At 41.8% G+C, this 144,179-nt stretch overlaps 1 protein-coding gene across 1 annotated transcript; it reads right to left on the reverse strand.

The window, feature by feature from the left end:
* Window positions 1-30,598: 30,598 nt before the first annotated feature.
* On the reverse strand, window positions 30,599-121,058 carry ANTXRL (ANTXR like). Its single transcript, XM_036736348.1, has 18 exons — window positions 120,901-121,058; window positions 102,616-102,687; window positions 101,829-101,900; window positions 98,698-98,779; window positions 98,421-98,454; window positions 96,778-96,857; window positions 96,592-96,660; window positions 94,066-94,146; window positions 93,542-93,602; window positions 78,677-78,775; window positions 72,864-72,933; window positions 68,502-68,580; window positions 65,354-65,449; window positions 62,947-62,985; window positions 61,956-62,054; window positions 61,088-61,255; window positions 58,157-58,237; window positions 30,599-30,943 (listed from the first exon to the last, which is right to left on the reverse strand). Exons 1-18 carry the CDS (start codon window positions 121,056-121,058, stop codon window positions 30,707-30,709), a joined length of 1,677 nt encoding a protein of 558 aa, XP_036592243.1. The 3' UTR covers window positions 30,599-30,706.
* Window positions 121,059-144,179: the final 23,121 nt, after the last annotated feature.

A 144,179-nucleotide genomic window follows, 5' to 3' on the forward strand; every position in this document is an offset into this window, starting at 1 on the left:
CCTTCAGTTGACATTTGCTCGCCATCTTGACCCTCCTCCTGTTGCTCCTGGCAGGGATTTTCTCTCACTTCCGGTCATTGCTCCAACCATTAAGCTGTGTTGACTCCTCCATTCTCTTCAAGCTTTTCATACTTCGGAAACTGGATCTGGCATTACCTCTCCTGACCCAACCACACCAGTGAAGCTTTGGACATAGATGGGAACCCAACCCATCAATCTGTGTGTACTTATAGGGTCCCATTATCTGCCCCCACCTGTGCTGGGTGTTGTGAGGGATACAGGAGAAAAATAAGATATGCCTTATAAGGAATTTATAGTCTAGTTGGGGAGACAACATTTATACAACAACAAAAAAGGTGGAGCAGTGGACAGAGCATTGCACTTGGACCTGACTTCAGATACTTACCAGAATGTCACTTAACTGCTGCTTGCCTCAGTTTCCTTATCAGTATAATGGTACCTACCTCCCAGGGTTGTTGTGAGGCTCAAACAAGATAATATTTGCAAACCTTAAAATGCTATAGAAATACTATTATCATTATCATTATTATGCTAAATTGCTGGGTTCTCCCCTTGGGTAGAAGAGCTCTGTGTTAGAACAAGAGAAGCCAAGTCAGACATGGTTGATCCACAGCCTCCCCTTCTGAGTCTTTTGCCAGGAGAAGACCAGAGAGAGAACCTGGAATAAATCATTGGTGTCATGGCTGTCCTGGGTCCTCTTATTGCAGACCTTCTGTTATACATTACAGTCCAGTGTTCTGGGAATTTAGTTTAGCTAAACATATGTGGAATGTGGGACAATATTAGATGAACAGACTAAATAGAGAACCTAGAAATATGAGATCTCTGTGTCCTTACCGAAAGCTTAAGTGAGGTTACTGGAGAGGCAAGAGAGGGGTAGATGGCTCAATTAATGGGGCAATGATCAGTTCAATTCAACTAAACAAACATTAATTAAAAGCCTATAGAGTTTTAGGCTCTATAAATACAGAACCTCGGCATAGCACAGTCTCCATATGAATGCTTTCCCCTTTCCTCTAATATATTTTTCTGGCATATATTATGGCTAGTGTACTTGTACATGGGGACCTGGTATCAATTTGCTAAGCTACTAAATATAGTGATTTTCCTCAGATTTCTGTCTGAAGACTTGAGCTAAGGGCAGTGTGAAAGTTCCCCAAAATGTGACTTGGGACCTCCATTCCAAGGCCTTTCTAACACAAATGTAACCAATAGTCCAACCAGCTACGGACCTTCTCAGACCTGAGAATAGATCATGGAGACTGAAGGTATCTGCCTGTCTGGCTTGATTTTGCCCCTACCCAGTTACCAAACTGTGACCTTTTAAAGGTAACTCAGGTCTAGGTGTTTAGTAGCTCAACAGGCTAACAGACACTAGCAAAAAGTAGCATTGAAACAATAAATATTTAATCAAGACAGAAATGAATAGGCAGCAATTGAAATTAATCTCAGTCCGTTTCTCTCCATTTTAGGGTCTCCGATTCTCCTTCCCCACTGCACCCCCATCCCCACTGGCCATCCTTCTTTCAGAGTAGTTTGAGCTTTGAGCACCTCTATATCAGAGCTGTGAGTTTGAAGGCACTTGAGGACCAGGTATTCATACAAGATAGGCAGATGTGGCTGGATGAAATTACAGTTAGGTGGATTCTGAAGTAGCTAAATGAACAGACTCAAAGATTGGTGATTAATAGAGGATGATGTGTCTATCCTTAGTCCTGTTCTATTCAATGCTTTTATTACTGATGTAGGTAAAGGCATTGAAGGAACACTTATCAGATTGATGGATGACACAAAGCTGGGAAGGAACGGATATGTTGATCAGAATCAGGATACAAAAAGATCTCATTAAGTTAGAATTCTGGGCCACATTGAATATGATGAAACCGAATAGACAAATTCTTGCACTTGGGCTCCAAACTTGACCACACAAAACAGACCAGGGGAGGCTGCTTAGACAATGGTTCACTTGTAATAAGACCCATAAGAATCAGCAATTTCACATGACAGTCAACATTTTTTTCATAGAGCAAGAAAGGATCTCAGAGATCTTTAATCCTGACCCTTCATTTTGTAAGTCAGGAAATTGAGGGCAAAAGTGGGGAAGAATTTGAACCCAAATCCTCTGACTGTTCTTTTGTGCAATCCTTAGCCCTTGCTCTATTTCCTGGCATGTCATCCACTTGATTTTCTTGGTACTTTTCATACAGAGCAAGGAACATTAATCATACAATCATATGTTTCTTGTTGAGTTGTTTTTCAGTTGTGTCCAATTTTTTATGACCCCATTTGGGGTTTTCTTGGCAAAGATACTGGAGTGGTTTGCCATTTCCTTCTCCAGTTCATTTTACAGATGAGGAAACTGAGGCAAACAGAGGTAAGTGACTTGCCCAGGGTCACATAGCTAGTAAGTATCTGAAGCTACATTTGAATTCATGAAGATCAGCCTTCTTGACTCTATCCACTGGGCCTCATACAGTTCTTAATTCCATAGAATTAAGAGACATTAATTTGCGTCTTGTAGTTATTTGCTTGTAGCATTAAGTGACTAAGGATAATTGTTAGAGAAGATAGTTCCAGCAATTTCATTATTGGTTTATTAGTACAGCACTCATTTTAGTTTACTATAATTATTAAGTTTTGTTGCTCACAGTTATTGCCCGTAGGATTAAGTTTGAATTCCTTAGCTTGGCATTCAGCATACACAGATAAAACACTATGTGTCAGGCACAGTGCTAAGGGCTAGGCATAGAAATACAAGCAAGCAAGACAGTTCCTTGCTCTCAAAGAGCTTACATTCTAAAAGAGGAAAAGCAATTATTTAAGGAGGTTGGGAAAGGGGGAATGGCAAATACCTGGCAAATGGTGGCCGCTTATTCCACACTTATGGAAACCTTTTACTGCCAACCTATGTAAAGCTTAAGTTCCAGACAAACTAGTTCGCTTCTGATTCTTCAGAAACATTTGCTCAGCCCTTTCTCCCCAGCCCATATCCTCCCACTGAAATCCTAACCCTCTTTCAAGGCCCAGTCCTAATGCCACCATCTCCATGGAGACATCCAGATCATTCCAACAGGACATATTCTCTCTTTCCCTCTAAATTCTTATAGTACTTATTAGATGTACCACTCATACCCAAGCTGGTCACCAATGAGAAGAAACACTAGGCTGAGGATTTTCCTTTAGTTTCTTCTCAGTTTATGATTATTTCTTTGTAAAAACACAAAATAAAACAAGAACCAAACCTTCCTGTTTTTCTTTCTTTTTTTTACTCAGTTGAGAAATCTTGGATTATTTCATTGTACAAATATCCCAGTAATGATGCTAGTAGTTAGCATTTACGTAGCACTTCAAGGTTTACAAAATACTTTATAAATATCTCATAATATCAATCTCGCACATAAATATCTCATTTAATCCTCATATCCACCCTGTGACAGAATGCTTTTGTTATGCTCACTTAAAATTATTCTGCCCATTTTATAGATGAAGAAACTCTGGCTGAGAGAAATTATGTGATTTGCCTAAGACCGCATGGTGTGAATTCAAGTCATCCCGACTCTCAGTCCAGCAACCCAGCACTCTACTGAGTGGCCTAGCTTCTCCTAGGCAGTCCTTAGGGGAAGAGACTCTTTGTTCATTAAAATGATATTAATGAACATATAACTATTAATGCTATACAGCAAGGGCCTGGGATTCCACAGTTAGAGCTGACGGGAACCTCAGGGTCTCTTTATTCAAATTGTGGTTGAAGAAGAATCTCGAGAGAGCACCTGTCAAGAGTGTGCCGGGTCCAGCTTCCGATTGGAAGGAAACCTCTAATGAAGGAGCCTCCCTCTCCTATTCCTACCTCCCAGGCTTGTCATTTCATCTTGGGCTTTCTCTAATTTAGAAAGGTTTTCCTGATACCAAGCCCATATTTGCTTCTGTGACTTGCTGCCAGAGAGGCCATGGATAGGGCACTTGGCCTGGAGGGAAGAAGATCTGGGTTTAAATCTTGCCTCCAGTACTTAAGTGTTGTTGGAGATAGTTAGGGCAGGATAGATTTCCACCTTGATAAGACTGTCATCAAAGACTAGGAAGGGGAACTTCTTTATTGCACCAGAAGAACTCTGAATCTTATTACTTCCTAGAACCCTAGGTTGAAATTCCCAGGATAGGCCTGATGAGGTCTTCCTTCTATGGAAGTGACATATGGCTGGTGAGTGGGAGAACATGCCCAGGACAATTAAATAGTTAAGAATCCCTCACATTTACATCATGCTTTCCTCACATCAATCCTGCTGGATACAAAGATTAGGATCTTCTCCATCTTATGGATGAGGGAAACAGGGCTAGAGATTGGCCTAGGTAGATGGGTTCTAGTACCCCTGGAAGAGACTTTCTCTCTCTTTTTTTGCCCAGAACTGTAAGTTCATCTCTGTAGGAAACTCCATATATAGAGTCCTCAATTTACTGACCTAGAGAGTTGCTTGGGGTCACTGAAAGATAATGCGACTTGTATAGGGTGACATGGCTAGCAGACCTTGAACCCGTATCTTCCTGACTTTAAAGATGGTGCTATCTACTATGCCACATGGCCTCTCTTGGGGACCTTAGCCGTGTTTTAACTGAATGTTCTTTCTTTTTCAGATCAGGAAATTAAATGCTGGAGAAGTTAAATGGTTTGTCCAAGGTCACACATTGAGCCAGTAGCAAAGTCAAGATTCATACTCAGGTCTTCTGACTCCAAAGATAGGGCTCATTCCCTTAAAACGAAATGTCTCTGTAATTGTTATGGAGAGACTTGTCTGTCTGTTCTGTATCTTTCAGACTTCTTTGGACTCTGGCACTGACTGTAGGGCAAGCTTGGTAAATCTAGGTAGCAGTTGGCGAGTCAGTTAAGAAGCATTTGGTAAACCCTAACTATGTGTCAGGCACTGTGCTAGGTGCTGGTGATGCAAAGACAAGAGGCAAAAAAACCAAAAACCAAAACCAAAGAAACCTCCCAAACAGTCTCTGTCCTGAAGAAGCCTATAATCTAAAATGGAGGGAACCAGTATTGTCTTCTGCCCAAGCATTTAGCTAGGATTTTTTTGTACCTGGGGCAAGTACCCAAACTATACAAAAAACACCCTGAGATTGGGAATAGAGGGAGGGTACTGCCCAGTGTGGGGACTTTGAGAGGTCTGAGCACTGGTTTCTGAGAGCAAAGACCCTGGAGACTGTGTGAGGCTTCTGCTGGAGAGATTGCCTTTTTCTCTTGCTATAAGTCTGGTAACTTTATAATTTTACCTAATCCTAGGATATTACCGCCTAAATTTTGCATCCAATCTCTCATTTTGTAGATGAGGAAAAGAAAACCAAGAGAGGTTAAATGATCGTCCAAGGTCCCACAGACAGCCATCAGCAGGAGTGAGACTGGAAACCAGATTCTCTTTCCACTGCATCCCTGATGATCGGGAGTCACTGTCAGTAGTTTCTTTATACTCAGCATCTAAGAAGTCTGATGACTAGAAGCTGGGGGTGAAGTGGTAACCTTTATAGTGATCAGATAGCTGCTTTTGGGGAGGGGGTAGGAAGAGGCCTTGAAGCCACCCTTCCCTTTCCAAAGAAAATCATGTAAAGCTGAAGGGGACATTAGGGACCAACTAATCCTTCTCCTTCATTTCACAGAAGAAGAGAATAAGCATTTAGATAGTGCCTACTGTGTTACAGGCACTATACTAAGTGCCTTACAGGAATTATCTCATGGGATCCTCACAACAACTCTGTGAGGTAGATATCATTAAGACCATTTTGCAGTTGAGGAAACTCAGGTAAACAGAGGTTAAGTGACCCACCCCCAGTTCTCAGGACTAGTATGAGTGTGAGGTGGGGTTTGGATTCAGGTTTCCCTGACTCCAGGTCTAGCACCTTATCCGTTGTACCATCTAGCTGCCTCATGCCCCATAGAAGGAGGTGATTCAGCCAAAGTCACAAAGAACCAATTACAAGGACTCAGACTATTTGATCAGGAGTGGACCTCAGAGGCCACTTTGCCCAACACCTTGTGACTGAGGAGCAAACAGAGGCCTAGAGTTAGTATAAGAAGAACCGTATTTCCTGACTGCCAGTCTAGAGCCCTTTAAACCAAATTATTGAAATCTGGTCCCACTCAGGGGCAGTCCCTAGTTTCATAACTTAGGACAAACACCTAGGCAAAGAAGAGGGGCAGTGTTGATACTTCCTGGGCCCAAGTTCCTCCCCTCTCACCCTAGGCTCCTCTTAAAAGCCAAGTCTGAGAAGCCTGGAAGAGTAAACCTTTGAGGGAGAGAAAAGCTCCTAGTTTGGGGAAGACCGAGGCTTCTGCAGGAAGGCATGGCCTCTCAGCAGAACTGAGCACTGTCTCCCTTTCCTGGCCTTGTCTTACCTGAGGAACCCCTTCTTAATGGGCTGATCATGGGCAGGGGGATGCTTTCCAGTCTGCAGCAGGTCCCGGGCATCCTGGAATTTGCATTTTCCTTTGTCCCCACAGTGAATATGCTGTGAATAAAATTGGTTAAGTCCATTGCTATGAAGCCTGAACGAACTCGCTCACTAGGCCAACATCAGGCCTAGGATCAGGCTCTTCTCCCTAGGCTGGACCAGAGCTCAGTCCTGTAAATCTACCTCTCCCCTTTTTTTTTCTGAGGAAACACTGCCAGGTCAAGATGACCGTATCAAGTCCATTTCTACCTTCACTCTAGTGCCTTCCCTCAGAGATAGCTTCCCTTCTACTATGTACATATTGATCTTGTCTCTAGATAGAGATTTATATATTGCCTCCCTCATCAGAATGGCAGAATCTGGATGGCAAGGACTTTTTTTATGCCTTTCTTCATATCACCTTCTCATAACAGTACCTGGCACATAGTGAGGGCTAACAAATGCCTGTTGACTGTCTCCCATAACAGCTCCTCCCTACCACCAGATATTCCATCTTCACTTTCTTCCTTAAAGGAATGTAAGTATTATTAATGGCACTTTACATTTTCTCCCCTGGAGCAAACCCCATTGGCCATACCCCAGCTAAGGTCTTACTTTTGCTCACCTCATATCACACATCCTGACTCTTTTTGGCATTTATCTTGGGGAAAAAGTGGAGACTGGAGAAAGAAGGGTCATATGTCTCTTTTTAAGATACGATATCTTGCCGCATTTCATAAAGAGAACTAATCTGAGCTCAGCAATAATATGTAGTCCGCAGTATGTAGTGATAATTTGTCATATAAGCTAGCCTTTAGTAACCTAACCAGACGTACAGAGAAGGCTCCAAAGCAACCAGGCAACAACTGATCTGTGGCCAACCCTTGGAGCCCAATGACAGATGAGTCACGGAGAGGAGTTAGTGCCAGGTTGGTCAGAGTGGCTGAGAAATTCTTAATAATTGAGCACTGCCTTTCAAGCCCAAAGTGGAAAACAAACAGACTGGCCGGACGCCATGAGAATTTGTTAGGTCTGGCAACCCTCTAGCGGCCAATGTGGATAATAACAGGAGGTGAAACTAGCTGGAGAAATTCTCTTTGAAGGAGGGACTGGTTTCAGATCCAAGGTGGGAAGCTTGTCCCTAGAATGATGCTGTAGAACACTTTCCAAGTCACCTGGGCACAGTATCTCTAGAGAGCAACCCATCGATGATGAGCACCTCTCTGCTTTTGAACCCTAAAAGATGCAGATGATACTGTAGACCAACAATCACCTGCCTTTGTAGTAATGTAGATGATTGGTGCAATGAACGCATACAGTTGAGAAGAGGCCAACCTGTCTACTATTCATAGAATCAAATAATGTTAGACCTGGAAGGGTCCTTCTAGGTCATCCAGTCCTAACTGCCCATTTTACAGACGGGGACACTGAGGTTCAGAGAAATTAAAGAGCATGGCCAAGCTTACACAAAGAATTAGTGGAAGAGCTTAAACCTGAACTCAGTTCTTCTGATTTCTAATCTACAGTATTTTGAACCAGGACTATCTCAGGTAAGTCCAGTGATTCCAGCTTGAGATTAGAATGCAATAAATTGTTGTAGACCATCAAAATGCAAGAAAAAGATAAATCATTACTTCCCTTTGCCCCTTTGTTCACCTTCGCAATGGTCCGCTAGGTCAGAAAGGTGACCTTGAAGGACAGTAAGAATTCTGCTAAAACCTCTGACACCAACTGTCCATAAGCTGGGTCTTTTACCCCTCAAATAGCAAGAAAGCCAAACCGATAATGAAACCAAGAACAGCTTCCTTCACCTCTTTAAAGGGAAACTGTCTGGGTCTCCACAAAGTAGATACGCTTCCTCCTACTAAACACAAAATCACAGAACTTCAGAGGTTATCTGATTCAATTCATAGCTGAACAACATTCCCCTCTATTATGATATTTCTGGCAAGTGGTCATCTAACCCCTGAAGACTTGCAGAGAAGGGAAGCCTATTACCTCCCAAACAAACATGGGACAAAAATGTCTCAAGCCATCAGCTTCTTGTAAACTTTTGAAGTACTAAGCATGCCAGGTTTTGGGTTGATTTTTTTTTGGTCCATCAAATTCATTTGACCTCAAGTGTGGTATGGTTGAGGTTGAGTGTCACATTTTTTTCCTCTGGGAAAGGAGATCAAGTGATTTCTGAATGAGGATGTTAGGAACTCTTTTCTACCTTGTTATGTTGACTGGTTTGTATCAGCTCGACTTTCCTAAGAACTGGGGTTAGAATTATCGTCTTTACTTTTGTCTTCTTCCTATTTCTATATAGTTGCCAGCTTGTTAATTTTTTTGAGGGAGCCTGGATTTGCTGTGATTGTATCCAGTGTCTTGCTTTCAGCTTTCTCCTAATTTATTATTAATCTCAACCATTGTTCTAACTAACTAATGATCTGATTATGAAAAGGCTGATTCTAAAATTATTCCTTTATTGGTAACTGGTCATTTTCTGTCTGTTAAGTCACAGTCAAATTTTCATTTTGTGTGATATTGTTCAGAACGAATCACACCTAAGACTCTCTGTATCTTTTATTTTTTAAAGAAAGTACCATAGTACGCATGTGGGACTTCGGAATAGTCCATGAACCTTGTGTCCTCTTTCATTTCTTGATTCCCAAACCATATTTTCTGAACATTTTGAAAAACTATTCTGCTTTTCTCACCTTTCCATTAAAATCACTGGTCATTAAGATTTATATTTATTTAGTTTAGAGGATTTTGTAAAAGTCTTTACATTCAAACTACTCAAATGGATTTGGGATCTCACTAATTAAGGAAGAAGTCCCTGATAGTATTACAGATGGAAACCTGTCCACCCAATTTTCTGAAGGCCTTCCTCATGTTCTCTTAACAACACTAGGGAACAAATGGAACATTCAGGAGGTCCACCTATCTCACTGTGAGACCCACCTGTCTTTTCTTCTTATCATATAATTCCATGATGACATCTTTTCTTCCTGTTCTTCTTCAATTTTTTTTTGGTTGCCATATTGCAGCCTATTTATATCTGCTGGTGCCTCTGCATTACTCTCTGTGTGACATCCATTTTTAATTCTTTGGTTAATGGCTTGCTGCCATGCAGTAATCCTACTTGGTATGAGAAGATGGGATTTTGTTTGCATGGGATGCTTGGGGATCATTAAAGGGGCTTTACAGTTTCCCAAAGGCAATCCAGTCTGTTCTTTTCTTCCTGTTAAACTCCAGGCTCAACTCATTGTTCGGCTGTCAATCTTGAGCGTACATACTCATGGGTAAACTCTTCAGGTGTCTCCAAATGGAAGTTATAATCTGGAAAACAGACACTCTTCCCCACTCCCCACCTCCTCTTATAGTGTCTTTCCTCTCTTATTTATACCCTGTTTATCCTGCATATAGCTTATTTGTGCATTTTCTTTGCTTGTTGTCTTCCCATTAGATTGCAAGCCCCTTGAGGGCAGGGATTGTCTTTTTACTCTTTTTTTGTGTCCTTAGCACAGTGCCTGGTATACAGAAGGAACTTAATACATGTTTACTGACTGACTGACTCTTTATCTGCTTGGTCTTTCCTGTGTTGATGGTTAGATCAAAGTCCTCTGAACAATTACAGGTCTCTTCCAGGAGACCCTGCAAAGTTCCAGGGCAATCAGTACAACAACATCCACAAACAGAAGCATCTAGAGAACCTCACCATACACAGGGAATTCCTCTTCAACGTGGACTATTGCCTGGATTTCCTCCATCATAGCGGTGGACATCTTTGGTGAGCAATCTATCTCCTTGTTCTATACCTTGTTTGATGTGTATCACAAAGGGTTGTTGCACAAGACTATTTCTGTTGTTATATATCTCTTGAGGAATATTGAATGACTTTGATGTATGGATGAAGACATCTTGTAAAAGAGCCAGTAAGGGAGCATTTGTTTTATGGACTCAAATAGAAACCATATGATCAACAACACATACAGTGACACTTCATATTCTCTTCATCTTTCTGTTAATTTTGGAATGGTAAAGATGCTATCTGTTGTTGAATGTTGTTTGTAAAAACCTGCCTTTCCCTTTAAATAACTTCGTCGAGGCTGCCTTCTATTAACACTAACCATAAGTAGGCCACCTCATGGCTAAGTAAACATGGAAAGCCTAGCAGTGAAACAGATCCTTTGTTTTCATAGGAGCTACATATTTGCCCCCACCCCATTCACAAAATCACAAGATCTCAGAGTAGATCGGGAACCCCAGAGGTTGCCAAGTCTAACCTGGACCTTAATAGGAATATTTTCTACAGCATCCCTGATGCCCCAGGCTCCATTTGAAGACTTCCACTGATGGGGAACCCACTCCCTCCAAGACAGCCCATTTTCCCTTTGAATAACCCTAATTGTTAGGAATTTTTCTCTTAAATGGAGGTGAAATCTCCCAGTCTTCAGCTTCTACCCATTAGTCCTAATTCTACCTAAGGAGAACAAATCTAGCCGCTTTTCCACTTGCCAACTCACATGGCACCTACCTGGGAACAGCTCTTGTGTCTTCTCTATCTCTTAGCTTCTCTAGGCTGCACAGCCCGTGTTCTTTTGATTGACCTTTGTGTGGCATAGTCTGTAGATGTCTAGTCACCCCAGCTGACTTCTTTTGGGTGTGCTCTGGTCGATCAATGTCCTTCCTAAACTGTGGCATCCAGAATTGAGTGTAATACTCCATTCGTAGTTTCATCGTGGGATATTTACCTCCTTTCTTCTGGATTTATGTTCCCTAGTGCATCTGAAGTCTAGCTAGGTTTTTTCCTTCTTAGCTGCCATGTTTCTCTGTTGAACCTTATTGAGCTCATCTTCATTTCATCTTGACTGAATGAATATTGCAAAATATCATTTAGGGAGTAGTTTAAATATCAACTAGGTATATAATTACCAACTCTTCTGTTGAACAAGTCTTGGAATATGCATTCATGAATCTCTGGGAGATGGCATGCATATTGTGTAGCCCAAAGGTATATACCATGTACTCAAATAATAGACTTGAAATACACTTAAAATTTTTTCCCTGGGGGAATAATCAAATGATATCTCCTCCTTCTCATCTGACAGATGAGGAAACTAAGTAAGTGATAGTCAGGCAGGATACGGGCCCAGGTCCTTTGAGTCTGTGTCTCAAATGATCTCTGTGTCATTTAAGGCCATCCACTCCAGGGCTACTGGAAACTAAGGGGAGCTAGGGAGTGCCAGGTAGAAAGTTTTGGGGTAATTGCCCGTCTTGGCTCATAGTGGGTGATTTTCTCATCGGTGACTTGGTGAAGAAGTGCCCTAGTGAGGGGCTACCCAATCAGCTAATAAATCATCTAATAAACCTCTACTATATGCTAGACACTGTGCTCGGTCCTGGGGAACAAAGACAAAAATGAAACAGTTCCTGCCCTCAAGGAGCTTTTACTCTAGCAGAGGGAGGGGCAATAGCATGTACACAGATCAGTAAATACAAACAACACTTACAATTACATTGCCATACATTACGATTACTCATAGCAAGAAGGTCATTAGTCCCACCCCCTCATTTTACAGATAAGGAAGTTGAGGTACAGAGAAATTAATAGCTAGCATTTAATAATAGCCATTTGCTTTAATGTGTTGAAGTACTTCCCATATCTACATTAGGTGCTATTATTAGCTCCATTCTACAGATGAAGAAATTGAGGCTGATAGGGGTTAATTGACTCATTCAGGGTCACACAGTGAGTATTCGAGGCAATATTTAATTCAATTTAATTCAATAAACATTTATTAAGTGTCTACTGTGTGTCGGGCACTGTGCGAAGTGCTTGGGATAAAAAAGAGGCAAAAGACAGTCTCTGCCCTCAAGAAGTTTACAATCATCCATTTGAATTCAGGTCTTCCTGACTTGAAGTCTAGAATTATATCCACCGTGTCACCTAGCTACCTCCTAAGTATGGTTACTCATAAATGAAGGTTAAATGCTTTTGCTATGGTCACCCAGGTAGTGAATCACAGAGGCAGGATCTGAACCCAGATCCTCTCATTCTATAACCAATGTTTTTTCTTCTATACCATACTTCCTTCCCATCACCGGCCATCTTGCCACTAGACTCCGATAATTCTGGAGGATAACTCTGGAGGATGACTTTGCACAGCCCTGCCTCACTTAAATCCAATTCACTCAAGATATCAGCCTCCCAATGTCATTGGTCCTCTCTGAGAACAAAGCATAAACAGCAACAACAACCTGCCTCCCATTGCACAAGTCTGGCAGTCAGTTATGGTATAGATCAGCCAACAGAATCTCAGACATTTTGAGTCAGTCAGAAAACTCAATCAGTGACTTTGTAAAGACAAAGTACATTTGGAAGTTGCGTGTGGGGAAGGAGAGTACCAAGAAAGACCTCATGTAGGAGACAGAATCTGAGCTAAGCTTTGAAGTGAAACAGGGATTCCAAGAGGAGGAGAGAGAAGAGAACATTCTAGGCAAGGGGGAACAAGGGGGAAGGTCCCACAGTTGAAACTATGGGTGAGTTAAGAGGTTGTCTGGGAAACCTCTCCTGTTGGGTCAACCAGCTCCTCCCTGGAGACGTGATCATCAAGGAACTCAAGTAATGAGAGAGAAGTGTAGAAAGAGGGCTGGGCCCATCACTATCACTATCACATTTCCCCCCTTTCTGTACTCTCCTTTGCCCCCGAATGGAGCAGTTTGATGGGAACCTAGAGTCTTCTTCTTCCCTCTACCTTGGCCATTGTAAAGATGGGGCCTACTTTTAATGTGGAGGCTTTGATATTTTGGAGAGGACAGAGCCGAGGGGTCATCTTGAATGTAGTACAAGAGTCCCTTGAGAATCGATCAATTCAATCCTACAAACAGTTCAGCTTGTGCCTATTGAGCACCTACTACTGTATGTGCAAAACACAGTGTCAGGAGCTTACGTTATGCTGAGGGAAAATACTGCCTCCACTCCAGCTTCTACTTCAGATCCAGAATTGGGTGAACTCTGTTCCTAGAATCACTGGGATTCTGATAGGTAAGATTTTGCTTTATCTTACTCTGAATCAGGTTTCTACCTTATTTCCCATCCATTTCTAAGCCATGCCACCCATGGATCCTACCCTAGCCCCAACTTTCCAGTTATCTTTATGCATTGTCTTCCTCCATAAGGAAGTTCTTTGACGGCAAGAATTGGCTTGCTAGTTTGTTTTTATTTGCACGCCCAACACAATGTGTACATTATATATGTATATGAATTATACTTAAATTATATTAAATTAATTAAATTTTATTAAATTAAAATTTTATTAAATTAAAATAATAAAATTATATTTTAAATAAATACAAATTAATTTGAGGGGTGGGAAGTACTAATGAGAGAGGGAATTTGGAAAAGCCTGTGATGAGAACTAGGGATTTCAAGAGATGAGGTGAAGGAGAGGGTCCTAGGCATTGAAGGGCAGCCTGTATGAAGGCCCTGAGGCAGGCAACGGGATGTCATATGCAAGAATGTCTTCAAAGCAGGTCCTGTATTGTGATCTGAAAAGTTCTAGACACATGGCTCTTCTTGGAGGGTTTGATGGTTCTGCCCCAACATTGCATGAACTTCAAGATGCACTTCTTGCCTTTTCCCAGCAGGGGGCATGCCACTGCCATAAATGGTTGCCTGCCCAGCTACATGCTGGAAGTGAATGAAGTTAGGAAGCTGGATGAAACAATGCTTTGGCCTCTAAGTCTGGTTAAGTCCCGTTGGGTCAGAAAATTCCTCTGGTGGGTCTCAGGCTAGTCGAGAGCCAGGAAGTGTGCTCTATCTGTTGGCAAGGCTGGTGAATATTGCTTAGGTATTTTTCCAAATGTGGAGGTGCCCCATTTGGGTCTGGAGCCCAGTGCCTACCTTGCTGCTGCAGGGCAGCCCACCCTCCTTGGGTATAGATCAGGAAAGGGGCTGGAGGAGAAGGGCAGTCTTCAGATAGAACAGAAGTTCTTATGTGCTGGTTAGGACAGGCTGCAATTCCTGCTCATTGGAGAGTCTCCAGCAGGGTTTTGGATGGGGGATGAGGTTACTGACTAGGTCAATTTCAAAGCCAGTCTATTACCAGGGAGAGTCATTTAGGATGGGCCAGAGGAGAGGAGCTGAGCTGTGTGGCTTTTGAAAATGGAAATCTAGAAATGGTCATCTGGGGATTGGAGAGAGAATCTAGAGCGGGGGTCTTAACCCTTTTTGTGTCATGGACCCCTTTTGCAGTGTACAGAAGCCTATGGACCCCTGCTCAGAATAATATTTTTATTTTTATAGAATATATCATTTTAACATTGATTTAAAAATTCTGAATTTTGAATTCTCTCCCTCCTTCCCACCCCTCCCCCACCCACTGTGAAAGCAAGAAATGTGATATCAATTATACATGTGAAATCATGCAAAATATACTTCCATATTAGCCATGTGGCAAAAAAGCAAGAAAAATAAGGTGAAAAAATTATGCTTCGATCTGCATTCAGATTCCATCAGTTCTCTCTGGAGGTGGATAGCAATTTTTATCTTACGTCCTTTGGAATTGTCTTGGATAATTTTATTGATCAGAATAGCTAAGTCTTTCACAGTTGATCATTGTATGATATTGCTATTACTGTGTATAGAATAATGTTTTTAAATATTTGGAAATACAAAATTTCAACCACAGGTTAGTGAAAATATAAATGTAATTGTTTTTCCCCATCTAAGTTCATAAACTCTTTGAGATTTAACTGTGGACCTTTTGAGGATCTGGGACCCCAGGTTAAGAAACACAGTTCTTGAAATTTGGAGGAATCAGTGAAAAGGGGGAGGACAGGATGTGGGAACTTCTAAGGAGGTCTTCAATAATTATTCACTCATGAATGGTATGTGGATTGTTATTATAGGTTTATCAAAGATGCTTACCCAGACTTCTGGGAATGTCCTGTTGGTCTGGAGAAACAGGGTCTTTTAACAAGGAAGGTGTTTTTCTCTCCCTGCTTGTTTTAATCACCCAATTGATCTGTCTCCTAGAATGACATTCCTCTGTGGGCACAGAGGAGTACAGCAGAAAGAACACTGCCTTAGTAGTAGGAGGATCTGGGTTCAAATTGTACCTTTTGACATTACCTGTGAGACCTTGTACAAATCTTCCTGGACTTCTGTTTCCTCACATGTAAAATAAACAGTTCAAATTAGTGGCTTCTGAAGTCTCTTCTTGAAAGGTATGGTAGAAAGAAGACTGGATTTGAACTCCATGGGCTCTGTGATTTCATAACCAGTGTGACTTTGAGTAACTTGCTTAACATTTCTGGACCTCTTTCAAGTGGGGGGATTGGACTAGCTGACCCTGAAGTCCCCTTTTAGCTCTAAATCCATAAGCCTTAATGATGAAGCGTCAGGGGCCCAATAAAAAATTGTCAATCAGACAACCTGCAGAAGGACTCCATTTGTCCTCTCCAAAATGTGTCCCGTTCCATCTTCCAACATACTCAGGAGGCCCCGGTACTGAAAAAAGGCTTCCCTTGACCCCTTTGGACTGCCTATATTTTGTCCCATCTCTCTTCTCACCTTCTCTGCTGAATATCCTGAAAAATTTGCCTGTGCTGTCTGACCTTATTTTTTTACTAGTCAGTCTCTCATCAACTAATTGCAGCTGGGCTTCTACTTCCACAATCTAGCTGAGACCAGTCCCTCTATGAGCTCAGCAATGCTCTCTTGGGGCAACTCCTCCTTTTGTTCTTCCTCAGATTTGTTGCCGTTGGGGTGTTCAGAATTTCATTCTTGAGAGTTTTTCATCCCTCCTGACTAGATTCACACTGTAGAATTTTACACCATGGGATTCTGCCTATTCTATCACTTCCCAGCCATTACCAACCCTGCCACCCCGCATGTGTATACGTATTAATACATGACTCTCCAGTCCTGCTTTTTAACCATCCTGTGTCTTGTTCATGAATTGGACTCTTCAAGAGTCATGTTTCAGTCATAGGTCCTACCCCGTCAAGTCTCGCTAATGCTTAGGATGTCAAATTTCCCTCCTTAAAATCTCCTGTTTGCCTTGCTTGTTACCTATAACTTGTGAATTTCTATATTGACATATGTGGCCACATGTATATGTATACACGTATATGTGACTTACATGTGTATATACAGATGTTCACGTAACCCATATATGCACATATGTGTATTTCTATATATGTGTATATATGCATTTCTTTCTATATACATGCACATACATATCTATATCTACATCTATGTCTAAAATCTTTAGGATGTGGGGAAGTGAGTATAAGGAGGTACCAAGAGTGGGAATGAAGGGTGTGCTCTGGGTGGATATGTACATCAAGAGCAGAATTTTGTTAAAACAAAATTCACTGGTGGGTAACAGTGAGAATCAATTGCCTGTGTATAGTGGGAAATGCGCTAGTTGAGATAATGTCCTGGTTTCCATTTTGTTCATTCAAAATGTTCATTGAACTGGAAGTGATATGTGGTAGGTATATTTTGACTGGTAGAAGGGTTCAGTGAGTAGTCTGAAAATTAGAAAGGAGTTGGGATGCAATGTTCTAAATGTGGGGAGCTGGGGATCTACTGGGATGCAATATTTCTTAAAGTAATAGGTGGACGGTCCCTCCTGTGGTAGGGGCAGGGATAAAGGATGAAAGAAGCCCATTCTAGGGAGCACATTAATGCCATCATAATTCAATCCTAGCCTTGAGATGGGGGCGACTAGGAACGAAATCCGGAGAAATTGTTGCCCCAAGTGGTGGATGCTTGGGGAAAGTCTATAGAAACATTGAAGTTTCCTGACCAGGTCCTTTGTTTGGATGCAGAGAGATTGAAGAGGATAAACGGTGATGGGAAAAGTACTTCCACCCACCCTTTCGCCTCCATCTTGTTGGGGCTGTTACAGGCTTTAGTAAGAAGAACAACTTATATTTACACATAATACTTTAAGGTAAGGTGTAATAAAAGACATGTATGCAGCTCTTTAACATTTGCAAAGTATCATATGTACATTATTTCATTTGTGAAGTATATACTCCTCCTCCTCCTCCTTTTTCTCCCCACCCCATCCGTCCGCCTGAGAAGTCATACCCTCACTTGTGGGTGCTCTGTCCAAATGAATATAAATATTTATCACTTAGGGCTTGGAGGCTAGATTTTTTTCTTCCCTATTTATTTATTCCATCATTTTTTAAAAACTGGGACAACTAACTCTTTCATCTCATATAGTTTTTATTTTATGATTTCTTGAAATATAGATCTGAAAAACCAGGCTTTGGTAAAGCCCATTGGTATTCAAATGGAGCTACTTGACTATGTCTTTAAACCCAAATCACTCTGGTCTCACCAATTGGTCAGTAAAAGATCCCAGCCTAAGCCTCACTTGCTCATTGTTTGGGTTCTGAAGGCTCAGAGTGAGCATAGATAGCAATTGCTTCTGTTCTGGCCAGAAAGGTCTATCCCTCCCAGAGGGATTCTTTTGTGAAGGTAAAGGAGGCCATCTTTCTGCCTCAGTTCTTCCCTAGCCTTTAACTACTGAATGGGTATTGCCTCAGACAAACTGAGATCTGGGAAAAACCTTAACTTAAAAAGGCCAAGGTCTCCCACTACATCTGGGGCCATCACTAGTCGTCCTGATCTGTATCTTGTCACTGGACCCTGATGGCTCTGGAGGAGAGTGAGGCTGATGATCCTGCACAGCTCTGCCTCACTTAAATCCAAATCACTTGCAGGTTAAGACATCACCCTCCTGATGTCATTGGTCCTCTTCAAGAATGAAGGACAAACAACAATAACAAAAGGTTATTACTATCCCTCTTTTACATCCGAGGAAACTGAGGCTCAGAGGGCTCGTGACTCACTCCTTGTCACACTGCTTACGTCAAAGAGAGCAGGTCTTCCTGACTCCTGGTCCAGCGTCTTATCTACCAACCACGCTGCCTCCGGTGGAAAGAGCACTGGGTTTGGAGATAGGTTAGACCTGGGTTCAAATGGAGGCTCTAATAGATACTAGTTGTGTGACCCGGGGAAAATTACTCCATCTCTATGAACCTTAGGGCTGCCATCTCTAAAATGGAAATACTAGTAATGTTTTGCCCTACTTATGTCATGAGGTTGTTGTGAGGAAAGTGCTATGAAAACCTTAACGCCTCCCTCATCTTCCTCCTCTCATGGAAATTTGGACTCTGCCCCTTGCACCATGGGCTCTTGCCCAGAACTAGGTCCCTCTGGACTTCCCAGGCATTTCCAATCCATGCCGTTGCACGTGAGCATGCTACCTCTTCTAGCTTCCATTGATAAGCTGCCTCTCTCCGCATTACTATGGAAGCTCCTTGAGGGCAAATGCCTGGCACATAGAAAGCACTTAACAAGCACCTTTTCATCCATCCATCCATTGTATAAATGGGAATTATTATTTTATTCTTATGATACCCTGGTTTTTGGGATATGTGTGTGTGTGTGTGTGTGTGTGTGTGCGCGTGCGTGCGTGTGTGTGTTTTAGAACCAGCTGTCTGGCAGTCTTCTTCCCCAGAGGCTGGCTTTGTGAGTCATGGCCTAGCCTCAAAGCTCAGCCTTCTGGAGTCTTCCAGGGATTGCAGTGGCTGAGCCTGAGAATGCAGATTGTATAGCCTTCATTGGCCTCATAGAGTGATGGAAGCCCTTTCTTTCTTCTCCCTCCCACTCTCCAGTCCTGGCCAACTCTCCTGTAGGATATTTATCTTAGGGGCGAAGGTATAGTGAATGGAAGGAAATGCCTGAATGTTTAGAAGCACAGAGAGGCTGCTCAGTCTGGACACCCCTTCAGTGTCTGAATTTTCTGGAAAGCAGAACCCAAACCTGATGCTAAAAAGGCACATCCGGGCTAAGCTTCAGTTCCTGGAGGCCCATGGAAAAGCATCTCCTCTCTCTCTCCAGGCATCCCCTGGTGTTTCTGTTCTCTGGATCATCTGCACTGGAGCGTTGTTTGCTTAATGTCACAATTGAGCAGTTTCCCTTACCCTCTTCCCTCCCTTTGCCTGCTCCCTGTAATGCACCCCCCTCCAGCCTCCCAACCCAAGCCCTGACACTAGCCAAGGAAAACAAGACTGGTCAGGAAGTGGGGATGAGGGTGATGAGTCAGGAAGAGGACCAGAGCCAGGGCGATGCCGTCGCTGACCAAGCCATCTTGGGAGTAAGACAGGGGCCGTCCCAGAGGGTTCTAGAAGAAGGCCCAAGGAGATCAGTTGGGGCTGGATGAACGTATTGGGATTGAAAGGTGGGCAGATGACAGCAGGATTCCGTGGAAGTGGAAAGATCCAATAAGAGAGGAAGTCAGTGTGGTATGGTGGAGGTAGAGGACAAGGGTTCAAATCAAGCTTCTGTGACCTTGGGGCAAGGGCATATAAACTCTTTGGGTCTCACTTTCCTCATCTGCAGAATGATGCGATTGGACTAGATGGCCTCTGAGGTCCTTTCCAGCTGTAGATTAACGCTCCTTTGATCTTTCCTTGAGGACCCATCAGACTTGATGGTATTCCTTGAGCACTTTCACCTCCTAGTTCCTTTTCTCTTTCTGGGTGAAGGTTTGAGCCACATTGGTGGACGGCTACCTTGGGCATTAGTATATCACCAATGCTTATGGTGAGAAGAATAATGACAGTTCATATTTATTGAAGGGCAGCTGGGTGGCACAGTGGATGGAGCACTGGGCAAAGAACCAGGAAAATGAGCCTTCTTGAGTTCAAATTTGACCTCAGACACTTACAACTGTGTGACCCTGAACAAGTCACTTGACCCCGTTTGCCTCAGTTTCTTCATCTGTAAAATGAGCTGGAGAAGGAAATGGCAAACCACTCCAGTATCTTCACCAAGAAAACTCCAAACGGGGTCACAAAGAATGACCGAAATTATTGAATAACAACGTAAAGGTCGGCAAAGTGATTTATCATCGTCTCATGTGGTCCCTGCAATGAGGTTGTGGGATGGCAGCAGGGCATGGTGGAAGAGAGCTAGTCTTGGAGTCAGGAAGAACCCGGGTTCAAATTCTGCCTCTGACACAGCCAGTAGGCTGCGTGATGCCAGGCAAGACACTTGACCCACTCCAGTGCCCCTCAGGTAACTCTGTAAGATTGTATGTAGCAGAGCAGATGGCAATCTGCAAGGGTAGGGGGAGTTTTGTCAATGGGAGTTCCTTTTAGTAATAAAATACAGGTTTGGTTAAAAAAAAAGCAGCAGCAGCCAAATTTGGCTGTAAAAACTCATCATAATGGCTGATACTTAGCTAGCACTTTACAGTTTGTAAAGTCCTTTACACATTTTATGTTATTTTGTCCTAACAGCTACTCTGGGAGGTAGATGCCATTATCATCCCCATTTTACATATGAGGAATATGAGCCAAACAGAGGTTGGATGACTCATTCAAGGTCACTCAGCTGGTAAGTGTCTGAGGCAAAATTTGAACTCAGATCTTCATGATGAGAGAGAGAGAGAGAGAGAGAGAGAGAGAGAGAGAGAGAGAGAGAGACAGAGACAAAGACAGAGACACACACAGAAATAGAGACAGAGACAGAGAGACAGAGACAGACACATACACACATACACAGAGAGAGAGAGACAGAGAGAGTCAGAGAGAGACACACACAGAGAGAGACAGAGACAGTGATAGAGACAGAGAGATAGATAGATAGGCAGACAGAGAGACAGAGAGATAGAGACAGAGACAGAGAGATGGAGACAGAGAGAGAGGCTGTTGGATGCGGTCTTTTGAGCAGAAGGGGAAAGTGGGCAAGGCTGGAAGTGCAAACACAAACAGTATTGGGAGTTTCCAATTTATAGTCTCACTGGGTGAATTCCTTTGGCTTCTAGGGTTCATTTCAGTTGGCCACCCAAAGACGCGGATCTTGTGTTTGTGTGTCCTTGGAAAAGGAGGCTCCTGGGATTCTGCTGGCCTCGTCTGCCCCAGTCTATGGGATCATTGGAATGGAGACCACAACAGCACAAGTAATCACCCAGGCTTTGCTATCAGCCACATGCCCGCTCTACCCTTGCCAAGGCGTTTCCTGTCTCCTAAGGTAGAGGGAGGGGGAACTCCAAGAGAGGAGACCAGGTTTCTATCACTGTCATTCTATGGTTGCATGGCCTTCTGAACTGTCAGAAAGCTCGGTTCCAGGGAGCGATTCTCAACCCAGGAGTACAGAATGGGACAGGATCTTTAATCCCATCTTATCAATATCCTCATTCACCTTACAGATGAAGGCCTAGATGAGTGGAAGCAATCCACTCCTCATGCAAGTAGTTACTAGCAGAGAGCATTTGAGCCCAGGTCCTCCCATTCCAAACCAAAGCTTGTTCCATGATACCATCCTGCCTTTTCTTCTTTCCCTTCTTTTTGCCATTTTAACTAATAGCAAACTCAGTTTGTCCACTCTGATTCATGCTGTCACGAGTATTATTTCTCTCATCCTGCCCCACCTCACCCCTCTCTGCTCATGCTATTTTCCATTGTCCCTTCCATTCTGTGATTGGATCCATTCTAGGCCTCCTTCCATCTGTGTTGGAGAGGCCCACCCAGTATTTTTTTCTGGGGCTACTTTTTATTTTTCTGAAACTATCAGATTACCTGAGGTTCAGGGAGGGAAGGGGGGCAACATTGACCCTAAAATTCCTGGAGGGCAGAGAGTACTACTGATGGTAAAATCCCCTCACTAGAAACCCCCCCCCCCCCCAATCGCAGTAGTGGAAGTGGTAGGGAGCTAGGGAGGATCAACGTGGGTCAATTTTTGATTTAGGAATCTACCAGGTAACTCTTTGAGCTTTGCTGAGAAAGACTGATCTACAGATTGGGGGGTCCCGTGCGCAGGTGACAGAGAAGATCATCTCAATCCATGTTTGGATCAGTGATTTATCCCATAGGTAGACATGTCTGGACATAGCTGTAGTCTAACCCAAATTATGGATATTTATTTCAGTAAGAAAACACTTTTACAATCCCAGAGCTTGCATAAAAATAATTAGAGCAAGCGTCTATACGGTGCTTTAAGGTTTGTGAAGCAATTTACATGTTATCTCATTTGATCCTTAAAATAACCCTGGGAGGTAGGTGTTATTAACACCCGCATTTTACAGATGGAGAAACTGAGGCTGAGAGAGGTTAGCAACTTGCCCAGGATCACACAGCTTGTAAATGTCTAAGGCAGGATTCAAACCCAAGTCTTGCTGACTCCAAGTCTAGCACTGTATTCACTTTTGCCATCTTATTGCCTCTATGCATAGATCGGACACGTGTGTAAACTCTTTCAGGTAATGTCTTTGTCTGTCTCCCAGGATTCCAAAGATTAGCTATGGTTTGGTCTTTCTCTTAGCCAACGCACAGATTTTCATGGAAGTTGCTGCCATCTAACAATCCCTAATCAGTGGGTATAATTCTATGGGCGGGTCAATTGTGAGCCTAGTGGAGCACATGAAAGTTACTGATTCTATTGAGGCTTGGAGAGTGTGAAAAGAACTTGAAGGAGGCCATCAGTGTGTTGGGCAAAGCTCAGTGTAGTTTTTTGGGAAAGGTGTGGGTAAGAACTGTGCAGATGAGAAGGCAAGGCAGGGCTATGATCCAGATGGGGCAAGGACTCCCAAGCAACACATCAATCATGAAGCACTCTTGAAGCACGTCATATGTGCCAGGCACTGTGCTAAGCTCTGAGGTTATACAGAAAGAGCTAAAGCGTGCCTTGCCCTCAGTGTCTAGAAGCTATTGAAGCATGGTCTGTAATTGGTTATTGTTAGAGCTGATTATGAAGTCCTCTATCTTATATGTTATACCATCATATATATGGAGAGACACTGTGAAGTAGTACATAGAGTGCTGGCCTAGAAACCTGAGTTCAAGGTGTTGCCTCTGGCACAGCTGGGCTGTGGGATGGTGGGCAAGTCACAGCCTCTTAGTGCTCTACGAAAAGCTCTAAGCTTTCAAATATCAATATTCACAGCAAAGCTTTCAAGGAGCAGAGATCCAGGTTCCACCTAAAGTGAATTCCTCACCTGGAAGTTCTCTATACCAATGAAATCACAGATCTAGCCCCTTCTACATACACTCTAACTACACACATACATATACAATACACATTCAGAAATATATGTATATCCATCCATCCATCCATCCATCCATCCATCTATCCATCCATCTGTCTGTCTGATCTATTTGTCTATATTTATCTGGCATCTATCTAATCTGTATGTCTATCTATCTGCTTATCATTACCTCTATCTAAATATGTGTCTATCTAATCTAATGTATCTACCTAACATATCTATCCAAATATTCATCTAATTTATCTGTCTTATTTATCTGTCTACCCTATTTGTCTATCTATCTGTCTATCTAATCTATCTAAATATCCATCTATCTAATCTGTCTATCTATGTATCTATCTAATCTCTTTGTCTGGCACCTAATCTATCTATTCTATTTGTCTATCCATCTAATCTATGTATCTATCTAGTCTATGTATTTATCTGTGTATCTATCTAATTGTCTATCTAGCATCTATCTAATCTATTTATCTATCTAGCCGTCCATCCATCCATCCATCTACAAGAATTTATTTAGTGGTTACTTTGTGTTAAGCACTGTGATAAGCCCTGGGTATACAGAGAAAGGTAAAGCCCTTCAAAGAGCTTACATTCTAAGGTGGGAGTGGGGAAACAGGCAAAACAAATAATTTTCTGTCTACGTGATTTCCATTCTTCTCAAAGGACTTGAGATGACTTAAATGTTTTTACTTCAAAATGGAATGTCATATCCAAGAGTACATTTGTACCTTGGAGTTGCCCACAGGTGATTGTGATGATGATTTTCGCGACAAATACACGTTAATCCCATAGGCTTTTGAAGTGGAAGGAACTCTAGAGAGCATTTATATCCAACCTTTTCATTTTCTGGATGAGAAATCTGAAATCATGTGAGGTCATGGCATAGTATAGCCATAGGATCATAGATTTAGATTTAGAAAGGACCTTGAGAGATCATCTCGTCCAAAGCTTCATTTTTTCATATGAGACTACTTGGCAGGGCAGGAGGGGGAGACAAGGGTGATATCTTGCTCAAAGTCACAGAGACAACAGATAGCAGATAAGGGCTGGAATCTAGGCCCCTGATGTCAAATTTTTCTTTCTTTCTACTATGCCTCTTTGCTTCATTCTATAACAATATGTATATAGGGGTGTAAATTATTTTAGAGAAAGCTAGAGAAATGACTTAGTACATCTCCTATCCTCTGCACTCGGCCATATTTCAGGCCCTTGACAAGGCGGTCATCTCTTCCTTTGATATCCTCCCACTCAGAAACACATCTAGCTGACCAGACCAGCAGACCATGATGCAACTGAATGTTTCTGGAGGTTTCCATAGTGACTGCTAATACTGTGGTTGCTGTGGTCACAGCACCAGATGTCCCAGATCCCCGAGATGATTATGCAGTTGGACGTTTATAACATTCCCAGGCCAAGTCTGGGTCTTTGATTGAGGACTATGTCTATCCCAAATCCTGCTCAACTGGAAGAGGTGAGAATGAAGATCTCAAGAAGACTGACACCGGGGGTCGGTGTGTGTCACATATATTCATTCAATGAACGTTTAGTGAATGCTTATTATGTGCAAAACCCTATGGGAGGTGCTCTGGGGGACATGAAGAAGTATAAGAAATGGTCCTTGATTTTAGGGAATTTGCAACCTAGATGAGTGAACAAACCACACGTGAAAAGTTAAATAAAAATGTTGTGGGTAACTCAGGCATTGTCTTGGGTCTTATTATCTCTGTTGGTGAGGACTTAGTCTAGGCATCTCTTGGATAAGGTAAGAATTCCTTGCCTTGCTTATGGTACCCCATTGACACTATATTGAGGATAATTGATTCCAAGCCAATTCATGCATCTGGTCTATATCCTTTGCAGTTAGCCTAAAGCAGAGACAGAGGGCCACAGAAAGATAGAGGAACAGAACTAAGAGGTTAGACAGAAGCATGTTGGTTATACTCATTCCTTTGGAGAAAATCTGTAGCCATCAGTCAGTCCAGAGAACCATGTACTCCAGAGAACCATTCTATTCCAGGGATGGTAGCTGTTGGAGATCCATAGTTAGGACTGATAGCCTGAGGATACTGACCCACCCAAAGAGGTGATCAGTTATGGTAGTGGGTCACTGAAGAAATGACCAGACTATCCAGCCAGTGATGAATGACATATGACACCAAGGGCAAGGGAAAAGGAAGTCACTCAAGTAGCCAGATGATGATCCTTAGTGGAAAACATATGACAGATACTTGTAATGAAACCCAAAGGATGTGGTCTATTATGAAGAGGTCTCTCCCATCCATACATTAAGATTTTTTAGGATTTCTTAGAACATGTAACAACATATATGTATACCTGTTCAATGATCCTCTTATAATAAGAATTTGGCTTTCATCAAACTTGGGTGAAAATCATTATCTCAGGGATTTGTTTTGCTTTTTTTAAACAACCAAACCAAGTAGAAAAATGGCAGTCTGGTGAAATCTATGAACCCCTTCTCACAAGAAATTTTAAAAAAATTATAGTTGAGGGAAATGTTTGATTTCAGTTAAAGGATAGCAAAAATTAAAAATGTGATTTTTTTTCCCTTCCAAGTTCCAAGATCCCCTGAAATCTATCCACAGACAGACCCCTGGTTAAGAATCCTGGTTTAATTCTGGAGAGCAATTTGGAACTATGCCCCAAGGGCTATAAAAATGTGCATACCCTTTGACCCAGCAATACCACTGGGCTGTATCCCAAAGAGATCATAAAAATGGGAAAAGGACCCATGTGTACAAAAATATTTATAGCAGCTCTCTTTGTGGTGGCCAAGAACTGAAAATTGAGGGGATGCCCGTCAATTGGTGAATGGCTGAACAAGTCGTGGTATATGACTGTGATGGAATACTATTATACTATAAGAAATGATGAACAGGCAGACTTCAGAAAAACCTGGGAAGACTTATATGAACTGATGCTGAGTGAAGTGAGCAGAGCCAGGAGAACACTGTACATAGTAACAGCCACAGTTGCGATGACTGATTTTGATAGACTTAGCCCTTCTCAGCAATGCAAGGACCTAAAACAATTCCAAAGGACTCATGATGGAAAGTGCCATCCACATCCAGAGAAAGAACTATGGAATCTGAATGCAGAGCGAGGCTGACTATTTTCTTTCTTTCTTTTTTTGTTTTGTTTTTTTCTTTCTCATGGTTTCTCCTATTCCTTATAATTCTTCTATACAACATGACTAATGTGAAAATATGTTTAATAGGAATGTATACATAGACCCTGTATCAGATTGCAGGCTGTCTTGGGGAGGGAGGGAGAGAAAATTTAAAACTCATGGAAGTGAATGTTGTAAACTAAAAATAAATAAATTAACTAATTAAAAAAATCCTGACTTAGGGAGAGAAAATGGAAGTAGAGTGAGAAATAACCCTGAGTTACACCAATAATATTGGTCTTCAGTTTCTCTGTAGTACTTAAAAGTTATATGAGCAGTAAGGACAAGCGAAGATTTGTCACTTTGCTGTCATTCGTAGCCCGGCCTCTTTTGAACTTCTCTGTTAAGGCTTAATTCTGATCTTTATGAGGCCCAGAATGATGAATATTGTATTTTATTCCCACTCCAATGTGATTTAAAATGAAATAATAATTAAAAAACCCCAACCTTCCAGGAGTTAATTCTTAAACAGGTTTATTGCTGGCTTTTAATCAGTAAGAATATGTTACATTGCAATATTGGATTTCAGATACACTTTCCCACATTTTATCGTGGTCCTGTTGCCGCAGAGTTTCACAGAAATGAATGGCAGACACACATCACATTCAATGGTTATACAATTCTAATGTGGAAACAGTTAACTTCAGAAAGCGGTACATGTAAATTTCCTTTCAGACCAATGACATTCTGTAAATCACTTTCTTTTCCCTCCAAAAGTCTCAGACTTTAAAACAACAGCTCTTCTCTTCTAATGTCCAGTCTGACATCCCACCCTCATTCCTTTTTTATCTTGAGAATTTATACTTTCTTGAAATGATCTGCACAATAAACTTTCTCCCTTATCCCTAAAAGACCGAACTTTCCTAGCTATCTTTTTCAAGCATTAAATGAATGGATCTTCTGGATTTTCTATTTCTACTGTGCTAGGCATTACTTATAAGCATAGACTGATATAAACTAAGAATACTAGAACATACCATGGTCTTCCCCATCCCCCATGCCTTTCCCATAACTGCGGAGGACCTGGAACATGCCGCTTTAGACTACACTGGATTTTGCCTGCATGCATGGTATGCTGAGCTACCTGTCCACCATAAGCCCCTTGTAATAAATTACTCTAACTGTCCAGCAGTAAAGCAAAAATGCTCTGTTCCTCCATGTAAAAAAATTATCAATATTTACAGAAAGGGGGAGGGGTTGCTTTTTATAAAAACCAAAACCACCCCCCCCAAAAAAACTCCAAAGTTAGGGATCACATTCTATGAAGAATAACAGGAAATAAGGCTTAGGGATGATTTTTCTTTTTTAAAGATGGTGCTACTGCCATAGGAATGGGTCACGGCTTGTTATCAGAACCCATCAGGTAGGTTCCTTACCATTCAGGTGGGGAGCTCCCCTCATGAAAAATACATTCATGTCCCAATACCCACTAGCAAATGCTCTGACTACAGGGCAAGGGATGCCTTGGAATGTTAAAGCCCACACTGTTCTACCAACTGAATCTTCAATGGCTCCCTTCCATTTTGAGAAGAAGAAACCGAAGCCCAGAAAATGCCATGTCAGGATCACAAGGCAAGATTGAGGGAGCCCAGGCCTCCAAGTCCAGAGGCGGCTGGTGCTTTATCTGTTAACCCAGTCTACCTGCCTCTGTGATTATCTTTGGGTGTGGGGTCTGAGGAGAGTATTTGTTTTGATATGTACCTGAAAAACCCAGTCCACATTCTGGAAGGGCTTCAGGGCACATTCAACTTCAGATGCACTTTAAAACAAACCTCTAATTTGTCCAGACAACTTTGAGTGTGGACTAAAAATTCAGAGCCAGCATTAATCCCGTGATTGGTCCCTTGAAGAAACCAAAGGAGATTCTGGCTGCAAAAGTAATGAAAGGTCATAATTTTAAGAAGCTGGAGTGAAATGACTAATTAGGCAAATTCAAAGAAAGCAGGTGCACAGGGGTGGGTAGTTTATAGGACATAGATCTAGACCTGGAAAGATCTCAGAAGCCATGTAGGCCAATTCATTTGTTTGACAGATGAAGGAACTGAGGCCCAGAGAGGCTTACTTTCCCAAGGTCACATAGGTAGTAAGTCCTGGAGGGCGACTCCAGAACCAATGTTCATTTCACCGTACCATGAATCACGAAGCAACAAAGTTTTTTTCCATGTAATAACCAAGTTGCTCTGACATCCTGGGGTTCTGATTGGGGTCTCTCCCCTCCTCTCCCCCTCCCCGCATTTCAGGGATCCAGCAACGTGGAGGCAATCACGTTTCTGAAGCTGACCACCTGCAGTCCCTCAGCCCTGTTAATGTTCTATTACTTTGGATTTAGACAGCACGCTTTCTCTAAGGGATCCAATGTCCTGTACAAGCAAGCCTTCCTTTAAAGGAGAATAATTCTCACAAGACTGGGAGGCAGGTTGGTAGGTAGGTTAGACTTACATAACTATGCAGGGGGAGATGACGGAAGGGAAGGAGGGAGGTGATAGGAACCCAATCAGTGCAGCTTTAAGTTGAGTATTAAAGCGGGTAGAGGGAAAAGGAAGAAACATTTACTAAGTGCCAACTGTGTGCCAGGCACTGTGCTAAGCGCTTTACAAATATTATCTCATTTGAACATAATGGGCAGAGAGTCAATCCCAGTTAGCCAAGCCTTGCTCTTTGGACACAGAAAGATGTGGTAGGGGTGACAAGGAGAGAAGAAAGAAGAGAGAATCTTGAGTCCCATTGTAAGGATGGATTATTGTGCTGCAAGTAGGGATTTCCATTGGAAATAATGACTCACAGACATGATTACTTGAAGGCATGAAGTTGGTTTGTCCTAGATGCCCCTGCCAATAGCACGTGCATGTACATTATATACATACCATACCAGCAAAACATAAAAAAGAAAAAAATGGGGAGATCATTATCATTTCTACAACTACACAACTAATACAAACAATACTGCCTAAAAACGCACACACAAAAACAAAACCAAACACATTCAGATTTGTACTTTGCCCTGCAGAGAAACTCCTTCTGATATGGTATAAATATAATATACGAGACTAGGAAGTTTAATTTATCAAAATTCATTCGGGATGACAGGTGCAGCTCATTTGTGGTTTTCCTTTCCTGGACCACTCCTGAGTTACTGCATGTAACCCCACGTCAGAAAATTTTGGCATATTTGTATGCATGGGGCAACACCAGGCACACTCCCCCTTACACACATGCACACTTATGAGGGTAATGTGCTCTGAGATAGAACTAGCCTTTCCCAGAAAGCCTGCTTTCTTTGAAGTTGGCCAATGACAAAACCAAGGAAAAAGTCTTGCTTTTTTCTTTTTCATTAACCACCACCAATGGAACCAAAAATGATTGTAGATTGAGGCTGGATTGGATCAAAGTAGAAACCTTGGATGTGGTTTAGATAAACTGAATGAATATCTCTGCAATTGGAGAGAGGGCAGAAGCAATGCCATCGAACTCACCCTACAGAAGGGCATGCCACTGCATACCATATGAAGGATTCTTGGTCATGCCAATAGAAACTGGGCACAATGGAGAAAGGTGGGTCAATGGGACTGACTTAAAAAGATTTGGGGAGAGAATTCTCTTTGTGTGAAGGAGAAAATGTTTGTTTCATTCACAGCTCAAAGAGCTTTTCTGACCCTTCTAAGGAAAGCAGACCCTGTAATTTCTGAATGCTCTATTCTGGAATTGTGAATAATGAGGAATCAGGAGTGGATGAGTCATCCAGGTATATAAATGACTTAATTGGGTATATATAGGGACATAGATACCCACATATACATCAGGGTAGATACCTGGATTTATCTACTCATAAATCCACTCACTATATGTGATATATAAAAATATTTCATATAGTAAATTGACACATGGTAATTTTTTTTTTGCTGACCAGCAACAAATTCCAATATTTTTTAGCTGTAAACCAAGACTCAATAAATACGTTGAATTCAGCAAAGAACTCGGTTTTGTCAATCTTGGTTCCTCTGGAGCTTTAAAAGTCAGGCTGAGGAGGTGGGCGGGATGGTGGGGGTCCTGGAGGCAGCCGTGCAGGAGGGGGAACAGGAGGCAGCTGCCTGGAAGGAGGCTGGAGAGACGTTGGAGGAGGAGGAGGGCCTCGGGGGGCATTGTTGAGGGGGACACTCTCGTGGCTGGGGGGTGGTCTTGGTGGCTGTTTGAAGGAAGTTGGTTTGCCATCGGATTTTACTCGGGTGAAGTTGATGCACCTTCCCTGTTGAAGAGAGAAAAAGCCAATAGTTAATGAAAACTGAACAGGAATTCGTCATTGTTACAGTGGGAAGGTGAATGTCCTACTGGAGTGGTTCCCAACCTGTGGGTCCTGTTTTCCTAGAGCAAGAGCAGGGAGATCTCAGTTTAAATCCTGTTTCAGACACATGTTGGCTGTGTGACCATGGGCAAATTATTTAACCTAAAAACTATAACTTAGAAATGAGTGGTTGCTCTACACTGTTGGAGGGTTTTTCCATACTGGGAAATGAAGAATGGAAGTTCCTTGAGGATAGAGATTATTTAATTTTTCTCTTTGTCTATCACCTAGTTCAGGGTCTGGCATATAACAGGCAATTAATAAATACTTTTTGAAATGAATTGAATTGGCAATTCCATATATTGATGAAATCAAAATACATCAAACACCTCATCATGATGTTCTTGAAAATATCCTCAGCTTTGGCCACTCCCCCAGTGCATTTTTGAGAGCTTTTCCATAAACAAGATGGCACTTCGTGCCTGGTTTGGAAGCCTGAGCCAAGGTTGTACATCTGCGGAACAATGACCATTATAATTATGGCCCACATTTACATGCTACTTGGAGGCTTACAAGGTGCTTTATACAGATGACAAAGTTTGAACCTCAGAACAATCCTGCAGAGTGAATATTTGTGTCAACCAAGCTGTCAAAAGGAGACAAGATGGAAGCTGTGAACTCCAGGTGCTCCAGATTTCTTTCTCAGTGAGGCAGAGTGTAGAAAAGGTTGGCCTCAGCGTCAGGAAGACCTCATTCTAATTCTTGCCTATTGCACATACTGGCTTTGTACTCTAGCCCAAATTTGATAAAATGCAGGGGGTTTTAGCCTTTTTTTGGTGTCATGGGCCCCTGTAGCACCCTGGTGAAGCCTACATTCTCCTTCTCTGAATGAAGTTTTTCAATAATTGAAGGAAATGCTAAATTTCTTAGGGACTGGTGAAAATAAAAGATGGCATGTTTTTTTCCCATCCAGGTTCATGAATGCTCTGCTCTAGACCCTTATCTATGGATCTGTTAGGGGTCTATGGACCCCAGGTGTACTCCTGATTGATATCAATGAATGAATTATGTATTTGAAGTATTGATTAAGAGCTTACTATGTGCTAAGCACTGGGGATACGAAGAAAGGTAAATTTAGAGACAGTGAAGTGATGCAGTGGTTGGAGCCCTGGACTTGAAGGCAGGAAGACCTCAGTTCAAATCCAGCCTCAGACACTTACTAACCATTTGATGCTGAACAAGTCACTTAATTTTGCTGACTACCTCAGTTTCTTCATCTGTAAAATGGGGGTAAAAATAGCATCTACCCTCCAGGGTTGTTGAGAGGATCAAATGAGATATTTGCAAAGTGTTCTGCAAACTTTAAAGCATTAACGTAAATTCTAGGTACTGTTAGATCACTGTCCCTTTCCTCAAGGAAAACAGGGGGACGAAATGCAGACAGGAATTATAGTAGTAGTAACTGACATTTACATGGCTCCCACAACGCGCCAGACCCTCTGTGAAGAGCTTCATAATTATGTCATTTGATTCTCACAACAACCCTGGGACGTAGGAACTATTACTGGGGCCAATAGACCTGCTCAGGGTCACATAGCTAGCTAGTATCTGATAATTATGTACAGGAGAGATAAGTACAGCCTGAATGGAAGGTAATCCCAGAGTGAGGGCCCTAGCAACGGAAGAGCCTGGGAAACACCTGCAGATTGTGGGATTTGACATAAGACCTGAAGAAAGCCAGGAGGGAGAGAGGAGGAGGTGTGGCCTTCCAGGCTCAGGCAGCAAGTGGGCAAGAATGAATCTAGTCCTTCAGCAGATTTCTTGTCTGTAATGGGCCCTGGCTTGTGACTCCCTGATCCTGCTATTTGGTGTCTAGGAAAGAGGCCCTTCCCTTGTTAGGACTTCCCTCTCTCTGGAGCTGGGGTTACTCCAGTGGCTGCCTACCTGCCTCTTGGTGGCCACTGCTCTTCCTGAGTCAGCCAGGCCTCCATTTTCAGACTCTGAGATTACTGTTGGAAGACTCAGGAGTGATCTGCCGCTGGTCGCTAGGGCGAGCTACAGTCTCCTTCATCTTTCCAAAGCCTGCCTCCCTGCTGGCCTCCTCCCATCACTAACACCCTTCCTTCTGCCTCCATGGCCGGTCTTTGGCAGCTTGTCCTGTGGCAGGCCCAGACTCTAAATCGAAGATGCAGCTTAAACCTTACTGATTCTTCCCAAGGCTTCACAGTAAGTAGCTGTGGTCTAGGGAGTCTGGGTTTTTTCGGCTACAAATCTGCCTCCACAAGCAATTTTTCTTTTTCTTTTTTTCCTGCTATATCTCTGAAAACTATTCATTATGCTAATAAAAAGGGCATTTGGAGTCCAGTCCAGGGACCCAGCAAAGTGAGGCCTTGAGCTGAGCTCAGCCCTGACCAGGAGTCAGTCCCATCTGTATGTCCCTTTTGCCACATAGGGCAGAAAACACATCTTCTTCCACTTCAGCTGTGGGAAATGGGCCCCACACCTGCTGGGGAGAAAGGCTGCAACCTGGCTACCCAGTCCTTCTATAAACAGGACCACGGTGATATGAATGGGGGGGTGGAAAAACCCATCTGCTGTCAAGCAATCAGTAATGGGAGAAAGGGCCAGCAACAGCAGACCCTCTCCTGATTTTCCTATATGGGGTTCATGGGGTGGGGTAAGGGATGGTAGAAGATACACACAGGAGGGAAAACATCTCCAGTGGTCTCTGCATTTGACCTCCAGACTGTGCTACGGGAATCCACGGCAAGGCTGCCGCTCTTAGCTCCAGACTGCGGCCAATGTCAGAACAAGGAATAAACAGTTATTACGCTGCTTTATTTCCTCTGTGGTAACAAAACGACTAAGTAGCACATTCTCCATTCAAGTGGCAGACAGGCTCCGACTCTAACCCAAACCACACTTGGAGGAAAAAACTAAGAAAACCACCAACAAAAAAACTAAACCTATGGTGGTAGTCACTTGAATTTTCAATCCTGGAGACCAAAGAAGCTGGTCTCTGAGACATGTATTACTCTTCCTTGTGAGGAGTGAGTTTGACTTAAGGTCAAATGAGTTAGATCCTCGTGATTCCTGAATATCCTACCCAGCCAAATGGTTCCAAATGACTACAGATCAAGAAAGTCTTGATCAGTCTCTTGCTCAAAAAGCCTCAATGGCTCCCTATTGCTACTTGGATGAAATAGTAACTCATAGGTTTGCCATTTAAAGTCCTTCACAATTTGGCCCCATGCTCTTTGCAGACATTTCTTTCACATTACTCCCCACCGATGCACTCTATCTTCTAGACAAAATGGCCTCCCCAAAAGACACCTTTCTATGTACACATTCCCTCCTTCCCTCCTCCTAGAATTCTCTCCACTTCAGCACAAAAGACTCCTGGGGTCTCCTGAATTTGAGTCCTGAATCACCAACCGCCTTTAGGAAGCCTCAAACTAAACATCTCATAAGCATCTCAAACCAAACAGAACTCTTCACCTTGGCCTGTCAGAATACCTAGCTCATGAATGACTTCCTTCAAGAGGCCTTTCCTAATCCACTTTGTTGTTAGTGTATGCACTGTGTGTTTATTTTATATGTATCCTTTATTTACTTATCTGGGAGTGTATTGTGTCCCCCTAGTACTGGGGTTCTTCAGCTGGGGTCTGTGAACTTGTTTAAATTTTTTTTATAACTATCTCAATACATTTAGCTTATTAAGATTTATTAAGCCCCATTTCCATGGAAGCAGGATCAAGAAGACTTGAGTTTGGCTCACATATGTACAAGCTGTGGGACTCTGGTGAGTAATTTGACCTCTCTCAGCCCCAATTTCCTCTTCTATAAAATGGGGGTACTGATAGTACCTAACTCCCAGGATTGTTGTTATCACATAAGGTAATACATGTAAAGCCTTTGCCAAATTTAAAATGCTAGCTCTTATAAGCTCCTTGGAGGCATAGACTTTTGTTTTCTCTGTATGCTTGGCATCTCTCATAATGACTGAAATAGGGTAAGAATTTAATAAATGCTTATGGAATTAATGAAGTCACAAATGTAGTTGGCCTCAGTTTCCTCGTCTGGAAAATGACAAGGTTGGTTTAGGTGACATTAAAAATTCAATCAAGCTCTAAAAATGTCTGTAATTCTGATTCTAACTCCACAAAGGTTGGAGGGACTTTGGAGATGGTCCTCTAAATGATCTCATGACGGCTGCCAAAAATTAGGGCAGGGCAAGGGGCAGGAGCTAGGCCCACTGCTGTTAGCTCTGGCTTCAACCTAGCTCTTCTGTTCAGATAAATAGACTCAAGGGCATCCTTACCATTTCCTGGCATAAAGAGAGAGGAGCCAAAGGTTAAATGAAGTATCATCCAAAGGGAAAGCCTGAAACAAGGAGACCTGGTGAGAATCCTGGCAGGTGCCCCAGCTTCCGCCAGGTGAACAGATGTGGCCTCAGACCAATCGAGACCTGGGAAAGACCTTAGTCACCCACTGCATCTGGGGCCAAGCCCAGTCATCTTGGCCATGCCTTGCCACTGGACTCCGATGACTCTGGAGGAGAGAGTGAGGCTGATGACTCGGTGCATCTCTGCCTCACTGGACTCCAAGTCATGTGCAAGTCAAGACATCACCCTCATGACGTCATTAGTCTTCACGAAGGATGAACATCAACAACAGGTCCCGGGCCAGGCTGGAGCCCTCTAGTTTGCTTGTTTTCACTAGTATCTCACCAATGCCAGGTATATCTCTTTCAGAGGGGAGATTTTTGTGTTTCTGTTCTCACACCTGGACTCTCTCTGGAATCCTCTTCCTCCTCTTCTCCTGCCCTACTAGCACTTTGTTTATAGTGGGCACTTAATACATATTTGCTGAGTCAGACTGGATCAGATTCTTGTGTAAATTAAGCCACTGTGTAAGTTCTCTGGGGGACGTCGACTTTTTATGCCTCATTTCTAATGGTGCTGTGGAAGAGACTTTTCCTTGTTAAAGACATTTTAGACATGAACCAGCTGATAGTGGGGGTATTGGGGGTGGGGGCAGGAGCTGCTCCTTGCAGGACTTCTGGAGTCCCAGCACTTAGTAGGGTGCTTGCCAGTAAACAGCTGGAGGCTACCAGATGTGCTGGGGAAAGTTTTGTAATAAGCCCTCACTCATCAAAAAATGACAACTCACACACGTTGTATTTGTGCTTATTGATTTTCTTGCAGTCATTTTTGATATTGATAGTTCTTCCAGCCACAATAAGAGATGAGATAGTTCACAACTATTCTGTGTCACCCCCGTTGAGAATGAATACGAATGGTCATAGCACAGTGACAACGTGTACACGGTGCTTGAGGTCTGCAAGGCAGTTTATATATTCTTTCATCTTCACGACAACCCAGGGAGGTAGATACTATATTATCCCCATTTTACAGCTGAGGAAACAGGCTGAATGGTGAAGTGACTTGCCCAGGGTCAGTCACATAGCTAGTGTTTAGGGCAAAATTTGAATTCAGGACTTCCTGTTTCTACGTATCCCTCCTCCCCACCCCCTGCCCCCAACTCCTTTCTAATCACTGTATCACCTGGCTGCAAAGGGTCATGATTTTCTGAAGGATGCCTACAAATAGGTGACAAAGCCAGCTTTAAAATTCACTGCCACCACCACCAACCACACACAGTCTCACTACCTACCTCAAAAACCTCCCAGAAAGCATTAGTACAAAGTTGTAGCTCAACCTGACCGACCCACAGACCCCAAACTGGGAGCCTACTGCCTCACCAGGGCCTGCATTCCTCCTCTGGGGGAGCTAGCATCACTGAGGAACCAGCTGTGTGGGTCCTTTCAGCAAAGCTCCAAAACCAGGCAAGCTTCGGCAAGCCCTGGAAATGACTGACTCCTTGTTAAACCTCTTCCCTGCTCTCTTTATCCAGAGAGAAGCCCAAGACTCCCCTGAGCTTTGAGGGACGAAGTGGCTCTCCTAGCAACCTCAGGAGTGTTTCCTTTGGTTCTTCTGACCATCTCCCACGCAGGCTTTCTGTGCTATAAACAAGCTGTAAGAATGAGAAAAGAGCCTTAGAAAAGGGGGGCCTTTTCTCTTGCCTGGCTCCCTGGAGATGAACTTTGGTAGGATGCGATTAAGGGGGCATCTTGTTGGCATCTTATTTCATACAACAGCGTCTTAAAATTTCGCATATCTATCTAATGTTTCCTCCCTGGGTCAGCTTGCTATTTAAAGCAATTCTATGATAAGAAACAAAGAACATTACAACATTTATTTATTTGGTAAACATGGGAAAAGTGCTGGGTTTTGGAATCAAGGAATCTGAGTTTGAATCTTGGCTCCCTCACTTATCCCTATATGACCCTGGGCAAGTTGCCCTCAGTTTCCCTATCTGTAACATGAAGGCCTTGGACTGGATGACCTCCAAGGTCCCTTTCAGCTATGATCTTACAAATATGTTTACATATCAGATTTGCTTAAAGGGGAATATATTTAGAAATGTAAGGAAAGCTTTCCCTCCAATAATGGGAGAAGGGGAAAAAGGAGTACCCCGATACAAGAATCAGTGGATCACAGATTAGACTGGATCATTAGGCGTCACGCACGACCCTCTCTCTCTTTACAGATGGAAGAACTGAGACTCAGTGACTTGGACAAAGGCACACTGTACCTCACTGCTATGGAAAACCAGTTTTCCCTAGATCTGCCATCTTCTGTTTTTGTTTCTTCTTGCCCTCTGGTATCCCCCACACCTACGTCCTGGGCATATGAGGCCCAGTCTATTTCATTTTTGTCTTTGTGTTCCTAGCACCTCACGCATTGCCTGACCCATAATAGGCTCTTAATAAAAGCTTCTTGATTGACTGACTGGTGTGGGGCCTACCCATGCCCTATATCTGGCTGCTGTGGGGTCACTCAGGATCCAGACCCAAACTCCCTCTCAGTGATTTGTTTTCTAATTCCACATCCAGGAGGAGACTCTTTCCTGTTGACCCATCCTCTCAGTTCTCACCTCTCTGTAAAGCAATCATGGGGCCATGGAGATAGCCCACATAAAGCAGGGATGATCTCGAAGGCATTTAGGAGAACTGCAGGTAGCGGTGGCCACCCAATGATTGGCAAGATACCCAGCTGGACTGGATAGATGCTTGGTGCCAAGAAAAACCACTCTTTCTGGACCATGCCAGGTACAACAGAATCTCTGGGTAGATCTAAAGCTCATTCCTTCTGTAGGGTGGCTCTAGTCCTTCTATCATCCTCTTCCTTTCCTCTTAATTCTACTTCCTTTCCATCTACAGAACAGTACCAAGCGCCACCTATATTCATGCTCCATAATCATTAGTTCAAATGGCTTTCCCTTTGGTTATAGATTCAGGTCAACCTGAGTCAGCTGATAGCTCCTTCTACCCTTTTTACTCTTAGACCAATGAGGAATTTTAAAGGCTGAACATTGGGCTACACCACCCAGCTTGGTTTCTCAACTGTAATTGAGCCAACTGGATACAGAATGAGGCTTTCTCATGAAGGAGAAGTACAGCCACTCAACAACCTCTTGGTGGCAAAGTCAAATTGCTAAATAGAATCCCATGAAACAAACTTTCCCAGATGTAAGTATACACACACACAGACACACACACAGACACACACACAGACACAGACACATACATATATACATACACACACACACACACACACACACACACACACACACACACATATATATATATGCCAAAGCTAACTCACATGGGGTAAAACCAACCAAAAAAAAACCATACCCAACCTATGGATGAAAAGAAGAGACATAAAGAGAGGCACTTATTGGATTTCAATCCAACAAACGGTCAACTCAGCAAGCATTTATTAACTATTTATTATGGTGCAAGGCTCTCTACTGGTTTAAAAAAAAGAAAAGTGGTCTCTGTCCTCAAAGAGATAACTGGAGGCAAGAGAGTTTTAGCAAATATGGATTAAGAAAGGGTTTCTATAGGATGTGGCACCTGAACTAAACCTTGAAGGAAGCCAAGGATTCTAAAAAGTCAAAGGAAGGAGAGAATACATTTCAGGCCCAAGAAGTTTCTGGGGCTTTCTACTGTCTCTGGGATAAAGCACGAACTTCTCTGGCTGGAATTTAAGGGCCTTCAGGACCTGGCTCCAGTCTTGCTTTCCAGGTTGATTACACATGACTCCCCATTACTCACTTGACCTCCAGCTAAACTGGCCTACTTATCATTCCCCATAGAGAACATTCCTTCTATTCCCTCCTGTGCCTCAAATGGACCTCCTTATCTCTGCCTCTTGGAACTGCTTACTCTGCTCAAGGGTTATTTTAAGTGATCTGCCCTTTAACAGGACTTTTCTTCCTAACCCCTTACCCTCTCCCAGTCACCTTGTTTATATATACATATAAATAAATATGTGTATATATAGACATAGGTATATAAGCATATAGATAATATGTATATATGTGTATAGGCATATGTACACATAAATGTGTATATGTGTGTATTTGTATATGTGTCTATACACACATATGTATATATATGTTTTGTGTTTATTTACTTCTCTGTGAATATATCATTCTTCTCCCCCTCTCTTCCTACTCTTAGTAAGCCCTTTGTAGGTAAGGAATGTCTCCTTTTTGTATTTGTATACCCAGCACCTAATACCTTGCTTCAAATATATCTTAATTAATATCTTAATTAATCTTAAATATATCTTAATTAATTAATGCTTATTGATTGATGGTCCAGCTGGATTGGAATATAGAGTATTTAAAGGAGAGTAATGGGGGGTATGTTAGAATCATTTATGAAAGGCTTAAATGACAGGCTAAAGAGTTAATATTAAATCTTAGAGGCAATAAGGACTCATTGAAGATTCTTGAGCTAAAGAATAACACAGACTAACATGGCTGTCTCTTAAGAAGATTAGTTTGGTTGCTGTGTGGAGGACAGATTAGAGAGGGGAGGGGCTGGAAGCACAAAGACCCCTATGGAGGTCGCCTCCTAAGTCTAAGCAAGAAGTAGTGAGGTCCTGAACTGGGGTGGCAGCCATAGGAATGGAGAAAAGGGTTTGTATGAAAGAGATGGAGAGGGCACTGAGCATGGAGTCAGGAAGCTGTTCTCCATTGTTTTTCAGTCCTGTCTAACGTTTCGTGACCCCATTTAAGGTTTTCGAGGTAAAGATACTAGAGTGGTTCGTCATCTCCCTCTCCTTGGGTTCAAATCCAGCCTCAGACGCTTATTAGCTGTGCGACCATGGGCCTATCACTTAACCCTGTTTGCCTCAGTTTCCTCATCTGTAAAATGAGCTGGGGAAGGACATGGCAAACCACTCCACTGTCTCTGCCAAGAAAACCCCAAATGGGGTCATGAAGAGTCAGACACGACTGAAAATGATGAAACAACAAATTCCTCTTCCCCATCCATTATTTGTTACTGGACCTGTGATGTCATTGGCATGAAGAATGCCAGGTAAGGAACATTTCCTCCAAATGCAGGTCAGCTCCCCTCTAAGTTAGGCAATTGTCCAGAGTCCTGAGGGGCTATGTCATGTGTCACAAAGACAGAGGTGGAGCGTGAATGCAGGTCTCGTCTGCCTCTAATGCTGCTGTCAATCAAGTTGCTTTTCTTCCCAATACTACTCACATACAATCATTCATCTTGGATTAGTTCCTACAATTTATTATGAAGGTTGTATTATTATGAAGGTTTGAACCCAGGATCCTCCTAATCCAAATTCGTTGTGTTTTCTACAACACCACAACATGTTGTCTGTATCTACACACACACACACACACACACACACACACACACACACACACACACACAAAATGTGTGCATGAGTGTGTGCTTGGGTGTGTGTGTACGTGTGTATGTGCATGCCTGCCCCTACATTGAAGATATTTGTATTTTTTGTGTGATGTCCCCTGGTTGTATGCTCTTAGTGGAGACTATTCTTTGTGTATTTTCAGTCCACAGGAGAACCCGACCAATAACCTTACCTATTAAAAAAGGAAGGGGGAATACCAGGTTTCTTTCAGTTCTCCAAAGCTTAAAAACTAGTTTCCCTTTCTACTGGACTTACCTGGAAACTTTCTAAGTTTGGGGATATTTCCTTGCGGTTAAAACAATCTCTAGAAAGTCATACTTCCCCAAATTGTATGCGCTCTCTATTTAAAATAGCTCATATTTAAAGGACAGCCATAATTGCTTCAATGGGAAGAGAGGAAGCATTTGTTAAGCATGTTCTTTACACCGGCATTGTGCTAGCTGCTTTGCAGATAGTTCATTTTATCATTAAGATCGCCTTGAGAAGTAGGTGTGATTATTACCTCCATTTTATGGTTGGGAAACCTGAGGCAGACGGAGGGTCACACAGCTAGGAAGTGTCTAGGGCTGGATTTGAACTTGGGTCTTTCTGACTCCAGGTCTAGGGCTACTGGTCTACTGGGCCACCTGGATGTCTCAGACGGGATTCAAAGAGCACTACTCTATCCTCCATATGTTGGATATACATTCAAAACCTCCCTACCAAGCATTTAAACACAAGTGAAAGTGTGAGATAGAACTCAGATTTCCAGCTAGAAGGGAACTCTGGTTGTTTTCCAGGTGAGGAAACTGAGGTCCCAGGGTTAAGTCCCTTACCCAAGGTCACAAAAGCAGTAAAGGTCAGAAGCAGGATTTGAACCCAAGTCCCTTGACTCTAGGGTCTGCTCTCTTCCCCCTGGTTTCACAGAGACCACAATGACGTCTCTCACTACATCATGCCAGTTGCCGATTCCTTGTCTAAAGTTGGTAACAAGAGCCAGCTTCTGGTCCCAGGATAGCCGCTCTGTCCATGTCCAATTCTCTCTGGTTTCATTATGACTTCTACTAACAAAGTCCTCTGCCAGGCAGCCCCAGGCACCCCTGTCATTCACCATCTGACTCAATGGGGGCTGTGCACCCCACAGAGTTCTGCCCTATTCTTCAACTCAGGTCAGCATGAGCTTTTATGAGACGTGGTTTTCTTTTTTTCCCTTTGTTGACTTTCTGCTCTATGTCATCCCTTGTCATATCATTCTCCCAACTGGCTTCATAAGCACAAGTGATGAAAATTGCACTTCCCACCCTGCCCTATTATGGCCCAGACCCTGGATCACCAAACCCCAGAGTCTCTGGTTAACACCACAGTTGAGGCCAGGGGTTCTTAACTTGGGGATTGTAGACAGCTTTCAGCAGGGCCATGAACTTGGATGGGGAAAAGAATTACATCTTCTAACAGAAATTTAACATTCCCTCAAATTAGGAATGTAGGCAACAAAGCAGTATTCTAAGAAGAGGTACTTAGGTTTTACTAGACATAGAAAAGGTTACCCACTCCTGCCCTAGGCAGAGGTCTGGGTTCGCGGGCTGAGCTAAGAGCCTGAAGGGCTTTAAATCAATTCTCAAGGCCATGGCCAGCATGCTTTGGTGTCCTTTGCTCCCTTCTACAAGAGTCTGAGGCTGTGCAGACATGCTCCCGGGTTAGCTATGTCTGGATTGAGGCAGGAGGTTTGGTGGTCAGAGATCTGAATGTGGAGTCAGGAGAATCCTACCTCCCATACTAACATATTTGGTTAGATGGCCCCTTCTGGTCTATGATTTATGATCTACATTACTGACTATAGCTCTTACTTTAAAACGTTTTCAGAATATGAAATGAAAAAAAAAACATTAGGATGGTTTATTCTGAGGCAAAGCAATTTCTTACCAATTTTTTCTGCCTTCTTTTACTGAAGGATATAGCTGGGTAAGTTGTTTAATTTTTCTGTGCCTCAGTTTCATTATCTGTAAAATGAGGGGTTTGGACTCAACGTCCTCTAAGGTTTTATCCAGCTCTAAACCTATGAATTCTAACCAATTCTTCCCCCTCTCTTTATCCGAGGGGATTCCAGTCAAATGAATTATGCTGGGAAAGATGGACCACAAAGATTCAGACCACAATCAGTCCAACTTGACCGTGCCCTAGTACTGTCACTACTGTCATCTTGTGACCTTGGGCAAATCGAACCCAAGTCTCAGTTTTCCCACCTGAAAAATGGGTATTATTTCTGACAAGGTGGTTGTAAGATGCCAATGGGGTCATCCCAGTGGAAGTGTTCTGAGAACTATGTGCTGTCAAAATGGACTATCATATTCTCCCACTCTGGTTGCTGTCCATATTTCTACTTTGTTGTCACACAGACTCATGTAAGATCCTTCAGTAAAAGAAGTTGGGAAAATTGGCAGGAAATTGCTTTGCTTCAGAATAAAGTTGAACCATCCTAATGATTGTCATTCCATTTCATATTCTGAAAACGTTTAAAAATAAGAGCTTGGTCAATAATATAGATGATAAATCATAGACGGAGAGCTAAAAGGGGCTTTAGAAACCATCTCATCAAAACTCTCCCTCCCATATCCATTTTATAGCTGAAGAAACCAAGGCATAGCAAGGTTAAGTGACTTGTGTGACAGTCACTCACCTAGTAAATTTCAGAGGTAGGGTTTGAATTCAGGACTCCTTGATGCCAGGTGCAGCACTTTAATATAATATGTCACCATCTTTCTGCTTGTATTGACTGGTACTGGGGACCCCTTAGCATTCCTTAACAATTCCCAGCACCTAGCACAATGACTGGTATACAGTAAGCACTTGATAAATGCTTGTTGACTTGCCTCGATGCCTCCCTTTTTCTAGGTAAGGAGACTGAGTTTCGGGGTTATTAAATTTTTATTTATTTTAGATATACTATCCTTACTGTGTAAGTAATATAAATTGAATTCTGCCTATGTTTATCTTCTTTCTTTCCGTGAGTGTATGTGTGCCCTTAAGGCTCTCTAAAGTACAGCTGTCTAGCCTAGTCATTAAATCCTTAATCCCTGGAGAACTTTTCGAGCAATCCCTCACTTTCAATACAGGACTTTAATCCCCTTCTTGAGTGAAGCTGCCTAGTCACCGTCTCTACACAGGAGCCAAACACTGGTTTCCAAATGTAGTTACCCTCCATTCACCAGCCCTTGAACTGGGACCAGAGCAGCGTGCATCCACATTTGCCAGAAAGCTGCCTATGCCGCCAAGCTCCACGCTGGCTTCCCCCTCAACACAACATGGCTCATCAAAGCCATCTCTGCTTTCTCTGGAATGGCCCTGGGTACCCTGCAGCCCCAGGACTGGAAATGAGCATGCTCCCCCTGGGCTTTACTCCATCTACCCTCCCCCTGGTGCTGGGATGAAGTCTGCACAGATTCCAGGCTACCCTGCAAAGTGCTGTTCAAATCACGCAAAGAGTTCGGTTGCACGTTTTCCAGGGGCTGGATTTACTTTTGCATGTTTCTTAAAGGACTGTGATTGATGGCTGGCTTATCTTCCTTAGAGCCTATATTTTAGTCATCCAAGATTTTCTAGTTTGCTTTGTTAAACTGACGGGAAAAGCAGTGGTGTCTTGTTTTCTGCTTTAGTTTGCTTTGAAGGCTAACAGTCTGAAAACAAAAAACAAAACCCTATTCAATGATCCTTCCTCTCCAATATTCAGTGTTATAAGATCATAGATTTTTAGCTGTCCCTCATGTGTTTCTCTGAAATACAGACTGACTTTTCTGAGCCTCAGTTTCCATATCTATAAAATGGGGATCAAATATAAACTCCTCTGTTTGGTGTTTAAAGTTCTTTACAAACTGGGTCCATCGTCTATCCTCCCCTTCCAGCCTTCCTTCTCCTTCATCTGTAGAATAAAGATCAAACCAAAGTCCTCTGGCTAGCATTTAAAGTTCTTTACAACCTGGCCCTGGTCCTACCTTTAGACTGAACCTTATTAATCCCCTCCACAGTCCAGTCAAACTAGTCTTTTGGCTGCGCTTCAAATATCACTGTCTCCCTTGTTTAGAATACACCTCCTCCTCAGCTCCGCCTCTTGGGAATCCTGGTTTGGGTTAAGATTCAGCTCAAGCCCTCCCTTCTGCAGGAGGCCTCCCTTGATCCTTCTCACTCAGGAGCCCTTAGCCCTTTCTGTGCTGTGGCTCCCTTTGGCAGGCTGATGAAGCTAACAACCCCTTCTCAAAATTTGTGCAGTTGTGTCTGACTCTTTGAGACCCCAGGGACCCTAGCACACTCCTTCTCTGAATAAGAATTTTAAATATATGAAATAAAAGATAGGATTGCAAAGGAAACCAATTATATTGGAATATAGTTATCAAAGTATTTAAAAAATAAGTTTACAGACCCCAGGTTAAGAATTTTTGCTAGGTGATAGTGGCTTCTCCCCGAGGTTACCTTTCATATGTTTTATATGTATTTTGTGTGCATGTATTATATATGTGTATACACATGTGTGATTATATATTATATATGCACATATGTGTGAGTAGGTGTGTATTATACACATACATATATGCATGTGTACATGCACATTACAGACGTGTATATATGATATAGGCATATTATATATGCAGGCATATATGTATGGGGCACACATATATTACATACACACATGAATGTACATATTATATATACAAACATATATGTCCATATTAGATACACACAAATATATATACATATACACACAAATATATTTGTATGTATTATATGTATTATTACGCACACATGTTAGGTATGTATGTATGTGTGTATATATATATATCACATATACACACACGTAGATGTGTGTGTGTGTGTGTGTGTGTGTGTGTGTGTATGTGTGTGTGCATGCTGCCTTCCCCATTAGACTGTAATCCCCTTGAGGACAAAGACTTTTTCACTTCTGTCTTTGTATCCCCAGTGTCTGGCACATAGTAGGTGCTTGTTGGCTGTTGATCAATGGGGACAGTAATAGCACCCACTCCCGGGGTTTTCATGAGGATCAAATGAAATAATATCCATAAAGTGCTCTACAAACCTTAAAATGCTAAATACATGTGAGCTGTTATTATCATTGACCTAATTATAATAATTCCCATTTCACAAGTCACAAAGTACTTTACTTGCTGGATCCTCACAACAACCCAAGAGTAAGGGAGCTCCGGCATTACTATCTTTTTTTCACAGATGAGAGCTTGTCTACCCCCCCAGTGTCCCATAAACAGTAACTGAAGGATCCTGGACACTAGAGGCCAGTGGTCTGTCCTTCACAGCTGTAGATCTGGAAAATACCTTTGGTTAGTAAAGAATTCAACCACACTGCCCCTACTTTGTAGCTGGGAGAGCAAAATACCCCAGATAATACACTGCAGTGTTAAGCGTGTCTCCTTGTTCTCTTTATCCTCCAGGGTTTCTCAAAGCAAGGAACTTGGCCTCCGCAGGAATTTGGGCAGATTTCTGATGGGGTCACAGACACTGATCCACAGAGCTCTGGAGAGTGAGGGGCAGGAACCCGAAACTACAAACTCCAGGAATGGAATGAAATATTATCTTTCTCAGCCTTCTCTGTTTTCTTTCTTCCTCTCCTCCTCCTCCAACCCCCCTCCCCTCGCCCCGTAACCCCAGCTGCCTTTATGATGTGTTGTAATGCCAAGAGGGAAAACTATGTCCTCTCTCTCTCTCTTCCCTTGCTCTCTCTTGCTCTCCCTCCCTCTCTCCTCCTCTTTCTTTTTCTTCTCTCCCTCTTTCTGTCTCTCCTCCCTTCTCCCCTTCCTCCCACCTTTCTTTGCCCCCCCCCTCTCTTTCTCTCTCTCTGTTTCCCTCTCTCTCTCTCTCTCTGTTTCCCTCTCTCTCTCTCTCTCTGTTTCCCTCTCTCTCTCTCTCTCTCTCTCTGTTTCCCTCTCTCTCTCTCTCTGTTTCCCTCTCTCTCTCTCTCTGTTTCCCTCTCTCTCTCTCTCTCTCTCCCTCTCTCTCTCTGTTTCTCTCTCTCTGTTTCTCTCTCTCTCTCTCTCTCTGTTTCTCTCTCTCTCTCTCTGTTTCCCTCTCTCTCTCTTTCTCTCTCCTCTTTCCCTCCCTCCCACGGGACAGAAGGGTCATGAAAATTTGGAAACAGCTGCTATACTTGCTTCACCTTGGCCTTTCCCTCCAGATAGCATGCATTTTATTAAGTCAAATACCAGCTGGCTGACATCTTGATTAGAGAGGAAGGCTCGGAACTCATTTCTACTCTGATATTTTCAAGTTGAATAGATTACTTAGGATGAGGCACCAGTATGGTTTTTAATTTATTAGCCTTAACCTCTTTTGTTTTAGCTTTTATTCACTTCTACTGCTTCTTCCTCTACAGGGGTTGTTAAAAGGCATACGGCTTTTACTGACAGATTTATTTCACTGCAGGCAGAGAATTTAATTCTGACCAATTAGGCAAAGTTATTTTATTTGGCAATGTGGAAATGATAATAACCTTAGGAGAAGGTATTCTTGTATTTGCAACAGTAAGAAAATGGAACATGACATAAAAATTAAACACATACCCTAGAATTTAGTCAGTCACTCAACAAACATAAAGTTAAAAAAGTATAATATTATGGGCAGAGATGATAAAAGGTAGTGCAGCCCAGTAGGAATTCAAGATTCTTAAAAATGGAATTCTTGACTATAAAAGCATAGATAATGAAAATGAAAAAGAGAGATCAAAAGAAAGGGGTATGGCTGCAGGGGAACTCTCCGATGAACCTTTGGAAGCTTCAAAAGACATCTATAAATTGTGAATAGTATCTGTTTAAATGTGCTGACTGATGTCCTCCTTGAAGGTGGATTTTCCTGGACATGTTCTGGGTACAAATGGCCATACTCGCTCCCTTCCCCTTGGAGGTTCCATCAGCATTGCCCTTCTCTTCAAACTGAGAAATATCTTCAAAACTTACTTTGGTTACCATAATCAAAACACTACATTTATGTTAGTGTGCTGTACGTTGTCCAGACATTTCTCATTATCAATACTATAACCCAGTGAGGCAGTAGTTTAAGATTATATTATTATTCATTTTCCAGAAGGGTAAACTGAGGCATAGAAAAGTTGAGTGATTTGCCCTCATGGCAGGGCAGGGGCTGACTCAACAGATACTTACTGAGTCTTTACTAAATTTCTTTAGGTAGGAGGGCCACCATCTGAAGTGGACTTTGAGGACTGGGATGGGGGTTGCAGTGGGTAGAAACAGCATGAGGATAGTCACCAAGGTGGTAGCATGTGGGTCATGTTTGAACTAACAAGGATTGTAATGTTTATGAAAGACTAAAGAAGGAGGTAAGAGGAGCTGTCCTCTGCCTCTATCTTAATACCTTCTCCAGTGAGAAGTTACTGGAAACAAAGATAGAGGTTGACCAATCCAGCTCCCTTATTTTATGGATAGAGAAACTGAGGTTTGGAGAGACTAAGCGTTAAGTGGTTTGCCCAAAGTCACACAGAAAGGAAGTGACTGAGCCAAGACTCGAACTTGGGTCTTTGTCTGCAAAGGAAACATTTCCCACCATGCCACACTATCTCCAACGTCAATGGGTCTGGCCTGGTGTGTGGAGTTCTATCATAGAGATAGACCCTGGAGAAGTGAGGCCATACAGTAAGCAAATAGTAGACCTAAGATGTGAACCCAGGTCCTCCAACTTCAAATATGGTCTTTTCCTCCACCGTAATGCTACAACAGAATCTAAGTTAGTCTTCAAAGTGGGGAGATGTCCCAATTTTTTGGGGGGGGAGATTTGAAAAGAGAGCCTATGACTCATTGATGGAGTCTTAGTACACTAACTGCTTCTAGCAGTTGGAGGAGGGAAGGGAGTAAAGGGGAGATTTTCATTTTATAAAAACTTTAAGTAAACAGGACTAGTTCTGCTGAAAAAAATGTGGTCTTTTTTTAGCTGAGGTTTTTGGTCAACCAAGCCTTTCAGAATTTCCTGTGATATTATATGCTGAAGTGCAGAAATCAATGGATTTGCTGAAACAAGCAACCAAACAAGTATTTTGGAGGCATGGCTTCTTTCTTGCTCAGCTCAACACCAAACTTTAAAAACGATTTAGCTTTCTGAACTTCTTTTGCACTTCAGACCGTGAACATTCTTGGCCAATAATGAGAAAAAGGAGAAGTTTAGAAACAAATTATCACTGACAGAGGAGAAGAAAGGGCAAGGTTATATTTCCATTTTTCCAAGTTACTTCTACCCTTTCTGTTTTGGTTTTCCATTCGAAAGAACGAGGAGGACATCCTGTAGGCTAATAAGGTGAAGGCTAATAAGATTAGCGCCATTTATGGCATGGAATTTCTTTCAATTCAAAGAGCATTTATTAAGTGGGGGTGGGCTCTGCTGCTGATCCCTATGCCTGTTCATTCTTCCCACTGAATATATGTGTGAGTATCTGTATGAGACAGAACTCAAGGCTTGTGAAGGGAATGTTCTTACGTTTGATTGTTGAAATATCATTCAATGCTTTTGCTTTATCCTAAGTGTATCATCTGGATGATTAGTAAAAGCAAATATGACATTAGTCTCTTATAGAGGATTATATATATAACTATAGAGGATTCTGACCCTCAGAGCAACTAGAACCTAAGGTTGTTTTCTGGGAGCCTGCAGATGAGGAGGGTCCTGGGTGCTACTGCTTTCTTGGAAGAATTACTAAAGAAGGTATTCATTATCAATGGTTCAAAGATGTGTCAAGAAGGACTTTTATTTCTGAGGAATGAGATGTCCAAGGCTGATATCTACTGTATTTATGGTCAGTGCAACAGACAGCTGCTTCAATACTCTGATGGCCTATGATTTTGTTAGTGTGGATACTCCTTTCACCCCGACAAAGAACCTGTTTCTCTGATTCTGTAGTTGAGTGCTGCCATGGCTAAATAATTTGTCAACCCGTAGGCACTCTGGTGATGAGCTCCTACAGACTCAGCCAGGCTGGTGTTTGCATGGCAGACATATCATCAAGGTATTTCCAGATGGGTAGAATCTGTCAGGGCTTATGCTCAAATGACAGTCTTTGAGGATGCTTGGTTGCCATGACAACACATCAGAGTAGGACTTTAGTAGGGGCAGCACTAAAAGTGGGGCTGACTCTGTCAGATAAGGAACATTAATCCTGCTGTGGGGCAGCTAGCTGGCACAGTGGACAGAGTGCTGGCCCTGGAGTCAGGAGGAGCTGAATTCAAATCCAGCCTCGGACATTCTAGATGTATGACCCTAACCAAGTCACTTAACCCTGTTTGCCTCAGTTTCTCCATCTATAAAATGAGCTGCAGAAGGAAATGGCAAGCCACTTTATTATCTCTGCCAAGAAAACCCGAAATGGGGTCATAAAGAGTCAGACATGACTGAAATGACTCAACAACAATCCTGCTGTAGCCATTGGGATGGGGCAAGTTCATGCAGGTCTCCTGAAACCCAAATTTTGTCTTGCTCACATAGAAACAAACTGGCTCATCCTCCCTTCAATCATTTCAGCCTTTTCCTATTAAAAGACTTTAAAAACTCTTTCAGAAACTCTTTCAGGTACTTCTTCAGGGTAACTACCATCCAGCACAGTGTCTCTCTAAGCTATACCAACTGGCAAACCATTGAGATGAAAGAGTTAACTTCATAGCCCTGTAGATTTAGAAAAGATCTCTGATGTCACCTAGTCTAGCCCCCTCCTTTTACAGATGAGGAAACTGAGGTCCAGAGAGGGTCAGTGACTTGCCAAAAGTCTGTGACCCAAGTCCTCTGGCTCCAAAACCAGCGTTCCATCCACTGCATCTCTTAGTACTGGCCCCATTCTCTGCCTTCACTGAGGATCTTGTCTCCAATCCTGTCATCCCCACCTCTTTATGGTGAAATTTGAATTGAAGAATTATGGTGAAACTTTTTTCCAACAAGAAGAGTCTCTTGCATCTAATGCTTAAGATGTTACAACGACTGCTGGCTCATCTCTGTTTAGACAGTCCACAAGAAAGAGTTGTGACTGCTTCACCCAAGATGGTCTGTGCTTTACCTGCCTTTACTCATGAACAAGAGGACAAGAGGCTTGTTTACATAGACACCTATTTACTGCTCTGCTGGTCAGGAGATGGGGATAGAATATCCCACAAATTACTACTTTATTTAAAAAGATGGTGGCCTGAGGAGGTTGTCTGCTTCCTCCCCATAGTCCCTGCCTGTCTGACCCTTGAGGCTGGAACTGGGTATAGCTGGTATTCTGACCACAGACCCCTTCAAAGACAAGGCTAATGATAAGTCTTCTCAGAAACTTGATTTAATTAGGGTTCAGGAAACACTGAGGCCCACATCTGCTCTTACCTCATCAATGCTCTTCACATTCCATTGGTCCTATCTCTCTTCACACCAATATACCCCATAGTCCTCCTACTGGCAAAACTCCCTCAAATGGAATGAGTGGAATAGGTCTTGTAGATGGATCCAATTGAGACCTTTCTTAAAGAGTAGCTCTAAATCTATCTCTAAAACTCAAAAAAACATTCTGTATAGAGCCTGGGATGGCCCAATCTGCTATTTTGGCTTTGCCTATTACAGTAGATAAGTAATTTATTTCCCTACATTTCATGTTTTTGATAAATATGACTCTGAGGACCACCTCATTATTAATGAGTCAGATAGAGGCATAGCTGTTATCCTTATCTAATTAGAAGATGACTCAAAGCTAGGAGGGACAGTTAACATATGGGATGATCAATCAATCAATATTTAAGTGCCTCAGGTGTGACAGAGACTAGACTTGAACCCAGGTTTTCTTGACTCTGAGGCTGACTCTCTACTCATGATACCATACTGCCTTTCAGCGATTATTCTCCTCATATTAAGGACTGGAAACAAGGGTCATGTGAAATGACAAGGGATGGACCTGGAAATATAACCTGGGTCACACTGATGAATCAGTGTATCACACCAACCATGGATGTAGACACATTCCTTTGCATGATCTGGATTAGTGGTATATAATCTAGAATAAAAAGACCCTTTATTTTTTTCCCCCAAACATTTCCTCAACTTTGCTGTTCTCATGGATTCCACTATATCCACAAGATTCCCTCTTCTACATGTTAGAAACCAAACAACACCAAGATCCCCAAGAAGTGGTAGTTAGTATTTGTAAAACTTAAAAAAAAACAATTAAAAAACCCACCTTTAAAAACTGAATCTTCAAGTGGCCTAAACACACACTCTCTCTCTCTCTCTGACACACACACACACACATACACATACATGTATATATATACATATACATATATATACATATATATGTATATATATATCTTTGTGGGGGTGGGGATGGTTCTGGATTTGTGATTTTATTGGTGAAGAGAACTCTCAGTTAGGAAACTTCTATCCATGCAGAGTGGAACCTGTTCTGCATCTTCTAAGTCTTAAAGGCAGGTAGGTGTATAGTATAGGGGCTTTTAATCATGGGGCCCTTGGAGAGATGTTCTTGTGAACTTAGATGGGAAAATATATCTTAATTTTCACTAAAATCTCACCAAAATTGAGCATTTCCTTCAATTATTTAAAAACATTATTCTGAGAAGTCCCTAGATGTCACCAAAATGACATGAATGAAGCAAAAAAAGATTAAGAAGCCTTGGGGGTTAGTGGATAGAACTCTAGACTTGAAGTCAAGAAGACATGAGTTTGAATTCTGCCTTAGATACCTATTAGCTGTGTGACTCTGAGCAAGTCATGGGATCACTGAGCCAGCCTCATTTTCCTTATCTATAAAACGGGTCTAATAATAGTACCTACCTCATTGGGTTGTTGTGAGGATCAAATAAGATAATGTTTGCAAACTGATCCAACCATTTTGGAGAGTAATCTGAAATTATGCCCAAAGAGTTGTTGAGCTACCTTTGACCCAGCCATACCACTGCTAGGTCTATTTCCAAAGATGATTAGGGAAGAAGGAAAAGGACCTATACGTTCGAAAATGTTTATAGCAGCTCTGTTTGTGATGGCCAAGCACTGGAAATTGCAGGGGAATGGCTGAACGAGTTGTGGTAGATGATTATGACAGAATACTACTGTGCTATAAGAAATTATGAGCAGGCTGATTTCAGAAAAACCTGGAAAGACTTGCATGAAATAATGAGCAGAACCAAGAGAACATTGTATATGATAACAGCAATATTGTTTAAGAATGACTTTGAGCGAATAAGTTATTTTGACTATTATAAATACCCAAATTAACTATAAAGGACATATGAAGAAAGGTGCTATTTGTATCCAGAGAAAGGGTAAAGAGAAGCATGTATAGAATAATTTTACACATATATACCTATTTGTGTTTAATGGTGGTCATTTCTAAGGTGGAGGAGGGAAGAAAAAAAGGGGAAAAAAAGAAAAAGAAAGAAATTTACACGATAACTTTGTTGTATATTTAAAAGGAATAGCAAGTTGTACATAGTAGATTTGCAATTTCACGTGCAAGCATCTTTTTAAAAAATTATACTGTGCTGTAGATATACTTGTTTTATTCCATAAATTAAAAAAAAATAAAAAAAAACTCTTGGCAAATCTTAAAGTGCCATCTAAATGTTAGCTATTATTATTGCTGTTATGGTGGAGGGGCTGCTGTGGCACACTAGATAGAGAGCTGAATTTAGATCCAGGACAACCTGGGTTCAAGTCGTCTTTCTGACATAAAATGGCTGTGTAATCCTGGATAAGGCACAATCTCAGTGTCTAAGGCAACTTTCTAAGACTATAAATTGCTTAGAAGGTGCTGACTTTCATTGATAGAGGAAGTTTCCCCACTCAGGTGTTCCTTATATAAATGAAATCATAGGTCTAATCTTTATCATCATCATCATCGTTGTCATCATCAATCTTTATTGCTGTTGTTAGTATTTAGAATTGCCTGGGGTCATTGAGAGGTTAAGTGGCTTACTAGAGTCGGACAACCAGTATGTTTCAGAGGCAATCCTTGAACCCATGTTTTGCGGGGTTTTATCTTCCCAGTTCTGAGGCTGCCACTCTATCCAGGCTGCCTCTAAAATTCCTACATGATAATAATATCTTGGGCCTAAAAGCCCAAAGAACTTTCTTCCAAAGAGCTCAAAGTGCTCAAATAAATACGTTTCCATTTGTCCATCTGCTAATTTGCGATGGATTAGCTGAGCCTCAAAGGTCTAAGTGATGATCGATACCACAAAACATATTAGTGGTAGAGCATAGAAACCAACACCATTGATTCCCAATCCAAGGTCCTATGCGCTGGCCCATATAATTTTCCTCTTTGTAATCTCAGCTTCAAATAATTACTTTTGGGAAAATAGAATGATTTGGGATCATTTATTACTTCCTTTTCAACTTTTGCCAAGTCAAGCTAATTTTGTTGGCCACAAAGGAGGGCTGGCTTCTAATACTGCTTGACAATAAGACCTTTTCTGTCCTCTTGCCTTGATGAACATTCGATTCGTTGACTTTGCCCTCGATTTGGCTTGCCCTGTTTTAATTAACCTCAGTCTTGTTCTTTTTTTGTCTTTCCCTTTACCACCCAGGAGCATTTTACATGTGAGTAACTGAGTATCCTTGTTTGGAAATGTTTTAGGGCTGCCCTGACCACAGTAGTGGCATTGTGTCGAGGGTGACAGAAATCTACCAGCAGCGCCAGGGAAAGGCATGGGATGAAATCAGATTCTATAATGTAACTTCTATCAAAATACAGCTGGGACTAAAAGGCCCATTCAAAGACCCAGAGGCAGATCTAAAAAGTCAATATGAAGCCTGAAGCCCAGCTGCCCAAGGAGTCCCCATTCAGGGGAAACCAGCAAAAAGACTGTTTGGTACCAGTGGGGTTCATCTTTCAGCTTCTGAACTGGAACAACATGGAAACTTTTGCTATATACTATGCGGGCTCCAAACTCCTATGTACCCTCCTAGATACTACATAGAGTATTTGTGATTTATCGCTAGCTTTGCTAATTTTTAGGGAAATGTGACCAGAGGAAAACAGAGGCCTTATCACAGAACCACAAGGACAGCAGTAACCTTATGTGATCAATTAATCCAGCTCTCTCTCACTAGGCAGAGTAGTATCTAATATATTGATCCATAGACTGAATATAGGTTGCTTTCTTAAAAGAAAAAAAATATACATAGATGCATGTATATTGAAAAATAACACTGGTCATAGTAAGTACTCAGATTTCACAATATTCAGATTTGACAATTAAGCTTTGCCTTTATTCAAATCAATATGATAAATTCTGCCAGAGTAGATGCATACCCTAGCTTTTTTCAAATGGCTTGATCACAATGAAACATACCTAATACTGAGAGGCCTGCCTAAATGGAAAAACTTGCCTGGTGCCTTTAATTCAATTCAACCAACATTTGTTAAGCATCTCCCATGTACCTGAGGCTCTAAACAAAGGGGTGGGGAACAAGGCCACATGTGACCCTATAGGTCCTCAAGTGCTGCCCTTGACTGAATCCAAACTTCACAGAACAAATCCCCTTAATAAAAGGATTTGTTCTGTAAAACTTGGACTTAGTCAAAAGGTTGCACCCAAGGACCTAGAAGGCCACATGTGCACTCAGGACTGCCATAATGTATTCCACCCCTGCCCTAAGCTATTCTTACTTCCAATTCCAAGGCTTGTTATTTAAAGATGTTCATTTCAGATTATGGTAGTCATCTGAGAATCAGTTCCCATATTGGGATTTTGGATCAGAGTTCATAATGTTTATTTAGCAAGGAGCACATTACAGAGATTTGATCTTACTCCAGAATTATCAAGAGATCAAACTACCTTCCAGAGATGGGTGTTGCTTGCTCACTCAACTTTCTTTAGATTCGTGGCAAGCTAATTAGGGAAACCGAGGAATGATCGGCTTGTATTTTAACTTTCCTACAGGATATAATTCTTTAGACCTGCCACACTGTGGCATTCTAGCATTGGAGGGATCTGTACTTGTCTTGGGAAGTAAAAGCATATGTGAGTTCTAACATAATGATTACCATCTAAGACATCAAAACCAAAAAGGAAGGAACTCATCATTGTTCACTGGTGAAAGATCCTTATAACTGGTGATGGGGTAGCTTTCAGAAGTGAAAACTGAGTAACTGTAATTAACTCTGTAAATATACTACATAAAAGAAACTTTGTGATCATCCTCAAAGTAATGATTCTGAGTGCTCATAAGGCTGATTTTGATGTTAATTAAATATTTAAATAGGAAATATTAAATTTCCCTTCATACTGAAGTCAATTTTGGATTTAACTGATGAATGAGTTTTGGCCCCACATCTCTAACTGCCTCCACTTGGAAATCCCATAGGCATCTCAAACTGAGCATGTCCAAATCAGAACTCATTATCTTTCTCCTTAAACCCACCCCATCCTCCATACTTCCTACTTCTGTGGTGGATATCAGCATTCTTCTGTTGAGCCAGGAATTATCCTCAATTCTTTATTCTCAGTCACCACCACATCCCATCATTTGTCAAATCTTGTTGATTTTTATCTCTGTAAGAGCTCACACACTTATTACCTTTCTACTCTTTTTTTTGTTTGTTTTTTTGCGGTGGGGGGTGGGGAGAAAGCAGGGCAATTAGGGTTAAGTGACTTGCCCAAGGTCACACAGCTAGTAAGTGTGTCAAGTGTCTGAAGCCAGATTTGAGCTCCAGGGTCGGTGCTCTACTCATTGTGCCACCTAGCTGCCCCAACATCTCTACTCTTAATATAACCACCATAATTCAGGCCATTGCCCCTCATCTGGAGGGTAGCTTCATAACTGGTTTTCCTGTTTCCAGTCTCTCCTCTCTCCATTCCATGACAGCTATCAAACGGACACTTCATGGGTAAGTAGGACCCAGTTACACCTCCAATTCAGAAGCTTCAGCAAATCCCTTTTACTTCTAGGTAAAATATAAGTTCCTTTGTTTGGCATTAAAAACTCTTCATAATCTGCCTCAAGATAATCTGTGTAGGCTGATTACATATGACTTCCTATAATGTACTCCACGTTCCAACACATGGCTTGCCATAATGGACTCTACGTTCCAACACGTGGCTTGCAATAATGGACTCTACATTCCATCAACACAGACCCATCAGTTGTTGCCCATACATGAGGTATGTCATGTCTGTGTCTTTGTATAAGCTGTGCCCATGCCTGGCATGTTCTCCCTCCTCACCTCCACTCCTTTGAACCCAAACTGCCTCCAAGGCTGAGCTCAAATGTCACCTTCCCAAGAATCTTTTCCTAATGCTTGCATGTCTTATTGCTTCAATCTCAGCAAACCCTGCCCCCCTGTGACTAACTTGTGTTTATTTTATCTTTACCTATTTGTAAACAGGGGCAGCTAGGTGGCACAATGGATAGAGTACTGGGCTTGAAATCAGGAAGACTCATTCTCAAGAGTTCAGATCCAGCCTCAGACACTTACTAGCTACGTGACCCTGGGGAATCCACTTAACCCTATTTACCTCAGTTTCCTCATCTGTAAAATGAGCTGGAGAAGAAAATGGCAAACTACCCCAGTATTTTTGCCAAGAAAGCCCCAAAATGGGGCCACAAAGAGTCAGACACGACTGAAACAACTGAACAACAAAAAATTTGTAAATGTTTTCCCACAGTGGAATTTCAACTCATTGGGGGCAGAAACTTTTTCTCCTTTGCATTCCCAATGCCTGGAATAATGCGCTTGTTGGTTAGTCATGTCTAACTCTTCATTGACCCTGTAGACTTGTTCACAGGGTTTTCTTGGCAAAGCTACTGAAATGATTTACCATTTCCTTCTCCAGTACGTCCCCATTTACAGTTGAGAAACTGAGGCCAATGGGAGTTAAGTGATTTGTCCAGGATCACACAGCTACTAAGTGTCTGAGGCCAGATCTTCCTGACTCCAGGCCCCATGCTCTATCTATTGTACCACCTAGCTGCATGGTGCATACCTGATGCTTAATAAAGATTTGAGTTGGATTACATTTCTTTCAGCTGTCCTGTAAGTAAAAGAAGAATGCCACTGAACAGTAGTAACTATAGAATACCACTGTTGGAATGATTTTGAATCAAAGACTGTGTTATTATAGCTTTCCATTACAAATCTTCTGTTTGTCTTTTCCATAGGCTAATGAAGAAGGTTTTTTTTATTTTTTGGGGGTAGGCAATTGGGGTTATGTGACTTGCCCAGGGTCACAGACTGGATTTGAACTCAGGTCCTCCTGACTCCAGGGGCAGTGCTTTAACCACTGTGCCACGTAGCTGCCCCAAAAGATTTTTAAAGGAATAAGAAAAAAGACACTACTGGTCCAAAAAGTTCCATGAGATCACACTTGTGATGTCTTACCTTTTCTCCTGGCTGGGGTCTCATAAGTGACACTTGATCGTAGCCTTGTCGAACCAATGCCCACAAAGCATCCAGTTTGCCCTAAAAAAAAAGCCAAATGCTGTTACTTTTCGGCATATGTACATTTTAAATCATGACTTAGGTAACTTTCTCATAATTCTTCTGTGTGGCACCAATCAGGTTTAGAAATTAAGCATTATCCCCTATACCAGTAGTTGTCCCCCGAAGACCATGACATCTCAGATGAGATATATTTTGTGTGTGGGGACTTGGGATTAGGACCAAGATTTAAAGTCAAGGCTGGATGTGAGGGAGAAAAAATTATTCAGACAAAGGGGATGCCTATGAAGGAAATAGAGAGTTTGAGATCCTAGAGATAATGGGAAGCTTAAAGACTATAGGTCAAGAGGAGAAAGGAAGTCATCATTTATAACAGGATCAACGATTCTCAGGGGAAGGTAACACCTGTGGCCATCTACTCCAATGCTTTCATTTTCATATGAGCAAAGTGAGTCTCAGAATCACATAGATGGTGAATGATAGGGAGGGGATTAAAACTTAGGTCTCCTGACTCCAAACTGAGCACTGTGTAGACCGAAATGGAGTTAGGTCCCCTCAAAATAGTCCCTCTGATTGGCTGAGGTGCCCAAATGCAACAGGTTTGAGAAGTGATGATAAAGGCCTATTCAGCCTGAACTGGGTACAGCTGTTTGGGAGGCAAAGGGAATCAAACTCTGATTATTCCCAACTCTTAGACACCCTATGCTGACATCTTAGGATGTCACTGATGCTTCTGCTTATTTTGGGCCCTCCTGGCCTAGAGTGAATGTCAATGGCAACTGTTTCTCTTTGGAACAGCAACTCTGAGGGTCTTCCTCTCCCAGTTTGATTTTTTTTCCTATTTTTTCTTTAATTTAAGGGTTCATCCCTTGACTCACTTCTTAAAGAGGCCTATTCACTGCATGGGCATTACCTCACTCTAAGTGAGTACATGAAAAGGCCTGAGCCTAAAAGGGCCAGGGTCTCCCATTGCATCCTGGGTCACCTCCAGTCATCCTGATGAATATCAGGCCATTGCACCCAGATGGTTCTGGAGGAGACAGTGAGGCTGGTGACCTTGCACAGCCATCCCTCACTCAAATCAAAGTCAACTGCAAGTCATGTCATCATTTCCCTGATGCCATGGTCCTCTCTGCAAACGAAGGGCAAACACAACAACAACCACAACCTGCTGTCTCCTCAGGACAGCATTGTTTAGATGCTGGAGGTAGGCTATTGCAGGCCAAGGCAAGTCAAGAGGTGTTTAACCTACTAGAGTTGGTAAAGCTGTTATTTCATTGCAAGATTCTGTCCTGGGACCTTCTCACCCAGGAACATCCCTCTACCACGTAGGCCACCTTCTCACATCTCCATTTTGGAGATAGGACCAGGCCAGTCATGCTTTATTCCCCTCTGAACTGTGCCACTGACTCTCTGGACTTTGTCACTGTGCCCTTTTCTGCATATTCCCTTTTCAAAACCTCCCTGCTCCTTTTAGTTTTCCCTTTGTGTGTTGTCTTACCCCATCAGAATATAAGTTTCTTGAGGGCAGGGGCTAGCTTTATTTTTGTATTTGTATCCCCAGTGCTCAGCACAGTGCCTGGCACATAGTAAACACTGAATGAATACTTGTTGCTTTGTTGTTTTTCCTCCTCCAGTTATGCCAGAGACCTTTGGGAGAGACCATGGTACTTTTTTGAACACAAACTACATTGTTCCCTATAGATGGGGATGGGTGTCCTCCATGTTTCTTTCATCTACTCGATACAGAAGAAAATGTCTCCTTTCTCTGTGCACAGAGATACGCATCAGTCCTGCTGCCACGGCTATACACTCTGGGAGTGAGGCATCTCTGGTTTTCATCATCTCCGTGACTTTCTAGACCAAAACACCCTTTGCTGGCCACAATTCTCCTATACAGGTTATCTCTCCCCATTTAGAACGTAAACTCCTTGAAGGCAAGCCTATCTTTTTTTTTTTTGTCTGTGTAACCTCAGCACTTAGCTTGGTATCTGACACAAGAGTGCTCAATGTGTCTTTTCATTCATTCATTCACAGTTGGGGTATGAGGTACAGGAGCTGACAGTGAGCACGCCCATTCTTTGATGTCAGTTCAGAAGTATGCCTTTGTTCCTATGTATTGTGGACACACAAAAGACATACAATTCTTTTTCTGCCTTGTGAGCTCCTTGAGGGAAAGGACTTTACATCACTACTACTTACTCAATACAGTCAGTGCATCATACAGTTAGTACACAGTCAACACACAATAAATATTTTAAAATTAGAATTGGCAGCCATCTGAATCTGAGTAGGAAGGCGCTTGATACAATTCTCTGGCTGCAAGTTACTGATCCACTGGGATAGATACAGTTTTGGACCAAAGACAAAGCTGCTGTTTTTATTGGCTGGGGAAAGAAATAAGCCAGCCTGATGGGGTCTTGAGTGTATTAATGACAAGTTAGCAAGAGAACCATAAACTATAGCCATCCAGTTCATAACGGAGGTGGCATGGTATTAAAGGAAGAGCATTGGTTCTGAAGTCAGAAGACCTGAGTCTGGGTCCTACCTTTATCTCTTACTGTATGACTTGGTAAAATAATCAAATCTTTCTGGGCGTCGGATTCCTCATCTGCAAAGTAAATGGGGATCTTGGGCTAGATGACCCCATTGTCTTTTTTGTTGTAAAATTGTGATACGTGATTAAGTTTGTAAACTGTTGGACCTCTGTGACCCCTCTGAGTCTCAGTTCCTCATCTGTAAAATTAAATGCTTGGGTTCCATGATCTCCAAGGCCTCTTCCAGCTATAAGCCCTATAAGTGGAGAGTCCAGGGAATACCGTCTGTACCTCAGTCTCCCTTCCATAATCATGCATCCAACCCATGTCTCACCTTGATGGGAGTGTACCATTTTCTCTGTGAAGGAAGCTCTTTCCTGCTGTGCTTCTTTGGTTTAGGTTCCCACGGCTCAAATTCTTGCTCTGGTAATCTGATGACGGCATTTTTGGGCTTTTCCAGCTTGGCCCCTTCCTCTGTTGAGCCTTTGTCTCCCCATCTCACCTGAGCACAAGGACAAAAAAAAGAGCACGTCTGAAAACACTGTCAGCCTTAGTTCTCTTTCACACAGTCACTCACAATCTTCTGGGCCTTCTCCTCCCCACCCCCTTTGACTGGAAACTTGAGGAACTACTTCTTTGAATTTTGCCAAATCGGTTTTCAAATGGATCAGATAGACTTGGGATTTTTCCTTTCCATTTTTCAGTCTGAGTGAGGACAGGCCTGGTGTGTCTGTGACTCAGTATTTCCTTATTTGTCAATGTGTTGGTCCAGTGGTTTGAAATCCAAGACATTCCCTAACCTGATGACATCATCTTTATAATCTTTCTCACGAGGAAGGTCTTGGAATTTAATAGATGTGAACCAGTCCCCAACTTTCAGAAATTCCAGGCAATCTGCTAGAGGTCCTATTGACTGCACAGAAAGAATCCACTTAAACCATTGAAAGCTCTGGTTGAACATGGGTAAAGCTGGAAACTGGGCCCTGAGCTATCTTTTTTGACACCACAAGTTCAAGATACTAAGTGTCCTGAAAATTTGTTCTACCTCCCCCCTGCCCCAGTCCCCAATCAATGACATCAAGGATCTAGTACATCTAATTAATAAAAGTAGTAAATAAGATAATCCTCATATGAGTTCTGGCTCTCATTTCCCCTGGTCAAGGCCAGTTATGGTTATTGAATAGGTAGTAAACTCATCTTACCTCCATTCTTTTAATGCCTCCAACTCCTCGGCCACCATAATAAGAGGCATCCACTGTTGGCCACTTTTTCTTGGGCAATCCGTCTTCTTCATCTGAGTCCTAGTCAAGTTAAGTCATCAAGCATTTATTAGGTGCCTACCAAGTACCAGGGACTGTGCTATGCCCTGGGGATACAAATAAAGGTAAAAAGACAGTCCTTGCTCACAACCTAATGGGTGAGACAATATGTAAATACGATGTACAGGAAAGATATATACAAGATAAACTGGAATCCTAGGAAGTCAAATACTAGCTCTATACTTGTCAGGGGCTTGCCAGGTGATACAAACTATCTCGGATGAGGCCAAGTCCTATAGCGTCTCCAAATTGGTTGGCCTCAGCATGGTGTATTTACATGCTAATAGCAAATAAAACCCTATTGTTTTCACAGCTGTGGCTCTTCTCTGAGAAGCCTGTAAGCATCATGGTGTCCCCTCTTTTTCTCTCTCCAGGCCGCCTTTATTTATATCAACTCTGTATAAAAGATTCATGAGCACAGTTTGCTTGGGAGGGCACAGACGGCCACACCGTGGGAATGAATCGTGCATGAGACAGGCTACAGCCTTGTAGCAGAACAAGAGAGACAGCAAAGCTCAGTCAATGAAATCATTGATTAGCTATGAGAGTGAGGGACAGGAACCCTTATTCATGGCGATGTTCTTGGGGCAACTGTGCGCAGTCACCCCGACAGCAGGACCTTGCTTATTGAAATTTCAAAGTCCATACTTAGTTCGGCAGGCAGTTTAGAAGTTGTCTAATATAGGCAACCCAAGAATTAGCAGTTTGATGGGAAAGACACAGGATTTGGAGGTGACTGGGAAGTGTTGGGAAAGTCTTGCTCTTCTATCCTTTCCAAGACTAACTTGCCTCTCTGTCCAGGAATAAAAAAAATAAAGGGAGTCGCTTTTCTTGTAGGCTAAATGCTCCTAAATTTAGGGTTAATGATACTTACTGCTGGTGGGGGTGGAGGGGGTGGTGGTTCCTTAATCACCTGGAATAGACACAAAAACAGAGTTTAAAGTGGGCTTCATGGGCACTGTCTTAGCCTGTTTGTGGAAAGCAAGAAACAAACGGACTTTTCCCTGAACTTACTCATTTATATTCATTAAGGGAAATATTTCCCACTTATAATTTCTGGGGTATACAACCTCCTTAACTGTTATTCACTGAAAAGTAGTAGAAATAACTTGTGGAAACAAATACCACTCTCAGTGTTAGCCCAGAGAAGACACTGACACCCTTCCCTTTCATTGTTGTTGTTCAGTTGGTCAGCCGCGTCTGACTCTGTGTGACTCCAGTCCTTCCCTTTGACCCCCAACCAAAACCTTGGACTTGCCCCTGGGATGCCAGGCTCTGATAAGGAAAATCATGCCTCATTTTGCCTGGGCCTCCATGACACTTTCTGGCCTTCTCCACATTACACACATCACCCCACACCCTTTCCTCTGCAGGTAGTTTCTTTCCTGATTAGAATGTAAACTCCTTGAGGGCATGAATTATCTTGCTTGTCACTTGCATCTCAAATACTTAGCACATAACCTGGAACACAGTAAGCACTTCATCAATACACTCTTTCTCTCTGTCTCTGTCTCTTTCTTGCTCTGCTACCTAACTTTACTCCTGGGTCTTCCTGAATTTGAAACCATGCTGCTACTACTGTTCCTCTTAGAACTTCCCACAGCACCTAGGACCTCTTTTGCCTGGAACATCCAATCATCCCTATGGCCTTCTCAACCTAGAATATCCCTCTGCAAGGTCTACCCCCTTCTCCCACTGGTGAATTCCTCCTGGAGCCTCCATTTTGTGGAGAGGCTCAGTTCAGCCTTCATTCCCCTTCCAGACCTATTCCTGACTTCTGGACTTATAAACCATGTCCCTGTGAACAGTGTCTTTATCTCTACCTCTTCCCCCTTTTAACTCTCTTTTGTTTGTTGTTTTCCCACATTAGAATGTAATCTCCTTGAGGACAGGTACTGTTTTCTTCCAGATGATATTTATATCCCAAATGCTTACAGTAAGAACTTAATAAATGCTTATTTCCTTCCTTTGCTTTGCATTCCTTTGTTTTCCTTTTCTCCCCCTTTCTTTTCCCCCCTTTCCTTCCTTCCTTCCTTCCTTCCTTCCTTCCTTCCTTCCTTCCTTCCTTCCTTCCTTCCTTCCTTCCTTCCTTCCTTCCTTCCTTCCTTCCTTCCCCTTTACAGTTGTCAAACAAGCTGGATCTACCAATGGAGTAGGCTATGTCTATACAAGCAAAGGGAAATTTTCTTGTTAATTCAATCTTTTGAATTATTCTGATTCATTCAGTTTTTTAGTCTATGTAGAAATCTCCAATTTGCAAACAGATTGAATTTTAAAAAAAGTTAAACCAGTGGTTTGGAACTCAGAACAAATTATCTCAGATAAATAACATTATAAATGCTGCTTAGATTCTCAGACTAGCCCCTTAGTGCCTAGTAAACCTATTACATAGCTCATAAATCATATATTTCCAATGAAAACTAGTGAAATTATTGTTAATAAATAATATATAATATAATGTAATGTAATGTAATATAGCATAATATAATAGCATTTTAGGCTCTGTAGAATGCTTTCCTTACAACAATCCCATGAGGGAGCAATTACAAGTAGTCTTATTCTCATCTTATAGATGAGGAAACTGAGGCTTGGGAAATTTAAGTGATTAGTACAAGGACACAGAGCTAGTAAGCACTAGGGCTAAGCTTTTAATCCAGGTTTCTTAGATTTTACTTTTGGTAACAACAAGAACCACAACAAAAACCAACCCTGCTCAGAGAAAATTTCTTTTTTTGAAAAAGATACTCTCCATTAAGTAATCTGGATTGTAAGCTACTTTGCTCAGAAGCTTTCTTGTTTTATTAATATTAGAAAAGAGATGGAATTTTGTTATCAAGAAAAATCATGGATATAATCCTCCCTCTACCCCATGTATGTGCATATGTATGTGTGTCTATGTGTACCTCTATGTCTATATTCTTTCCCATATGGTGTTCTATCAGGCAACACTGCTTTTTCCCAGATTGTATCAAGGTAAAACGGACTATCGTGGGCTGACCTAGGAATCTAGTCATCATTTGCGATGATATTTCTATTTATTCTAGAGAGGGTAGTGAGAAATGTCAGGGTTATGTCTCAGTAATCCTTCTCTATTAAGCTCACATGTTGGCCCTCAACACTGAGGGGACCAGGAGAATTGCATGGGAGTGGAAGAAGAGGGAGGAGAGATGCAGAGGTGGAGATTGGGAACAGTAGAAAAGCTAGGTTCTCATCCATCACTCACCCTGCATGCCAGCATCTATGGATGTCAAAGGACAAGATGGTGACAAGTGAGTACTTACCACTGTGCAGCAAAGGGGCCAGAACCACCAGAGAAGGGCCAGGGCAAGTAACAAAAACAGAACCAACAGGGCAATGAAGAGAATTGTTCCACTGAGCTGCAAACAAAGGAAATGTCCAGATCACTTCCCTGATTGCCAAAAGGTGCAAGGCAGGAGATGACACAGAATGAGACCAAAGGCATAACAGATAGAATGATGGGTCATCTCCGCCTCATTTAATATCATGGTTCATCAATAGGATGTCAGAGAATACCATCATTTCCTCCATCAGAGGGGATGTTAGGAATTCCTCATTTCTCTAAGATTTTTCTATAATAAGCAGCTCAACCATAACTGATTAAACACTAAAATAAGTGTGTTTTCTTACAATATCATTCCAGGAGTGACTAGACAGTCACTGAATCATGGTTCATTTAGTTCTAATAATCCTAACCCTGACTCCTTCACCCCCATAGAATTCTAGAGTCAGCCAATTAAAAAATCTGGGAGAGTCAGGCTCATTAGTATGCCAAACGTTAGTTTACGGAGATTATTTTTTTGAGATTGATATAACATTAAGTAGGCTACTGACACACAATGAGAGAAGGGTATTATATAAATGACAATAATAGTAGCCACTTCTATAGTGCTTTAGCGTTAATGAAGTAGGTTTGTCTCAAAAACCCTCTGAAATATATATATCCTCATTTTACAAACAAGGAAACAGATTCAGAGGTATGAACAATGACTTGTCTAAGGTCACTGAGCTATTAAACAGTGGCAGAGAGCTCTAAATCCAGGTCTTCTTGTTTCCACATTCAGTACCTCTTCCACTGAGAAACTAAGTGACTTTTCCAGGGTCACATAGCTAGCACCTGAGAAAGGTTTTGAGCCAAGGTCTCCTTGACTCCAATCATAGTGTCCTATTCACTGAACTATGTTGTCTTATCACTTTTAGGGTTTCAGTTGAGAGGGACCTTGGAAGTCATTTAGTCTAATTTTCCACTCCATATGGGAATATTAGCCCCCCTACTTATGGTAAACATCTACATGTTCCAAGAACTGAAAAACAGAAAAATATGAGAGAGAACCAAGAAGAGGAAAACCCACACCTGATGGAGAGATTAAGTGGATCCTGAATATGAAAGCTAGCAGAGAATGTGGGAGAAGAATCACAAGGTTCACTTTGCTCCAAGTTAAAACAAAAAAGAGAAAGGTTTAGAAATAAGTTGGTTGGAGTCGCATTAAGAAAAGTACAAAATAATTTGTAAAAAGCTTTGGGAAGCTAATTTTGCTGATGGGCAGGGATGTGCAGGGACAAGTGATCATGGAGTCATACCCGCATACTTTCCCTTAGATGGAGAAGATTAAGTAAATAGTGGTTAAGACTGAGCAAGTTGGTACTAGAATCAAGAGAAAAAGCTAACTGAGCAGATGCACTACTCCCTCCTCAGGCATGCCTCTTCTTCCTTTCCAAATTTCCCTTACACTGAAAGCACATATAATCCTGATTTTAAGTATTTGCAGAAAGGGTTGAGTCTCTACCAGCTGGCACCTGAGTGATGCCCTTTCAGGTATCCGATTCATTGAAGAACCAATATGAAAAGGGGCTTTAACCCCTATCTGTAAAATGTGAATTTGATGGAGTAAGAAAATAAGCTTCAGAGAGCATAAGGGAAGAGGGAAAACTTACTGCAGCTGTCATGAGAGAGACCGATGAGAGCTAGAGCTGGGGAGCCAAAGAGAAGAAAACAGGAGAAGAAAAGGAAACTGCGGAAATCTGCAAAATGAGAAGGAAAGTGCTTAATGGAACAAGACCGAACAGGCTTGGAACACACCTGGATTCACGTGAGCCCCGGCCTGACCCTCTTATTGAGTGAGTCGATTAAGTGCTGAAGTGACAGCTAAAGACTTAGGCATTAAGGATGTAGAACCAAGGTAGCAAGTGGGTGGAGCCAGTGCACTCACTTTCACCCCACCCCCGGGGCCATACTGCACTAAACTTCTATCTGTCTAGGTGCCCCATCACTCATTCTCCAGGAAGAAGCCATACCAATGGTCCTTCCTTGTTGAGAGTAATTTATAAAAGTTCTCTTGTGGTCATGGCTCCATAGAGCCTTGGTTCTACCATTTTCTCTCATAATCGACAAAACTCATCCCTACTAGGAACCTGATTGAAAATCATCATTACATTTTATGCAAATGACCTGGTGTCCAATCATTAATTTAAAAAAAAATTCTGTATGTCAATCACATTTTATTTTTTGAAATCAGGGTTAAGCAACTTGCCCAGGGCCACACAGCTAATGAGTTTCTGAGGAGATCTGACCCTCAGGTACTCCTGACTCCAGGCTTGGCACTCTATCCACTGTGCCACCTAGATAGCCCATCACAATCACTCTTGCAACTGAAAACAACTTAGCCCAATACCAAAACATCTCACCTTTGTCACCTACCCTCATGCCAGCTTTATTTCTTCTAGGACAGCACTTACCAGGGTGGAGAGGTGGAAGGCTGGGAAAGGAAAGAACTTGACCCTGTTCAGGTAGGCTCATTTTTCATGCATTTATTCCATGAAAAGAACTTTCATCAGAGGTAGCAATATGATAGGAGGAGGCTTGTGGCTTTAACCACGGGGCTCACTCTAAAGATAATACCTAGGGATACTGTGCCAGACTAAGAGGGAAGGTGAGTCATTTGTCAGAAAGCACACTGGAGGAGTTTGTTATACTGTTACTGGCTCTGGCATGGCCTCCCTAGTGACTGCTACAGGATGATAGATTATCAATTTAGAGTCACCACGTGGAACAGGGATTATAGACTTAGGGACATAGTTGTGAGAACTGTAAGGGACCTCCGAAGCCATTGATTCCACCTCTCATTTTCTGACTGAGGAAATGGATGCGTTTAAGTGACTTTCCAAAGTCACAAAGACAATTCGCGACAGAATTGGGATTTGAACACAGGTCCCAAGACTCTAAATCTTATATTGCTTCCAGTTGGTTTTTTTTTCTGTGTCTTAGTTTCCACAGTGGAGATAACACTTCACTTCCTTCTTCTAGATGGGGCGGGACTAAGAAAGAAACACTCTAAAAAGAAAAATGAAGCTTCTTCAATGGCATTTCTCGATTGATTTACTCTGCCACAAGATCATATCCTTAATACTTACACATTTGGTGCTGGTGATACTGACTGAGCTGGAGATGAAGGTGAGTCCCTTGTTCATGCTGACTTGGAGAAAAACCACCCTAGAGTACAAAGAGAGACATAGTCAACATAAATGGAGGCCTCCGCATATTCCCACGGTTCCCATGAGACCACTCTCTAGCCAAGATATCATATCAAGCTTTGTTAAAGACTGAACTGTGGTTGTAGGTGTTCTACTGGGTGTTGGGTTCACTGCAAGTCAGCTGACTATACAGAACTGAAAGACAGAAATAACATTGGGGGTGGAGCCAAGATGGTAGGTGGAAAGTGGGGAGTTGCCTAAAGTTCTCCCCTAGAACCCACCAAACACCTATAAAAATGGCTCTGAGCAAATTCTAGAACTGCAAAACCCACAAAATAGCAGAGGGAAGCAGGGCTCCAGCCCAGGACAGCCTTGATGGTTGCTGGGTAAGTTCTATCGCACTTTGCTGGGAGCGGAGCGGAGCAGAGCCCAGCGTGGGCCTCGGCTGTACCAACCAGACTGGGAGCCAGGCGGAACAGGCCTTAGTGCCCTGAATCAGTGAGCTGTGTTAGTTACCAGACTTCTCAACCCACAAACACCAAAGACAATAGAGAAGGTTAGTGGGAAATAACTATGGGGACAGAGTGAAAAGAGTTGGTCATCAGCCACAGCGGAGGTGGCGCAGCTCTGAGGCTGCTTACAGAGCTACAGCTGCAGTTGTTTTTGGCCCTAGGCCCATCTGGTGGGAGGAATTAAGTGGCAGATCAGAGCAGGAGTGCAGAGCCTGCTTAGATCTGAGTTGTGGTCCTGGTTGGCGGTTCTTGGGGGAGGAGGAGCATTGGTGTGGCAGAGCTTGCTGTGTAGAAATAGCTCTGAAAACAACAGAGCAGTCCCTCAAGATTGGGACAAAGTACTCTATACTCTACAAGCAGTCATACCCTGATGAAAAACTCAAGGGGCAAGTAGTTGGCTGGGAACATGAACAGGCAGTGAAAACAGACTCAGATTCAGACTCAGACTTTGGAATCTTTCTTTGGTGACAAAGAAGAACAAAACATACAGCCAGAAGAAGTCAACAAAGTCAAAGAGCCTACATCAAAAGCCTCCAAGAAAAACATGAACTGGTCTCAGGCCATGGAAGAGTTCAAAGAGGATTTGGAACAAGTTAGAGAAGTAGAGGAAAAATTGGGAAGAGGAATGAGAGTGATGTGAGAAAACCATGAAAAACAAGTCAATGAATTGCTAAAGGAGACCCAAAAAATACTGAAGAAAATAACACCTTAAAAATAGACTAACTCAAATGGAAAAAGGGCTCCAAAAAGCCAATAAGGAGAAGAATGCATTGAAAGGGAGAATTAGCCAAATGGAAAAGGAGGTCCAAAAGACCACTGAAGAAAATACTACCTTAAAAATTAGACTGGAGCAAGTGGAAGCTAGTGACTTTATGAGAAATCGAGATATTATAAAGCAGAACCAAAGGAATGAAAAAATGGAAGACAATGTGAAATATCTCATTGGAAAGACCACTGACCTGGAAAATAGATTCAGGAGAGATAATTTAAAAATTATTGGACTACCTGAAAGCCATGATCAAAAAAAGAGCCTAGATATCATCTTTCAAGAAATTATCAAGGAAAATTTCCCTGATATTCTAGAGCCAGAGGGTAAAATAGAAATTGAAAGAATCCACCAATCGCCTCCTGAAAAAGATCCCCAAAAGAAAACTCCTAGGAATATTGTCACCAAGTTTCAGAGCTCCCAGATCAAGGAGAAAATATTTCAAGCAGTCAGAAAGAAACAATTTGAGTATTGTGGAACCACAATCAGGATAACACAAGATCTAGCAGCTTCTACATTAAAGGACAGAAGGGCTTGGAATATGATATTCTGGAGGTCAGTGGAGCTAGGATTAAAACCAAGAATCACCTACCCAGCAAAACTGAGTATCATGCTCCAAGGCAAAATATGGATTTTCAATAAAATAGAGGACTTTCAAGCTTTCTCAGTGAAAAGACCAGAGCTGAATAGAAAATTTGACTTTCAAACACAAGAATCAAGAGAAGCATGAAAAGGTAAACAAGAAAGAGAAATCATAAAGGACTTACTAAAGTTGAACTGTTTTGTTTACATTCCTACATGCAAAGATGATGTGTATAATTCATGAGACCTCAGTATTAGGGTAGCTGAAGGGAATACACATACATGTATATATATACATATACATATACATATACATATACATACATACATACATATACATATAATATATAGACAGAAGGCACAGGGTGAGTTGAATATGAAGGGATGATATCTAAAAAATAAAATCAAATTAAGAAATTGGAGAGGAATATATTGAAAGAGGGAGAATGGGAGAGATAGAATGGGGTAAATTATCTTGCATAAAAGTGGCAAGAAAAAGCAGTTTGTTGGAAGGGAAGAGGGGGCAGGTGAGGGGGAATGAGTGACTCTTACTCTCATAGGATTTGACCTGAGGAGGGAATAACATACACACTCAATGGGGTATCTTACCCCACAGGAAAGAAGGAAGAAGGAGATAAAAAAGGGGGGATGATAGAAGGGAGGGCAGATAGGGGGAGGAGATAATCAAAAGAAAATACTTTCAAAAAGGGACAGGGTCAAGGGAAAAAATTGAATAAAGGAGGATAGGATAGGTAGTAGCAAAATATAGTTAGTCTTTCACAACATGAGTATCGTGGAAAGGTTTTGCATCATGATGCATGTGTGGCCTATGTTGAATTGCTTGCCTTCTTAGGGAGGTGGGGAGGGAAGAGGGGAGAGAAGTTGGAACTCAGGTTTTAAAAGCAGATGTTCAAAAAAAGTTTTTACATGCAACTAGGAAATATGATATACAGGCAATGGGGCATAGAAATCTATCTTGCCCTACAAGAAAGTAAGGGAAAAGGGGATGGGGGGGGTGACAGAAGGGAGGGCTGACTTGGGAATGGGGCAATCAGACTATATGCTATCTTGGAGTGGAGGGGAGGGTAGAAATGGGGAGAAAATTTGTAATTCAACCTCTTGTGAAAATCAATGCTGAAAACTAAAAATATTAAATAAATAAATAATAATTAAAAAAAGAACTAAAGGACATCTTTATTATTTTTATTAATTTATAAAATATTTTTGGCTACCTGTGGGTAGATTACACCTAAACACTGGGAAAATAGACCTCTGGCATCACAGGAAGGGCATTCAGGGAAGGCTCATTGGTGGCCCTACCAAGTCACTATCCTTGCCTTCTTTGCTGCTCTGTACCTGCTTCCTTCTCTAGGGCATTGATCAGGACTATTTCATATATGATGTTCAGTTGAGATACAGCACGGTACACCAGGGAAAGTTCTGACCTGAGTGTCAGGAAGAGCTGAGTTTGGGGCCTGACTCACACATGCTGGCCATATGACCATGGGCAAGTTACTTAAGCTCCAAGTGACCCCAGGACTGTAGGAGACAGAGGAGCTCTTGACCTGCATTAGTGGAGAACATTTTCACAATGGGAGTAAATCGAAGTGGATTTAAAAAATAAACAAAAAATTCCATCTATTTCCACAGAATTATTCCAAACCAAAGGTGGTATAAACTCATGGAAGGGTTTACATCTATATAATAAGAAAAATGGAGGAAGAACAAAACAGAGTTGAATATTTCTCTAGATTCATCTTTTAGAGATATTTTAAGGACTAATAAATTAATAATTAATAATAAATAATTAATAATTAATTAATAATAATAATTAATAAATTTAGGCTTCTCAGAAGAAAGACTTACACAAATTTAGAACATTATTCTCAGTGGGATAATTATTAGTTCTGCATCCTAAATTCTATGTACCTAAGTATAGAAAAGATTAGTCTTGTTGTTTGTATACATTCAACAAATTAAAACTTGACAAAGCTTTCTTAAGCATCTACTATGTGCAGATCTCTGGGGATCAGATGGAATCTCTGCCTTCAAGGAGCAAACAATCCAGTAGGGAAGATAAGAAGCCAGTTACATGAAGAACTATCCTAAAAGCAGACAAGTATAAAGGGAATATCCGCCCAAAATACTATGAGAAATCCGAGGAAGGAACAATCACTTTTGAGAGGGGGTATCAGGGAAGACTTCAAGAAGGAAGTGGTACCTGAATTGTTGAGTCTGTGCTTAACTGTTTTTCATTTTCAACATAGAGTTTTGACAGAGAGAGGTCAGGGCTGAGTGTGTGGAGGGAGATGCCCAAACGATGGCCCTATCAGAGGTGGGAAGGGCAGAAAAGGACGGGACAGTAAGTAGAGCAGTTGGGACTTAGAATGGACAAAGGGAAATCATGCAAAGTAAGGTTGAGCAGGTTCCATCGTCACTTACTGTCCAATCTCATCTAGCTTTGGTGCAGGACAAAATAAGTATGTATCTTGCACAACCGTTGGTTTCTCATCTAAAACAAAACCAGAGAGAATAAAAAAAATTATAAGAAGCCTGCTTAGCATAGTGCTAGGGAGAGCAGCACAGTTGAAAGGTCAAAGTGGAGGGGCAGGTGTTTCATTCTATCCCCAGCTTCCTAATGGGCTCATTGGATAACTTTAAATAAATCTTGTCCACCTGCAGCTTCAATTCAGTGTTTATCTGTGAATAATTGTGATTCCTATAAGGTTCACAAATGAGGTAGAGAAAGTGAGTTAGAAGAGGCAATGGCAAAACAGTGAAACAAGTCAAGAGACCTGGATTCTAATCCATTTCTTCCACTAATTAGTTGTGTTGCTTTGGGCAGGTTACTGGTCCTTCATCTGTAAAATGAGCAGCTAGAATATAGTAAAATCCCTTCTAGTTTTGAAGGTCTACTGGTCTATGAGAATTTCACTAAATGATTTAGGTTTTGTCCCTTAACTGTTGTGAAAATAATACAGAATTTTTGAGTTGGGAAGGACCTTGGAAACCATAATCCAACTCGTATCCAAACATTTATCCCATCTGCAACATTTCTAACAAATGGGCATTGTAGCCTATGCTCGAAGACTTCCAGTGAGAGGCAAACTATTATCTCCTAAAGCAGGGCATTTCACTTTTAGGTATCTCTGAGTGTTGGAAGTTCTTTTTTCATTTTGTTAAAAAATTTTCATTGTATTTTTATTTCCAGTTCCAAATTCTCTCCCTCCCCCTCCCTCACCCATTGAGAAGGTGAGAATTATGATATCCATTATACATAAGTTATGCAAAAAACATTTCTGCATTAGCCATGTTCCAAAACTAAAGGGAAAAAACCAAGAAAAATAAAGCAAAAATGTTTTAATCTGTCCTCTAAGTTCATCAGTTCTCTATCTAGAGGTGGATGGTGTTTTATACCATGAGTCCTTTGCAGTTGTGGTAGATCACTGTATTGATCAGAGGAGCTAAGTCATTCACAACTGATCATTGTACAATACTGCTGTTATTGTATACATTATTTTTCTGGTTCTGTTCACTTCACTTTGCATCAGTTCATAAAAATCTTCCTAGGATTTTCTGAAACCATCCCCTTCATCATTTTTTTACATCATAATAGTAGTCTATAACATTCACTTGTTCAGCCATTCCCCAATTGATGGGCATCCCCCAAGTTTCTAATACTTTACCACTACAAAAAGAGCTACTATAAAAATTTTCTCATGCATGGGCCATTTCCCTTTTTCTTTAATCTCCTTGGGATACATACCTAGCTGTAGTATTGCTGGGTCAAATGGTATAAACAGTTTTATAGCCCTTTGGGAATAGTTCCAAATCATTCTCCAGGATGCTTAGAGCAGTTCACAACTCTACAAACGGTGCATCAGTGTTTCTATTTTTTCAGCATTTGTTGTTTTCCTTTTTTGCCATCTTTGCCAATCTGATGGGTGTGGGGTGGGACCGCAGAGTTATTTTAATTTGCATTTATCTAATTATTAGTGGTGTAGAGCATTTTTTCATGTGACTACCGATAGCTTTGATTTCTCCCTCTGAAAACTGTCTGTTCATATCCTTTGACCATTTATCGATTGCCTGTTTTCATTAAAAAAGTTTTATTGATATGTTTCATTTGTACATTACCAACATTTATCTCTACCCCAGGAGAGCTCTCTTGTAATAAATGAAAACAATTAAAAAAACCCTAATAATGTGGAGATCTCATCTGAAAGTGCATGCACCATTCCACACCTTTAGTCCTTGCTTCTCAATTTTAAAGTATTTTTTAACTGAATAGGAATCTCTTTTCTCTATCATCCATATCCCGTTGAAAAAAGATAAAAAAACCAAATTCTTTGTCACAAATATGGACAGTCCAGTAAAACAAGTTCCCTCATTGTCTGTCTTCGAACTGTCTCATTTTCACCCTAAATCTATCACCTTTCTGTCAGGAGATGTTTCATCATCAGTCTTCAGGAATCATGGTTGATCAGAGTTCTTATAGCTTTCAAAGTGGTTTGTTTTTACAGTGTTGTTGTTATCATATAAATGGTTCTTCTGGTTCTGCCAATCTTACTCTACATCAGTTTATAAAGTTCAGAACTCTTCATTTTTACAATATTGGTGTTCTAGAATTCCCTCCTTCTAACAAGGATGCAGAGCCAGAGTGGTGTACTGGTAAGAATGCTGGGTTTAGATTCTGAGGCTCTAGGTTTGAATCCTGACTCTGGCAGGAGCCAGACTAAAATGAGGATGTTTGACTAGATGGTCTCTGAGGTCCTTTCCTATTGCGGATCTATACTACCTTGATAAGCATTGCTCCTAGTTTGCTTTTGGGGGCCAAGAGGAACAAAAGCATCTCTCTGTACGTGTAGCCCTTCAAATATGTGAATCCAGCTATCATATCCTCCCTCAGTCTTCCCTTCCCAGGGCAAACGGTCCCATTTCCTTAAGGCAATCCATATATGGCATGCTCTTGAGACCCTCTGCCATCCTGGATACTTTCCTTTGGACACTATCCAGCTTATCAGTGTCTTTGCTATTTTTGTCAACTTTAATATTCTAAGAATTAGTACTAAATTCTTTCCTTCAGGACCAGAAAAGAGGTATGACGTTCTTGGAAGGTGATACGTTCGACTCCTTCTAAAATACAAGACATAAAATAATAATAATAGCCAGCATTAATACAGAATTTTTGAGGGCTACAACACGCTTTTAAAATATCTCATTTAATCCTCATAACCATCCTGGAAACCGGGGGCTATTGTTATCCCCATTTTAAAGGGGAGGAAACTGAGGACAAGTGAGTTGTCCAGGATCACACAGCTAATAAATGTCTGAGGGCACATTTTGAACTTGGGTCTTCCTGACTCCAGGCCTACTGTGTCACCTGGCTGCCTCAGCAGCGCAATACTTCAAAGAGAATAAACACAAAGTACTCTGAATCATTGGCTGACAGTGGACAGAATCAGGAAACCTAGATTCAGGGTCCACCTTATCTGTTGTAACTACCCTGTACCTCCATTTCCATTTCTGTAAAACAGAGATGACGACTTCCCCTTACCCACAACCTGGAGATGTTTCAAGAAGAAAAAATCAAAATGAAACCTACACACACAAAAAATGAAAAAGCAGTCTCTCTCTGCAAAGTACTTGAGTTCATTAGAAGAAGGTGCCACGTGCATAGGTATAACACTGCCCCAGTTAATAATCCAGGTGTGTCAACTTGGACAAGTCACCTCATCTCCTCATCTGTAAAGGAAGGGGTCAGGTCTGATGGCTTCTAAGGCCCCTTCTAGCTCAAAATCAAGGCACGTACCCTGGCAGTAAGAAGCAAATAGTACTGCTTTCAGAGAAACAAGAAACAATTCTTAAACTAAGAGCCATGGAATCTTGGGGAAGAGAAAAAACAAAGGGGAAATCCTAGATAATTGAAAGCAACTCTAAAAAAAAATGATCTGGATACCATTCTGGACCAATCTGGCCTCAGTCAATAGGAAGCTTGGGCAGGCATTCAAGGAGAGAAGTATTGTCCATATTGTGTATACGAGGGGATGCTTTTCCCCAAACACACCCTGGTATGTAGGAAATGCACTTGGACAGAGGAATGGTGACGTGCAAATAGAGTCCAGGCCTGGCAGCCTGTGCCATCCCCTTCTCCAAGACAAACACACTTTTCTGGGAAATGTACAAATGAAATTGGAATAGACCAGGCCCCCAATGGCGACTAACGATTTATAGATAACTAAACCTGCCAGATCTGGGAGAGAAGTAACGAGTCAGGATGCAGTCTTATTTTCTCTCTGTGGTGCAGTCTGCAATGGAGAAAGGGGTCGGAGTGACTGTTCTGAAAATGGACGCCTATCGTTCAGTACTAGATCAGAGAGGAACTCGAAAGCAGAGATAAATCGTTCCCTCGCCAAGTGGGTAAAACTTCTTTTAGAAGCAGGCCCTGCCTGGGGACAGAAAAAGCTCGGTCTCTGTGATTGATGCCACTCTTGGCTTCTCTGCTTGGATTCCAGAAGGGCCAATTCATGCTTTTTGCTGGGGTGCTTTCTTTGATGAATTCCTGGGAACTGGCCGGGAGCCAGACCCTTGTTTCACAGCCCATCGATTGGGCAGCCAGCTTAGAACAGAGCTTTGGGATTGCTCCTGTCCTAAGTTGAACCTCGATAGTCAGGACAACAGTTGTGACCTCTGCTCTGTGGAATCATTAAGCCCTAAAATCCAAAGTGGTGAGAAAACAGCAGGCTTGGAGAAGGGATAGAGAAGCAGCTTTGTGGGCTTAAAAATCCCTGTGGGGAATCTTCTAGATATGAATTCAATGTAATGAGTACTTCTGCGTGCCAGGCACTCTGCTAGGTGCTGTGGAGAAAATGAGGAAACAGTTCCTGCTCTCTGGAAGCTGACAATCCAGTGGGACAATTGAGGACATGGAAGAAAAGAAAGGAAAAGAAAAAATGCCATCTTGGGGAGGGGGGAGATGCTCTCTTGAGGAGGAAGGAGGAGAGGGAGGGGGAGAAAATTTGGAACTCAATATCTTATGGAAATGAATGTTGAAAACTAAAAATAAAGAAAAAAAGAAAGAAAAAGAAAGAAAGAAAGAAAGAAAGAAAGAAAGGAAGGAAGAAAGAAAAGGGTATGTTGTAGACCAGAGGTTCCCAACCTCTTGTCCCCAAGGGGTTACAAGAAACTCGGTCAAGGGGTACTGGGAATATCTTGTATTGTCTTATCAAAATTAATCTCTTAATTTTATTTCTTAATGTATATGTATGTTAACTACAGAAGTTACTGACTCTCATAATGAACAGAGGGTGCAGAAAGATTTCCTGAGAGCCAAGGGGTACAGTTGAAAACCCTGTTCTGCATTGATTTGTTCTTTAGTTCATCAAGCGTCATGACTGTACTAGTCTTAAGTTCAGAAAGAAACAGCTGGGCACCAATGAGTGCTAGGATATGATTTATTTTAGATCCAAAGCTGTCAACAAAATTTATAACTAGGACAGTTGAACCAGAGCCCAACAGAGGGCATGGGGAATTAGCTAAGTAATATCGTGTGGCCTAGTGGAGAGAGAGAGAGAGAGAGCTGCCTCTGCAGTCAGAAAAATCTGGGCTGGAGCCTAGCCTCTGACATGTACCAGTTGTGCGATCAGGGGCGATATCACTTAACCCTCTCAGTTCCAGGTAGCTCTGTAACACTGAGAGTTACTGAAAGTCCTCTGTATTGGTGGAGGGAGTGTTCCATACAGGGATGAAAATTCCATACAGGGTGGAGGAAGAACTGAGAATCTCACAGGGATGAAATCATAGTCCTGTCCCTCTATGATGATTAGAGAGTAACAGCTTGAGGATGTCCAAAGATGTGCACCTTTTTTGCAGTACTCACAACTCTCTCCAATATAGCGCAATTTTTCCATCTGAAAATGGGGCTAGACAATTTCATTCTCCTACTTATGTCTTTGGGATACAGTAAGAATGAGCGAGCTCATATTTCTTAAACTGTTAGACTCGTAGACTCTCAGAGAGGAAAAGGAATTCAAGAGATCCTCTAACCCAGGGGTTGGCAAGCTATGACCTGAGAGCCTATTTCTTCCTGCTTTATATTTTTAGGTGAACCTCGAGCTAAGACAGGCTAGTTTGCTGTCAGTATAAGAACAGGCAGCTAGATGTGATACAAGATCCCCAGGTGTCCTTCCTCACTTTCAATGCTCTTTCTATGACATTTATGGATGTGACTTAGAGGCAGTCCAACATCTACTTACTAATGGTAACGGTATCATTGATCTTAAAGCTGCACAGAACTTGGTCGATATTCCGCGCGTGATAGAAGCCATTGCCTCGCACCACCACTTGGAAGGACTCTGCAAAGACAAAATTCAAAAGGATGCATGAGAAATGGTTTGGCTCCGTGTTCCATCTGACCTTGCCTTTCAAGTGTCTCCTCCCCTCAAACCAGCCCCCAGGACTTCTACTTAGCAGCTGCTGCTCTTGAGCCAGTATCTTCACACTGGGCCAAATCCTCATCCGGTGTAGCTCTGTGGGAATCTTGGACTGAAATCTGGCCTTAGTGCCATTATCAAAAGGCATTTTTAAAAAGTGTCTGTTTCTGCAAGGGTCCGGGCCAGGCAACATATACTGTTTGGATGCAATACTGTGAACAGTGAACCCCCTTGTTCCGCTGCTGCCAGTTTTATCAGTAATGATCTCTGGTTTCTGTGGGGCTCACGGGAGCCTATTTTATCCTGTTGCCTAACTTTATCTCTCTTATTTTTGTTGGGAGGTGTAGGCAAGGATAAGGTTCTAATATTTTGAATCTCACATAAACTCTTAAGAACAAAGTGGTAAATGAAGCAGGAAGTGGTTTGAGAGTTTCTTGGTTTATGGAATTTGAACCTCAAATCCCAAAATTCAGCTCAGGGTGGATTATTTTCTTCTTTTTGGTGAGCTGAAAAACAATAAAAATGCCCTCCCTGACCAGTTATATCAGTCACTTGATCAGAGGATAGAGGTCTTTCCTATCATACTCATTTATGACTAAGGTGATAGACCCAAGATTCTTGACAGGACCATTAAATCAGTTGCCCTGAATGGCTAAACAATTTGTGGCACGTCAGAGTAATGGATGACTACTGCATTATAACAAACAATGAATGAGGAATTCAGAGAAATGTAGGAAGACTTGTACGAACTGATGTTGAGTGAAGCAAACAACCAGGAAACCAATATACACAATGACTACAATAATGCAAACAAAGAGAACACTAAACCAAAACTGAACACTATATACGTAGCACTGTATAAATCCCGAAGCCAGAAAAGAGCTAACAAAATGCGTCTCCTTCCTTTTCTTGGAGAAGTAGGGATCTATTGGTGCAGAATGTGCATACACTATCTGATCGGGTCTCTGTTTTGGTTGGCTTAACTTGATTGTTTAATTTGTTATGAGGGAAAGCTCAATGATGTGGTAGGGTCATATAAAAATGACTCCCCAAAATAAAAGGTGTCAGTAAATCTTAAGGGAAGGTCATTGGACAAATATTCTGCAGTTATGATATGCTACTTCATTAAATGGGCAGCTAGGTGGCTCAGTGGATAGAACGCTGTGTCTGTGCCTGGAATGTTCTCCCTCCTCACCTCCACTCCTTGGAACTCAAACTGCCTTCAAGGCTGAGCTCAGATGTCACCTTCCCAAGAATCCTTTCCTACTTTTCACATGTCTTATCGCTTCAATCTCAGCAAACCCTACCCCCGGTGACTAACTTGTATTTATCTTATATTTACCTATTTGTAAATGGGGACAGCTAGGTGGCACACTGGATAGAATACTGGGCTTGAAATCAGGAAAACACTTCTTCATTAGTTCAGATCTGGTCTCAGATCCTCATTAGCTGTGTGACCCTGGGCACATCACTTAATCCTGTCTGCCTCAGTTCCTCATCTGTAAAATGAGCTGGAGAAGGAAATGGCAAACCGCTCCAGTATTTTTGCCAAGAAAACCCTAAATGGGGTCACTAAGAACTGGATGATGACTGAACAACAACAGTAACAGCTTCATTAAATACCTTTGTTTTGAGTATGTGTGCTTGTACATAAATATATATGTGTGTGTATGTATACATATTATATACATATATGTATGTATGTATGTATGTTCATACTGAGAAGAATGCTATGTAGTCACAACATGCACTTCAGCCAGCCACTTTTAGGCCCAAGTTATCTTAGGATTTGTGAGAAATTGTTTTCTTCTCTGGTTAGGAGTCCTGAATATAGGATAAGGAGAAACATATTATTATATCAAGGCTTATTTACCCCAACTTGAGGTGAGGCTGGGCGGGGGGGGGGGGGTGATATGATAAGGATTAACAACTAAAATGGGTTTCTGACTTCAACTTAGATGAGAGTTGAACTTTAGGAATCAGAGGAAGCAGTATCAGATGGAGGACTTCAAAGAGCATGTTTGATCTGAACCTGGCTATCTATGACCTTTTCTGGTACAACCTGGCAGAGGGGAAATCGTTTGTAGCTGTTGGCAGAAAGAACTGTAGTCCTGCCTTGCAGGGTAGAGGCTTAATAACCACAGCATCTTGAGTGGATGGTGAACAGAACGTTAGGTGGTGCTAAAGATAGTTGAGAGTAGGATAGTTGAAGACCAGTTAGAATGAAGATGTGACACCCATTGGGGGATAGCCAAGAGATACCCAACAGGAAGCATGCTCAGTAGAGAGCTGTCATGATAACATCACCAGAAAATGTGGGCATTGCAGGCACAAGTTGCACCTTTACGTGTAAACCCTGGCCATATGTGATTATCGCATGTACTAAATATATTCCCAATGTGTGTATGCCTCATGAGTGATCGCTATGAACATTCTTTAATTCAAGTGAGAGTGTGCATATGTACAGGAGTTAAGAGGAGAAGCGTCATCTTGTTATGTATACTATTTCATCCAATGCCTTTGCTTTAAATTAAGTGAACTTAAATCTGGCTGACTAGAGAACACAAACATATTGTGAATTTATATGAGCTATGGTTTGGAGAGAGTTCTTATCGACAATGGTGCCTAGCATCTGGGGTAGCTACTGTGGAGGGCTCATGTGTGAGGAAGGGGCTATACATTCACAAGCCTGTAGCCTGTTTCATTTCACCTCTTCCTCTACCTGGGGGTATCATAGAGAGTTCAAGCTGTTCTGCGGCATTTTGTGAGCATTTTGCCCACAGCCCAAACTGAGCAATGAACCCTGGGTAGAAAGAAAACACATTTACACAGGGCAATCTGCTGAGGCCAAGACTAGCTACATGTACAGACTTCCGTAGCAACCCCAAAAATTTGCCAAGAACTGTCTCCAAGCTATGCCCATATTCCATTTTCTCTTGACAAAGGAGCTCATCTAACTTACAAAAAATGATTAATGTCACCTATTGTGACAGCTTTCTCCTTCCCTTCCCACCTTAAAACCTTTCTGTGTATTCCCCCGTGTTTTATTCCTTCTCTCCTGCTTCAGAGAGGAAGAAGTATTGCTAAAGCTTTGTCCCATTTCCTCGCCTAGATCGTGCTCTATTCATTAACTATGTTTTCTTTTCCATTCTTAAGCTCTTCTTTAATTAGTTCAGTTTTGGACATGTAGAATTTAAGATAGCTATGGGACAAATAACTTGAGATGTCCAATAGACAGCTGGAGATGTGAGCCTGGAGGGCAGGAGATAGGTTAGGGTTGGACAAGTAGATCTGACTTGTCAATGCATGCCTACAGTATATGGGTAAAGATCATGTGGAATGTAGGCATGTGATTAGCACATGGACAATTTTAAAGGTATTCTCTGAAAGAGACAGAGTTGCAGCTATTCCAATACTTTTGTCTCCTTTTATCCACTTTTAAACTTATAGGATTATATTTAGCGCAGAACGGACCCTAGTCCAACCACACCCAATTTTATAGATGAGGAAACAGGTCACAGAAATTAAGGGACATACCCAAGGTCACATAGATAGTAAGTTGCAGAGCTAGGGATCAACCCTAAGCCCTATGGTTCCAAATACAGCTTTCTTTCCCCTTTATCATCCTGACTCATACAAGTACTCTCTTGAGAACATTGACTTACATAGAATACATGTATTGCTTCTGACCAGTTCAATTCCTCTTCTATAGTTATTGTCTGTATACAGTAATGCAACCAACTCTGGGATATATCTTGTGTAAATAATAGGCTTTTAAATAATAATACCGTTACCATGTTAAAAGTGAATGAAATCTTTTGTGAGTCAGTGGAAATCATAGCTTGGGAGTGGTCAAGTTAAGCTGCTGGTGAAGGAGCCTCTAGGAAGTGACAGATCCCAAATTGTTCCCTTATTTTTACAAATAGAGAACTCAGTATCATGCTGATTAATTCCATTGTTAAGACTGGACAATCAGGACATTGTGTGTATAGTCCTGCAAGGCCAGATTATGGAACACTGCACGTCATTGGCAGGAACATAGCCTTTCCAGGCATTTCACTGTGGAAATGGCACTGGGCTAATGCAATTGAGTTATTGACATTTTATTCTTCACTTCAAGTATCCCTGCACCAAAAAAATCCATCTGTCACTGCAATTCTGCTGGCTTTGTAGCTGACTTCTCTCCCATGTTCACAGCTTTTCTTATAGGGAGGATGTGACTGCTATAAGGTTGAAAGGGACTTGTTTGCCTTAACAAGCAATTACTGCCAAAATCTGTTAGTAGGTCGAGCTCCGCACACTATTCAAAAAACTCCAGATAACAGAGGATGACATTACTGTTTTGGAAATAATCTACTGACCTGCCTAGGCTTGCCACGCCACTCCTCCAGGAGACCCGGCTTCCATCTTAGGATTCCAAATTGGAAGTTACTTGTGGATAACTGGAGTGAGAAATTACCTCTTGCCCAGGCTGAGTTTATTTGAGTTTCAAGGGTATTTCTTTGGTAGTAATAAAAAGGTCTACCCTAAGTCTTGTGCTGTAACAAGACACTCTTATTAAGATCTATTTTGAACTTGTCAGGGAAGATACAGGGTGACAGTATAAAACCCTACAGAGACTCCTGGAAGGGGCTTAGCAGAGACCAGATGTGAAGGAGAGACTCTCTTGATCATAAAGGAAAGGGTATGAGACCCATAGGCAGTATGAAGGTCTTAGAAGCTGGTTACTATGAACATCATTTCATTTTCAAAGCCTGGTGAAACTATAATCTGGTGGCAGAGCAGACACGCAGGGACTGGCTTATTTTTGTCATTGCATCCCTAGTGACATAGTAGGCTCAATAAATGATGGCTGATTTATTGATTGAAGTGTGGGATAAGACTGGATTATCCAAGTTTATGTTCAATTTATTTTAATAAGGGAGAAACATGGTGTACTGGACAGAGCAATGGACTTAGAATCAAGAAGACCCAGGTTTAAACTTTGCCTCAGTCACTTACTAGCTGAGTGACCCTGGGCTAGTCAGAACCTCAGTTTCTTTATCTGCAAAATGGGGATAATAACAGCACCTATCTCATAGGACTGTATTGAGAACCAAATTAGGTAATATATGTAAAACACTTTGCAAACCTTGCAACAGTAAATAAATGATTGCTATCACTTTTTTTAAAGGTCCAGGTTGAACTAGATAACCATTGAGATTCCTTCTAACTGAAATTTGGTGATTCTATGATTTACAAAAAAATAGACCAAATGAAATTTTAAAATTAATTAATAGTGATTTCATTATTTCTGTTAGCCAAACAATATCATATCATGTGGGGAAAGTAAATTTTTCTCCATCATGTCGTAGTAATCTAGAGGACTTATAATGAAATGAATTAAGAGAGCCTGTACGAAGATGTTCATGTAAGAACTTGCCTAATGAGCAGCTTACTCAGATTAGAGCATTAAATAAAAATGTGATGCCATAGTTTAGTACCTTTAATATCAAATGGAAGAATAATCTGGGTGGGAGAAAGAATGGTTATGGCAGAGAGGTAAAGGCAGAGCACATGGCTCAGGATGATGACTGAATCTTGAAATAAATTTCAGGCATACTGCCTGGCACATAGTAGGCTCTTTAGCAAATATTGATTGATTGAAAAGAGCCTGGAGAATCAGGGAAAATCTGAATCACATAAATCACACTTTTCCCACCGCCTGGTTGTTTTCCCATTCAATCTCAGTTCTGAGGATGTATTATGTAGTTTGGCCTTTGATTTCCTCCCTCAGAATCTTCATTTCTCACTCATCTGGCCTTCTGCAGGCAGCCCTGAGCTGGGTAAAGTTCTCTTCTTTTAAGTGTTGTCTTCTCCCATTAGATTGTGAGCTCCTCAAGGAAAGTAACCGTTTTGTGTCTTTTTTGGGGTATTCTAAGGGGTTAGCACAGGGCCTGGCACTTAGTAGGCACTTAATAAATGTTTATTGACTTAAATAACTGACTCCATGAGGCATGGAACCCAGCAGTTACAGCTGGGCATGACTAGTAGCCATAGGCAGACTTTGACTACAAACAAAAACCATGTAAAAATCCTACCTTGACACCTTTTCTTTCTAGATATGAGAAAAATCAAAGACATTATTATTGTCAAATAAATATTTATTGAGCATCTTCCGTATGGAGGGCACTATGCTGGTACCCCTAGTACTGGGGAGAAATCTCTCTCTTTCTGACTTGATTTTCCCACCAATGCCTCTACTGTTCAGCCAGTCGCCAATAATCAGAACCTTGCTGCTATTTTTGCCTCTTTTCCTTCCTTAGCTGTTCATAGCCAATCAGTTCCTAAATCTTATCCATTCTACTTCCATAATACTAATAGTTAACATTTATATTGGGCAGTGAGGTGGTGCAGTGGATAGACCACTGGGCCCGGAGTCAGGAAGTTCAGATCCTACCTCAGACACTCACTAGCTGTGCAAGTCACTTAACCCTGTTTGCCTCAGTTTTCTCATCTGTAAAATGAGCTGGAGAAGGAAATAGCAAACCACACCAGTATCGCTTCCAAGAAAACCCCAAATGGCATCACAAAGAGTCAGACACGACTGAAATGACTGAGCAACAGTGATAACAATGTACCCCTCCTCTACCTGGTGAGCTTTTGCGGGGGGGGAAGCAAGGTGGTGCAGTGGATAGAGTGCCCAGTCTGAAGTCAGGAAGACATCTTTCTGAGTTCAAATCTGGCCTTGGAAATTTGCTAGCTGCGTAACTCTGGGCAAGTCACTTAGGAGGGAAATGACAAACCACTCCAATGTCTTTGCCAAGAAAACCCCAAATGGGGTCACAAAGAGTAGGAGAGGACTGAAATGACTGCACAACATTTATAGAGCACTTTAAAGTTGGCAAAACACTGTAAGTGTGTGTGTGTGTGTGTGTGTGTGTGTAATCTCATTTGACACTCACAACAGCCCTGACATGTGGTTCCACTATTATCCCCATTTTACAGTTGAGGAAACAGAGGATCAGAGAAGTTCAGTGACTAGCCCAGAGTCACATAGTCAGAGCATGACTGAGAGGGTATAGCCTCAATGACATGCCTGTGTTTGATCCCAGCTCTCTATGAGTGAAGGCTACAATGGGCTGCTTCTCATCCTGATAAATAACCCCGTTCTCTTTTTTCCTTTTACTCATACTTTCCCCCTTCTTTACTCTATCCCTTTACCCCTGTCCAATTCCCCATCCAGTAAAAGCTGATCTCATTCAGTTGCTTTGATTGAATCAATGGACACGAATGGTTCTACCATCTCAGGTGGTAGAACTTGATTGAATTGGTTGAAGGTATATGGATGGAGTTTTGGAGCAGGGGACTCATGCCATGGAGCTGTCTACTCCAGTTCACCTCTGCTACCTCTCCACTACTTCCTAAACCCCAGAATACAAAAAAAAATCAATGTGGAAGGCAGAATAAGAGTCATGAAAGAAAGTCATCCACCAGGGAGTAAAATAACACATGGAGGAAGCATTTTCTGAGTTGTGGTGGCTTCCTGACCTGCCTCACCATACAACATGCCTTATCTTCACCCTCACAAGTGACCCTGCTTCCTATAGGGCTCAATAAAAAACAAAACAGTGAGTTATCACCAAGAGACTTGGTGCCCCTCACAGTGTTAATTCAAAGAAGGAATTTGGCTGGACTTTAATGGGAGGCAGGCAATGAGGCTAGTCTGAAAAGAGGTGTTGTGAGTGTTTGGAAGTCAACCAACAGAATTTTCATTTAATTTAATAACAGAGCCAAGCAATGGATGAGAATAATCCTAGAAAATCTAGACTCTTACATTGCCAAAACACAGAAACCACCACATACCGCCATATTATATGTATGTATATATACACATATTGTGTATATATACATATATATGTAAATGAAATCAAAGGGTGACCACACCTCAATCTGGTGAACAGCTAATAAGTAGGGAGGAGAATAGATATTTTCCATTAGGAGTTATTGTATCATAGAATCATAGGATCAGGTGAGATTTTAAGGGCCATCTAATCTATTACACGGCCTTTAGGCAGTATACCATACATACATTCTTGATTGTAGGATTTTTAACTCAATTCAATTCAACAAAAAATTATTAAGCACCTACTATGTGCATTCAACAAGCATCTACCAAGTGCCTACTATGTGCTTGTCACTGTGCTAGCTGAAATAATTCCTGTCCTTAAGGAGTTTGCAATCTATTGAAAGAGATAACATGTAAACTATAAGAAACTATATACAAAGCAAACATAGCTAATCAGGGAGAGCAGGGAAGAAGGGTTACAGTACAGTAAGGGTACAGTAGCTGGCAGAAAGTGGGAATCAAGGAAGGCTTCATGTAGAAGGTGGCCCTTTATCTGAGTTTCTAAAGAAAGCTGGGAAGTGAGAGAATGTATTCCAGGCACGGCGTACAGCCAATGCACGATCAATGCAGTATCTTTGCCAAGAAAAGCTCAAATAGAGTCATGAAGCATTGAGCACAACTGAGAATGACTGAACAACGGAATTGTCTGAAATTGTCAGAGCTCTCTGAACTTCAGAATTGTCTTAAAGTACAATCAACTGCTTTTAGAAGAATTATGGTCCCCATGACTGGAAGCGGTCAGGCAGAGGTTGGATTATCACTTGTCCAGGATATTGCTTAGGGGATTCTGGTTCAGGTATTGACTGGCCTAGAGCCTCTCTAAAGTTTCTTTCAACTCTGAGCTTCTGCCTCCCTGCACATAATAGGTACTGAAGAATTATTTATTGAATAAAGGGATGAATTCAAATAACAGACTGCAACCGGATTTCATTTTCTCCATACTCTTAGGAGAAAAAAGGCAAGCTACAAATCAGAGGCTGAGTCACAAAACAAACAGAGGGGATGTTCTGAGGTCAGTATAAATTCAGCCCAAATTCCTCTACCTGTAATTATCTCCAGTCACGGACAACAATCACTCATGTTCACAATAATGACCCAGAGAAGATCTGTAACATCTCTGGTCACCAAAGAAAGAAATGCCCATTAAGCCGAGAACCTTGATCAGTCCTGGATTTTAGTGTCCCAGATCCACCGCTACCTCACTGGGTGACTCTGGATGGTTACATTTGGCCTTATTTTCCCCATCTACAAAATGAAGATGAACCCTAAACTCATATCAATTTGGGAATTCTACTGCATTTTGGACAGATTTGCAACAAGAGGTATAATCAAAAGATATTTCTCTATCATTCCCAAGTAACAGAAGATTTCTCATAATTCTGATTAATTAAGATTTTAAGGTAATAAAATGTGGGGAAATTCTATCAATACACAAAGTATAGCTAGTTATTGTGTCTATGAATATTTTCCCCCATACTCTGTTCCTCCCTTCCCCCTTACACAAATCATTCTCCTTCTTTCTCTGCCTCCCCCATCCCAGCCCACCCTACATCATCAGATGTTCTTGCCCATTAATTTATCCTAAGCTGATGGATGCTTGAAATGGCTAATTCCATCTAATTTGAGGTCCTGGCTCTGGCCTCATTCTTTTCTTCCCGAGTTACTGTCAGACTGTATGTTGCAGCTTTTTGACAAGCCAGCAAAGGGAAAAAGGTCAGCAGTGAAATCGCTGGGCAGAGCTGGCAGCGAGATGGCGGGTTGGAGCTGGTGCGCCCAAGTTCCGCTGTCGGCTCCGCTTGTGTGGCTCTGATGAGAAACTGACAGCTCGCATCCTCACCTGGGATTTGACACGGCTGCTCGGATGCTACATCCCAGCAAAACCTTTCAATTACATCTGTGTCCCACGAGCATAATCAAAACAATGACGCTGTCAAAGAGGAAGCCTCACCCTCTGCCTCACCCCCATAACCTATTTCTAGGCAGCGTGTCTTGGTCACTTTAAATCACCAGAAACAGACGAAGCCTCCAACATTTTCTTCCCTCCCACCACCAAGCACTACAGATTTATAGGGTCAGAAAACATGAGGTGTCAGATAGCTCTCATCAGCCATCAGCCCACTGGCTCAGTCAGCTGAAGCTTTTGTAAATGACTTCCTGTAAAAACCCCAAATGCAAGTCTGAGACCGAATAGATGGTAACAGAAATGACATTCCCGACAAGGGGAAGAATTTGCCCAGTGACTTTAATCACAGTGGCAGGAAGACTGGTGGAATAACAGTGGCAGGGTTAGTGATCAGCGTTAATAAAATAAAAGCAAGAAGGAGATCGTGCCCACGAGAAATAGGGGGAGAAGCAGAGGGGATGATAAAGATAATAAATAGAAAAATGATACCTACCATGGAGTGGAACCTAACAGAGTATTTATTATGACTAATAAAGTCTATACTTTTAAACTCCGGTAGTAGTTTATAGGGGCAGCTAGGTGGTGTAGTGGATAGAAAACTGGGCTTGGAATCAGGAAGAGCTGAGTTCAAATCCAGCCTCAGGCACTTACTAGCTATGAGACCCTGGGCAAGTCATGTAAACCCCTCTTTGCCTCAGTTTCTTCATCTGTAAAAAGAGCTGGGGAAGGAAATGGAAAACAGTACCTTTGCAAAGAAAACTCCATGGACAACACTGGTGTGCTGTGGTCCATGGAGGGGGGCGGTCCACAAAGAGTCAGACACAACTGAATTAACAAACATGTATGTGACTTCCAAAACAGAATCCAGCCCAAACTCATGAAGAGACCTTATCTCTTCCCTAACCTGGGGTCTGAGAATGTGTTTAAAAATTAATAAATGTATTTCAATGTCACTGGTTGCCTTTATAATTTTATATAAGTGTTTCAGCCTGGATTTGAACTCAGGTCTTCCTGACTCCAGGCCTGGTCACTGTACCACCTGCCAAGTGTCAGAGACACAGAACTGAAAAAAAAGACCAGTTCCTGCTCTTGTGGAGCTCATGAGACCTGGAAAGGAGAGAGATGTTGAGCCATATTTAGAGTATAGGCAGGATTTTTGTCTTTTCATCAAGTTACAGGTACTTTTCTCTTCCACTCCATCTTCTTCAGGGGCTCTTATCTAAAGCTTTCGCCTCTAAAAACACTTAATAAATGATCCAGAATTTGAAAAGGTGTGCACACATGATCTGGGGACTCTAGCATTCCATTGTGGGTCTCTCTTTGCTCTCCTAGCCTGGAACGCCCTCCCTCCTCACCTTTGCCAGTGTCCGAGATTCGGCTCAAGTACCACTTTCTGCATAAGACTTTCCTGCTCCCTTCAAGTGCTCCTGTCTCTTCTACCACATGACACTCCCTCTCCCTCCCCCCCTTCTCTGTCTCCCTCTCCGCCCCCCCTCTCTCTCCCTCCCTCCCTCTCTCCTCTCCTCTCCTCTCTCCTCTCTCCTCCTCTCCTCCTCTCTCTCTCTCTCTCTCTCTCCCTCCCTCTCTGTCTCTTCCTCTCTCTCTCTCCCCTCTCTCTCTTTCTCTCTCCACACAACACTATATATATGTGTGTGTGTATATATGTATAAGTACATGCATATATGTATATATAAACACACGCACATATATATTTTTGTATCTATCTATATTTGCGTATGCGGTCTTCCCTGATACAATGTAGCTCCTTGAGGAAAGCACCATATCCTTTCTGTCTTTGTACACTTCTTGTTGCTCAGTTGTGTCCAGCTCTTCGTGACCCCATTTGGGGTTTTCTTAGCAGAGATACTGGAGTGGTTCACCATTTCCTTCTCCAGTTCATTTTACAAATGCGTAGACTAAGGCAAACAGGGGTCAGTGACTTCCCCAGGGTCATACAACTAGAGATTGTCTGAGGCCAGACTTGAGCTCAGGAAGATGAGTCTCCGTGACTCCAGGCGCTCTATCTGATGCACCGCCTAGCTGACCCCTTTGTATACTTAGTCGAAGGGCCAAAGAGATGTTTGTTGATTGACAAATTCACCTCTTCAGCCCGGGAATGTGATTTCTAGCAATGGCGTTGTAATTGCCAATTTGAAGATACTGTGCAATTCAGCGTCATGGGATTTCGCCTGAACCAACAAAGCCAGCATTGATCCAGCACATTAAGGTTTACAAAACACCTTGTGTAGGCTGTCTCATTGGACTCTCACAAAAACCTCTTTGAGGTGGGTGGTGCTATTATTACCCCCATTTTACAGATGAGGAAACTAAGGCAGCCAGAGGTTAAGTGACTTGCTTAGGGTCACACATTTTTGTGTCTTCCTTACCACCTAGCATAGTCCCCTGCACACATCAGGTAATCAATAAATGCTTGATGAATAAATGAAAGAAGAAATCAATAAAAATACATATTATGAGATTGTTAAGCCTGAAGAATTTTCTTCCTCCCATCTTCTCAAGAAGCCTTTCCCAACCCCTCTATATTCTTGTGCTTTCCCTCTCTTAATTATTTCCTATTTATCATTTATATAGTTTGCTTTGTATATATTTGTTTGCACGTCATCTCCTTTGTTAGAATGCAAGCTCCTCAAGGGGAAGGTTTGTCTTTTGCCTCTTTTTGTATCCCTAGAGTTCAGAACAGAGACTGGCATGTGGTAGGTGCTTAGAAAATGTTTACTGCTGGACTGAATGACTAACGCCCTGCCCAAGTCAGCCCAACTTAGGCAAATGAAGGAAGTTATATAGAAAATGCTCAGGAACTATTCTCTGCTTGGAAGACCAAACTAGATAAAATGGTCCTAAATTAGAACAGAAAAGATACTGAGATCATGTAAGGAAGGATACCTTCATTATCCGGAGTGGTAGGGGGAGGGACAGGTGTGCATCATACACTGACAAACACTTTTTATTAAGGTAGGAGAAAGTGACCCTAGAATGCTCAGTCTATCTCCCCGTGCTCACATAAAACAGAATAAGCCAAAGAAAGAGCAGTGCCCATAGTAGGTGCTTAATCAAAATTTGATGAATTAAATGGAGTTGAGTAAACGTTGAATAGCTTCTTAGAGCAGGAGTGGGCAACCTTAATAAAAAGATTTCTTCTGGGAAGTTTGGATTCAGTCAAAGGGCTGCATTTGAAGACCTAGAACACCACATGTGACCTTGAGGCCGCAGGTTCCTCACCCCATCTTAGAGTTTCTTCCTCTATTTCTAATTATTTAATCATTTCTAATCAACTTTTAAAGTCCTGCCAGCCACCTGTCTGTGGACCCAACCAAACACTAAAATTTCTTACAAATATCATGTTGACTTCTTTTTATTTTTTTAGGGTTGGGTGCCAGACCTGTGATTTCATTAGCAGAAGGAGTTCCAAGGCAAAGGAAACTATCTCTACCAATGCAGGCTGTCAACATCTCAGCAACTTAGACTGTTAGAGATTTGTTGTCCAAGATAACCCAGCCAGCATGTGTCAGAAGCAGGATGCTACCCACTGTGCTAAACTGCCTCTTTCTTTTATAAACATCTTTCTATAATAACATAGAACCCAGGGATTTCCTGGATGCAACCTCTTCCCCAAGAACGTGATGAGAAGCAATCAGGACATGAGAACAGCACTGAATTCAGTCCAAAGAGGCTGGAACCCAGTAAAATTCTGAATGATAAAACGGATACTTCCTGGATCCTTCCTTTCTTCTTCTTCACACACCCTCTCCCTTGAGTTTGTTCCCTTGAGTTCATTCCGCGGATCCTCCCACCTCTTTCCCAAATGCATGAACTAGACACAACAAGTAGTTGAGCAGATTTTCGTGGCAAGAATTAATCATAGAATGTTAGAAAGCAGCTAGTCCAACCCCCTCATTCTGCATATGAAGAAACTGGAAACTCTGAAAAGAAAGAAATCTTTTATAGTGATTACAGCATTGCCCTTCCATACTAAATACGTCTCCCCTTTCAAACATCCTCAATAGCTTTTCAACAGAACTTCTTTCCCAGCATGCTCCTTCAAAACATGAAACTACAAATCTACTATGCACAGCTTGCTCTTCTTTTAAAATATACAACAAAATTATCAGGTAAATTTCTTTTTTTCTTCCCTCCCCCATCAGAGATGATTACCATTAGACACAAATAGGTGTGTGTGTGTGTGTGTGTGTGTGTGTGTGTGTATGTATGTATGTATGTAATTATTTTCTATACATACTTCTATTTATCATTTCTTTCTCTGGATCCAAGTTCCTCCTGCCTCCCACTCTGATGCTAGTCCCATTACAACCTCTGTAATTGATATCCTAAGAGATGGAAACAGGATTGGAAAGAGGAGGGTCAATTCTCTCAACTCCTAAACCTGTGTAATCATTATTACCTTATCATGAAGTAGATGAAGCAATCACAACAGTACCACCTCAGGCTCTTTCCTGATATACAGGGCAAAGACATTAATCTTGGTTCCCCAATTACCTTTTCACATATTTCTCATCAGATCAGGAGGTAGAAGTGGGCAATAAAGGGCACCAGACAGCCAGAGAAGGCTCCCTTCCTCTACTATCTGTGTGACCTTATTCAATTTCCTTAACCTGTCCCAGCTTCAGTTTCATCTATAAAATGGAGATAATTATATTTGCACTATATATCCTACAAGGTTGATATGAGGACCAAATGGAATAATGGGCATTAAAAATTTTACAATCATTAAGTACTCTAGTTATTTGTTATTATTATTAATTATTATTATTGTTGAAATTACTACCCAATCACCTATGACGTTAACACATATTATGTCCATTGATTTATGGTCCTTTTTGTTCTACGGTAATTTTATAGCCTCAATGATACAACTCACCTCCTGCACACACACTAGAAGGCTCCACTGCTAAGATTTCAATGCAGGATTTCTTCAGGATCTAGAAAGCAAATAGTCGGAAGCATAAAACAGTCAGAGCCATGACAGGGAATTACTGGGTCCAGGTAAGTACCTAAACCAAATCCAGAGCAAGCAGCAAGAAGTAAGTCGTTAGCTATGAGGGCTTGAGGCACTGCCCAGAACCCTCTGGCGGGGAGAAAGAAGTCCTGAGATGCTGGTGAAAGGTTGCTGAAAATTGAGGGGAGGAGAGGGACAGCGTGGAGGAACCTCTCTCATCTCATCATCTGGTAACTTCCTATTTTAATAAATTCTTCTTGCTAACTAGTTCCTAGTTCACTTCTCTTTTACTAAAGGACTGCTGGGCTGTCAGGACTTTTCAGATGCAATACCCTGGGGTAAAGGCTGATAACCTCACCCTGGTTATGCCTCTGAAAATATGGATTCACTTTTTTTAAAAGTAAGGAAAAAGCCCACCATCTTCATAGATTTCATTTCATACTCACAGAGTCTATGACTCCTCGAAGGGCATGAAATCCACCCGTAACAGGGAACACATGGTCAATGCTATCAGCAATCGTTGACAGCTGCAAGAAAAAGAACAATGAGTTGACAGAAGAATTAGAGGGCAAATGTCCAAGTGTTGGTGGAGATTCACACTTCTCAATATTAATTACTAAAAGCTATATCTTTTTTTCCTATCAATTTCTAATAATTCCACCCTTAGGGATATTGTTTATTTTAACCTCACCCCCAATAGTAAGGTTTGGAAGGGAAAAAGGGATGGGAGGGGAGTGGGGTGACAGAGGGGAGCGCTGACTGGGGAACAGGGCAACCAGAATATATGCCATCTTGGAGTGGGGGGAGGGTAGAAATGGGGAGAAAATTTGTAATTCAAACTCTTGTGAAAATCAATGCTGAAAACTAAATATGTTAAATAAATAAAAAAAAGATGTCAAAAAAATGATGTCAAAAAATTACTCAAACTTTTATCGACTGAACAAATTCCCTTCCTCAAAATCCTTATGGATTTGGGGTTTGTCCAGCTTGGCTGAAGGCAAAGAAATTGCAGTATAAGTGAATGGCTGGTATTCTAGGTGATGGTTATTTGAGAAGAAATCAGGGCTTGGAGACCAAGGCTAGAGGATGGGCCTCCCTAAGAGAGGCATGGAGATCCTTAATGGGAATATAGGAAGAGCTGCAAAAATTAAAGGGTGTTTTCCAAGTCCCAAGGATTCAGGAAGGAGAGGAGATCTAATACAAAATCAAGGGACCTGAGCAAAGGTGGTTGGTACCAAGAATCGGGCTAGCCAGGGAATTTTAGAGAGCAGAACCCTGGAAAAACCAGATGAATTAGTGATTTAGCTAACTATTGAGAGTAGTTTGAACTTCTGGTCACAGGGGAAGGACCTTGGTTCACTAGAAACTTTAGAGTCTCTTCAAAAATCTCACTCTCCTTCTCCCCAGGTATAGCTTGGAAGGAGGAGGGAGCTGAATTATAATGAATCCAGAGTCTAGAAGAGGCTTCGTTTAAACCCCTGTCAAAACAGAGTTTCATGGGACCACATCCCTATACATTATCACAACTGTGTATCATTTGCAGGTAAGCAAGTGTTTATTGAATGCCTACCAGCACTGTGCTAAATATTAGAGATTCAACGACAAAATCAAAACAAAGCCTATCTTCAAGACGGATATATTCTAACGAGAGAGACCCCCCCTCCCCACATTACAAAATACATACAAAGCAACTACGGAAAGGCACTGACCATTGGGTACCCAGTAAAGGTTAATTGTGTGAGCCAAGTCTTAGCCTCTGTGAGCCCTGGTTTTCTCCTCTGTGAAGTAGATATAATAATAGCACCTACCTCACAGGGTTGTTGTGAGCATCAAATGAAATAATATATATAAGATGCTGGACAAACCTCAAATCATTACATAATTAGTTGTTGCACTTATTATGATTATTATTATTTCAGTTGTGCTGACTTTAGGGCTGCTGGGTTCCTGAAAAGTTGGGAAACAAAAGAATGTAACAAATAGAATCCAACGAGGCTGATGCCCATTTGTTGGATATGCTGTAAAAGGGATTCCTATCCAAGTCGGGGTTGGACTAACAGGCCACCGAGGTTCCTTGTAACCAGGAATATGTTGGTAGATGTTTAACAATCGGATTTTTAAAAAAATGTACATGTAGTATACTTTTAATTTTAATCTGTATTACTAACATTTTCTCCAAGTCTTTATTACATTTAGACCACCACTTCTTAAAATGTGGGTCATGACCCCACATGGGGTTGTGAAAAATTTGGCAACAGTAAAAGGTTTCTGAGTGCATAACGACTAAAAATTAATTAAAATCAAATGTAATGAATCTGAGGTGTTTCTGGCAGTGTTTGCCCATGTTGCATCTTCCTACTTCACTGCAGCCTTGGTTCTGAACACAAAGCATGTGCACTTTGCACTGCATGTGTCCTCAGGCCATGCAACGCCAACAAAAGCTGCCAAAAGCCATAAAGGGGTCACAGGTGGAAAGAGCTTAGAAGCCCTGGTTTAGACAATCAACAAAATAATAATCAAACCCTTATGATGAATTATATGAATTTCATAGAAGATATGTGTATCCATATCTATATAAAACATGAATTTGCTGATTTCCAAGATTTAAATACTCACACTGAAAATGTAATAATAATTAAATTTAATAATAATAATGATGAAATTTAATAATAATAATTGAGCTAGCTCTAGCCCAATCCTGACTGTAACTGAGACTTTGGGACTTATTGAAACATCTACTTGATTTCATGTCTGCTTAGAAAGAGTTAAAGCAGCTTCCGAAAGTTCCCAACTTACTCGTGAGGAATTATGGATCACCCTTTTGTACTTCAAGGTCTCACTGACTTTCTCAGAGTGAAGAAATCTAGTATTTTTAAAAGCTACTATTAAGAGTACAAATGCTACAATGAAGTAACCTTTGGTTCTGCTGCCTGAGCATCTGGACCACCTCAAGCGCTTTTGCTCTATGTTACCTGTGTCTCGTTGAAATCTTTTACTCCCACGCAGTAGACAATAGCCCCAAAGGCTCTGGCTCTGTCTGCCTAAATGCAAGAAACAATTGAGTTTGAAGCTCAAAAAGGAAATTTAAACAATATTTGAAGCTCAAAAAAATGGTAATGAATTGGATGGAAATGCTGTCGGTGGTAAATAAGACTTACTTCTTTCTCTGCAAAATAAAAGTATTCATCCTGCAGTTCTCCATCGGTCAGGGCAATGATGACACTAGCAGTATGGAGACCTGTGAACAATGGGATGACTGGGGTTACATCAGCAGAGAGGTAGAATTAGGCCTTTTTGCAGTGAGGCAAGTACCACAAGCCATGCATAGGGCAAGTGTCACGAAGGGCACCTCAGATGGCTGTGGAAGACAGAGACCCTGGGACACTGGCCCAAGGTCACTGATAGGGAACTTAATATGTGCAGGGGGAGGGGTTGGAGAAGAGGAGCTCACCTCAGTCCACCTATTTTAACTAATTATTTTTGGGAACTAGGTGCTAAATTCTGTTGTTTTTATGCTGCCGAATGATTATGAGCGCTGTTAGCACCCTCTAAATACAGCATCCTGAGAAACAGCTCTATTCACTCCATCTTAATTCTGGTTCTGGTCACACAGTCGCATAAGATATATACTAGCCACATGTGACCTGAAGCCTGCAGGTTCTCCACCTGATATACCAATCCTCTGTTAGCAGTTAAGAAACATTCCGTCTACAGAGACTCCATCATCTTTCCAGGCAACAAGTGAATAGAAGGAGTCTTAGTTTATTCTTTTTACAAATGAAATTTTGGTTCGTTTGCTTGGTGAGACAATCTGATCATTTGCCACAAAAATATTATGAACTAGACACTTAATGGTGGAAGTAAAACCTTATTGGTAACCAGATCAATACCATTTTTTGGTTGTTAAATCTGTGCTGGAAAGGAATATGAAATCCTGTTAGTCATAAAGGATTAGACTTTAGGATCACAGACCTAGAAGGGACCTCCAGGAGCAACCTAGTTCATACCCCTCATTTTACAGAGAAAGCATTTTAGCTTGGGGAGGTTAATTCACTTACTCAAGTTCACATAGCTAGAAAGCATCTAGAACCAGGTTTTGAACCCAAGTTCTCTGACTTTAGAGCCAATGTTTTTTTCCTCCAAAGTACCCCACTCGCCAAGTTGCATTGTAAAATACTTAATTCAAATTTCCACAAAGTGCCTTGTTCTATTTATGTAATTCCTTCCCAGTGCTTCCTTCAGAATTAGAATCTGTTTCCTGTATTTAAGGATGACATACTCTTTTGAGCTGTCCAAGGAAATCAGGGAAAAGAAGTCAGATATAATCTTGTATGGAACCATTTACTTAGTTAACTTATCTAGGACATTGCGGGCACATCCAGACTTCAACATCAGTTAAGTCCCCTTCCCTAACTCCCCACCTCAACCTTTTTTTTTAATCTTTCAAATGCTGTTACTATTATAGTCTAAAATTAAGGGGGCCATTGATTCTGACAGCTTTCTTCTAATATGACCCTGCTCCTTACATTATATGGATGACACAGCCATAAACACTTAAGGTCAACAGAATTCAAAAGATGGAAATGCTTTATGAACGGAGAGATAGGAATGCATCTGTTGCAGCTGGGAACAAATAAAAAAAATTAAAACTGGCTATTGTGAACTGAATTCCTGTGTTTAATTAGTTTCCTCAGACACCTTGCTTTTTTTCTTTGGCACTGTTCAACCAGAGCTCCAAGGCAGGGAAAGAATATCTTCCAGGAAATAGGAACAATGACAAGGAAACACACAGCTATCCTACCTCCATAGTTTTCATGATAAATCTGCTCGTTTGCCTACAAAAAAAGAGAAAGAAATATTTTATATTATATTTATATATTAAATTTAAATTTATTAAATTTAATATTTATTTTATTCATATTTAAATTTATTAAATTTAATTTGTTAAAATTAAATTATTAAATTTAAATTAATTATTAAATTTATATTATAATAATTTATTCAATTAAATCCAACAAAGGTAATAAAAGCAGAATTTGTGACCCATGAGGAAATCCCCCAGATCCTGAAATCTCTACCCTTTCAAATCCTTTATGCATGAATGTGTCTCCTCCTGGCACTTCATATCGAAGGACTTCCAGACCCCGACGTATTGCTTCTCTGAAATAAAGAAATAAAAATTTAAGTTTTTTAAAAATATTTCTCTTCTGATCCTGAAGCATTGCAAAATAAACGTGTTGCCCCAAACCACCTGGACAGGAAAGAACACCATCAAATGGCATCAAGGGTTTTGCTCTTGGGACCTAGTCAGTCCATGATTGCCATCACAGGAAAGATGGAAGAAGGAGGCAAGAGTGAATGACAGAGAGGAGCTCTAAATTGGAGGACTTTGTTTGATTTTTCTCTCATACACAGATGGGTTATTTTGTTCTATGAAGACATCTTTAAGAGTCTACCAATACCATGCTAGATCCAGTCTAGGGGCTGTAGACCTCCAAAGAGCTGTGCTTCATTTCCTGCCCTGTGACCATAAATAATGATCACATACATTTGTTCTATGTTACTGATTGTTTCCAGAGGCAGCGGGTGGCACAGTGGATAAAGCCCTGGGCCTGGAGTCTGGAAGATCTGAGTTCAGATGCTGCCCCTGACATTTACTGGCATTGTGTCTCTGGGCAGGTCACTCAATCTCACTTTCCTGATGGGACTAATAATAACACCTACCTCCCAGGGTTGTTGTGAGAATTCAATGAGATGTTTGTAAAAGTGCTTAGTACAGGGCCTACCATGTAGAAGGTACTATAATAAATGTTAATTATTATCATTTTTATTATCATCATTATGCTTATAAGTGCTTATTCCCTTCCTTTCTTAATGTTGTATTTTGTGATGGAAACTCAGATGAAAGGACGAGATTTGAAAAAACATTTTTTTTAAAATTTAGCAAGATCTACTCTGTGCCAGGCACTGTGTTCTAGGCAATGAGGAAGCAAAGACAAAAAACCACAAGTCCCTGCCCTCAGGGAGCTTATATTCTGTGTCCTTTTCTTATTTATTTCCTTCTGTTCTGCTGTTTTCCTCCCATCCCTACCCTACAACTACCCATTTCACTTATTTCATCTTCCACCCCAAAAGCCTGAGGTTCTTGAGCATTATGCCCCCACCCCCACTCAGGTTTGTGCTATAAAGCCATACAAATCTCCAGCCAAAGTGTTTTTAGCTCTCTTGATTACAAATAATCTTTTTTTTTAAAGAACGCCAAAAGTTGGAAAAACAGAACTTTCTTGTAAACTATAAGTACCATTTAACAACAATTCTTGGGTTGTTAGCAGAAACATAAACTTAGTCAGCTGCTATTAAAAGCATATGGGTTGTAAAGGCCAGTGATGATCTGGGCCAACAGAGTTGGCGTATATAAAGACTACTCAATGAACAGATTGAGACATACGCTGGGGCTGTCTGCCAGCCAAGGCAAAGTAGAGGCGTGTGTAGTTATGTAGGGGAAAGGCAAAGTCGTGCAGTGGAAAATCCATTGGATTTGAAGTCAGAGAACCTCGAATACTTACTATTTGTGTGTCCTGGGGCCCACACTGCCCCTCGGTCAATGAAGTAGGTGGGATCAGATGATGTTTAAGGTCCTTTGGAGCTCTAAATCTATGATCCTAAAATTTCCTCCCAGTTCTCAATCCTGTGGGCCTATGAATTTGGCTCAATATAGATGGATAATGTGGACCATCCAGGCTCTCAGGGCTGGCCTTTGCCTTTAGGTACAGTAGAAAGACTATGTGAAGTGGGGATGCCTCCTTTTAGATTCTGTCTGTGGAGGGCACCGCCATGTAGCCAGTCTCTGAAGATGCCAATCTCCTTGTCATCCTCAACTTTTTTCCTCTCCCTCATATCTACTCAATTATCAAGAATTGCCAATTTTTAACTCTACTATATATCTCCCATCTTGTCTCTCCACTCACCACCCTTCTGTAGCATCTCATCACCTGTAGCCTCCTACTTTGTCTCCCTGCCTCCAGCCTCCCCTTCTCTCCAATCCACTCCCCTTGCCCCACAACTGCCAAAGTGATCTTCCTAAATCATAGATCTGACTGTGTCATTCCTCTGCTCAGGAAACTGCACTGGCTGCCTCTTACCTCTAGGAAAAATACAAATTCCTCCAATTGGCTTTAAAGCCCTTTACAATTGGACTTCAGCCTGTCTTTCCAGGCTTATTCTAAAGGCCAGTGATGATCTGGGCTAATACAGTTGGCATATGCAAAAAATACTCAATGAACAGCATGTTACTCTCTTCCACACGCTTGACATTCCAACTGACCTGTTTGCTCCCTGCACACGATATTACATCTCCAATCTCCAAATCTTTGCATAGGTAGTGTCCCTTTCCACAGGATGCCCTACTTCCTCACTCTACCTGATAGAATCCCTTGTATATTTCAAAGCTCAGCCCAAGTACCACCTCTTCTAGGAAGCATCAGTAGCTAGCATCGTCTCCCAGAAATCATTTCATGTATATTTCATATTTAATTATCTATGCACATGTTTTCTACACTCTCTACCTATGGAATATAAGCTCCTTAAAGGCAAGGAGTTTTCTGTTTCTATCTTTGTGTTACTAGGGCTTAGCATCGTGACTGGTATATAGTAAATACTTAAAAATGCTTCTTGAATTTAATATATGATTGAGGGGAAAAGCCCCTCAAACAACAACCAACAAAACAAACACTGGTCATGCTTTTGGGAACTAGATATGGACTTTATCTCAAAGGGGTAAGGCCATTACCAGCCATTAACATCTTGGCTAGAATGAGTTTACCATCTGCCTGTCAGAGAGAAAGTCCTATGGAGAGGGGACCTAGGAATGGGAAGTTTTGATTGGTTGTGGAGGGAAGAATGAGGGAAAGACTTGGATCATGAGACTTCACTGTTCAACCTGATGGGGACACTAGCAGCCTAGGGGGATAGAAAATAGGAGATGAGAGGTACTGAAGACAAATTTGATCTGTTTCTCCAACTCTTCCCAGAGTTAAGTCAACCCTATAGGTGCTCTTCTGCCTTATCTCATTAATGTCTAGATACTACTTTTCATCAGTTGCAGACTTTTTATCCTGAGATATCTGGATAACTATCTCAATTCTTCAACTGAATCTCTCCCATGTAGACATGGCCAAAGACATTGTGAACCTGAGAGGGGAGTACTTGCCTGTCTTCCGTCAACTTCATGATGGTTGTTCCCTTAGAGGAGAAGACAATGAAAGACATCCGCAACATTGGGCTGGAAAAGGAATAAAATATTTCATACAACAAAATTATGTTTGGTACATTTTACAGAAAAGAAAAGTTATTACCGCCTCTACCTCTGATATCCACCTCTTTGAAATGATCAGTAATAGGAAGTGTAAGATAGGTGTGACTCATTATTTTCATGGCTCCCTTTCATTTCGGTTCCAGATAAAGGAGAAGGGTCCCTACAAAGTCACTCTCCCCTCCACCTACCTTCCCACCCTCCACCCCTGCAACTAACTTAGAGACTATCCTGGGCCTTAACACACTAAACACAGTCTGAGTGAATTGGGCTCAGAAAAGAGGGCAGGATGCCATCTTTCTCTGTATGCTATCTTTTCTACCACCACCACCACCAGCAGCACCACCACCTCCACCACCAGCACTGCCACCTCCACCACCACTACCACCACTGCCACCACCTCCACCACCATCACCACCATGGCCTTTGCAAGTAACAATACTCAGGTGCTCTCTAATAATGATAGCAATTTAAATGAATTCTCTAAGGGATGAATCTAGTTTATTTTGCTACCTACCCCTCCTTCTGGCCTTCTCCTCCCACTCTCCATCCCCTTTTTCCCTTAAGAGCCTTGTCCCAGGGTCAGTCCCATCTAAAGGACAAGTCTGTCTATGTAATATAATGGGGAAATAAATGTTAGCTCCAAAAAGATGGAAAATCTGATTTCAACTTTGAAAAACTGTACCTTATGAATTTTTCAGCCAGACTTTCCACAAAGGAGTAAATTTCTGTCCAGTGATGTCTCACGCTGCCTGACCTAAACAAAAACAATGGTGAATTGGATTATGAGGTTAATTAGAAGATACAGAAATCATTGATTTAATAGATTCCATGCCATTTTACTCCTTTGCCATGTCAATGTCCTTAACTTTAATAACTTTCCAGGAGGAGAAATGAATTACAAAATTACTTGGATTATAGAAGTTCAGTTGAAATGGGCCTTAGATATCATTTAGTTCAACTCTCTTGGGTTATTTATGAAGAAACTGATGCTTAGAGAGATGAAATTATTTCCTTAAAGGCACAAAGGTAACATGCAGTAGACATTTGAACCCAGGTCCTCTGACCTAGTGATCTTTCTACTCAACGATGCTGCAAGATCAGAGGTACCTTGCTTCTAAAAGGCCAAAAGAGGTTGGTCCCTTCCTTAGAAACCTCAGTGGTACTGTGAGTATATCAATCACCAGAGTTGGGCTGATAAAGAAAGTAGCTTGGACCAGCTGGCCCCACAGTCTTTCCTAGCAAGCATTGTTAGTGGTGGATAGTTGGGCTGTGGATTGGGGATGGAGCTTCCCTATCACCATTCACCTCTTTCCTCCTTCAATAGCCAGAACAACACCACCCTAGCCCCTTCACATCTCCATTGATAGATTCTTTATCCCCTTTGGCAAATACATATGCTAAATGCTGTGGTCATATATGTACTGCTAAGTAGAGGAAGAAGTCTGAAAAGTAAAAATAAGGTATTGTGTTATCTTTCCTGTTCTTATTAATAATCCCAATGGCATCCAGATAGCTCTTCTAGATAGTAAACAGCATACATATACACACAAGTAAATACACATATTTGTATTTTGGAGACCCATGGTTTCATCCATGTAGGAGCTACTAATGTGAAAACTCCCTCCACCAGAGGAGGTCGTCAGCTTTTTAGAGAGTTGCCTCAGGCAGTGACTGGAGCAAGTAAGATACTTATCTTTGATCGCATAGCTAGTGTGTATCAGATTCAAGACTTGAACTCAGGTCTTCTTAACCACAAGGCCAGCTCTCTATACACTATCCCATAGTGCTTTGCACTAATATATAGTACTTTATATACATTTGACACCAATAAAAACACTGTCCTTTACAGGGATTATTAATCTCATCATGCAGAGGAGGAAACCAAAGCTTTGTTGTCATTTAGTTATTTCAGTCACGTCTGACTCTTCATGACCGCATTTGGGGTTTTCTTGGCAAAGATAGTCGAGTGATTTGCCATTTCCTTTTCCAGCTCATTGTACAGATGAGGAAACTGAGGCAAACAGGGTTAAGTGACTTGCCCTGGGTCACACATCTAGTAAGTATCTGAGGCCAGATTTGAACTCAGGTCCTCCTCACTCCAGAGACAGTGCTCTATCCACTATACCACCTGGCTGCCTCAAACTCAGGCTAATAGATGTTTCAGTAATTTGCCCATGGTCATCCGGCTAATAAGTGTCTGAGTCAGATGACACCATGACTCTGTCCAGGGTTCTATCCACTAGGTCACAGAGTCTTTACACACAATAGCCAGCTTTGCTTCTTTCTTTCTCATAATGACTCCTTAAAATTTTCCAGCCTAAAATTGGCAAATGGTAGTAAGGGAACACAGGATGTCTCCGTTTGTTATGGACTTTCTACCAAAGGCATCCTAAAACAGTGGTTGGCAAAGTTTCCTGTTTCTTTTGCCCAAGTGCCTATCAGTGGATTCAAATTCAATTCACTAAGTGCTTAGCAAAATAAAAGCTGACATTTATGTATCATTTTATGGTTTTCTAAAGTCAGAGGATCACAGATGTACAGCTGGAAGGGACCTTGGAAGGTCATCAAGTCCAACCCCTTTATTTTACAGGTGAAGAAACTGAGGCACAGATCTGTCAGGTGACTTGCCCAAGGTCACACAGCTGGTGAGTATCTGAGGCAGGATGTGATGAGTCATGTGTTGCCGATTCCAAGTCCAAAGCCCTACCCACTACCCATACTGCCTTCCATCAGTGGAGCCTCCTAACAATCTTCTAAGGTAGATGGTGCAAATATTAGTGTCCCCATTTTCTAGTTGAAGAAGTCGAGGTGATTCATCTAAGGTCATTCATGTAAGGAACGGTGCTAGATGCTGATTCTATATAAAGCAATATGACTCTACCCCTTCAAGAGCTTACATTCCAAAGTACATGAAACACCCATCAATACACTGCTCCAATATGGTGCTTAATATTAGCTCATGATGACTCATCTATGTTTGAACATAGTTTATTTTTCTTTTCTGCTCTCCTCCCTTCTCCTACTGCCTTGTAAAGACTTGAAGTGGAAACACACAGAGGAAAGTAAACCTCAAATACAGATGATAGGAAAAGTCGAGATCTTCATCCCTTTCATCCTAACCTAATGCTCTAGGAAAGTGGGACAGGCATTGAGGAGCATCTTGCTTGTTTGGATGCCAGATCTATGCAATATGGCAGAACTGGGGACAGCGAATGTGTGAGTGGGGGAGGGTCAGGTGGGGATAGTACCAAGTCTTGACTGGAGGAAGGGTACCCAAACTGGCCACAGTGCTGAAGAGTAAAGAGGAAGTAGGGGGATATGATGGAACAGTAAAAGGAACTGGGGATGTTTTAACCCAGAAGAGAGAAGACCCAGTAGGGACAAGATTATCTTGTCTTGAAAATATCATAATGTGAACAAAAGACTAGACTCATTCTGTCAAATTCCCAAGGGACATTAAGCCCAATATGGAGAAATTATAGGAAGGCAGCTCACTTACGATGCTGGACTTTCTTCTATAGGCTATAGCTAGTTGGAAATAGAATGGACTATATCATGCATTAGTGATCTTTTTCATCACTGGATGTCACTGGAACTGTCCCAGCAGAAGGAGAATATTCATCAGGATTCTTATGGTGGGAATTCTTGCATTGAGTGGGAGGTTGCACTAAATGACCTCGAGTCTCCTCTAGCCCTGAGATCCTGTTAAAAGTGGTGTCAAACACAATCTTCTTTCTGTTCTTTGTATATGGAAATGTTCATGCTTACTAAAGTTCGTTAGAATTTTTTTTTCATCCTAAAAATAAAAGATTTCATGAAATGATGAAAAGATGACTTTGGCAAAGATCCTTTTAATCCCTCTGAGATAACTGTGGTGCCTAAAACAAGACAAAAGGTCCAGAAAAGATGAAGCTGGGCAAACAATAAGAAAGAACATCCTCCTGCAATAAGTTTGGTCTTTCTTTTTCGGGAACAAACCCCACAAGTTTGGTGCCAGATCCCTTCTTCCTCTGTGCTCACCTAGAGTGAGCTTTAGAGTTGGAGCCTCGTGCTGTGCTCCAGAACCCCACTGCAACACAACTTGCAACTATTAGTACCATGTACAGGGAAAAGCCCTGAACTGGGAGGCAGAGGATTTGGGGGGGGGCATCTAATCACAGCTCTGCACCAGCTAGCTGTGGGAGCTTGGGTGACTCCATTTCCTCTCTGAGCTTCACTTTCCTCATCTGTAAAATGGAGAAATTGAAATGCATGATTCATCCAGCACCAAAAATTTTGATTCCTTGAATTCTCCAATCTGGGTTCCAATCTTATTACTCAATTGAAATGGCTCTCTCCAAAGTCATTAGTAAAATTTTAACTATGAAATTTTATAGGCTGTTCTTTATCCTCATCCTCCTTTACTGAGAAAGCAAGAGAAAGACAGAGACAGAGACAGACATAGAGAGACATAGAGGCATTGAGAAAGAGAGAGAAAGAGAAAAGGAAAGAGAGAAAGAGAAAAGGAAAGAAAGAGAGAGAGAGAGAATCACAATGTGAACAAGAGACCAGACTCATTCTGTAGAGTTCCCAAGGGCTGTTATGCCCGATAAGGAGAACTTATCGGAAGGCAGCTCACTTACGATGCTGGACTTTCTACCAGCTATAGCTAGTTGGAAATAGAATGGGCCATATCACCATATTCAGAGCAACAATATCCTAGCCCCTCTCCATCTCCATCTATAGATTCTTCACCCCTCTTGGCTCATCCACTCAGACTGATGGTGGAGACAGGATGAGCATATACGTGAACAGCTAGTGAATGAGAAGCGCCCAATTGCTTAAAAACAAAAACAGAAAAAAGTCTCTTGTTGTTGTTGTTACAGACCTAGGATTTTAATGGTGTGGGAATTCTGGTGTGGACTCTCCCTCCACCAATGCGGGTAGCCAACTAGTGTGTAGTTTTTTGGCTTAGAGAGCTGCCTGGGGGCACTGAGAGGTTAAGTCACTTGCCTGTGGTCACACAGCTAGTACGTATCAGAGGCAGGATTTGAACTGTGGTCTTCCTGTTTACAAGCTCTCTGTCTACTTTCTTGGTTGAATAATCCAGATAATAATTCACTTTTATATAGTCCGTTTAGACATCTAAAAGGTTTTCTCTAAAACAACCCTGTGAGGTAGGCAGTACAAGTGTTATCATCTTCATTTTGTAATGAAGCAAGAGGGTTTGCCAAGAGTCCCCCAGCTGGTTATAATAATAGCTGACATTTATATCGTGTTTGAGAGTTTAATAATGATAACAACCGGCATTTAATGTTTCCAAAGCACTTTACATATATTGTAAATTTGATCCTCGCAACAACTCTGTCAGGGAAGTCCTATTTTCATCCCCATTTTATAGATAAGGAAACCGAGGTACAGGGAAATTAAGTGACTTGCCCACAGTCATACAGCTAGTAAGTATTTGAGGTGGGATTGGATTGTGGTCTTCCTGACTCCCAGGCCAGTACCCTACCTACACTGCCCCTTTGTATACATGATCTCATTCTGATCTTCGAAGTAAACCTGGGAGGTACCTGTTGGAGTTGGGATCCAAACTCAGGACTCCTGACTTTATGAGTGGTGGTCTTAAGCACAGAGATGTATGGACCCTCCATGAGTGCCATTAACTACTTGGTTCGAGAGTCTGGGGCCACAAAAGTAGCACACCTGAAATGTGCATTTTTCACTCCACCCCATACCTCATCGACCGGTCCACTGGTACTACTTCCAGATTACGGCCTGCTTATGGCTAAGCCTAAGCTTTGAGGATAGAACCTGAGCCTGAATTTATAACAGCAGCTCCAGGGGGAGGATTCACCACATGACCCACTTTCTTGGATTGGCTGTGAAATGCCAAGCCTTTTTTCTGAACATCTGGATTGCTTTCTCCCCCTCCTCCCAAAGGCTGACGCAGTGCCAAATAAGGTCCTGGCATGAATCATGAACCAATGAAGTATATACCACATGAAGGAGGGTAAATGCACAAACAGAAAACCCAGCAGTGGTTAGAATCCAGCAGAGTAAGTGTTTCTACAACTGAGTGATTGCCTTGGCCAATCCACACAACAAAGGCCTGTAAGGAGGCAGGATTCTCTCTTCCATACCCATGAGCCAATAGCAAGAAGTCCAATTCTAGCTCCAAATTCCCTAAAACATGACTCTTCCTCAAGAGTTTTCCTTACTAGGAAACCACCAGGAAAACCCAAAGCATTCAAGACCCGTCATTTTGTATGCAATGGAAAATCCATTGATGTATATAACGTTTTGGGCAGAGATAGTCAGGGGCCTGTACTCTGTCATTCTACTGAGGGGAGAATGTAGCCTCAGGGGATGGATTCCAGGGATGGATTCCAAGGCTGGATTGCCTTGGGTTCCCTGGCTAGCTTTCCTCACCCAACAAGACAGTGTCTCAAAATTCATCCACTTTGGATGCATTTCTGCTCATCAACATTTATTAAGCTTCTACCAAGCTCAAGACATTGTGCTAGGCATGAGGGGTACAAAGAGGCAGCTAGGAGGTCCAGTGGACATAGTACTGGATGAGGAGTCAGGGAGATAGGAATTCAAATCTACCCGCAGACAATTGCTAGCTGTATGGCCCCGCACAAATCGCTTAACCTCACTTAAAATTTAGTTTCTTAATTTGTAAAATAGGGATAAATAATAGCACCTACTTCTCAGACTGGTTTTGAGGATAAAATGAGATAATATTTGTAAAAGTGCTTTGCTATCCTTAAAGTACTATATAAATGCTTTTGTTCAGTTGTCTCAGACTCTTTGTGACCCCATATAGGGTTTTCTTGGCAAAGATACTGGAATAGTTTGCTATTTCCCTCTCCAGATCATTTTACAAATGAGGAAACTGGGGCAAGCAGGTTAAGTGACTTTCCCAGGGTCACAGAGCTAGTAAGTGTCTGAGGCTTGATTTGAACTCAGGAAGATGAGTCTGATTCCTGATTCCAGGCCTGGTATTCTATCTCTTGCATCAACAGATATGGGAGGTTTGGGGATATACAAGTTTTGGGGGAAGATGATAATTTTTTCACATGCTGAGTTTGAGATACCTATAGAACATCAAAAATGAGATGTCTAGCAGACAACTGATGATGGACTGAAGTTCAAGAGAGAGACTGGGGACATTTTGATTGGTTAGCCATCTGTCTCTCCGATCGGCATCCACTACCCTCTGAATCACTGATAACCAGGGTTTCATTTCCTCTCAATAGAACTGTCAACACCTCGAACAACTTCTTCTTTCAGAGGTATTCCAAAAAATGGGTCATAGTGTGGGGAGGGACATACATGATGGAAACCCACAGATCCTTCGAAAGAGATGCTTGTTTCCTTTTTTTAAAAAATAGTTTTAATGACTGTTTCTTTTTGAGGAAGTAAAAGAGGGAGAGAAATGGGCAGGAAGATTATTCATACATAGCTCCAGTAGGGAAATGGAAATGTGGGGAGCTTCAGATGATGAATGGAAGTTCTTTTAGCAGAATTCTCAAGGTTCACAGCAGGTATTCCCCTATACCCAGAGTGGCTGTCATCCTGGATGACATCACCTACATACCACATAACTTAGCCTGTATGTGGAATGACTTAAAGTCTAGTGTTCAAGGTGGGTGAATTCTTGCCCTGCAAAGGCAAGGACTTCCTGGTTACTGGACAGAATTTTCCACTCTTCTTTTTAATACTGTCTCTATTCCTCTCTTATAATAGGAGCAATTAGTTTCACCACAGATGCCAGGGAATCTTCTCCCCTTAATGAGGTAAGGCCACTTGTCTGCAGAACAGTCTCAAATTATTTTGCTACGGCATCATTTGGCACAAGGAAATAGCCCTGCATAAGAATACCAAAACTTTATGTCAAATTCCACATTGTTCTCCACTTAAGTGGTAAACAGAGAGGAAATAAATTAATTCTGGCTCTTTCTTTGGAGCAAATGCATTATTCCTTCCCCAAATTCCTGTTAGTGTCTTTAGGACACTATTTCCTAACCAGCGCTTAGAATGACTCTGGCGAGGTCTCCTGTGGGTTTCTTCACTACCCTTCACCATTTGTATATGAAGCCATTCATATACGGTGCCATGGATAGAGTATTGGGCTTGGGAACCAGGAAGATTGGGTTCGAATCTGACCTCTGACACTTCCAAGTTGTCTGGTAAGTTGACATTTGTCTGGTAAGTCTGATACTTCCAAGTTGTCTGGTCATGGGCAACTCTCAGAGACAATACATGAGCCAGTTTCTCTATCTACGGAATCACAAGTCCTGGATGTGTGTTTATGTGTTTGTCTAAGGGTGGAAGATGCATATGGACAGATGATTAAACAAACAAACAACCAGAAACCAAGGAAAACAATTATGAAAAACCAGCAGGTATGTGAGAGAATCTTGGGGTCTAGGGAGAAAAAGGAATAGGTTTTTGGTTGGGCAGAGATGGGGAATATGCTCCCTAACCTTCAGGGAAAGGGGGGCAAACAATCCCTACTGGAAGATCCCAACTATGTCACAAACAGAAAAAGGATGGGAAATACAACTAATGATTTCTCTGACACCAAAGGCAAAGGTTTTCAGCTAGTAGGGATCACAGCCTCCATCTTAAAAAAAGCATAACTGAGCAAACATCTCCAGTCCAACACACTCTACAAATGATCAAGCAGCTTGTTCTGAAGACCTTTACTGGGAGAGCAGGAGACCCCATTTTTTCTCAAGGCAACCCATTAAACTTCTGTTGTTGTTGTTCAGTCATGACCCTGTATGGGGTTCTCTAGAAAAAGATACCAGAGTGGTTTGCCATTTCCTTCTCCAGCTCATTTTACGGATGAGGAAACTGTGGCAAACAGGGTTGAGTGACTTGGCCAAGGTCACATAGCTAGTGAGTGTCTGAGGACAGATTTGAACTCAGGTATGCATGACTCCAGACCCAACACTGCTGAGCCATCTAGCTGCATCTCTTAAATAAGGTTAAAGGTCAGGCAATTTTTCTTGATGTCAAATCTCCATTTATTTCTCTGCAACATCTACTCACTGTTGCTATTTTTACCCTATCAGGCCAACTGGAATAAGCCTAATCCCTCTTCTGTTACATGATAGCTCTTCGTGGAGTTGAAGCAGCCATCATATTTCCCATATAAGGCTTCTCTTTCTCCAAGCTAAACATCCCCAGCTTCTTCAGCTGAACACTAAATGGCAAGATCCCCAGACCCTTCAGCATGCTGGTAGCCTTTCTTTAGACAGCTTCCAGCTGATCAGAATGTGGTACTCAGCGCTAAATACAGAAGTCCAGATGTGATCTAAGCTGGGCTACGTACAGGGGAGCCCTCATAACCCCAGAAATTAGATCAATATCCTTGTTCCCATTTAGAAAAGAAGAAAGAGAGATGTGGTGAGGCGCTCATCATGGGTCAGGGCCCTCCATTCTAAGAGCAATCCCGCAGAATTAACATACCAGTGGTTTGTGCTCATTCCTCCCTTCCCAAGCCTAAGGAGGGAGTAGGAGCAAAGCTTACTAGGGAAAAGGACAGGAGACCCATCTATCCTTCTTCATTATTTCTTTGTTCTGACTTTGGAGCCCAGACGAAGAATGTGGCAAAAGGGCATGACTTATAGAAATGAAAAAAAAAACACCAGGGAAGAAAAGACACAGGGAAATGACTTTCATCTTGTTTTTATAAGTTCAGAGGCTAAGTCAAGATCACAAGAAAAATTCCTGCAAAGAGGCAGTTTCATGCCATGAAAAATGCTGGCTTTGGAGCCAGAGGATGGGGTTCAAATCCCGGCTCTGCCACGTGCCACCACGATGATGTGGGTAAGTTTCCTTTTCTCAACCTCAATTTCTTCATCTGTAAAATGAGGGGCAGGGGGCTGGGGCAGTAGACTGGATGTCTTCATCTGTACTTTCCAGCTCGAAATCTTTGATCTTTATGAGCCTAGGGCTCGAGTCTATGAGGTATGCTGTTACCCAACTAGGCCATCCTTTACCACATTTTTCAATTTGAGACCTCAGATGCATCTTTATTATTGTTATTCAGGGATTAGTCAGTATATGGGCTTTTAAAACATTCTTGGGAAATGGACCATATTGAAGTAATAGGCAACTAAATTCAGAGCAGAGCTTACTCTGACAAAAGGATAACAGGAAGAGAGATGACAAACAGCTAAAGGATTTTAAACTGCATTTGCCATGTTATTAAACAAAAGGTCCCTTATTTAACTCTTTGGTTTTCTCTTCCAGAAAGAGAGGAGCTAATTCATTTACACAAGTTTGTTCTGAATCACTTGCCTTCAAAAAGATGTAAAATGGTCATTTAAAAAAATAAGCAATATAATGTCACCGCTATAGTGCTGTGAAAAGAGCACTGGATTCGGGGTAAAAGGATAGGAGTTCCAATTTTGGCTCTGTCACTCAAGACCCGGGTGACCTTATCTTTGGGCCTCAGTTTTCCTCATCTGCAAAATGAGTGAACTGGACCATTTACATTCTAGCTCAAAATCTATAATTCTAAGATCCTGTACTTCCAAAGACTTTATTTTCTGTATCCCCTTTAAATGGATAGGAAAAATGTGTCAAAGAGAGAGAGGGTGTATACAGGAAAGTCAGTGGAGAGCATGGTTATGTTTAGCCATTCATAAGACCAGTATGTCTCTGCCAAAGAGCATCCCAAGGGTCCCTCCTATTCATTTAACTTACTGTGTTCATACACTTATAGCTCAAATCTCTCTCTAAACATGGACCCTCCCATTGGTTCCCATGGTCATAATACATGTAGCATAATTAGGCCAACTGTTACTGTAGAAGAGAAATTGTAATAGGAGTTTTTTTTCCTATTACAGGCTCAATTTATGGAAGGACAAGCTATTTTAAGATTAGAAGTGTATCTAATCCTAAAGTTAGAGTTTTCAATTTTCTTCCCATCTTTACTGGTGAGCTTGGATGAGAATAGATATCTTAAAGCTTAAAATATGGAATTAAAAGTTGATAATACCTGGCAGCATAACGTAGTAGATGGAGTGCTAAAGTTGGATCCAGGAAGACTTCAGTTCAGATCTCACCTCTGATACTTCCTTCTTGTGTAATTCTGGATAATTTGGACAATTTGCTAGACCTCTCTGAAAATCACTTTCATCAAATGGAAAAGGAAGAGGTTGGCATAGATGACTTTTGAGTTCCTTTCTAGTTCTAAATCTATGATCTCATTTAGCATTTGAGGTTTGCAAAGCACTTTATGTACGTTATCTTAACTGAGCCTTATAAACACGCTATGAAGTATTATGAAAATTATTATGCCCATTTTACAGATGAATGAGCAGAGGTCCATAGAGGTTAAATATCTTGTTCATAGTCACATTGCTAGTATCAGATGTGAAGTGGGGTCTTCCTGACTCCAAGGTCAGCACTCCAACTACCAGACTAAGCTACCTCTTTATCACTATCTCTATTATCTTCTCTCTTTGATGAATGGGGGCAATGAGGAGATATGAAAATCTAGTGTTAATATTATTTGGGGGCTGATGCATGAAATACAACCCCCCAACTTCTAGAACAACTTTTACTAATTGACATTTTCTTGTTATAGCTTTGAAAGTTCTTCTTATGTTTTCTATTTGGTACAGTGGAAAGAGCCCTGATTTTGAATTCAGGGTGCTTGAGTTCAGATACTGCTGACCTATATGATCTTGGCTAAGTTGCTTAACTTTCCTGGCCTACAGCCTACTCATCTCTTAAAGGGATTTGATGGATTCTGAGGTCCCTTCCACTTTAGATCTATGATGCTGCAAACATTTTCTCCCTTTCCCATTACCTAGTGGGATTTAGGCAGTTGAACTATTTTTATCAGGAAAGGCAGCATTACTGCTTAGGGCCCTCACTGCTAGGGAGGTATTTTCTAGGGCTCTCACTGCACTTTCCTACAGGTGGCATCATTTTTAGATTAGGTTTCAGGTTCAAGGCACTCTTGGGGTCCTACATAGGCTTTAACCACCTCAAGAGGTCTTTCATTGGGTGGCCTCATTCTAAGAACCTCTTGTGTTTCTTTAACCTAGTAGACTTCAGTAGAGCAGGACTCTCCAGAGCTTCTGTAACTTATACAAAATAGAACCAAAATGGCACTCAGAAGGATACCCAAGATTGGGGCCCATCCATTGGACACATCTAGCTCTAGAGAAACCCTTCAAAGATGGCCCCAGGAGAACCATGAAATGGCCATGCTCTTACAGGTATGGCCCTGAAGAGCCTTAGGGCCAAGTAGGTATTGGTGACTTACAGGAATCCTTTGTCTTCTATTTCCTCCCTCTCACCAGAAGAAAAGACCCTATATTTATTTCATGCATACTTGCCATGAGTACACATCTCCCTGGGTAGAACGTAAGCTCTGTGAAGCTAGGGCCTGTTTTCTTTTTGTCTTTGTCTCTAGCACCTACCTGGAGTCTGGCACCTAACCTAGCAAGAGCTCAACACAGGCCTGTTGACTGACTAATGAAGAAGGCACTAGTCATGGGCGACACTTGGCCCCTCCCATCTGTGTGACCACGAGCAAGTATTGAACTTCCATAAAACAGACATACACCTGGAGGACATTCTTCCTAAGGTCATTGTGAGGATTATAGGATGTAGTGTGTATAAAGTCCTTTGTGAAACCTTCCAGAGCTGCACTAGGAATGTCAGCTCTTATTATTAATATCCAATAGCCTCCAGATTCTTTACCCTTGAGGCATTCCAAAAATATCTCCATGGCAACAAAGGTTTGCTTGTTTTCATGCCCGGGTCACTCCTGGCCCTTCCTTGCCCAAGTAGTCTTGCATTCCTCCAAAATGGCCTTGAGTCAGAGAGCCATCCATTAATAACAAGGTGCCCAAGGGAGGATCACTTCCTAATCACCTATTTTCCCTTAAAGTTGGATGGGTCAGCCTTTAGTAGCAGAGGGCTCATCGACCCCTAATTCCCTGCCTTTTAGCTGTCCCACCCCAGCCCGCCTTCTCCACCACCCCTGTTAAGTTTATTAGATTGTTGCCAGTCCTTCTGAAGTGCTGGGAAAGATGTTTCCTTTTGGATGTATTCCTTTCAGGTCTTTTACACCCACAAGTGTCGACTCAGCAGTAAAGGTAGCTGTGAAATTATAGCTCCTCAGTCATGTTATTTTCCTGGGGCAGTGGATTTTGATTTAGCTGTTGACAGGCCCATTCTTGCAGTCCTGAGCTGCAAGCCTCTGCCAGCTCCTCACTGAATGCCCGAGGAGGCAGAAAAATGGACAGGATCCTCCAAACATGGCCCTGCCATTGTTGACAGAATCTCTTTCATTGATGGCAGGTCACTGTCAAATGCAATTCCTTTGATACACTGTGTGTGTGTGTGTGTGTCTGTGTGTGTGTGTGTGTATGTGTTTTCTTGGTAATTTATCTGAATGTCAAATAAAGAGCAGAGACATAAAACCTTAGTTTTTCTTCCCATTGGAGGGTCTCTAGCTCAAGCTATGTGTCCAGATAGGAGACAAATCACACAATCACACAACTTCTGTAAAGAAGCCCCACTACATCATACCCAACAAGTGGTCAGCTGGACTTTGATTGAATACTTCTAACAAGAGGGAATGCAAGCTATTTCACCTTTGGTTAGCTCTAATTGTTAGGAAGTTTTCCCTTATAAGAAGTCTCTCTTTACTTCCCCTCAAGTATTCTCTCTTGTGTCTGGAATTGTCTAAACATCCCAGTGAACAGATTGGCCATAGCCCACTGGGAAAAGGCGTGGAAGCAGCCATGTGCCCTCAATGTCAAATATTCAACCAATGAACATGATGACCTCATGCACACCCTACAGGAAGTAGAGGTAGGAGCCAGAGGCTGCACCAGAGGATATGGCAGTGGCTTAATCTCTGACTCCATCTCCATATCTCCATCCGCATTTCCTTTTTGTGAATGGCTAAAAGAAGCAAAAGACACCAGAGGTTTCTTTTGTTGTTGTTCAGTTATGTCTGATACTTTGTGAGCCCGTTTGGGTGGTTTTTGGCAAAGATACTGGAGTGGTTTGCCACTTCCTTCTCCAGCTCATTTTGCAGATGAAGAAACTGAGGCAAACAGAGTTAACTGACATGCCCAGGGTCACACAACTAGTAAGTGTCTGAGGCCAGATTTGAACTCAGGAAGATGAGTCTTCCTGACTCCAGGCCTGGCACTCTATCCACTGGGCCACCTACATTTCTTGGCCTTACATAAATACCCATCTCCTTTTCTAACTTTAGTGTTACAAAACGACTTGAGGTTCTCCATCCCTCGACAGAGGTGGTTTGGAGATGAGTGGAGCAACAGCCGTAAATGATGCTGAACACTCCAGGAAAGATGCGTAGTACATTCAGAAGACTCTTCTCTCAAACCTACGTAGCTGGGTGGACTGAACATCTCAGGGCTCCAAGCTGCTGGCTCTGCTTTGCCATTGGCTTGTTACTGAGCAGATCCCTTCGGTGACAGCTTCCCCACAAATAATAAGCCAGAGTCAAAGGGCCTGAGTATCTAGAAAACGGCCACAAAGACGGCAAAAGGCCTCAAGTCCATATCATAGGAAGATCTGTTAGAAGAACTGAAGATGTTTAGCCTGGAGAATGGAATACTCAAGGGGACATGACAACTGTCCCCCAGAATTTGAGGGGCTACCATATGAAGGAGAGATTGGACTTGTTTTCTTTTAGCTCAGAAGGCAGAAGCCTTAAGTGGAAGTTGCAAAGAGACAAATTTAGGCTTAGCATCAGGAAAAACTTCCTGATAATTAAAGTAATCCCCAAGCTCATTCCTCTTTAGGCATGAGCCACCTCAAGAGGGGGTAGGTTCCCCTTCTTTGAAGGACCACCTGCTGGACATCTTATGGTGGGAGTTCCTTTGGAGTGTATGCTAGCCTGCATAGCCACTGAGGTCCTTCCAACTCCCACATCCTGTGATTCTGTGATACAGTCTCATCTAGTGCAAACAAAAAAATTGAGCTAGGCGTCGGAAGATTGAATTCCAGCCCTTGTAACTTTAAGTCATTGTAACTTTAATTACGTCATTGTTAGGTCATTGTAACCTCTTTAAACTTCTGTTTCCTCATCTGCAAAGTGGGAGTCATAACGTCTGCCCTGCCTACCACACAGGGTGAGGGTCTGGGGCTTAGCACAGTGCCTGGCCCATAGTATGTGCTTAATGAATTTGATTGATTCATGAAATGAGATGATATATATGAAAGTATTCTCAAAATTGTAAAGAATTAGACAAATGTAAAGTACTATAGATGTCATTAGCATGAAATTAGCAGTAATTAATCATTAATAATGGTCATCAGAGACATTTTCCCAATTTTACAGAGAACATGTGGTAGCTAGGCTACCACTCTATTGAGCCATTGAAAAGACTTTTTCCTTTACTCTTCAGCACCAGAATAGGGGAGTACATCTGGAGTGTACTCCCCTGTTCTGGGAAGCTTTATTCTTCCATTCCAGATGTACTCCCCTCTTACACTGTGCTCTCTGGAGTTCCTGTTCCATAATTAACAAATCTGATTTGATCTTAAACCTTTCTCCTTTCTTACTCCTATCTACTGGCTTTCTCTGAGAAAGAGAAGACAGAGTCTAATGATGAAGTCTTCAGGGGTTTCCCTCCTGATGACCCAGTATCTCTGACCACCCTTTATAGTACAGGTGGAGTTAAGACAAAGTTGGAATACTCTTAGTTCCCATTACCACATCTAGACTCTCCTTTTATCACCATCAATCAGCAACCTCTCCTGCTTTATGGTTCAAAGGATTCAAATTTATCTTCCAATATAGATCCTGACCATTACTCATCAATCCCGAGGGCATTCTCCTTTCCTCAATGAGGTCAGTGCCTGGTTCCCATTGCTCTTTGAGCTTCCTATGGTACCCCTTCCCCAACCCTCTCAGCTGAAGACCTTGCTTCATACTTCAACAAAGTAGTTGAACTAATTATCTTCCTCTTTCAAACCCAGACCTATTCCCAACATTTCCTATTATATTTGAGGGTACCACCATCCTCCCAGGTAGGCTCCCAATCTCAGCATCATCCTTGGATTCCCCCCACTATTCAATCTGTTGCAATTCTTGTCATGTCTGCCTTCGGGACACCTCCTGTATCCATCCCCTTCTCCCCACTCACTCATACAGCTGCCACGCAGTGCAGGCCTTCATCACCTGACACCTGGATAATAGCATTCTAATAGGTCTCCCTGAATCCAGTCTTTTCTAATCCGTTCCCTACCCAGCTGCCAAAATGCTCTTCCCAAAATGCAGGTCTGACCACATTAACCCCTTCTCTCCACCTCAATAAACTCTAGTGCCTCCTATTGCCAGCAGGAAAAAAATAGAAAGTCTTTTGTTTGGAATTTGACACTCTTCACAAATTCAACCCTTCCTACCTTTCCAGCTTTCTTACACTTTCCACCCCTCCACAAACTACAATCCAATGTCACTGGCCTACTTGCAGACCTACTTGTAGTTCTTCATATATAGCACTCTGTCTTGCTACTCCATTGCCCTTTCCACTGGCTATCTCCCATGCCTGGAATGCTGTCTTCTGACTTCCTTCAATACTTGAATCAAATCTCGTTTTTTGCAAAGGGCCAACTGTGTTTTCCCTTTCTTTGCATGCCTGAGTACTTGGCACAGTGCCTGGCACAAATCAAATACTTAATAAATGTTTGCTGATTGACTAACTGAAGACAGAGTCTAATGAAGAGGTCTTCAAGGGTATACCTTACACAATTAATGTTTTCCTATATCTGCATCTCGACGACCTAGATAATTTTTGCAAAGCACATCAGAAAGTGAAATATGGCCTTAGGAGTTAAAAGAAATATCTCAAGCCACTATTTTTTTTTTCAGAGTACTGAAAACAGCAGAGTGCAGTGAATAGAGTACTGGTCTTGCAGGCAGGAAGGCCTGGGTTCAGATTTTCTCTCTGACACATAAAAGCTGTGTGACCATGGACAAATCACTTGATTTCTCTGTGCCCTGAGGCTGTACTCTAAGACTATGTTACAGAAAAGCTGCTAATCTTCATCTGTATCAGGAATTCCCTACACAGATGAAATCACAGGTCTGGACAAAGTAATGATAATATTAATAATACCAGTTATTATTGTTGTAATAAACAAGATTGAAATACCTAAAAGGAAATTCAGCTATGGTATTTTTTTAAGTCATGTAAATTTCAACACACACACACAAACACAAAGTAAAAGTTCAAGAGCTTATGGAGACAGCAAGACAAGTTCCAAGGATCTAACATGTAAATTCTTTTTATGAGGTAATACAGGGTATGGATATAGCAGTGCCAGGTTGATAGAAAGGAGTAAAACAATTTGTGCACCCTAGGCAAGATTAAAAAACTGTGTCTCCTTTCTCATGATTCATTCCATTGGTTATAAGTGTTCTTTACAACTGGACTATTATGTAGTAAATAAGTCCAATGTGAAGGTATATGTAGAACCTACATTAGATTACATGTCGCCTTGGGGAAGCGAGGAGAGGGATGGAGAGAAAATTTGGAACCTGAGAACTTGTGGAACTGAGCATTGTAAACTAAAAATAAAAAAAAATAAGTTTATTAATTTTTTTTTTAAATTGTACCTCCAGCATTCTGAAAATTTTAGGGAGGTGGGAGGAAGGGAACCTAGGTTACCAGACACTGGAGAATCTAAACCTTTAGTAAAACACATAAAAGTTGGTTTTACCCTACACACATACAAAGTATAATTTTCTGGCATTAAAACTATTTGCATTTTTTAAATGGAATCGATATTTTTAAAAGGTCCTGTGAGTCATCCTACCCTCTGTATAACTGTGCCCTGGGGAGTGGTCCACCTTGCCCACCCTTAGTCCCAGCACTGGTAAAAGGCATAAAGAAAACTTCACTGTGCTGTATTTTTTCTTTTTTCTAAAAATTAAGAATAAAAGAGTTATTGCGATCATAGGGTTTAAAGCTGGAAGGGACAAGCTAACAGAGGACTTAAGGGTTCTTTCTGCCTTCTGCAGACAAAGAAGTTTCAGTAGCTGAATCTCTTGTTGCCTGTTTGGATTAATGGTACCAGTTTTTCTTCTGGAAGCCTTTGTAACTAGTGGCCTTTTTTTGGCCAGGCATCTGGTATAGCCCCACCCCCTGTAGGCAGCCTTTCACCCCATCTACCCCTCAGCAGAGCAGCTCAAAGCAGTTGCTGAGGGCCAAAGATGTGGGACAAGCTCTGCTCCGGGTGTGCGCGGCTCTGGCTGACAAACACCCTACACAGAAAAAAGTTAGGTGCGCATGGAAGATCCTTATGGTCCTTGCTCCTAAGGAGAAGGCGCCCCCCCCCCCCCCCATCTCTAGGACTTGGGAGACTCTGGGCCTCAATTCCAATAGTTTCTACTTTCCAACTTAGCAGCATGTCTCCCACCCCGGAGCTTTAGACCTCGCTGGCCTTTAAGGCCTGGGTTAGTCTTTGAAATAACTCAGTGGTCCCGTCAGGTCACACCAGAGACAGCCAAACTAATTTTGCTTTTCCTGACCCCATGCGCTTGGGTGTCAATGAGTTTGTGTACGTGTATCTGGGCCTGCAGGCATCTGTCTGTGTCTGTGTGTGTGTGTGTGTGTGTGTGTGTGTGTGTGTGCGCGCGTGTGTGCGTGCACCCGCGTCCTCATTTGCGTGGGTGTGTCCGTCCTTCAGCCTAGGCGCCCCGGTGTACGGGGGTGGGTGGTCAGGCTACCTTCCTTGCCCTGTGTTGGGGGCTATACAGGACCCGGCGAAATTGCCCTCCAAAGAAATGCATGCCTGGCTTATTCTTCACCTTTCACAGGGCTCTTTGTGTCTACCTGGAGCTCAGGAGCGGGGCTGCCCTGGAAATCAGCCCGGGGAGTTACACTAAGCAGCAACCCTGCCTCACCCTGTGAAAGTCCAGCCGCGAGCCGAGCCGGGAACTGGGACTGCCACTTACTTGTCCAAGATGAAATAGAGATCGAAGGCGCCGTGGCAGGAGCGCTGTTCCTCCTTCTCCTCCTCGGCTTGGGCGCAGCCACAACTCCAAGCGACGAACAGCAGTATCAAGAAGAAGAAGGGAGCTGAGCCCGGCACTTTAGCCCCGCGACTCGCCATTTTCTTTGCCTTTCCTCCCCCCACCCCCAAACCCCCGCCCACCCCCTTCCAGTAACTTTGAGGAGGTAGGCTGGAGCTTGGCTCCGGCAGAGAGACCGCTTGGAGAAACAAAGTTGAGACGATCCTGCAGGAAAGTCTCGACTGCGAGCGCGGAGCCAGTCCACGCTGTTGCGGTGCTTAGGCTTTCCTCTGAGCCGCTGCGGGGATGTGCGACTTTGGCGGCTTCACCTCAACCCGCCCTCACCCCCTCACCCCCTCCCATCTCCTCCTCCCCTCCTCCATCCCTGCCTCTCCAGAGGAGGCTGGCTTTGGTGATAGGAGCCCAGCCCCGGCTGGCTTCCTCCTCCCTCCCGTCCAATGCGCGCGGGGATGGATGGCTCCGAAGAGGGGGGATCCGGGGCTCCGCTTTTCCTGTTCCGGGAGGAGCACAAGGGGCTCAGAAGACTCGGGGAAAGCGGCGATCACCGCAAGCTGAGCGCCCCCAACTTCTAGACCAATGCCAGCTTGCCCTCCCGCTCTCCTTCATGGAGACAGTCTGAGAGATGCTGTATGTGCTGGAAGGGAAAAGTTTGGGAATTAAACAGGGCTCGCTTGGAGGGCAGGGAAAGTTCTCCCTGACTGCGCCTTTGCAAAACATTGGCCTCCTCTGTGTACTTGAGTCGGGGGGGCGGCGGGTTTGTGGATCGCTGGGCTCCACGAAATCGCCTGCCAGAACAGCATCTGCTGGCCAAATGAATTTCCCGACCTCTCTCGTTCTACACTTTCCTCCTTGTGTCTGTTCATTCTGTTTGTGTCGAAGTAATAAAGGAAACAGTCGTTGTCTATGAGTCTAAGTTTCTGCAGGCCAGTGAGGCTCAAAGCCTGCAGAAACCAGAGGGAGTTTGGGTGTAGAGCCCCGACTGTCCAAGAGCTCTTCTCACTAGTCTGGGAGGAGACTCCGAGGATCACCAGCTGTTTGACTTCCTCTGAGCATTTCCCCAAGCCTGCTGCAGAGCTAATGCCTGCCTCGTGTGCATTCCGTGTCAGATATGATACTTGGCTTGTAAAGACCCAGTAATGACTGGATAATGATGATGATAATGGCAGAGGTGATGGTGATACAAAGAGCCCTGAATTTGGAGATTGAGCACCCGGATTCCAATCTCAGCTCTGCCTCTTGTCATTTGCTACCTATGTGTGGCCTTGAGCAAGTCACCCCCCCCCCCCCTTTAAGCGTTAATTTCCTCATCTGTAAAATGAGTTGATTGGACTGAGTCATCTTTAGAGTTCCTGCCAGCTCTGAACCCTATGGTTCAATAATGATGGAAGAAAAGAACTATGTCTAATTTGGATTGTAGGGTAGAGGGGCAGAGGAATGATCTTTCTTTGTGTGTAAATGCTCGCTAATATAACCACACATTTCCTAGGACAATGATATCCTGGAAGTGATATTCTGGAAGATAAATTAATAATACAACAGCCAAATTATTGCTTCCTACCCTCCCTGGCACCCCCTTGGAAAGACTGGAGAGGCAGCTTCATGAATTTCCACACTTGGGCTTTGTATAGATTCCTGCCTGAGGAGGAGGAAGATGAGCAAGAAAAGAGTTCCTTTTAATAAACAGACAAATAGCAACATTTGTCTAAGTATGGAAACCATTCATAAGCATAACAAAACAAAACAAACTCTGTCCCATGATCCCAATCATGATTCACAACAGCAGCAACAGCAGCTAATGCTTAGTGAGGGCCAGATGAATGTGGTGCTGTTTGTACACGGAATGGAACCACTGAGTCTATCACAGGATACTAGAGAGAGATCAAGGCACTGAGGTCACCAACCTCTCTAGACATATGAGGAATCTGACACTAGAAATTAACTTGAGGTAGTAGATAGAGGACTGGACTGGGTGTCTCTGGACCTTGAGTCTGAGCCAGTGACCCTGGGCAAGTCATTTAATTAACTTCTACTGGCTTTTTTTTTTTTTGTTAAGTGAGAAGGGTCAACTACATGACCTCTAAATTTTAGATTTTTTTGTTAAATGAGGAGGGTCAGCTATGTGACCTCTAAATTTTAGATTTTTCAGTTTCATTATCAACATCATCTTCTCCTCCATTTCCTCTTTGTCTTTGTCCTCCTTTTGCTATTGCTAATCATGACCACTACCATGTGGACATAGTTTTTCTTTTCTTTGACTTGTAAGTTGTTTCTATTTTTAGACAGATGTCTTTACCATGTGAACTCTCTCCTTCCTCCTCCTTCCTCTTTTCTCAGGCTCAAGTCTATTTCACTTTCCTAGGGCCATTAATACAGAAAGCCAATGAGCACAGAGCTAAAGTTATGCCTATGCTTTATTGGAAGCACCTATGAATCTGGATTTCATTTGAGTGACCTTGAATCCAATGATTAGACCAAATAGTTCGCCTCTCAGAGGCATTTGGGGGCAAAGCAGTAAGAATCAGGAAGACCTGGGTTCAAATCCCTCGTCTGACATTTACTAACTGTATTATCCTGAGTAAGTCATGTAACCTCTGGCTGCTTCAGTTTCCTCATCATAAAATGGGAATGATCATAGCACTTACTTCCCAGAGTGGTTGTGAATATCAAATGAAATAATATCTGTTAAGGACTTTACAAACCTTAAAAATTGCAATGTAAGTGCTAGCTATTATTGCTGTCAGGGGAACTCCTCATTACTTCTCTAACTGTGCTGCGAGTTCTGCGTACTACTTTATAGAAAGGAATCTATTGCTGAGAAGAGCTCTTCTTGAATGGAAGGAACAGAGATTTTATTTCCTAGAGATGTGTCCGTCCCTCTGAGTATATACCATACATAAGCACATGAATGAAAAAAAACACTCATCAATAGCTTACTATGTGCAAAGTGCTAGAGATACAAATAGAAAAGCAAGTCATTTCCTGCTTCCCAGGAGTTCCCGTCCTAATGAGATTTCAGCTACAAGTGAGACGGAAAGGTCTTGCAGTGTAGTGGCTAGGTAGTTGGTAATTCCTCTTCAATGTCATATCCACTGACAAAACCATGTTTCTGGTGGTGACATTCAGTGATGCCAAGGACTTTGGTGGCAAGAGCATTCCTTTCTGAGTCTTTAGTAGCTGTGATAAGTGAGGAGGCAGAGGCTGCAGCACCTCTGAGACAGTTGCCAAGTGGCAACAAGAATTGCTTCTCTGGCTGATAGCTGTGAGATCCAGGCTAGAAGCAGCACTGGTGGGGGGAAGTAGGGGGTGAAGGACATGAAAGGGGCTTCTCTCTTAACTATATGTGCTCTGGATGATCTAAAAGGAAGATGTACATAGGTCTATTGATATGACTTTCCCTGGGCTCCCACGAGGTGCTGAATAAATATCAGCTGCCCTTAACTATTCAATGGTATGAGGTATACAAAGGGAGGAGAATGTGAATTGCAGAAATCATAGTAAATTACTAATGCATTAGATTTTCTCTTGTTTCAGCTTGCTTTAAGGAGATGCCTTAAGAACAGCTGCAGTTTGGTTTGGTTTTTCAATGAGAGAGGGAGAGGAGGAGTGAAAACTCATGTAGAATAATTTTGAAAGAAGATTTATTTCCTGGATGGAAGAGAGATGTGCTGTAACATGCAGAGTAGCCTTTCCTGCCTCTTACTTTTCTTGCAAGAGCCTGGGGACTGGAGTATAGTCACAGAAAATCAGGTAGGGGAAATTTCCTGAAGTATTGGTCTCAAAAGAACAGCTGCCCCTGAGGCCAAACTTTGATTTCATCTAGTGAGGGACCAGGGCCGAGTTTTAGATACCAATGTGTTTGTGTATGGCACTTTTCCTTCCATCCAGTGCAATAGACACCACAATGTGCCTTCTGGTGGGCTGTTTCTGATAGTTCTGACATTAATAGAGACATTATAGTGCAAGAGTGATCCTGATGATTTCCCCTCCTTTTTTCCTCAGCTTCCCTCTTCTGCCTTGCTATACAATTCTTCTCTCCCTTCTGCTTTGTCTACCCTTTTTCTCTTCTGCTTCCATGATATCCTGTTCTTTTCTCCTTCCCCTTTTCTCTCCTCCCTCCTCTGGTCTCAGTTGTTTTCTCCTCCATCACCTCCTCTTCTTTCCCTCTTCCTTTACTTTCCTCCCTCCCAAATGTCCTCTCCCTTCTTCTTCTTCTGTTCCCTTCCTGTCTCCATTTCTTGCTCTATCCTGCTCCTTCTCTTTTTCCCATTTTACTATCCTCTTCTCCCTTCCTTCCTCTCAGTCTTTCTCTTCTTTTCTCTCCTCTTCTTCTTCTTTCACCTTTCCTTCCATCTCTTCCATAATGCCCTCCTCCCTCTCTTTTTCTCCTGCTCCCTTCTCCTCTTCTCCTGCTGTCCTCTGCCTCTTTCTCCTTTCTTTATTAACCCCTTTCTTCTCCTAGGTTCTCTTTAGTGTTAGTCTCTCTTCTCCCCCTGTTCTCCCTTCTTTCCCCTTTTTCCATTATCTTCTCCTCCCCTGTCCCCTCTCCTCTTCCAATGACCTCTCCTCACTACTATCTCCTCCCTTCTTCTGTTTCTTTCTTTTCACTCCCTGTCAAGCTTCCAGGGACTAATCGCATAGCCTCTTGGGAGATGTAGTTCCCAAGGCGAGGGGGTGGTAGTGGTAATGCTAACACTAGCCTCACCCCTAGCCTCCTCTCCCCTCCCGGCCTCCAGTTGCCTGGAGATTTGAGGTTGAAAGTTAAGGCAGCAGCACTTTCCTCGTCTGCCAGAGACTAGTCTTCGATCTAGATCCAGGGTGACCTCACCCAGCGAAAGGCTATAAACGGAACGAGACCTCCTCTAGCTGGAGCTAGTGGTTTGTCTGGAGCTAAAGAGTGGGAAAAACCGAATTCCTGAGCTTTGGGACGGAGCGAGGAAAATGAGTCTGGGCAGTGATCATCTGCAGAGGATCACAGCCCTGAATGCTTCGTTGCCAAGCTCTCCAGCTCCTCTTAAAATGTTACCTCTCCTCAGTCCCAATTTCCATCCCTGCCAGCCCTCTATCAACTCCTTTGAGCTGAGACCTCAGGGATTTCTCTAAACCTCTGGTCAGATCACGCGGAAGGGGAATACTGAGAACTCTGTGAGAACGTGGGCTTATTTGTTCTAGGCTCACCATCCCAGCAGCCCCCAAAGAGCATTACTTCCCTGGCCAGGGCGGTCCATTCTCCTTTCCGCTTTGTCTGGCGCCTCTCTCTTCCCAGCCCCGCCCCCTCCCTGCTGGAACATCTGGAGACAGGACTGGTCCTAAGAGAGAACCAGGCTCCGCTGCCAAAGTGAGAGCCTGAGAAGGGCAGGGACTCAGTCTAGGCAGCCTGGAAGAGAGCGCAGGGGATGGGGCAAAGAGGGCGGAGGCGTTGAGGGAAGAAGAGAAGGAGAAACCTCAGGAATTCATCTGGGCAATGGTTCTTCACTTCTCCCTTGTCGGTTAAGAAAAATAGTCGAGAAATAGGCTCTGTTAAAACTTTTTCCTACTCTGGTCAGCCCTAAGAGTTCTCCATTGTGGATGCAATTGTAGACCGTCTACACGGGCCAACTTGAAGTAGAGGCAATTATCTGCACTTTTTTTTAAGCCCACAAAATAAATCCATTTATTTCGATTTGGAAGTGAATTTATCAGGAGAGGTAGCGTGGTGTTGGATTTGTGAACCAAAGGCCTGAATTCCTTCATTTGGCTCCTAGATCTGCTATATACTATCGGCCTGCCTTGGGCAAGTTACAGAATTTCGACCTAGAAGGGCCTTTAGAAATGATCCAGACGTAGTGGGTAGTAGATGGTGCCTGACTTGGAGTCAGAAAAATAAAAGCAAAGGTTCAACGTCTGCCTCTGGGCCACTAACTGCGTGACCAGGGACCATTTAACCTGAGTTCTGTTTTACTCGTTTGTATAATGGGGATAATGATACCTCTAGGATGAGAGGTGGAGAGCAGAGACTGTGATTTTGCCTTTCTTCACATCTCCAGGCTTACCACAGTTCCTGGCACATAAGTACTTTAAAAATGCTTGTCGATTGACTGCAGAAGCCACCTCCTATGGCTGTTGTAAGCTTCAAATGAGACAATATACGCTGTGCTTCAACTTGTCACTCTAAGGTTTGTAGACGTTTTGCTGTGTTTCTAATTTACCTAAACAATTGATTTAAACTACAACAGTATCATTAAATTTCACTCACTTTCAGTTGCTTCCTCATTTCCAAACAAGGCTTTAGCCCTTTGGGATTCACCTTTGATCTGGGAGCCTTAATCAGCGCTCACTTGGTGCCTTCAGGTTGGTTGTTTAACAGCAGTAAACTATAGAAAGGCAAATATATTCTAACTCTACTTACTTTTATTCTTTTGGAATCTGAAAACAGCCTAGTACTTGCCTGTTCTGCCTTCTAATAATAAAAATTTACACTTCCTTTGAAATAAATTTGTCTCAACTTCAAATATGGTTTTAAGTGTACCTTTAATCAACACTAAAGTTAAAGCCAATTTCACAAAGTGATACCCCAGAACTTCAGACTCAGAGATTGCTAACTGAATTTAGGGCTTAGCTAATGTGTTTTTTTTTTTAAATTCTGAGTTGTGGAATCATTTAAACTCAGGAGTTTTATTCTAATTTGTCCTGTACTGTTTCCTAAGTTTTTCTTATTTTAACACTTCTCTGAATTTTACTGAATCTCCATTTCACTGAATCTCTCCTGAACAGATTCTAGGATTAATAAAACAGTTCTTAAAATTCAAATTGTGGCTTTAAAATCAATCTCTAGTCACATTAAAGTTACTTTTATGGAATAACTGATCTGTCAGGTTTTTGTTCTCATTAAACTTTACAAAGTTTATCAGTAATTTAAAAGCTTATCAAAATACAAAAATTTTCAAATTATAATTTTAGAATTTTCCAGTAGAAAATTACAAAATTAGTCTCTAATTGTTTATTATTATTATTATTTTATCTGTCTATCATCCCTGCAACCTTCAGTGTGGCCAGTATTAGAAATAGAGAGAGAAAAGAGAGACTTGTCTTTTTTGAAGACTTTTTAAAAAAGTTTTACTTTTTATATTCTTTACCCCCTGGTTTATTAGTCCACAGGAGAAAAGCATAGAACAAAACAAATGCTTAGAAGCACCTGCCACCATGGATTATTAGCACAAAGCACAGATAAGACAGCACAGATTTCCCATTCTCTTAAAGATTTTTTCCAATTGTATAAGGTCCTTTTCTATCTGAGAGAAGGAACCTACTTATTTCTAAACTTAGTTCTGTCATTCACAAAATGGACACACAGAGAACATAAATCAAGACTTGACACAACATCATTAAATCAGGCCTGATTTCTGCAGAGTAAAAAAAAAAAAAAGGTGGTTTTGTTGCTTTCCTCCTCAAAGTAGAGGCTTACCTTAACTTGGAAGAATTTAGGTTCTGGATTGAGGAGAGTCAAGGCCTCCAAAGCAATGCTCTGAGAAGAAATCCTTTGGTGACCATGGAGCTCTCAGGGAAATTCCTTGGAGGAGACAACTTATGGAAGTCTGGAGTCAATCCGCAGGTCCCATCTGGGTGCCAACTGTTAAAACTGATTATCTGAAATAAAAGGAAACTGAGGACAAAGTTATCTATGATTTGATTTGCAAAGCTATCATTTGCATATCAAATCAGGTCACCTGATTAGTCAGATGTCAGAGACAAGGAGTTATTTACAGAGTTGATTTTTATAAGAGAAAAGGGAAATAAAAAAATTACAGAAACTTGTTTTGAACATAACTCAATTGGACAGCGCAGGTTACCTGACTAGTTAGCTTCTCCTAAGCTTTCTTAATCCTACCCCAGAAGTCCAGGTGGTGCCTTTTATAACTAGGAAGCATACTGGGAAAGAGGAACTTAACCTTGGTCTAACCCTTCTCCAGCTTACCCTCCTTTGTGCTAGAAAGGGAAAAAGCCTTTTTTTTTTTTAAAAAAAAACAACCTTATAATCTTATGATTATTTTTATTCTTCTAAATTATCTGCTGCTAAATGACAATGTCTCATCAATCTATCTATTCACTAAATTTATAGGTGACCCAGATTTGAGACTGTGTGTGTTAGTCTGGCTTAGCTGTTAGGGATAGCCTTTCCTAAAGAAAGGAGTTTAATCCTATAATCAAACTAAAAATCAGTCAAAGTAATCAACACTATCTGATTTCCATTCCACCTGCAAAGAAATAACAATTTTCTTCATCATTTCAAGACGATGCCCCCAGCATCTGTATAACATTACATTATGACAGTGTATAGATGTGCCCTGTTTAGACTTCAGCAACATTAAAAGTTGGGAAAAGAACACACATGGTGAACTCTAAAGAGGAAGGGTTTTTGGATATGAAATAAATGTTTTATATCTTTGAAAATGCCTTAGCCTTGAATATCTCAATTGCTATGAAGAGACCAGTGAACCTGTCCCAGGACATAGACTGCTTTAGTACCTTTGTCCCCTATTACTCATCTGCATAAAACCCAATAGGAATCTGGGAACTATAACAGAGCAAATCACCATAAATAAAGATGAAGTTCCTCATTGAGGGAAGTCCTTTCTGAACTAGAAGAGATTGTGTAACAGGGGAATCTAGACCTTTCCTACCTCCTGACAGGAGATGAAAAAGACTTCATAGCCATCTAATTGGTCCAGTTTGAATAGCTGTCCAGTCACCAAGTGTTTGGCCAATTCTAGCAGCAGTTGGGCCTATTGAGGAACTGGCTTTGTAGTTGAGTGACCTGCTTGATTTAATGGAAACTTAACTTAATAGAAATTGGCCTATACTGCCGAAATACTGTACTTCACAAAAAACCATCCCAGGTAAGTAGCAGAATGATTCATTTATCATGATACCTTATCCTTCAGTGAACTTTATGAGCACGTTCCAGAAAAAAAAGGAACATTAAGGCCCTGGAATTATAAGTTGTTTTGGCCACTGTTTTACTCAAATATGTGCCTCACTTCCACTCTATGGTAAGTTAATGTCACTTCACTCTATCTTCACCATATATATTTATGGGATATTGTGGCACAGTGTTTCTTCTTTGGAAAGGCATGCCTTCCTTTCCCCAGAAATGAATACTTTGCCAGTATTGTTCTTGCTTTGCCCTTTGAGTAAATGTCTTTGCTAAGAACTAAATGAGTCTCTTGACAGATTTTTAAGGGGAAGCCACTGGTGGGGGCTCATGCTCTGTTTTCTGAGTGTCATAGTTATCCACAGGGTTACTCTTAGAAGCTTGAGAGTTGCAGCTACCTGGAGACTCAACCTACCAGAGTCAGCATGTGTTGGAGAATAAACAAAGATGAGGTGATGCATTGTGGTGCTCATCCAAGAAATATTTGGTTGCCTTTAGCATTTAATGTGGCTTACTAGCAAAATTTTCTACGCGTGACTCCTTATTGGAAGCTCTAGTTTGAAAGACTCCACTAGAGAAAAATTAGCCATTTTTTCTTTCATTCTAGATAGTCATTAGCAGTCTGTTTTCTGATTTTCTTTAGAAGCCAGACGAATTCCTTTGGGAAAACTTACTTGTTTGAATGTTAAATACTGATATCTGTTTATTACTGCAGAAATTAGATGTGTGGCACTGATATGAGCAATATAGATTTGGCACTCTTAGGGGGTGATGCTCCTACTTTCAGTGTTTTAGGAGTATTCCTATGAGTGGCTATCTTCCTAAAATTCACAGGTCCCCATCAGGGTACTTCCACTGAACAGTAAGTAGATTAAATTAGCTTTTTAGTAAAGGCATTTATTCAAATAGTTTAGCAAGAACATGAATCACAGAACATTTCCCCACATAACCTGAGATACATTCTCCCACAAATACACAGTCAGAGGGAGGGGAGAGTGGACACAAACTTAGAGTTCAGTGGTAGTGAGGCAGATGTGTAGCTGCCAAGGTAACTCACAACTTTAGAATTTGTACTTTGTTTCTCTGGAGGCTTCTCATGTAGTTCATTGAAGCAGGAGCTGTTGATGATAGGTGAGTCTTTTAGCAGCTAAGCTGGGCTGGCTCCTCCCAGAGCATGGTGTTTTTAGCAGTATAGGTCAGCTTGCTGCTCAGCTGGGTTAAGCTGGTTGCTTGCTCAAAGTCTGACTGGAATACATCAGGTATCTGCTTATCAAACTCTAGATGACTCTCCATTTGAAATGGAAGTTGTTCAAGTCTTGGACCCTTTCCAAGGTGTGGAATATTTCCTATGCATTTGAAAGGTCTTCCCCTTTCCAGTGTTCACCCTTTATGACCTTCCAACTTGTTGAGTTCTGAATCTGTATACACCCTCACAGCTGGACTCAGTCAGAGGGGCATGCATACTCTTTCTGTTGTTTTTTCTAGTAGTGGTAATGACTTTCCTGTGACTACATCTCTATTTGCATGCTTCCACTTTGCTATTTCCTTGTAACCAAAGGCATTTTGGCTACTGACCAGCAGAGTAAAGGTTGTGTACTGTTTGTGACTACTAAACACAGGAAAGCCAGCTAGCTGATCCACAGATTTATCTGCTTCATTAGCCTCGTATTTCAACCAACTGAACTTTGGAAAACACTTCATTCCCCTTTTTAATGAACATTACAAAAGCCACATCAAAGGCCCAAGTTCTAGTTTCAGCTCTGCCATTGATGTTTGGTGATTCCGGGCATCTAATTAATTATTCTGGGCCTCGATTTCTTCATCCAGGGATGATCTTGAAGGCCCCTTTTGCATGCCAATATTTTATGATTTTAACTTCATATATATAAAGTTTTCAAATGGTGAGGCTATATGATGTGTAGCTTTCTTTGTTGCCTGTGAACACTGCCTTGATTTATTAACCTTATTTTAGGTTTCTAATATCAAAAGGAAAAAGCAAACTCACCTGTGAATATCAAAAGCATTTCTTAGGGTATCAAATCAATCAATCAGCATTTAGTAAGTGCCTACTATGTGCCAGACACTATGTTAAGCACTGGGAATATAAAAAGAGGCAAAAGATATTTTCTGCCTTCAAGTAGCTCACAATCTAATGGTGAAGGCAACATGCAAACAAAAATATACAAAGCAAGCTATATGCAGGATAAATAGTATCAGATATGAGTTTGAAGTGTTTATCTATGTTGGAAACTTCTGGTGTGGGAATTTCCTTTAATAAGACAAATCCCAACCTATCTTTAACTTTGTTTTTAACTCTTAAGAGTTGCCCAAGATTAAATGACTTTGCTAGGGCCACACTCTGCTAGAGTTAGAGGAAGGATTTGAACCCAGGTCTTCGGGATCCTAAGCTCAGTACTTTATCTACTACTCATAATCTCTCTAGGGATGTGTCAGGACCAATCCCATGTGAAAGGACCTGAAGAGGCTTGCTTTTGCTTGTGGGATATCTGTTACCAAATGAGCTTTGTTCTGGTTCTTTTACTAATACGTGCCCTTTTCCTCGGAATATGCAAAATTTTCCAATGATAAATGAGCAATAAATGTTTATATATGTACACACATATGTGTATGCATATATATGTGTAACAGCTCAAATTTACATAACACTTTAAAATTTACAAAATGCTTTTATTTATGATCTCATTCGAGCCTTGAAGCACTGTGAGTTGTGTTATCATTAACTTCATTTTATGGTTGAGGAAACTGAGATAAACAAAGGTTAGGTGACTTGCCCAGGATCACACAGCTAGTAAGTGTCTGAGGCCAGATTTGAACCCAGATTTTCCCAAGTCCAATATACTATTTATTATATTATGCCACCTAGCTGCCTCTAGTATTCACACACACACACACACACACACACACACACACACACACACACACGCAGTCAAATCTTACTGTTTCTCCTTTTACCACATCTCTCAGATCTGAATCCCTCTTTCCACACACACACCTACCACCTTAGTTCAGGGATCCATCAATTTTCCCCTGTGTTATGGCATCAGCCCCTGGTCTCCCTGCCATGGGTCTCTCACCCTCCCAGTCCATCCAACAAGCTGTTGCCAAAGTAATTTTCCTTAAGCACACATCTTGCCATGTGACTTCCCCTACTCAACCCACTCCAGTGATTTCCAATGGCCTCTTGGATAAAATCTAAAGTCCTTGACTCAGCTTTTAAAACACTCTACAACCTGATCCCAACCCATCTTTTCACTCTTATTGGGTGTTACTTCTCTCACTCTTTGAACCCGTCAAACTGGCCTTCTCATTGTTCTTCATTCCTGACATTCCATCTCTGTTCTTGGTCCCTTTCTACAGTGTTTTCCCATGCTTGGAACATACTGAGTCTTTACCTCAGCTTCATAGAATGGCACTATCTTCTGCACAAAGCCTTTCCTGATCCCTCAAACTCCGAATGTCCTCCCTTCCATACCACCTTGTGTTTAAATACTTTGTAGATACAGTATTTGTACATGTTAACTTCATATTCATACTATCTATATTTTTATAGATTCCATTAGAATGTAATTATATGTTATTACATGTAATTATATGTAGGGATTGTTTCATTCATTATACTTAGGTTCCCAATACTGAACAGAGTGCTTGGCACATAGTAGGCATTCAATCAACACTTGTTGATTGAATGAGGATTAGTAGACGTATATAAGTATATCTATGTCTTCCTCTTCCTCATCTACCTCCATCACTCATGTCCCCTTTGATCAGTAGAAGACTTCGTCAACTTCAGAGGGTCAGAGGACTGGGATTTTTTGTCTTGGCATCCTAACAGTGCCTGAGGGACAGAAGTGTCTAACAGTACGGTGGATAGAAGACAGTGAAGACAGACTGGAGCCTGTGAGGAAAGGCAGATTCAAGGATCTACAAGGAGCCCAACCAGGAAATTACACCATACCTAAGGGCAGTCAAGGACTTCCAGCAACCAGGAGCTGGGAGGTACCGCTTTGCCAAATGGATTCATTCATTCTCTAAAGCTCATTTTCCCTCAGGACTCTGTATGGAATGGAAGAAGAATGTATCACAGTCTTTTCTTGCTGTAGCACTACAGTAAAATATCCTTTTTTAAAAGCTAATGATTCTGGCTGACTGATTTCAACAGTTGATCAAGAGAGGGAGCATACCAGTGAGAGTGAGAGGGATAATATTAGAAACAACACCCTTGAGCCTTTCAGGGCTACCCCTACATCCCTGAGGAGACATAGTAGCCACCCTATGGGGAACTAGCCTGCTGGCACAAATGTGTGTTGGGAGGGTAGCTCAGAGACTGTTATACTGAGCTCATGGAATATTCTTCCCAAGGCTGCATAGTTAGTCTCGCTGGTGGCAGCCTCTGGCCAAAGAAGAGGAGAGGGGAAAATATGTGGGTGGTATTCCCCATTGGACAATAAGAACATTATAATGTCACTCAATTCAGATGACTTCCTTTAATTTTTCCTTTAGCCCATCCAGAAAATGGTATCAGGGCTATGCATTCCAGTCTCTACTTTCCCCTCCGTGGCTCCACACATCTTTCTCTGTGTGCAACCTTCTGAGGTAACAAGATAAATGTAACATGATAGGATTTGGGGTGGCTTTATTTAATTAGAAGGCTACATCTATCACACTTTTTCTGTATACACACACACACACACATACATATAGGATCATAGATTAGATCTGGAATGGACATTAGAAGGCCATCTGATACAACTCTCTCATTTTGCATTTGGAAAATTGATCTCACTCAAGGTCACACAGGTTTGAAGTAGTATAGGCAGGATTTTTAACCCAAATCCAGTGCTTTTCCTACTGTATAATGACATAGTGAATGATAAAGAAATGATACATTCCTTTAGGTATGACTGTTCCTGACGTCTTCCTAGGGCAAGGAAATCTTATTTGTGTCATGGACCCCTTTGGCAGTCTGGTGAAACCTAGGGACCCCTTCTAAGAATAAGGTTTTATGCCTATGTTCACAATTGAAGAAAATGCTCAGTTTCAGTTATTTGTTACTGAAAAGATTCCCTCTTCTCCTTCCTCACTCCCACCCCATGTCCCTTCAGAATCATTGCTCTGGGCTTTCTTTGACCAGTTCTGGTGAACACTAAAGGGAAGAGGGGAGCACTTTTTGTTCTGTTGGCTTAATCAATTGATTAAGGCAATTGGTAGGGTAGTAAGACTGATGCCCTGCACATGTCAGTAAGGCCCTAGGTCATTTGTTCCTTCACACCCAAAGCTCCAGGCTCTTTCGGGTAATCTCTGTGTTACCAAATGTCCAGTGTGGTGAGACTGGGAGCTGGAAAGCTGGCTGGTATCGTTAGAAGAACTCATTTTTATACTTCTCATGTTCATGAGAACAACAATGGTCTAAGCTTTGAGACTGTCACCCTCATTCCAACTCTCAGTGCTCAGACTAGTCCCAAATTTAGAAAACAGCAGACCCCAAGAGCCTGAGGCCTAGTCAACATGGATTTCTAGATTCTGTAGCAAATCTTCTCTTCATATAGTAGAATGGCCCCAGTGGTGCAGGTGGTATGGATTCATTTCAGGGGGGATGTCTAAATTTATTGTGGCTTGAATTTATTTCTGATTAGCCTATTAGAATTACAGGTGAAGTACTACAACATCTCATCTCTTTGATTCTTGGAGAAATCCAGCTGCTGAGTAAAACACACACACACACACACACACACACAAACACACATACACCACACCACACCACACCACACCATACCACACCATACCACAATGAAAGGGAAATGCTTCACTGGCATGGTATGGTAAAGGCCTGACATCTCTGCTCCAAGTGCAAGCCAGTATTCAGATTGCTGGGACATTAATCAAATACCTTCACTTATTTCATTTGTCAACATGCTCACAAGCATTTTCGACCAGGCGTTAAGCACATTTATGTGGAACGACAGCCATCAAAAGCTGTGTGGGCTGGCAGAGGTGACAGGATTGTGGATGTGGATCCCTGACTGTGGTTCACTGCTCTGACTCCTGGGAGAGCATCCATCTCCCTCTAAAGGGGCAGCTCATCTATGCAGACCAGGGCTGGGCCTTGAGCTCAGAGGTGTTGGAGGGAAAAAGGCAATCATGTCATCAGCTTGGCTGGAGAAGAGCTACAATCCCTGAGGCCTCAGAAATCTTTAAGGAGCCAGAGATTAAATGCGTGTGTGTGTGTGTGTGTGTGTGTGTGTTAGAGGATGTTCTTATTACCTTGTTTTGTGAAAATCATACAAGAGGATCCATATTTATTTTATTTCAACCACATGATACAGTCGATTCCATTTATGCATGTGTTTAATGTTACAGTACCTATATAACAAATTATTTCCTTCCCAAACATACCACCCCTCCTTCATACTTCTCTGTTTCTAGATGAGGATACCATCATCTGTGCAGTCAACCAGGTTGATAATCCCAGTCACTCTTGACTCTTCCCTGTCACTCATTCTCTGCCCTTTCAGTAACAACCAATATTACCAAATCTTGTTCATCCAGCCTTTACAATATCTCTTGAATCCACTTTCTTTCCGCTCTCACAAGCATGATTTTGATTCAGGCCTTCATCGTCCTTTGCCTGGACTATCAGAACAATCTCCAGTGTTTTTCAGATAAGGGAACTGGAGCACAGAGAGGTTAAGTGACTCGCTTAACTTGCAAAGTCACACAACTACTAAGTGTCTCAACTGGTTTTGGGGAAGAAAAGAGAACAATTTAACAAATGTAATGCTCCCTAATAGTATGATGACTAATCTGTTTCCTAGGTTTATCAGGTAGCCAGAGTATAGGGGAAATATACTAGATTTAGAGTTGGAAGACTTGAGTTTAAATCTTGGCAGTGTGTGTTTGGATAAGTCACAACCTTTGTAAGCTTCGGCTTCCTTATCTTATAGATGAGGATATCAGTATTTTTACTACCTATTAATAATTTGTGCTTCTATAGCAATTTAAAATTTTCAAAGCCCTTTGCCTCATAAGAAGGCTTTTTTCAATCCTAAACAAATGTATGTATTATTTACATCTTAAAAGAGTTTGCTTTGTTAACCCAAAACAACCAGCTCCTAATAAAAGAGAATTTGGGAATAGGAGTGAGTCTGGGTATAGACCAAATTGGTCATGCCTATGGTAGAATGTCTAAGGCATAGCCTCAATGTCTCAGCATCTCATTTAGAGGTTTGGGCAATTCAAGGACAGACTTTTATAGGATAGACTTTTATAGGAAACTGCTAGAACTCCAAGAAATGCTGAATGTACTTGTCCCTCCCCTTCCTACAAAACTCTTTGGGTTTGTAGGCATGCTCTAGTTGCTGTAAATGAATGGCTTAGCTTAACTGAGATACCCTTCTTTCTTTTCAAAGGCATAAACCAAACCAGAGTTTCAATTTGTGGGGAGACCAGCAAAAACATGCACCTTATTTCCTGGAGATAAGATCTATGTGTAAGAATTAAAAATTAAACCTGTCCTCAAATATATGAGGAATATATACCCCAATAACCATATAATTTCCATCATTACATATTATCATATTATATTATAATACATTATTAGATCAACATGTTATTACACATTATTATATATAATCAATTTCATTTTTTAAAGGATCCCTATGCTTAAAATTTTTGACATTCAACACAAACTGTAGGATCATGGATTTCAAGCTGGAAGGAACCTTAAAGGTTGTCATCCAGTCCCTTCCCTTCCAGTTTTGCAGGTGAGGATATTGAGGTCTTTTTAAAGTGATTTCTAGTTTACCTATCAGATTTATGGAAAAGCAAAGAATTCATGACACAACAAGAGATAGAGAGCATTATAAAATGCAAAATGGATAATTTTGATTATCTTAAATTGAAATGTTTTTGTATAAAAAAGCCAATGCAACAAAGATTAGGAGGGAAGCAGAAAATTGGGAGAAAATCTTTACAACCAGTGTCTCTGATAAAGGCCTCATATCTAAAATATACAGGGAACTGAGCCAAATTTATAGGAATACAAGTCATTCCCCAATTGAGAAATGGTAAAAGGATATGAACAGGCAGTTTTCAGAGGAAGAAATTAAAGATATCTATAGGCATATGAAAAAATGCTCAAAATCACTACTGATTAGAGAAATGCAAATCAAAACAACTCTTAGGTGCCTGTCAGATTGGCTAAAATGACAAAACAGGAAAATGATAAATGCTGGAGAGGATGTGGGGAAATTGGAACATTGTTACATTGCTGGTGGAGTTGTGAACTGATTCAGCCATTCTGGAGAGCAATTTGGAACTAGGCCCAAAGGGCTATAAAAATGTGCATACCCTTTGACACAGAAATACCACTTCTAGGGTTGTATCCCAAAGAGATCACACAAGTGGGAGAAGGACCCATATATAAAAAAATATTTATAGTGGCTCTTTTTGTAGTAGCAAAGAATTGGAAATCAAGGGGATGCCCATCAATTGGGGAATGGCTGAACAAGTTGTGGTATATGAAGGTAATGGAATACTATTGTGCTATAAGAAATGGGGAAGATATGGACTTCATAATAACCTGGAAAAACCTACACGATATAATGCTGAGCGAGCGGAGCAGAACCAGGAGAACATTACACACAACCACAGATATATGGATTCTGTGATTACTAACCCTGATAGACTTTGCTCTTCTCAGCAATACAAGGTGCAAAGACAACTCCAAAGGGCCCACGATGGAGAATGCTATCTACATCCAGAGAAAGAACTATGGAGTCTAAATGCAGATTGAGGCACACCTTATGCTTGCCTTTTTTCCCCTTCATTTTTTTTCTCTTTTGTTTTTGTTTTGGGTTTTTTTGGTTCTGTTTCTTCTTTCTCGTGATTCATTCCATTGGTCATAATTTCTCTTTACAACTTGACTATTGTGTAAATAAGGTCAACGTGAAGGTTTATGTAGAAGATATATTGGATTCCATGCCATCGTGGGGAGGGAGGTGGGGAGCGGGGGGGAAGAAAACCTGGAACTCAAAATTATGTAGAACCGAGTATTGTAAACTTAAAATAAAAAAAATCTTAAAAAAAAGAAAATAAAAAATAAAGTGATTTCTTCTGGGTTATACAATTAGTATCTGAAGAAGAATTTGAACTCAGGCTTCTTGACTCCAAGTTCAGTGCTATCTGCTATGGCAGTTTATTTAGCACTGTTTTTAAAATTTCCCCTTGCACTTACATGAACTGATGCTGAGTGAAATGAGCAGAACCAGGAGAACATTGTACATAGTAACAGCAGCATTGTGCAATGATCAGCCTTGATAGACTTAGCTCTTCTCAGCAATACAAACAATACAAGAATCTACGACAATTCCAAAAGACTCATGATGGAAGATGCTATCCACATCCAGAGAGTGCAGATCGAAGCATACTATTTTCTGGTTTTCGTTTGTTTGGTTTTCTTTCTTGTGGTTTTCCTCTTTGGTTCTGATTCTTCTTTCACAACATGACTAATGTGGAAATATATTTAATATGATTGTACATGTATAACCTAGATCAGATTGCTCGCCATCTTGGGGAAGGGGACAGGAGAAAAAATTTGCAACTCAAAATCTTATGAAATTGAATGTTGAAAACTATCTTTACATGTAATTGGAAAAAAATAAAACACTATTAAGTGGGGAAAATTTTTAAAAAAGAAAAACAATTCCCCTTGCTCAATTTTAGTATTATCATTCTTATTAGAGGCAGTATGGTATGTTAGAAAGAATGTTAGATGTCTGGAGTCCTCTGAAACCTGGGTTTGGATCCACCTTTGATATTTACCAGCTGTGTGACCATGAGAAATCCCCCTAATTTCTCTGAGCCTCAGTTTCCTCATCTGTAAAATGGAGATAAACAGTACCCATAGTGCCTATCTCACAGGGTTGTTGCGTAGGTTAAATAAGATCATGGATGTAAAGTGCTTTGTTAATCTTAAAGCATTTTATAAATGACAGCTATTCTTGCTGTTGTTCTGAAAATACTCCTTCTCCTGATCCAGAATGAAACTTCTTCATACCTATTTTAACGAGTTGCTCTGGCTAAAAACATCCGTCACCATCTGTTGGGCAGCATTCTGGCAAAGAGCCTTTTCTAACTTAGGTTAGTTCTTGGAAGGCAGGAATGAGGTCCAATACCAGGCTTGTCCTCAGTATCCATCCCCGTAGTGGGAGCTTCTGGCATTACCTTTAAGGACTCAGGGTCATGCCCAGGCTAGGATGAGCCATCAGGAAGACAACAAACATTTATTAGGCACTTACCTTCAGCCAGGCTGTGCTAATTTCTGGGGATACAGATACACGGGAAAAGGAAATGCTGCCCTCAACTAGCTTACATTCTAATGCAGTAAGACAACACATCAGAGAGAGCGGAAAAGCGGGGAGTAGGGGAAAGGTGCATGGCTGGGGCATGGTGGTAAAGACTAGAGCATCAGAAGCATTGCCCAGCGGGGAATGAAGCATGGCTGGCCTGGGACTATTCCTAAAATAGAGGCCCTGGAAGTAACTCACCAATGGGAGAATAGGCCATCATGGCAGAGGGAGGTTCTTGAATGAGAACGCCCCGGGCATAGGTTGAAGTTCCAGGCTAAGGAGGAAGCTAAGGCGTGGTGATAAAAGCTGTAGAGTCAGGAGCACAGCCAGCAGGGGAAAGAAGCATTGAAATACGTTGCTCATGCCAATGAAAATAAAAAGTTGGGAGGTTTTCAGGTCGTAATGGTTTTATTGGGGACACCAAAGCACTGGTGAGAGAACAAGACACAAGACAGATGGAAAGAGGAAAAGTTTACCAAATCTGATTCCAAAAGACCAGTGGAAATGCAAGCCTAGATTAGCAAATGAAAATGAACAGTTCAAGTAAGTTTCCCCATCTGTAAAATGAGGGGGTTGGCCTATAAGATCTCCAAAATCCCTTCCAGCATTAACATCCGATGATTCCAAGAAACAGATGGAATACATTTGTTTAATTACTAGGCTAGGCTATAACAGGAACACTGAGAATGGGGTTTAAAATCCTTAAAGTTAAAATGACCAACTTGAAATTCATCATAAATCAAAAGAAAATCAGAATATTAAAATACTGTGTGATAGAGAAATACAGGAAAGCTCTATAAAGCAAATGATTGAAATGGAGAGCAAATCAAAGAGAGAGACAGAGAGATAGTCAGAGAGAGACAGACAAGACAGAGACAGAGACAGAGATACAGACACAGAGAGAGACAGAGAGAGAGAGAGAGGAGAGGAGACAGAGAGAGGCAGAAAGACAGACAGGGAGAGGGAGAGAGGGGGAGGAGAGAGAAATGGAAGGAGGGAGGGAGAAAGAAAGGGAAGGAGGGAAGAAGAGAGAGAGAGACAGAGAGACAGAGAGAGAGACAGAGAGAGAGAGAGAGAGAGAGAGAGAGAGAGAGATAGAGAGAGAGAGAGAGAGAGAGAAATGGAAGGAGGGAGAGAGAGAGAAAGGGAGGGAGGGAAGGAGAGAGAATGAGAGAGAGAGACAGAGATACAGAGACAGAGACACAGAGAGAGAGAGAGATGGAGGGGAGAGGGAAGGAGAGAGAAAGAGAGATACAGGCAAAGGCAGAGAGACAGAGAGAAGCCAGAAAAAAAGACCCCCAAAACTTAAATGGAATGGCATGACTAGCTAGCAGAAATAGCTGAGGTATAGATACCTTTAAGTATGGATCTTCTTAAAAATGGAAGCAACGTTTGGAAAGAAAGGCTACAAACAATGTTCTGTAACATATGGGGATTCCCAATTCCATTGGGAATCATATTTTCATAGATTTAGAACTGGAAAGGGTTTTAGAATTTATACTAAAGATAACTTGAAGAGAATAAAGGACCTGTCTGCAGGCTGTCATTTTATTCGGAAGAACAGAACAAACTGGAACAAGCTCTGTGTTTAATGATCAGAGAACAGCTGAATAAATTCATAGAATGAAAGATTTAGAGCTGTACGTAACATTAGAGACCCCTGTATTCAGCTCCCTCACTTAACAGATTAGGGGACTGAGGCACAAAGCTATTAAATGATTCACCCAGGTTTGCATAGCTAAGTGTCTGAGGCAGGATTTGAGCCAAGGTCTTTGTGATTCCAAGTGCAGTGATGTGCCCCCCTGGAAGGATACCACTGGAGTCATCAAAATTTATGCAGTTTATTTGCATTGTCCCTTAGTACTCTGCCCTCAGACTGTAGCCCGTGAGTGCCCCCATAAATAGCGGGATTACAACAAGGTGTTGGGTGTTCACTTCATGGCCATACTGGACAGCTAGCTACCAAGTGATTCACCTAAATCACGTGGTTTTTTATCTTGTTTTAAAAATCTAACTACAAAGTAAACAATGGCGATAGCACCAAAAATAAGTGAATGCCCTTCTTACCAAGGTGACAGCTTCAAAGAGGACAGCACTTGCTTGTGTTCCTGCATTCTGGTGTGTTGTTTTTAACCCACCAGACTAATTGTTTCTACCTCTCATTCAGAACCCATAAATCAGAGGAGCTCTCAAAATGTTGTGTTTCCTAGGTCAACTCCAATCAGGAAATGTTACACCATGAGCCATATCCTCTGTCCTGTGTTCGGCAGGATGGACAGAGTGATGTAGTTTCTTCTCACTGAATTTATGTGAAAGGAAGTTATTCAGATCTAGTCAGCCAGATTTTTTTCTCTTAAATCACAGTTTTATGATTAGACAGCTCAGAGGAAGCTTAGGACAGGATGTTGATTAGGCTTATTATGATTATTTACTAGGTCTCAGAATTGGAGTTGTAGCCAGGGCCAAAACCAGTGGGTCAGGGGAAGCTTCAAGGAAGACAGTCTGAAGCAGGTAGAAGTAAGCAGTAGTGAGGACTTTGAAGGTACAGAGGATAATCCCATCAAGGATGAAATATGTGGGAAATGGGGCAACCTGGACCCTGTGGAGTTTGGAGGGAGAAAGTGAGCCCTATGAGAGGAGAACCATGAGAAGGAGTCATGCAATGAGATGATAGCCTCAGGACTAGCAGGACTGCTATGAGAAGGAAATGTGTTCCCTCAAGGATGTATGTGCCCTGGGACAAAGCGCAAATCACCTACTCTCGTTATGGTTTTGTCCAGAGATAACATTTATTTGGCAGTGAAGGAAATTCAGATTTATTGACAAACAATAGTTTGAGTTTCCTAGAGCTTCCTCCCCAACATTGAGTGTGTACTTTCTAGTTCTGAGTTGTGTCTAGGACAGTTTTGACAAAGAGGGAACCTCTTTCATCTTTTTCTGAGGGATATAATCAAAGAGCATTATCTCTTTTTGCTTGCCCAGGAAGTTATATACTAGAAAGTATTGACACAGAGTCAGGAGAGTTTGGTTTGAATCATGGCTATGATGACTACTGGTTGAGTAACCATGGCCAATTCCTGAGCCTTCATGATCTGTTCTGTAAAATGGGACTAAAATACTTACATCTACCATCAGTTGTGAGGAAAGGCTTTGTGAGCTACAAAGTTCTAGATAATTGCGAACTATTATTACCAAAGTAATAAGATAGCTCCAACCAGGCTAGTTGTTTCATTTAAAATAATTATCTTGCTCTTTACCCATTCACCTGCATAGTCTTAAGTGTAGACAGTTTATTTTGTATTTTTAAAAAGAGTAAAAAAAAATTTGTCATTTTTGTTTCTTCTATTCCTTCTATATTTACTCAAAGTTAGAAGTCCTTCTCTATATTACTCAAAGTTAAAAGTCCCTCTCTATTAGAGAGAGCCATTGGGGGTCCCCAACTCATTTTCCCTATTCGATCTATCCCTAATCAATTAACTGACATGCATTCATGAAACTCCTACTATGTGCTAGGTATTATGCTAGGGAAACAAGTTAAAAACACAATATTTTCTGCCTTCAAGTGGCTTACATACTATCAGAAGAGATGAGCATGTACCTACCTAGATATATTCAAATTAGATAGAAAGTAAGGTAATTTTAGGGGGACAAGGCACTAGCATCTGGGGATAATCAGGAAGGGCTCTTGCAAAAGGTGGTGCTTGAACTGAGTCTTGAAGGAAAAAGAGCTTCTAAGAGACACCACTGAGGAAAGACTACATTTCAGACTGAAGGGAAATCAGTGCCAAAGCATGGAGACAGGGGATAGTGTATGGTGTATGAAGAAAAATTAAGAAGGTCAATTTGTGGACCCCAGTGTTTGGGTAATAGGGTTGGAAAGGCAAATTGGGGTGAGATTGTGAAGAGTTTTGAATTCCTAGCAAAGT

This window comes from Trichosurus vulpecula, chromosome 8 (genome assembly GCF_011100635.1).
Source record: "Trichosurus vulpecula isolate mTriVul1 chromosome 8, mTriVul1.pri, whole genome shotgun sequence".
NCBI classification, from domain to species: Eukaryota; Metazoa; Chordata; class Mammalia; order Diprotodontia; family Phalangeridae; genus Trichosurus; species Trichosurus vulpecula.

Coding starts and splice junctions, on each gene's coding strand:
- ANTXRL (XM_036736348.1), bottom strand. CDS start 121,058: ATGGCGAGTCGCGGGGCTAAAGTGCCGGGCTCAGCTCCCTTCTTCTTC. Junction 98,455..98,697: donor TGCATAAAGGATTTGAAAGG/GTAGAGATTTCA, acceptor CTTTTTTTGTAG/GCAAACGAGCAGATTTATCA. Junction 78,776..93,541: donor TTCTAGTGTGTGTGCAGGAG/GTGAGTTGTATC, acceptor TTGTCTTTGCAG/AGTCCTTCCAAGTGGTGGTG.